Consider the following 132,659-nt stretch of genomic DNA (forward strand, 5'->3'; position numbering starts at 1 on the left):
ATTTAGTAATAAGTACTTCATCATCTTCGGTCCACGACCAAATTTAATCCTTCTTAAGTTTTTGCTTAAGTAACTTTCTTTCAGCTGCAAGATTTTTTATAAAACCTTCATTTGAAATGTATGTTAGTAATCCTAAAAACCTTTGTAATTCCTTTTTATCTTTTAGTTTAGTTGGAAAATTTTGAAGTTTTTCCAACACATGCTTTTGCATTAAAAATTTTCCTTTTTCTATTTCTAGTCCCAAATAATTAATTTTTTTCTGAGCTAAAATGGCATTTTTTTTGCTTAATACTACTCCATGCTCAACACATTTATTTAGTACTAATTCTACCTTTTTAAAATGATCATCTAAATCTTTATTTGAAAAAACTAATATATCATCAATATAAATTAGATAAAAATCCTTAAATTCTTCAAGTATTGTATCCATTCTTCGTTGAAAAATACCTTGTGATTGTTTCATTCCCATTGGAAGTACATCCATTCATACTGACCTTGGGGACAACTAAGGGACAACTAAAGGTTGTTAGAGCTTTAGATTCTTCAGTTAGTCTTATTTGATAAAATCCAGATTTACAATCAAAGGTGCTAAACCAATTCATATTCCTAACTCTTTCAATAATTAAATCCTTTCTTGGAAGAAAATATGCATCTCCTTCCATTGCATCATTTATTTGTTTATAATTAATTACCATCCTTCTCTTTCATCTTTTTATTTCATTATGGTTTTCAACATAAAATGCAGGCGCATAATGTTTACTTTGTGATGGTTTTATTAGTCCCTTTTCACATATTTGCTTAATATCTTCAGCAAATTCATCTCTATCCTGTTTTGTGTATATCATTGGTTTACACTTAATTTCTTTTGAGGGATCTTTTAATCTTAGTTCAACTAATTCCATATTTTTATTAATTTATGGATCTAGTGGGTCTTCACTACAAACTTTCTCTAGTAATTCCTCTATATGTGCGGGTATTCTTCTTCCTTGTTCTAAATTTACTAATACATGACACATTTTTCTACAAATTAATCCTATAATTTCACCACGTTTTATCTTGTGTAACTCTGATTGCTTTATTGAATAAGTTGTCTCTGTAGAATGAATTATAGGGATATCTATCATTTCTTTTAATTGTTTTCCTCTAATATATGGAGCCTTAATTGAAATATAGTCTAAGTATTAGGAAAAAGGTGCATATAATCTTAGAAAATTATTTCCTACTATCATATCTAACCCTGTTTTTTGTTGATATACCGTAGGTGCCATAAATAATTTATTTTGAATATTTAAGGTAATTCTAGTAGCTACCCAATTTAATGGATGTATAGATCCATCAGCTATCTGAATTTTTAATGGTTTTTCTAATTTTTCCCATTTACTAAATAATGTTGCTATACAAATACTTGCCCCTGTATCTATATAAACTTCAGTTTCTATATCTTCTTTTTCAATTTTTATTATAATATAAGTACTATTCAAATTCTGTTTCTTCTGAAGATAATTCATACTCTATTTCCTTTGAAGATAGGTTATCTTCTAAATATTCATATACACTACAATCACTATCACTTAGTTCATCTTCTAAGGGCTCTAAATTATATATTTGATATACTTTCTTTATTAGTTTTGATTTTTCTTTAGTTTCTTTAGTATCTTTTTCTTTCTTCTTTGGACATTCATTAGCATAATGTCCCTCTACATTACATATCCAGCAGCATACACATTTCTTTTTTCCTTTTGGGCAATATTTTCTAGGTGTTTGTCTCTTTTTCCTAAAATACTTTTTCTTAGTATTTTTATAGGCTCTTTTCTTTGGATAGGTTTTTCTTAACCTTGGTTTTCTCCTAGGATTTTTCCTACTTCTTTACTACAACCATAATTTCCTGGTAGGTCTAATTCTAATTTATTACAACAAAGTGAAGTACTTCCTAGATTTAAGTTTTTAATTTTTTCCCTTTCTAGACACTGATTTCTTATTTCTTCATATAAAATTTGTATTACTCCTGCTAAGGTATCACCTAATTCTTCTGGTTGAGATTTCCATTTTTCTCTTATACTTGTACTAAGTGGATAAGATAATTTAGATATAAATATATTTGTATATATTAATTGAGTTTTCCTATCTAATTCATAATAATATTTTTTAAATTCACAAATAAAGCTATCTATTTCGCACATATTGCATATTTGCATATTATTTAAATGAGCTTTTGCTCTTTCTCTTAATTGTTTATTTACTTTTGCTTTATGTTCAAGGATATTAAACCATATAAATTCCTTATATATTAATTCTATTATTAATTTAGCAAATTGTTGATTATTTTCAGTCATTCTAGCATATTGTTGCCAAGTTTCATCCTCAATACTCGTTAATTTTTTTAGCACATTCCATGTTGTTCTATAAGCTAATAAATTCTTAACATCCATTAGATTTACTTTACTAAATTTGTCATCGGTTTCTAGAAGCATAATCATATTATTAGACCATCTTTCTAATATTTCTTCTGGATTTCTTACGCAATCAAGGTTTAGTAATTTTTTAGATTTTCCTTCTTCATAATGGGGTTTAAATTCATCCGAAATCTTTGTCCATTTTCCGTTAGCTCTAGTATATCCTCTACGATTCACTGTTTCATTTTCATAGTTTTCCCAATTATCTTCTCTTTTTCTTTTTGATTTTGAATTACTTGTCTCTCCTCTCTCCATAAATATTTTTTAGATTTTCCCATGAGTTAGGATTTAATTACATAATGCTAGCGACGGTTTGGATTTTTGAATCCCCTCTATACATTTGTTGGAATTAATTAATGGTCAAGCATTATTTAGATATTTAAATTATGTCTTATATTTAAGTGATGAGTTCATTCAGGTGTTGATCCTCTCCAACTATTCAGTTGTAACCTTACAACGAAGTTTCTACATGTCTTAATGCTTAGTGTCGTCAATTCTATAGGGGGTGCACCTTCGCATGTAAATGTATGTGGGGTAATTACTCTCTCAGAGGTAATTGAAACAAAGACTTAAATTAGAGTTCCTAAATTCTCAATGGTCCTAAAGTCTTCATTCACTATCCTCCCATATCTTCTCAAGTCTTCAAGTTGTTTTGCTTTGCCGATTTGCATGATTTCTTCGTGAATTACATCAAAACATCATAAAATTGTTATGTACCAAAAAATTAGAATTACATGACTCGAAATGAAATCATTACAAAATGTCCTGAAAACCATATGCAGCTAGGTGAAACAGTTACAGAATTCGGACCTTCACCAGGATGCACATGGTATTCAGAAACTTTATGAAATTCAAGATTGGTGGCGGCATTGCTTTAAACGATGTTGGTAGAAGCATTTGTGTTAGACGTCATGGAAGCTTGAAGAAGATTCGTCTATATGGCCAATAAGGTTGCACGCTATAGGGGGTGAATATCGTTTTGAAAAAAAAAACGAAGTTTTAACAAAAAGCTATTTGAATTGATTTGACTATTGAAAACAAACTTGAACAATCACAAAAATATGCAAAAAGATAAAGCTATGTGCTAATAAGATTCAATATAGAATGGAGATATTCACAATAAAAATATTATTACAATCAAAACTTAATGGTTCTTGAACAATTTTTAAAACTAGACAATTTCAAAACCAAACCTATATGAAAATATAACAAGCTATCAATCAAAAGCACAATGCATATGTAATTGAAGAATCGAATAGTAATTGAAATCAATTGATCTAAGCTAAGTACAAAAATTCAATTCAAAGAATTAGATTAATTTTTATCGAAAACAACTTAGATCAATACAAGTTTCTATCCTAACAATTAATCAATTAACACATGCAACAATTTAAAGTAAAGAGGATAAGAAAGAGAGATAACACCGATCTTTTTATAGTAATTTGCTATTTCTCATCCTCGCTAGAGCTACGTCTACTCTTGGTGAAAAACGCCTCCACCAAGGTCATCCACTAATAGTAACAATGTTGAACACAAATGTGATTAAAAGAGTTCCATGAAGCTAAACTAGTTCTTCAACCCCTATGTAAACACTCCTCCAAACTTCAAATAACCTTTGAATTTGGTGCTTCTTGAATTTTCGAATCCTTGATTACCCATGCACCCCTTCGAGCTCTTCACTCAAGTCTTCGATGCTACGTCCGGTAAACGAATCCCCTTCGATTGCAAGAACGGTTAGAAAGACCCCCAAGATCATTAGAGGTGGAATGGGATTATTCACTTCACTTTGGAACCTTAATTAAGCCCAACCAAATTCCTTGAGAGAACCAACTTAAAATCCCCATAAGCACCCTAGCAATCAATTTCACTTAATGTACAAAGTGATTATATGAAAAAGTGTTTAATCTTGAAGAATTTATGAACAATGAGTTTTTTAGACCTAGAGAGAATAGATGCAAATGATACAATAATTTTGGTATGATGAGAAGGTGGGTATATATAGAAAGTGAGGGCAAGTACAAATTTTCGTCCAAAAACAACTACATGAATCGATTCACTAAATGTATGATTCGATTCAAGCAGCTAAAATACAAAACTGGAAACAAGAAGAATGCTATGAAGATGGAAGCGTATCATGTGAGATTTGAGTCGATTCAAAGTGCCCAGAATGAAGGTTGATACGACTCAAAAAAGTTTGAATCGATTCATGGCAAGTCAGAAACATTTTGTGATACGATTCACACATTTTTTAGTTGATTCAAAAATGAATCGATTCATAATTTTGTGAAACCATCCTAAGTCAGAGACATTGGGTGATACGTTCAGGTATGTCTGAATCGATTCAACCTGCAGAAAACACAATTTTGACAACATAAGTGACTAGCTTGAGTTATAAGAAACACATACCATACGACAACTAAAGGCAAGATGAATCACAGTGATTGCTAGATGCTTTAACAAAAAACTAATGAAAATCAACAACTCACTAAGGCATCATCAAAACAAAGATTATTACTATTACTGATAGCAAGCTTCAAAGATAACTCTGAAGTTGAAGAAAATACAAAGAAAGATATAAAAAAAAAATATATAAGAAAAAAGGAAAAAAATTCCTTGAATTCAAAGAAATCATAAGAATCTTCTTAGAAATCAAAAGAAACTCCAAGAAAATTAACGAATGATGGAGCAAGAGCTCGAAAAGGTCATGATGCCATATTATTAAGTACAAGTTAGTTACAAACACTCAATTTAGAGAGATAATAATCTTGATGGTTAACTTGTCTAACAAGTTACGGGGTTATAACTAAATAGATCTTGCTATAATGATGAGGTGTCAATTGATCTTGCTATAACCAGTGTAGTGTTGGAAACACTTGCATCTTCTATTAGTGTATTGGCTTCAAGGACTAAAGCTCTATACGAAGGATACCTTCTTTTTTTTTTTTAAGTGTCATGCATACCAAAGTTTCCCCTTGCTTTCATCGAAGTTTGGTAATACATCATGTGGTATATAAACGACACGAAACTTATTATTATTATTATTATTATTATTATAACAGTAATTATTATTTTCTTGCATGTGCGATATAGTAGTATTTGTATATCAATATTACGACGATAAACATGAATGATTTTCTATACACGCTATGCAAATCAACTCCAAACCTACCCTTTGAAAAGTCTATAAATAGAAGTTTAACCCATGAACCAATTACAAAACAAACACACACATCTATCATTGAAACTTCACAAACCATGAAATCAACATTATTTACCTTTTCTCTCCTCTTTTCCTTTACCTACTTTCCATTAGCTTTTACTGAAACAGTTGAAGACATAAATGGAAACCCCGTATTTCCTGGTGGCAAATACTATATTGCACCACTTATATCTAAAGGAGGAGGTGGTGGATTGAAGCTTGGTAAAACAGGAGACTCAGAATGTCCAGTTACTGTCCTACAAGATTTTTCTGAGGTTGTTAGAGGCTTTCCAGTTAGGTTTATCATTCGAGTAAGACGTGGTGTCATCTTTACAACTGACGAACTAGATATTGAGTTTGTTAAGAAACCAAAGTGTGCTGAATCTGCAAAATGGGTTCTAGCTCATGATGACTTCCCTACATCTTGGGTAGGTATTGGTGATAATATTGATGCATTTCAAGGTAAATTTAAAATTGAGACACTTGGTTCAGGATCAGGAGCATACAAGCTTGTGTATTGTCCATTGTTCAGTGCTCCACCTGGTGCTTGTAGTGATATTGGGAGGTATAGAGATGAGAATGGATGGCGTTTGGTCCCAACTGAAAATGATCCCTTTAGGGTTGTATTTGTTGATGCTACTGAATCTGAAAAAGCTGTAGTTTGAATCAAATTTCCAAGCTAGGGTTACTGAATAATATTTATGTAATAAAAATAGCTCTATTAAGGGTTGTGCATCTTACAAGCCCCCCTATAAAGAGCTTGTGTAAATAAGTCTTTAGTTCTTAAAGATATTTGAATTTTGGTTATGTTCATTGAATTTTGGGTTGACATTTTTGTTATTCCAATTATATCCTTAAGTAAATTCTTCTACAATAAAAAGGACAATTCGGTGCACTAAAGTTTCTGCATACGTAGGGTTCGGAAAAGGGTCCCGCTATTTAGTGTACTGTACGCAGTCTTACCCTGTTTTTTACACAAGAGATTGTTTCCATAACTTGAACCTGTGACCTTTCAGTCACATGACAACAACTATACCAATTGCGCCAAGGTTACCTCTCTATAAAAATCTTCTACAATACAAAAAAAATTCTATAAAAATGTTATATTGTTCGTGTTATTAAATACATAAAAGACAATTTTTTTTTTTTATTCTTTCACACCACAATGTCTCTTCTATGTACATATCCAGTTAAAAATGAACTATAGGTAACTAGATTGTCTCTTCCCTTCCATCCATCATCCTTTCCTTCAATCCATAATCGTTTCATCTTGAATTCATCATCCATCGTCGTTTCCATTTCCTCTTCATCCAAATTGCATGTTCGTTTTCTTTGTCTTGAAACTTAATATTCACTCCTTCACTTATGATAAAGTATTTTGTTCAGACATCTAGGATTTGTCTTTTAACTATTTTGTTTAGGTTGTTTAGTATTATTATGACTAATAAAAAATTATGGATTGAAATCTAAACTTTTTTTTTTACAGGGGGGTAAACCGAAACTCGCCCAAATTACAAGGGGGTAAAGACATATTAACCCTAAAAAATATATGGCATCTAAGATTTTAGTAATTTATGTGTTAAGTATTTTGTGGACTTTAAACATTGAGTTATTTATGACTATATGCAATTTATAACATATATTTATCATTATTTTTGTTTTGGTGGAATCCATCGATTTTGATTGTGAATTACGATTTTGAATTTTGATACCCTATATCAATTCTACAAAACAAGTTGAGTAAAATTCTTCAATTTTTATTGTGATTTTACAATTTTCGTTTTTTCTAATCCTTTCAATCTGAAGCAAAGTCCCAATTTTAACATCATTAACTCAAAACCTCTCTTAATTTATAGAGCTAATTTGCATGAGAAATATTTAATCATGTTTATCTAGATTTGGATGTAAAATTACTATATATTATTGTAAATAAAAGATTAATGCAGTTTGAATTTTTGTATATACAAACAAGTATATGATGTGGCTGAAAATTGTAAAAGATTTCAACTCAATGTTATTGTTCATGATGTCCTGCCGTGTACGTTTTGTTTCATGCGAAATGGTTGAAGATTTAGGTCTATTGATAGTGAATTAAAGCATACTATATTATCAATTGAGAATTATTTTTGGACAACTCATCAACCCCTAAGTACCCTTTTTTTGTGACAAAAACCCCTAAGCACCTTGAGAGATAAAGACATAGAAAGTATAGTTTTGTTTTATTTTTAATAGCAAAAATACATTCATAAATAGGAATGAGATAAGTACAAATAATACTTGTTTTTTCAAAAGGGGAAAAGTACAAGGAGTTATCAACTCAAACAAAGAATAAAAAAAAAATCACTTCATACAAAGAGGATTTAAGAACCACTCATAAAACGCACAAGGCGCCCTTTTTTCTAGCAAATAGCCACCTTCAAAACGTGACTTTGATATCATCTATTATTTCCTCTGCTCGAAATGACTCGGATGAAACGATAATCTCATTTTTAGCCTCCCAAATTCTTCAAATGGTTGTATGCCAAACAAAGGTAATGTGATAAATATGATATGTTGATGAGGTAACATAAATTGATACAAGGGAAATTAAATATTGAAAAATTATAAATGTCTAAATATCCACTCTTATCAGCATGGTCTGATCGGAGTAGTAGATATTTGTGTTTCTTAATCATATTCATTGATAATTTGATTTATTATCGTTATGAAAAAATAGATTTAAGTAGTTATTTTGAGGTGCAAAATTATACGCCTAAATACTTCTATTTATTAAAAAAAAATAGATTTTTGAATAAAAAAATAGTAATATCATAGTTAAAATGTATACATACACACTCCTTAAAAAAAAAATATGTATACGCACACACGTGTAGGTGCATGTGCAACAAGCTAGAGACGGTCACATTGTTTTAGCCGCCAAGATAAGATTTACAGTTTTTAATATTTTCCATGCTGTTTTTGGGCCTCCTGTCAGAAAAAGAAAAAAAAAAACTAATTTGCAGTCTCACCTTCAAATAGTTGTGATTATTTTTTATTAGAAATTAGAAAAGATTCATTTTTGGGACATTTTAAGTAGGAAGTTAGTTAGGTAGCTTAACTTATTTGAGTTAAAGTTAAGTATTAGAAGGTTCAGAGTTCATGTTCTGATAAAGAGAAAAACTAACATACTAACATTCGTCATTTAAAATTTATATTATACTACCTCCGTTTCATAATACTTGTCGCTTTTGAAAAAATTACGCATATTAAGAAATCAAATAAATTTTGTTATTTCCTTAACCATTTATTATTTTATTATATTATTTTTCTCTCTGTATAATAAATAGGTAAGGGTATTATTGACAATTTAATAATTAATGTTGCATTAAAACTTGAAAGTGGCAAGTAAAGTGAAACAAAATTATTTTCCAAAAGTGACATGTATTGTGAAACGAAGGGAGTATATAACAAATACATGGTTTTGGGATGGTGATTTCACTTCTAATTTTACCCTTAAACAAATTTTATGTTATATTGTTGTGTCATTCAATAAGATAAATATAGTTTAATAATATGAAACTATTATTCATAATTTATATGCAATAAAAAAGCATATAGACGAACCCAAAGTGCTCGTCTGAACCCAAAGTGCTCGTCTGAACGCTAGGTATATCATCTTATCATATATAAAGAAAATACATGAGTTTTTGATGACTTTTTCCTTTCCTATTTTACCCTTCATTTAAACTATTTTATTAACTATTTTATTCTATTATAATATTTTTTAAATTATTAATTAGAAAAACTAAATCCATTAAAATAGGTATTACCCCACTGCAATATATAGGAACAATATTGATACATCATAATAAGATCTTACTTAAAAAAAAAGAGGTGACTTTTTTGTAACTTATTTGCCATACATATTATATCATATTATATGTTAAAATTCGTATCTCTTTATAATCTTATTTGCCAAACATATTTTATCATATTCTATTCATGGTTGGCATTTACCTCAGTTAGATGTTCGCATTCTCACATGGTAATTTATCTGAGCAGTATATATGAGGGTTCCTCAAGGCAGACTGTGCTGATAAAATCGGAGGCCCATGTTCAAATATTAAAAAGGGCTTCCAATGGAATAACATAGATTTTTTAAGCAATAGTAATTATCTATTTAAGTTTTAAATAACATAAAAAATAGTCATTTTTATAAATTAAATTGTAAATTTGATAAACAAAAATCGTAACAGCCTAATAGTTATGTATGTGATTGAGACTTTTATATTTGGTTCAAATTCACACAAATGCTTGAGATTGAACCTCAAGATTAAATACCTAAGTGCATTCTATTTTACCACCAAACCATTACAAGCTAAGGTGTTTATTAATTTTTTTTTATTTATTATATATACACTTTGCACTTTAGAAAGAGAAAAAAGTTTGAGGCTCCTAAATATAAATATGTGAGGCCTGACATCGTAGCTCATCTTTAGCTTGCTAAGGGTCGGACCTGCTTAAGGTGTCACATCTCCTAAGCCAGATTAAGTATGTAAACTGCTTAAGTCATCGATAGTTTGAAAAGCTAAAACAAATTTTATTTGTTAATGGGTTTTAATAAGCTAACTCTGATCATACTCTCTCTATTAAACACACCTCCATATCTTTCACTATCATTCTTGTGTTAGTGAATGATATAGTCTTAGTTGGCTGATCACTCACAGTTTTTATGAACTTAAAAGCAGCTTTAAACACAACATTTCGTATAAAAAATTTAGGCCAACGAAAATTCTTTCTTAGGCTTTAAGTAGCGCGCAAGGGTGTATCATTGTGTCAAAGAAAATATTGTTTAGAACTATCTGAAGAAGAAGCAACAAAACTCTGCTATTTTTCTATGCCAAAATTCTGTCAAATCAAAGAGCGCAAAAACACTTAGGATTATTTTCAATTTTATATCTTAGAAATCCTAAGGAGTGAGTTTGTTCATTTGTTCAGTTTACACTCACTAGTTAGAAAGAGTGTAAGAACAAATTAACTTCTTTTCAGTTGGGGCAAAGATTTTAGAAAGTCTCTCGCCTGAGTGCTTGAGCAGATAAGTCTCTTGACGAAGTCTTGAGCAACTAGGAAGTCTCAATCAGTTTTGATTGAGCAGGGTAAAGACTTAAGCAGCTGTGCATAAGCAAGCAAAGTCTCTTGCACGGGTTCTTAGAAAAAGAAGTCTTTAGGTAGAGTCCTAGAGCATAGAAGTCTCTCGCAGTTGTACTTGAGCATTGAGAAGTCTCTTGCTATGTCCTTGAGCAAATTGTAATCAAGATTGGTTATACTAAAATCCCTTGGAAGTGCAAGGGTACTGGACTACTCCCGTTTTGTAGGAGGAACTAGTATAAACTGTTTTATTTCTTTCTTCTCTCTCTGACTCTTTATCTTTAATTTGCATGTTATTTATTTCCACTGCTTTCAGACTCTGAGTCAGAATCTGCAACATCAGATTCTAGAGCATAGAAGTATCTTGCACGGGTCCTTAAGCAAAAGAAGTGCTTAGGTAGAGTCCTACAACATAGAAATCTCTCGCAGTTATGCTTGAGCATTGAGAAGTCTCTTGGTATTTCCTTAAGCAAATTGTAATCAAGATTGGTTATACTAAAATCCCTTGGAAGTGCAAGGGGACTCGACTCCTCTCGTTTTCTAGGAGGAACTAGTATGATATGTTTTGTTTCTTTCTTCTCTCTCTGACCCTCTTATCTTTAATTTGCGTGTTATTTATTTCCGCTGCTTTCAGACTCTGAGTCAGAATCTGCAACATCAGATTCTGACCATATTTGCTTTTAACACTCAGAAGAAACTGAAGAAAAGACTCACACAATTCAACCCCCCTTAAGCAAAAGAAGTGTTTAGGTAGAGTGCTAGAGCATAGAAGTCTCTCGTAGTTATGCTTGAGCATTGAGAAGTCTCTTGGTATGTCCTTGAGCAAATTGTAATCAAGATTGGTTATACGAAAATCCCTTAGAAGTGCAAGGGGATTGGACTACTCCCGTTTTCTAGGAGGAACCAGTATAAACTGTTTTATTTTTTTCTTCTCTCTCTGACTCTTTATCTTTAATTTGCGTGTTATTTATTTCCACTGCTTTCAGACTCTGAGTCAGAATCTGCAACATCAGATTCTAGAGCATAGAAGTATCTTGCACGGGTCCTTAAGCAAAAGAAGTGCTTAGGTAGAGTCCTACAACATAGAAATCTCTCGCAGTTATGCTTGAGCATTGAGAAGTCTCTTGGTATGTCCTTGAGCAAATTGAAATCAAGATTGGTTATACTAAAATCCCTTGGAAGTGCAAGGGGACTCGACTACTCTCGTTTTCTAGGAGGAACTAGTATGATCTGTTTTGTTTCTTTCTTCGCTCTCTGACCCTCTTATCTTTAATTTACGTGTTATTTATTTCCGCTGCTTTCAAACTCTGAGTCAGAATCTGCAACATCAGATTCTGACCATATTTGCTTTTAACACTCAGAAGAAACTGAAGAAAAGACTCACACAATTCAACCCCCCTTGAGCAAAAGAAGTGTTTAGGTAGAGTCCTAGAGCATAGAAGTCTCTCGCAGTTATGCTTGAGCATTGAGAAGTCTCTCGGTATGTCCTTGAGCAAATTGTAATCAAGATTGGTTATACTAAAATCCCTTAGAAGTGCAAGGGGATTGGACTACTCCCGTTTTCTAGGAGGAACCAGTATAAACTGTTTTATTTTATTCTTCTCTCTCTGACTCTTTATCTTTAATTTACGTGTTATTTATTTACGCTGCTTTTAGACACTGAGTCAGAATCTGCAATATCATATTCTAGAGCATAGAAGTATCTTGCACGGGTGCTTAAGCAAAAGAAGTCTTTAGGTAGAGTCCTAGAGCGTAGAAGTCTGTCGCAGTTATGCTTGAGCATTGAGAAGTCTCTTGGTATGTCCTTAAGAAAATTGTAATCAAGATTGGTTATACTAAAATTCCTTGGAAGTGCAAGGGGACTGGACTACTCCCGTTTTCTAGGAGGAACCAGTATAAACTGTTCTGTTTTTTTTCTTCTCTCTCTGACCCTCTTATCTTTAATATGCGTGTTATTTATTTCCGCTGCTTTCAGACTCTGAGTCAGAACCTGCAACATCAGATTCTAACCAGATTTGCTTTTAACATTCAGAAGAAACTGAAGAAAAGACTCACACAATTCAACCCCCCCTTAAGCAAAAGAAGTCTTTAGGTAGAGTCCTAGAGCATAGAAGTCTCTCGCAATTATTCTTGAGCATTGATAAGTCTCTTGGTATGTCCTTTAGTAAATTGTAATCATGATTGGTTATACTAAAATCCCTTAGAAGTGCAAGAGGACTGGACTACTCCCGTTTTCTAGGAGAAACCAGTATAAACTGTTTTGTTTCTTTCTTCTCTCTCTGACCCTCTTATCTTTAATCTGCGTGTTATTTATTTCCGCTGCTTTCAGACTCTAAGTCCGAATCTACAACATCAGATTCTGACTAGACTTGCTTTTTACACTCAGAAGAAAAACTGAAGAAAAGACTCACAATTCAAGCCCTGCGTTGATGTTTATATTCATATGGCTAAACATCAAGTGGACTACGATTATCATAATGATATGAAATTTCATTAAAGATGTAATTGATTCCAAGAAAGTATTAATGGAGAAAATGGCAACTGAATAATCCATTTGATGTATTCACACTTCTCTAAAAAACTTAAATACTGACAGTAATTACAATGGAATATTATTACATTTCTGCTACTTGATTGTTGTTATTTACCCATTAATCAAGAATAAGATCAATGATGGTTATTTGCTGGCTATGTATTATGATTTGGTTTGCTGCCACTTTTCTATTCCCTCGTTGCCTAATTAAAATTAGGGTCATGTTAACCGGTGGTGTTCCCGGGCATTGGTTAAAAAAATTTAAAAAAGAAAGTTTTAAATTGAAAAAGACACTTTATTTACTTTTAAGGGATTGACAACACAATTTCCAATGTAATACATACTATATTTGGTTGTTAATCAGTGTCCAGGGGCACTAGTTAACATTTTCTTTAAAATTAAGTATTGATTTGGTTCGATGCCATTGTTTCTATTTTTCATATTCGTTAGCTATGTGTTTTATTCAATTCTTATATATTCATATGTTGATGTTGCATTTGGAGTTGGGATGTTGAACATGGTTAATCTTCTGCATTTTTTAAGGATCCTCATAGAGATTGACATTTCATTTCCTGCATTTTTGTATTGCATAATAGATCTTTATATTTCCCAGTCATGCTAGATTTGTAATGCATACCTATTATAATAACAACTCCTATTGGTCCAAGACTATAACATTAGCCATGCTGGTACTTTGTATTTTTTCATGTTATTAGTTGTTTTTTTGGTTCCATTGAAAAAACTCATCCTCAAAAGGACTTGAAGCATTCTTGTTATTATAGCCCTGCAATAATCAGATTTGTGTTATGTTATATGAAAGTTGTTCTAAATTTCATTCTATAAGCATTTACATTTTACCATTATCTTTTGAAATAATATTTGTAAAGTCATTATAATCCACAAGTGATATAAGATATGTCTCACTCACGTATATACAAATTTCAAGAAGAGAATTTTCTTTGATTTGGTTTGTTTCCACCGTGTCTATTTCCATATTTGCTAGATATGTATTTTGTTCAATTCTTATTGAAGTTTGGATGTTGAACATGATAAAGTCCATTTCCGTATTTATGTGTATGTTGTGAATGTGAATGCTTTGCTATTTGATTTTCTTGTATCCTCTTGCCATTATCAATATGAGAAACAAAAACACATAAATTTATTAACTATTGTAATTAACATGCTACCAATTTTCCAATATAGAATGGAGATTTCTGAACATCGCAAGTGGATGAATAATAGGATGTGTCCCGATAGTAGTAAAGTTACAGATAAGTTTGTGGTTGGCGTTTGTGAGTTTGTTGAGTTTGCGTGTGCACAAGATGATTTCAAAAAAGTAGGAAAGTTGAGATGCCCATGTAAAATATGCAAGTATAGAGAGCCTCAGCTAGTAGGCGAGGTCATGAGGCATCTTTGTATGAAGGGTTTAAGGAGGGTTACTATTATTAATGAAGTTCCATACCAAGATGAATCAATCACACGTGACAATTGCAAATGATAATCTTGAAGGAAGTCTTGTTGATTTAGTTTGAGAAGTTGAGGAAGCATACAGTCCTTTCTTGAATGAGGTTACCTTTGAATGGGATAAAGACATTGAAGTAAAAGACACTGTTGAAGAAGAAAAAGATGATGATGATGAAACCTATTCTGACTAGGTAATTTATTCAATTTTATACCCTCTTATTTTTGCATGACTTATGCTATTTATATTTGGCTAAAATATGCTTTTGATCCCTGCAAATATAGCGAATTTGGGTTTCAGTCCCTGGTAAAAAAAATATTTTGAAATCCGTCCCTGCAATTTTTTTTGTTTTTTAAAATAGTCCCTAGGTCCACTTTTTTGCTGATTTGTCACTCTTTTGCATACATGTCAGTTGCTGACTGTGTTAAGCTTCCCACATGTCCTCCACGTGGCAATTATGCCATTGTTCGTTCCCTTTTTAGATGCAACAACCACTTACCTAGGTTGTCCTCTTTGTGTTTGCTCTTCATTACCTATCTCTTCACTATCTATCGCATGTTCAGTTCTTCTTTTCTTGAGCCTTGTCTCTTCACGATTTTGTTGCATCTTAACGCGGACTTCTTCAGGAGCTTTGCTGCATGCTTCGACTTGTCCAGTTTCTCCAGCCAAGTGTAACTTTAATCTATTAATCCCACCTCCCTTCATAACTTTGTTACACTAGATACATTGTGGTTTTTCTTTTCCACCGTCTAGGACAAGTTTAGCGTGACCCCAAGCTATATCGGTTTTCGCCCTAACATTCCTTTGAGTTTGAGAATCTTGAGTCAAAGCTTCTGTTGATGGTTGTGTTGGTGCTTCAGAAGAGGCCATAGCTAATCACAAATACATTTACATTTACTTTTGTGTGTGAAACAACAACAACAGAAGCAGATGATCGATCACATACATAATAACTACATCAGATTCAACATTATAACATGGAATTATGAAAAAATCAGACTAAATGATGAAAATAAATAAATCAAAACAAGAAAACAACAATAAATCAATTAGTAATAGTAACAACAAAAAAGAAGCAAAGAAGAACAATCTGAAAAAAAAAAAAAAAAAAAAAAAAAAAAAAAAAGGGTTTTCACGTACGTGTTTGAGTAACACGGGAGTGGAGCGACAGCGATGGCAACGTGGAGACAAGCCACGGCGACGGCGTGGAGGATGATGGTAAGGTTTGAAATTTTTCAACTTCTCTTCTCTTTGGACGTGAAAACAGAGTAGTGAATGGAGGAAGTGAGGTTTTAGACTTTCTTTCTACCCTTTTCTGACCCTTCTAATTCCATTTTTTTTCCTATTTTTTAATTTCCAAATCCAAAACCACGTCGTTTTAGTTAAGCTTAAAAAAAAACCGGGTCTGACCCACGACTCGGCCGTGTCACCGGTTTTTATCGGTTTTGACCGAGTTAACTGCATGGCCGATCCAAATGTTAGCTCAAACTAGCTTACCCACCAGTTCACGGTCCAACCGGTCCGGTCCGAGTTTTAAAACTATGCTCATCGCTTGTGTAACTCCAAATATGCACACCATATCTACACAGCAAAGCTATTACTTGTTTTCTATACCAATCCAACCTTCAGCCTTTCTTCATCAACCTAAACTCAAATCAACACAACAAATTCATCCCAAACCCAAAATCTGAAAAGGGGGAAATTTTAGGGTTTTAGAGTTTTCCCCTTTCTTCCTCTTCTTTGACGACCTCGACTTCAATAGCAACGACGTCCTCGACTTCAACAGCAACGGCGCGGATGGAGAGGCCATTAGTTTGGGTTGAGATTCCGTTTCGATAGCTATGGAGATTGTTTTGGTGTTTATATTAGTGTTGTTGTTTGTAAATTGCAAGAAGTGTTGTTGTAGTTGTGGCTATTTTTTTGTTAATGGAAGGTGAACCATGGAGAAATGGTGTGAGTGTGAGTGGATGGATGAGGATGAAGGAAAAAATGGTGAAGATGGTGAAATATGTGTGGTTGTTGCAGAAAAAGAAGAAGAAAAGGGTTGGAGAAGAAGAGAGGAAACGAATTCTTATTTTTTATTTAATTGAACCATTTTTTTTATTTTGAAAATTTAATTTAATTTTAATTAAAATGATTTTTAAATATTTTAATTAAAACAATTGCCACTTGTGTGCCATGTGTACGTTTTTGCACGGTCAACAAGGGCCACATAAGAAAAAACGTGACAAATAAGTAAAAAAGTGGACACATGGACTATTTTAAAAAACAAAAAGTTTTGTAAGGACGGATTTCAAAAAAAAATTACGAGGGACCAAAACCCAAATTCACTATATTTGCAGGGACCAAAAGCATATTTTAACCTTTATATTTTAATTAAACTTGACTTGATTTTTTTACTTTGTATTGCTCACATATGTTAGGTAGATGTAGAGACAGAGGAAGAGGTAAAAGAATAAGCAACTTAAGACCATCCACCAACCATTTTTTCAGGAAATGTATACCATAATTTATAGTCAGCTGAGTAACCTAATCCCTTTTGGACAAGTTTGTCAAAATCAATTAGTGTAATCTCATCTATATCCCAACCACCTTCGAACTCATACACTTCACCTCTTTTATAGTCAATTACATGGTCAGATCTGAAGTAACCCTTTTGGTGGAATCTAATTTGAAGTATTTGGTACACTGATGCACTAAAACAAGTAGGACAACTTACTTGGTCCACTAACAATTCAACAACTATATTTATTTCAAAACCCTAAAAAACTTACTTTAAGACAACTTTGTCAAACATCTTCACTGTACCCATATACTCTCCTTGGTTCTGTCTTGTTCCATCACCCATAGTTATGCTCTTCCTTCCGTTATTTTCCTGCATCGGGTCACTCGGCAACTTCTTCGAATCGGACTTCTTCGCAACCACCACCTTCGAATTTGTCTTCTACATTTACAATTTTATGTCTTTCAAACTCATTTTTGCTTTCGAAACTGAGTCTTTCAAAATCATTTTCGCTTTCGATTTACCCTTTGGAGATCATTTCGTCATCTTCTTATCTATTGAGATGAGAGTGAGCTTTGGAGTTAACCCTTATTCCTAATTTGATTTGGTTTCTAATCTATAATGGGATGAGTCACGTGAGCAATGTCACCATTTATGATTTTTTCTATTAATTTTAATCCCAATAATCAGAGCTAGCAATAGTTTACTTTTAATAATATCCAACTCATAAAAGAAATGTGTCATGTCAGCTTTGATCGAGTCAAAATTAAAGGAGGTCAAGGTTTTGCAAAGGGTCTGAAACTTGGGAGCAATAGTGCTATTTTGAAAATAAATGGCCAAAATCGCAAATTTTGCAAACTTGAAGGACCAAAAGTGCATTTTAGTCAAATATATAGTAGCACCATATACTTCCAAAACAGAGAAAGTGGTTAGCAATAATATTTAGTCTATCAAAACTAAACTTCGGTCAATGTTGATTTCTGACTAGAATGACTCTACGTCAAACTTTATTTCCCTCTGAGTCAAATTCTAGAATATTAGGGACTCTTTTCTATTGGAATTGGATGCTTAAAAACAAGAAGAAAAAAAACTACAAGTCTACAACACTGTACCGAAAAACTCATCAAAACTTAATTGATTCAACAGCTCATACCTCACGAAAACATGCATCTAAATTGGATAAGGAAATGCACTTGTCCTACAATATTAACTTTTAACATCACTTTCAAGTCAAAAATAAAAAATAAAACTTTCTACATCACTTATAGCATAATTAAAACTTCCAATTTCCAAGCCTTTATTGTGTTGGAAGGATTTGTGATTCATTATGAACTTCATCTTCAAATACCACCCAAACCTTGCTAATTTTAGTCTCTAGTGTCCATGAAGAAAGAGTTGGTGTTGTTGAAAAAATTAAATCTACTTTCTCTTCATCTTTTTTTATTTCTTTTGTTGTTACTTCCAACTCTAACTCTGATGATCTATTCAAAAGGCTTGAAATTTGAGGCAACTTTGAGATACTTGATATAGAGACATGTGAAGCTTCAACTTTATTTTCTTGAAAACCAAATTGATCTAATGCCATTACATGATTCATACTAATAATTTGAACAAAAGGGTATTCCAAATTCTTGTTTTCAACCAATTTTTTGCAAGTTTGATACAAATCATGAAGCTTTTGACTTTGAATAGAACCTTTCTTGAGTATTTCACAGGCTAAGCTTTTAGCTGAAGATTCCAAGTCAAAGAACATGTTAACAAGAGCTTCAATGCCTTCACAAAATGTCATGTAAACTTGGAAACTTTCTCTCAAAGTATTGCTCATAGCAACATGAGCAAGACTATGATAACTTGACCTCAAAATATCATATGGTGAACATTCCAAAACCTTATCAATAAGAATTTGACATTTAGGTAAAATTCTAAATGCCATATCAAAGGATTTTTCATCATATCTCCTAAATCCTAACCCTTTAGACATAATAGGTTCAAGTTTTCCACCTTGGTTTACATGCCAACTCATCCTTTCTTCAAGATAAGATGCATACTTGTGTAAGAAACAAACTAAAGGATCAGAAAAATTCCTTGTAACACAAGCATACCTTATTATGCTGATTTGTAAATGGCCAGAAACATGTGCTTTGCATAATTCTTGTTCAAATGTTCTATTTCCACCTCTAAGAAGTCTATGAATCAAGACAAGAGTCTTGAGAGAAACAAGATTGTCTTTAGTTTTGCATAGGCGGCGCGAAATCTTTTCGGCAAGAAAAGGGATTGACCCTTTTGAGTTTGATACATGAAAAAGGATTTCATGCATGTATTTGTTATCAATAGTGCTATTACCATGACTAGTTGCACGAAGAATTGCAATCTCTATGTTGGAAAAGCCTTCATGTTGTTGATGGTTATACATCATGGCTTTGCCAATTGAAGCTTGATCTTTCATTGTGCCAAGAGCTAAACGAAGTTTGGTTTGTATATCCATACCCATTATTCTTGTTTTGAAGAATTTAAAAGGAGAAGAAATTCACCAATATTAGAAGAGATATTAATGGAACAATTTTGATGTGTAGAATTAAGGATTTGTAGGAGTATGCACATATAAAGGTGGGTGGGGATAAGAGTGAGAAAAAGATAGGTCTTGATTAAAATATTTGAAGCATAGTACAAACTAACAATAGAATCAAATCTTTCAAATTTTAAACATAGAATCTTTATTTTTCCTCCTCCACACACCTTATTGTTGGAATTTCAGTGTGAGTGGTTAATCCCACATCATTTAAGAATATATTAAATGAAGAACTATTAGATTATTGGTGTTCTTGTTCTTCCGAACTCTCCAACAAATGGTACCATGTAACCGAGCGAGACTGAATATAGACTAAATGGATCGATGTCTATTGTCTTCTTTTTGTGGAGTTAAACGGAAATTTTTGTTGATTTTTTTTTTATTAGCATTTTTTCGTTGATTAGTAACAATAGTGTTATGGCAAAGTAGCATGGTGGCTATAAGTTGGGTGTTCGGTATTCGAACTTCGATCCCTACATACAACAATATATTATCCCTACCAAATAAGCTATACTCGTAGGACAAAAATGTTACAAGTGGTTAGTCACACACGTTAACTAAGACATTTTTTATTATTATTGAAATTATGTTCGTTGATTGGTAACTTTGAAACACTTATTATTGTAATATGGACAAGAACATTGATCATGCAAAATAGTTTATAAATTGTTGTTTTATTCTGTGACTAATTATTGCTTTGCTGTGTACGATCCATATGCAAACTATTGCTATATGACTTAAATAGTTTATAAATGCTTATGGTATATATCAAAAGGCAATAATACACATGTAAAGTCAACGGGTATAATCAAAAAGCCTATGCTTTTCTTTTGTTCCTCTTGAAGTGACTAGAAATGAAAGATTAATGACAAATGTCAAATTTACTTTCCTAATGGCTCTTTTCCTAACCACAACCACATACATCATCAGAAAGGGAAAAAAAAGCAAAGCATTAGAGGATCAAGGATGCTTACTTGCATAAACTAACAAAACACAAAGTATCATTGTAATTGTAAAACGAGGATTAAACGTGCAATTGCATACCTTTAGCGTAAAGTTTAGCGGAGAGATATTTGACAGTATGATGAAGATTTTTGGAATCTATCTATCTATGTGTTTAAATGAACATTTTTAACGTAAAGTTCAACGGAGAGATATTTGACAGCATGATAGAATTTATTTATCTATCTTTTTAAATGAACATCTTTAATGTAAAGTTCAACAAAGAGATTTTTGACAGCATGATGAAGATCTGTAGAAAAAATTTATCTTCGTATTTCTTCAATGTGCTCCTTCGGTACATACAAAAATAAATTTGTTCGAAGAAGAGAGGAAAAAAAAAACAAAATCAAACAACATAATTCAACAACATAAAACTGACCATAGATCTATATTGAATTTAACAATACAATTCAACAACATAAACACGTAATAAAAACAACATAAAACAGGTAATAATATAAAACATAATAGATCACGGATCAGCTAAACTAATGTCTTCATCTGGTGCATCCAGCAGTGCCCTGATCTCTTCGTAGTTCCTGGGACGGATCAAATTTTTCTTAATTTGTTCAACAGATTTTCACAACGAAGCGTCCAACTCGATCGGTCCTTTGGTAATGTACTAACCAAAGATCGAGAACATGGTTCTCACGTCGTCGTCGTTTCCGAGATTCATCCGGCCGAACCGCACAGTTCCAACTGAGTCAGTCGATGGACATCGATACTCAAGATCGTCCACTCTCCTTGTGTCTCTATGGTTGAGTTGACGGTTGATTTGATCTAGCTGATCCTTCAACCCGGAGAGCGTGACATCAGTGAGAGTCCTGAATACATGGGGTGGTGTCCCTCGTTGTAGTGCACTGCAGCTAGCTTGGTGTTCAGATCAATGACAGAAATTTTCAATTTTTTTGTGTGGTTTACTGGTTGTGAAAACAGGAACACCTATTTATAGAATTTTCTGAACGTCGTGGACCGCAGAAACTCTCGGTGCAATGTGGACCACATAAAAAAATTAGTACATAATATTTTCATATTATATGATCCGAAACATCCCTTACCCTACAAATTACTATGTTTCTCTCATTTTTTCACCTAGTATTGAAGCATTTCGAATTATATAATCCCAAAATTTTTAATAATTTTCAGATTATATAATATGAAACAAATCAATGTTTTAATCAACATGAATGGCTCATGAAATACGTTTTTCAAAGAGTTTAACCAGCTTTAATGGCTCATAAACCCCTTTGAACACGTTTTTTGACTCACCATTATGAGTCGCTACACCTTATGCAACACTGACTTCACAAATTTTCCCTATAAATACCCTTTAAACCTTCCCCATTTCTCACACGACCTCCTCCTCTTCCTTCTACAACAATGTGTTTTCATCATTGACCTTTCATAAAAAGAGACTACTTTGAAAATTCAGGAATTGTATAAACGGTCAATGGGAATGGTGACGCGCTGCAAAGAAGCACGGTTTGTCTGGATGTCGGGTTGGTCTGTCTGGGTGTCTGGTTGACCATCAAGGTCCCTTTCTCCCTAGAAAGGAAACAAACCTTACCACCACCACCACCACCACCCATTTGAATATTTTATGTAATAAGCTTAAAAAACTTTAAGCTTAAGCTTTATTTAATTGTAAATGTATTGATATAATAATAAAATTATATTTTTTTATCATTTTGTCCTTTTAATTTTGGTTGTATTTGCATTTATTTTATGTTTTCGGCATCAAAATAATATAAATAAACCAAAGTCTCTTCAAAATTCAGGCAAACCAAATTTTGGATTATATAATCTAAAATTTCTTGACAATTTAGTTCGGATTGTATACTCCGAACCAGAGGTATTTTTGAAAGAAAAAAAATAGGGTGTGTGAGAAATATACATTGTGGGAAAAATAATGGCTAAAATGCACTTTTGGCCCCCCAAGTTTCACAAACTTATGATTTTGGCCCCTCAAATTTGAAAATAGCACTTTTGCCCCCTAAAGTTTCACCCCCTTTGTAAAACCATGGTCCCCTTGATTTTGACTCAGTCAAAACTAATGTGGATGGCATATCTCATGCTGATTGTGTAATTTTTTCATTTAAAAATAAAATAAAAGCTACATAAATAGGAATGAAATAAAATAATTAAAAAATGAAAAGAAAATCCAGAAACACATATTTCGACTAAAAATACCAATTACATAAAAAAATTTAAACAACTTCAAATCTAAACCCATAAAAATAAACTCAAACCTAGAAAATCCCTAATTAAATTCATAGATTACACAAATTATTCTTGTTCCTCTTCCCTTTAGCTTTTTTTTGTTGATAAATTAGCAAAATCTAAACCCTTAAAAGAATAAGAAAATTAACATCAGTACCAACACGCTAAACCTAGAATTGGTTCATCTTCCCTTCCCTTTCCCTTGTTCTGCATGCTCATCGAACATCAACACGATAAAGAAACTTTCAAATCTCTCTCACGTGAAAAGTAGCAACAATAATAATTGATATGAGTTTGGATATGAGTTATTGTGTTTGACGGAAAAACCAAAAGCAACAATAATAATTGGTATGAGTTTGGATATGAGTTATAAAGATTGAGTTTGGCTTTGTTTGTTTGAATGATTTTGATTTTGAGGACGAAGATTAGGGTTGAAGATGAAGAAGATTTTTCCAATGTTTATTATTAGTTTTAATTTCATTTTTCTAATTTTTTTAAATTTTAATTTTAATAATTTTCCATTTGTGCACGTAGTTGTCAATATATTATATAAAAAAATATCCACATTAGCTTTGACGGAGTTAAAATCAAAGGGGGGTCATGGTTTTGCAAATGGGGTGAAACTTAAGGGGTCAAAAGTGCTATTTTCAAATTTGGAGGACTAAAATCACAAGTTTGTGAAACTTGGGGGGCCAAAAGTGCATTTTAGCCGAAAAATAATGGTCTAGTAAGATAAGTGTCACAACCTTTTATTTGTGGCCCATTAAATTTTCTAACATTTGATACTATATCTCTTAATGAGAACAATTGGGATCTTGAACAATATTGAGAAGTTGATAGCAATGTCATCATTATGTAGTATGTACTATTATGAATTGAAGAGATTATGCTAAAATAGTTAATATCATGTAGCAATTATTTGAAACAATCCGTTGGAGTGGGCATATGCTTGCATATTTAAGAGTATATCCTTCCTATTCGATAAATTTGTGACAAGATATAAAGGAATTTGTTTTTGCTTTAATCTCATGTTAAGTAACATCACTGATTTAAAGAAGTTCATGACTTGTTGCATTCTTGGATTTGTTTTTTCTCCTTATTCTTTTTCTTGTATATAGTTTTTACCTTTTAAAGGATATTGTATTTCCTTGATCAGTACCATTTGTGGATAGTACTTGCATAACCCTTTATCCATTTTTTTACCCTACCATGTTTAAAAAATATCCATTTTCTATTTAAAAAATAATAATAGTCCCTCCATCCCATTATTAGTGAACTTTTTGTTCCTTTAACACATATTAAGAAAAGGTATGTAAGTGAAAGAGAGAAAAAAATGGTTTTGAGTGTCTTGTCAAGTATTGGTGCATTCCTCATTATCTTAAATGAAAAATAGAATATATGAATTGGAAGTACTTAAAGTGATATTAATTAGAGTTATAATTAGAAGAAAAAAATAAGTAATTAATATTGTATTAAAAAGTGAAATAAGTCAGTTATTTTATGATAATTTTTTTCGCAAATAAATCACTTCACTTGTTATGGAACAAAGAGGGTAGTAGTGTAAGGTGCATTAACTGATCTCGATCACCAATTTTAAATCAATCAACTTACATTTATCAAATTATCTTTTAATACAAGCTTTTTATTATAAGAAAACCCAAAAACAACATCAAAATCAATTAAGTTATTAATTGTTGTAACATTTTTAATATTTTTATAAATATATTTTCATATAAAATTGTGACATATTGAATATCTCAACTAATATTAAAAAGACACATTTTATAAAGAAAAACAAAAAAAAAATTAAACATTAAATTTATCCTTGATGTAGTGTCAAAAGTAAGTATGTTTTAGTATCTTTTTCAAAGGGACTGGTGTGATATTCGTAAGTCGTTCAACAATTGTTATCGTTCTAAGTTAAGGGTTTGTAAAATAGTTTTTTTTCTAAAACCTAATCAGACTAAAATGCGGTAATTAAAACTGAGTTAAACAGAGAGATAAACTTGTTGGGATTAGACTTCATTAACCAAACGTTGCATATATTATCTTGATCAAGCATATAGATTCTAGCTATCAATCAATATTACCATGTATCACTCGACATACATCGTTTATGTCTAAATAATGTCGTGAGTTCAATCATATTGTTTAATCGACAATTTTTCGACCTATTAAACAACACAATAGCATTAAGACTTGATACTTGAAGTGGTTATCAAAACCTAAATCCATTTCTAGTATTTAGGGTTTAATAGATATGTTTATCCTATTTCTATTCAAAAAGTATTTTTCAATAACAAATCAAATCATAAATCAAACATACATAGCAAGGATAACATCAATATTAAAGATTGACTAGAATCATATTTTACTAAGATCATAGAAAATACATACTGAGTTTGATTAGTTACACCTAATCCCAACAAATGAGATTTAGCTACTCATTATCATGGTAGCCTTGCAAAATTGGAAGAAATGAGTGGAATACATATCAAGATGATGATTTCTCAATGAATCTTGTTGAATCCACCTTCTAATACTCTTGTTTTGTGTTTCTCTCTGTAATTCATATATGTCTCTCTCTCTAAAAACACCAGATATTTTTGGCTGCAAATGAAGGTGCAGTTATGCTCTTTATGATAAGTGCTTGCTCGTCGAGCGAAGGGAGGCTCACCATGGCGAGCGAGGCTTCCTTCACCATTGGGTTTCTGCCATGTAAGCAAAGTGGCCAGAAACCGCCTTTGCTCGCCATGGCGAGGGTCAGGCTCGCTTGGCCACACCCTGTTTTGCTGGACAAATGTACATTCTGACTTGGTTCATCGCAACTTCGATGTGGCCACGCCCTGATCTTTTCCAACTGGTTGATCTCTGACTTGCCTTGCCTTTCCTTAGCTTCAAGCTCGTTGTGGCGAGCAGACTCGCCATGGGCTCGCTTGGCCATGCCTTGAAAAGATTGATTTGTGGACATTCTGACTTGGCTCGCTTCTCTCTCTCCCCATGCTCACCATGGCGAGCCTTTCTTTGATGTTTTCTTCTTTCTTTTCTCTTTAAATGTCCTGGCAAGAAAATTCCTACACAAAAAGTTGGAGTAAAACCTAAAAAGCATAAAATGGCATTGGTTCATTATTTTTAGCTTTTCATGAGATAACATGTAAAACAAGTAACCAAAGTGTCTAAAATATAAATGATATTTAACTACTTTATGACACTTATCAATCCTAAAATTTGTGTGATTTTCTTATTAGAATAAATAAAAACCTTCAAATAAAAAAGAAGGAACAAGTAGAAAAAATACAGGGTATTAGAAGAGGAAGGCTTTGAGAGGGTCATTTTTTTCATAATAAAAATCATTCTCATTTGGGGGAATTAAAAAATTGTATTCGTGAAGGTTTTGAAGGGTTTATATGAATTCTTCAATTTTAATATATGTTGTTATAATATTCTTAAAATTAAAAATATATCAATCATAATCATTAATTTATCCCCAAAAAACTACTCTTTCAAAAAATATGAAAGATTTATTCATTTTTTTCAAATATTTCCCACCAAACTCTCTCTTCCCTCTCCTTATTCCCAAACAAAACCTTATGGTAACTGTAGTAAAATGCATGGCTTATAGCTAATCAAATCATGAATTGTTATCATGGTATTCATTGTTAAAGAGTGAAGTGATTGCTATCCAAATCATAACAAGCATGGAATAATAGAATTTATCTTAGAAGGCTTTCAACAGTCTTTGGGTTCTTGGGTTAGGACTATGGTGCATATTTAGACTAAATTAATTTTTGTCATTTTACAAGAGTCAACGAGTAAACAAAAAAGTGAAAAAGTGAAGGATGGTGGAAGGTGAAAAAAGAATCTTATTCTCTAAGAATATGATTCTGTCGTATCTAACTCCCTTGCCATTCGCAACATACAAAATAATTTGACTTTGTGAAATATTTCATCTCATCCACAAGTTCATCAATATAATCATGCAACTTTTTCATATTTCTTTTTGTAGGAGAGAGTTATAAAGCCCTAGCCCCCACCCACTCGCATAGAGATCCTATGGAGAAAAGTTTTGTTGCAATATTCTATTCTTCAAATAAATATCTTATAGTATGTTCTCGTGAGCTTCGCTCAGTTGGTATGGATAATGTATAATATATGCAAGGTCTGGGATTCAGACCCCGGCAACCACCAAAAAAAATATATCTTATGGTATATGTTAATTTCTGCCTCAAGGAATTCTTGGTACATGCCATGCCATAATTTCAATTTGAAGTTAAATCATATGCAATGCAACCTAGAAAACAAAATATCCAAGTCAAAAGAAAGAAAAATTATGCTCTCAATTTGTCAAAAACAAAATTTGATGCTCGCTCTGAATCTAACCTTTGGAAGACCTTGAAAGCTAAAGTTACATTATATACACATTAGCATAAAAACCGGCACGAATGTACCCGTCTTTTTTGCCTTTTTTAATAAGGAATGACAAAATGGTAAAATTAATTAAAGATAAATGTTAAATAACACGACATGAATTTGTCATACAATCCACACGACTTTGTTTTCCACCGGAACACAATTTCAGATTTTTCCATTTATTTTAACTAAAATTTATTTAAACAATTGAAGTGATGCCACGTATATGTCGTATAGTTGGTGGGTGCATAGTGTCGTGCACTATATCATTGCTCTTAATTAAATGAAGGGTACAATTGAAGAAGAAAAAAATGTTACACGAAACACGGTAGTTTTTTATATAAGGTCAAAATAATGTTTTTCATAATGTCTAATATCATTCCTATTGTTGTGGATTGTTGTACATATTGTTGTAGATTGTTCCTCTTTTAAAGGGATTTAGCTAATTTTTTAATTGGGAATTTAAGTAGAAACTTAAAAATGCTAAAATAGTTTAAATGAATGGGTAAATTTGAAAGGAAAAATCCAACTCAAAAGGGTGTATTTCCTTTATATATTTGTATAGATATTGAAGGCCTATTGCATCAATTTTTTAATCTAATTTTTGTTGTACTAGCTATCTTTTTGTTTTTTTATTTTTTATTTTGACAATTTTTTTTTATTTTTGTTTTTTATTTTTTATTTTGACAATTTTTTTATTATTTATGGTAGCAATTTTTGAAATATACTCATTCTTGAGTCTTCAATTTTTTAAAGTTAAATTTTATCTTCATCTCTTTTTTTTACAAGTTATATTTAATCTATTCATTTCAACAAAATGAATCAATATTTAATTATTATTTTCTTTTAAAGGCTAATATTTTTCACCTTTAAAAGCAAAATTCAATTTTTTTTAAATAAACAAAATGATAAATAATTATTGAAACTCACAAATAAGTTAAATAACCATTTTACTTAACTAATTAATTACTTCTGCTTGTCCTTCTTTAATTACTATTCATTTGGGAGGGGACAAATCAAATGTTTATAGTGTTATATGACATTTGAATTTAGTTAAACTTTGCCATAATTTTAAGCATTCCTTTTTTTATTTTGTAGCATAAAACATCCAATCAGATACAGTATGTATGCTATTGGCGACTGGGAATATCCATGGTTGGTTGGTATTTAGAATTCAAAATGTCAATTTCCAACTTGATGCTATGGTGCTAAAACAGCATCTTTGCCATCAATTTCAGATGACAAAGTCATGACAGAAGGAAGCAATAGCTCAAATATATGAATTATACCGATGAAAATAATGTTATTCTACACCATACCACTTTGATAGAGGGTCCACAACAGACTCATTTGAAAACCGATTAAAACTCTGACATTGATGGACGTCGTCTTTCGAAAGCAGAAGAGTCATCCGTTCTCCCGGATGAGATGTTGATTTTATTGCTGTAAGTTTGATAAAAACAAGGAAAAACGAAAATGTAAGCATCAAAACTCAACTTTTTTGTATTTTTCTTAATGAAACAACACTTCTCAATCGTAAGGACGAAGACCGTGAACTTCTACTTTTTCAAAAGACGTTATCAATCATCGTTAAAGTTTTAGAATATTATTAAATATTGATCCATTGTGGACCACATATCAAGGTGGTTCACCATAGAGTTCGTTTGGTGTTAGTGTGAGAATGTGAAACTTTATTTTCACAAGATGGCTATTTGACCATGTGAAAGGTGAAAGTTGAACACTGTCAAGTTAGTATCTAAAGATCAGAAACCATATGGAAGTATGAACCAAGAGTAGGCTCATAGCAAAATCAAAGCAGCAAATAAAAAAAAAATATAATATATATATATATATATATATATATATATAGGGGATGTATCAAGTGAGAAGAATAGTTAAAATGAGAGATGAGAGGAGTACATAATGACCATTAGATTAAATTAATGGTTATGATTTAATTTAGTTTTAAAGTGTGCTGCCCTTTGAGATCGCTCCCTCAGCCCCTAAGATTCTTGTTTCCTCGTATTCTCTTCCCTTCAATATCACGAGAAACATCACAAATCCAACCCAATCTAGATCATATATTTTTCTGCATATTTTTGATCCATGCCAGCAACAAATGGAATTCACAACAAATGTGTGATTTTATTCCTCCAACGTTGTGACTTTTCTTACAACAATTGTGTGATTCAACATTAACAAGCCAACACAGTGAGGTACGATTAACAGGAACAAGGAAAAAAAGGAATACAATGAATCTCATTTTTAACAAAATTTAGGAAAAGTGTGAATACAATGAATCCCAATTTTAACATAATTTAGGGAAGATGTTCGAGACTCAGCATTTTGAACTAACAATCTCCAAAAATTCTCAGTCACAATCATATTTAATTCAAATGGAGAGTCAAGGTCTTTAGAGAGAGAGAGAGAGAGAGAGAGAGAGAGAGAATCAAGGTCTTTCCCCCCATGAAATCTCAATTCATCTTTGCATTACCTACACACTTGTTTGCTAGAACTCCAACCAAAGAAAATGGAAAATTAACTAAGGGAAAAAAAACTCAAAGCATCTTTAACCAAAACATTATGATTTGCCAAACATTAAAAAATAAGTGAAAATCACAAAGTGGAGTTGATGAATTCATGGTGAATAGTAGCACCATTAAAAAAATTGGAAGAGAAACAATGCAGGGGAATATGATTACATTACATGCTTGTTTCTAAGCCAATCAATTGGGGTTGTAATTCATCTTGTGAGTGGATGCCACTAAGTCTCTACATAAATAATAGAATCATGAATTGCAATAGCTTGATTGGTAATAAAGTTATAGAATTAGATAAAGCAATGTTCGGATGAACAATTTAATTAAGTGTTTATGTATGCTATAAGTTGTTTTCATAATCCATCCTATAGAGCTTTGGGAAATAAGCCGAAAACAACTTATAGACATGTCATAAGTTGTTTTCATAAGCTCTCCTAAATAGTTTGTCAAATTATTATGCTAGTAGTAGATAAACACAAACAAGTCAATCCAAACAAGACCAGAAAAATAAAAGGAAGAAAAGCAATTATCTTGTCAAGAATTAGATAAATATAATCTTTATTTGTATAGTCTACAAATATTTGCTTGTATTACAATTGGCCAACTTTATGTTCTATACAAACAATGAAATAAAAACAATGTGTATTGTCCAAAAAAATCATCAGAGAACTGTGGCTTCTTCTATTTTAGGTTACCATCTTGATATTCCTTTAGCACAAACCTTAAAGCACAAGTTTTATCCAACTCTAGTGATTGTGTTCTGGAGAATGAGTTGAGTTCTCTCTACAATCTGAAAATTCACCTCACATCCTCACCCTCCAATCTCATCAGCTTCTATATTGTTCACTTTAAACCTCTGCAATTGAGTCAGGTTTTTAGGGTTCTACTTGAGAGGCTTCATACCCTGTTTGAATTCCGAAAAGCAGATTCTCAGTTACTGTTTGTTTGATAAAAATAAATAGATCTTTCTCATGAAGCAGAGAAGTGAGAACAAAATGTATCAGTACTCCACAAAAGCAAGCATTATCGAAGGATTCTTGTGTTTTCTTTATTTTTGTAACGGGAAAACTTGTATCGTGTCTAATTCACATGTAGCTTAATTACAACAGTATAGATCATTATTGAAAAACATCTTTTTATATAAGAAACAAATAATGAATGTTTTTGGGGAAATAATGGATTGCCTAGGATTTCCAAATTCAAGAACATTTCTCAGCATTCCTTATGTACAAGCATTCCTTTTTTTGGAAGAGTTTATCATAGAAAGGCTTATGAATAAGCTATCTCTATACCAAAAGAGAATAAATTCAAACTGTTTTTTTGTCAAGTAGCCTAGTGGGCTAGTGGCTAGAAATTATTCACCTTTAAGAGGGTGTCTGGAGTTCAAACTTCGGCCCCTATATATATCCCTTACCAGCTGAACTAAGCTGGCAGGAAAAATTCAAATTGTTTTCATGTAAACCAGTAAGTTGTTTTTGTCAAGAATAAATTAGTCAACTAGTCTTGATTAATATTATAACTAACATTATTCATCAACTCATGAAAATAAATATACTATCAATGTGCTCACAATAGACACAATTATTCACACAGAAATACATTATAAGATGGTATCAAAGCATACTCCAACATCCGTTTCGCCACCTGCTATCAGACCACCCATCATTTATATTTACACATCAAGCCCATCAGTGTTGGGCGTGAAGGGATGCGTTAAAGAATTCCACATCGGTTGAGAGTTTTGTGGAATTGTGTTAAGTCTAAACACAATTTTTAAGACGGTATCAGCGCAGGTTCTAATTTTGTGACCGGTCTTCGTGCTTCACCACCGCTGTCAGAGGCGGCTTTTGCCACTGACAACACCACCTTTCATTTTTTTCAATTTTGACCACATACAATCGTCTGTCGTTGTCAACTCTAGCGACAATCAACCAGCAAAACCACCTCAAATCAGAGGCGGCTTTTCTCGCAGACAACACCACCTTTCAGTTTTTTCAATTTTGTCAACTCCAGCGACTTTTTAACTTTTTAATCAACCAGCCAGACCACTACAACCACCTCCTCGAAACCGACCTACCCCAAAGAGATCATTGTCGACAGTGATCTCATGTGTGCATCGTCCTCTAAGGCGCTGCCTCAGCACACTGGTTTTTGATATGGTCTTGGTGTACGAATACCGAGATTTTTATTAGTGGTAACCTTTCATCCCACTGGCGACGATCAATCTGGTGCTGACTCTTTTCCACATATGGATTATATTTTTTTAAACAAGCAAGGAAAATTAACATAATAAAGAGATAAATCATATATCTAATAATCAAACAGTCTTTTAGAAGACAAGAAATATTGTAACCCTTTGATATCAACCTTTTATGCAACATTTGAAGTAGCTTAGAAATCTCCTCCATCTCCATATCGCTGTAGTAGTGGTTTGATGAAGTTTGGTTTGGTTAGTTTCTCGATTCATTATACTATAACGCTTGAGTTCCTCCCTGTAACTAAAACTTGGCATTTGTTTTTCACTTATGGTTTCCTCGATTAATTCCATCGAATAATCTGAAAACTTTGGCATTGTTTGCCAAGAGTCATTTTCATTTTTCAGGTGAAGAGTTTCTTTGCTCTGTTCTTTTCTTTTATTCGACCAAATCCAAGCAACTTCAAACTCCTTTTCATTTTATATACTTGTCTTTCTGTTGTATTTTCTTGTTTTCAAAAATTTCGCATAATCCATGGAATCATATAATAATGGGCCCTTCTTCATATTTTGGTGATTTTGATTGAATTATGTGAAAGTTCTGAAAACAAGAAAACATAATAGAAAGGCAATTATAGAAAATGAAAAGGAGTTCAAAGCTGCTTGTATTCAGTCGAATAAAAGAACAGTGCAAAGAAAGAAAATCTTCAGCTGAAAATGTTTCCTGGCAAACAATGCCAAAGCTACCAAATTATTCAATGGATTTAACCAGGAAAACCAGAAGTGAAAAACAAATGTCAAGTTTTGGTTACGGGGAGGAACTCAAGCGTTATACTATAATGAATCGAAAAACTAACCAAACCAAACTTTATCAAACCACTACTAGAGCGACATATGGATTATATTTTTTAAACAAGTATGGAATTTTAACATAATGAAGAGATAAAAAAATAAGGAAAATAAGGAACTTATTCATTGGTTTATTTCTCTATAAAAAAAATAAGGAAAATATTGATACTTGGTCAGATTTTATAGTAAATATTGAAGGAGGTTACGTTTGGCATGGAAAAAGTCAGTTCAAAACGGGCAGATCAAAAGGTAAACATGCAATGAAGATACACAAAAGGCTAAAATTGAGCTTTTATAAATTTTATTATTTTTCTTGTTCTATTTTATACACAAAAGGCATTTGCATCTTCATTCTTCACCTAAACATATCTCTTGTGTTCGTTCTTTAGTTGTTTTATTCTCCGCATCTTTCTTCTTCGTCCGCCTTGCCAATTATTATGGCATATCTTATTAATAGGTGGCTTGATGTTGATTTGAGCCCATTCTAGAATTGTTGTTTTATTTCATGTCTCATTGTTTTTGTTTAAAGAAAAGTATGTAGAGATTTATGTCATTTGGTTGACATTCTTCTAAATGTGTTACATTTTTTAAAGTATTTGATTGGTTTGCTAGACCTCTATAAGGGATTACAACGTAATGAAAGCTCTATCAAACCATCAAACACATTTAGAAGAAAATCAACTAAATGAATCATAACTTTGTACATATTTTTCTTTAAACAAAAGCAATGACACAGAGAAAATTTTATAACAGTCAAATAAAACAATTCAAGAATGGGCTCAAATAGAAAATCAACATCAAGCCACCTATTAATAAGATATGCCATAATTGGCAAGGCAGAGATTGGAACAAAGAAGAAAAATGCAGAGAATAAAACAATTAAAGAATACGCACAAGAGATAGGTTTGGGTGAAGAATGAGGACGTGAATGCCTTTTGTGTGTAAAAAAAATAAAATTATAAAAGCTCAATTTTAGTCTTTTGTATATCTTCATCCCACATGTTTATCTTTTGATTTGTCCTTTTTGATATGACTTTCTCCATACCAAACGTAACCTCCTCCTTCAATATTTCCTATAGATCGAGCAACAATATTTTCCTTAATTTTTTTATAGAGAAATAAACCAATGAATAAGTTACACGATAGATAACCATTTATTTATTTTTCTAGAGATAATTGTATAAAGCAATGCTATGAGAAGTATTGCACTTCGGCTACTACAGATCTACACTTCCCCGCAAACAACTTCACTACTAGTACAAAATTAGAATGGCCACATTGGAGATTGAAAGAGTTAATTCTTTACAAGTAAGACATGTTCTCAATGAAGAAAATCGAACAGTAAAACACTTCTTTCTTGGTCATTTTATTATTCTTTATTTATAAATGGTCATATTTACATTGATTCATTCTGACAGGTAAGAAATCTGTCATTATAAGGGCTTTCCGTAAAAGAAAAAAAGAATGACAAACTACACTAAGTTGTGGCACGAAGATAGGACTAAGAAGTTTAAGGTTGTAGTGGTTGTGTTTGTTGAGGGGACAAAAACAGAAAGGTAGTGCTGCCAGCGGGCCAGCGCCGACAGCGGTGGTGAAGCACAAATACAGGTCGCAAATAACTACTCTGATACCATCTTATAAATCGTGGTTGGGCCTAACACAACCCCACAAAATGGCTTGTGAGGTGAGGATTGCCATCACTTATTCAGGTAATATCCCAACCGATGTGGGACTCTTTAGCACATCCACTGATGGGTTTGGTGCTTAGATATAAATGATGGGTGGCCTGATAGCATGTGGTCAAATGGATCTTGGAGGATGCAATGATACCAGCTTAGAATGTATTTTTGTGGGAATAGTTGTATGTATAGTGTGACCACACTGATAGTATATTTATTTCCATACCAATTAACTACATTTAATAACGTAATGAATATTGTTAATTTAATATTAATACTACTACCTCCGTCCCTAATTATAGGGCCCTTTTGAAAAAATAACGGAAATTAAGATAGTGGATATTTGTATTAAATATGTTTGTAATTAGTATTGTTTTTACAATTTTATCCTTTAAGAGAGAGATGATTTATGTTTTCAACATGTTATTTATTGCTGATTGAAGAAAAAGATGTATAATTAATAGGGGCATGCATATAAAGAAATAATACAATATTTTATAACCAAGTTAACTCAATTTTGATTTCTAGAGTTGTAAACACATGATCATGGTTCATCACCACACCAAGTATATAACAAAGAAATCAAACCACATCATTGGTTGTTATCAGTTATCACTTATTGCACATCCCACCAATACTATAAAAACCAAATTGGTCATAGAACCGACAAGACACCTAGTGTCATGGTTCAACAGTTCGAACTGAGACAAACCGCCAAATAACCAAACTGTGGCGAAGGTGGGTTCACGATTTAAACAGTTGAGCCGTCCGATTCGATTTGGTATTTAAAACACTGCATTCACCCATTATTTATGTTTGGAGAGTGAACGGTAATCCAAAAGTCATTACTTATTTATTGAATTTGTGCCCAGAGACTGTACCAATATATTCCTCTAATCCTCTGTTTTGCCAATTTTTTAATATTTAAACATTTCTTCAGATCACGTTATTAGAAAATCATTCTAGTATGTATACATTAGTTTAATATTATATTACATGGCACAAAAGAAGTTAAAACACAGGTATTGTCGGTAAAATTAATTAATTTTATGTTATTAATCAGTTATTTAAACATGCAGTGATGAGATGGGATTAGATTTATCGATTAGTTCAGTAAAACATCAGAAGGTTTACCTTTGATGCTCGCAGATCATTTACTTCCTTTCTAAGTGAATCATCAGATAAGATTAACCGAGACAGTGCTCCAGTAGATAACCTGCAACATAATTAGCAAACACCAAACCAATTATCGAATTGTTCGAATAAAACTGAACACAAAAGAATACTGTATGAATGAAAAAAAAAAAGAAATTAAAGTAAAATAATAGAAGCTCCGTAGCCAGGAAATGAACCTCCAGGCCCCACGGTACACGCTTGAGACCATTACGCCGAACATTTTCATGGCACTACTTATAAATTACAAATCTAAAATTCCATAGTTTCAAATGAGGCTTCACGTGATCAACCGCACCACACCCAAGTAAATAAACGATTAAATATTATTCATAATACTTAAATCATATATCAAATACCCGAGATATTTTGCAGCATCCGAGACCGATCCATCAACTGCAAAAATAAGATCCAAAAGAGCTTGCATTCCCTGTTGAAGGATCATAAGTATATTTAGTTAAGTTGCAATTAAGTTTAGAATTTTCAATAATAGATTATTTTACCATTAAGCCTACCATTGCAAATTTTGGGTTATTGGGTCCAATTTGTGAACCAATATCTGACCCTCTAATTGATGACTTCGGAGGAAGGATCTGAAGAAGCTCTCGAGGTGGCGAATAAGCATCAAGATCTACCGTTTTCCTGACTAAATCAAGGAAAAAAAACAACTCTTTATTAGACAAAGCTTTGCTTACTAGAACTTATAAGCAAGGGAACTATTTATCTCAATGTAGCACCGACGCTTCAGGTGTGTCGGGTGACCAACATGTGTCAGAGTCGTGTCCGGCGTCTGTTTTAGTACTCCATAGAGTATGACTGAACACACATAGTGGGGAAGCTCCTTCCCTCAACGTATTAAAATCAAATTTTGGAACCACACACCAGACCGACCCACTCAAGCGGTCAGACTGTGAAGTCACTTCAGTGAAGTTGTGAACAAACAATATCTCTAGTCTAATTATCTTTTGTCACATGATCCCGCCAAATTTAGTCGCTTAAACCAATTGAACCACAAATTGTACCTATAGCCGTATGAATCTCAGGTCGGTATTCTAGCATGATATCCATTACAAGATTCGGGACCAAAAAACAGGGTAGAGTGCTCCCTTAATCACTTATCAGTGATACTGGATTTAACGATAAAGGAATAATTTAAGAAAATCACATAATTCAATGTGATCCATTTCTTCTACCTCCATTTGATCTACTTTTCTTGATATGAAGCACGGATACGGACACAGAAACCGGACACGGACATTGACACGCCGACACCGCTAATAATTTGAGAAAATCACATAACTCAATGTGATTATATGTGTCGGTGTCGAACAAGCCTAATCCGAGGAGTGTCTGTTCTTCATAGCTTGCTGCAGATCTCCCCTCTACATGCCCAAAACAGTAAGGCAGTAACCACCTATACTGAGTTCCCACCATCTTTTCTACGGTAGATGCAACCCCAACATTGGGAAAACTTATCACATGTTAATAACTTATTGAGTTGTTTTCATCTTATTTTCATAAGCACTCCTAGATAGCATATGAAAACAGCTTAAAGCTAAGTTTATTTTATCTTTTGTTATAAAAATAGCTTATACATAGCACTTGCCAAGTGAAGGAAATACCTTTTAGAGCTATAAGAGAGCGAAGGCGTTTAATAGCAGAAGCACGGTTCATATGCTGAGATCGATCCTCACCAGCCTAAAAATTGATAAAATAAAATAAAAAATTAACAAACGCATGATATTACAATAATAAGAGTTTGATCCTTCACAGGGTCAATTTAGTCCCTTACAAAAACCAAACCCAAAATAGCCTCTACATTTTTATGTCAGGAACAAATTACACTCAGGTTATGAAGCACGAATACGGACACGGACACTATAGACACCGACATGCCGACTCTGCTAATAATTTGAGAAAATTACATATTTCAATGTAGGTATAAGTGTCAGTGTCAGACATAATTCACTGTAATTATAAGTGTGAGTGTCATGTCGGACACCGGGACACGCTTAATTCGAAGAGTGTCCTAAAGTCGGGATACTTGAAGCACAGACAATTTGGATTAGGTATGTCCTGATCGTGTTTGACACCAACATGCATATGATTACACTGAATTATGGTATTTTTTTAAAATTATTATCGGTGGCAACGTGTCAATATCACTTTTATGTCCAGTGTCGAAGTCTGTGTCCGTGCTTCCTAAGCCGGGAATAATTGGTGTTTAATTTTTATCGGGACTAAATTGACCCGGCCATAATAAAAAATTAGAAAATTAAAAAAATATTAATAATAATAAACAGAAAAACCTGAGCGATGATACCAGTGGGTAAGTGTTTAAGGCGAACAGCAGATTCACGTTTGTTACGATGCTGACCACCAGGACCAGAGGTTTTGAATGTACCCATTTCGCACTGTCGCATTAGGTCATCGTCGGTTAGGTCTAGATAACCGCCGTGATTTGCGGTGGCGGCGGCGGTGGTGGTTATTGGTGTTGTGGAGTGGAGTGAGATTGGGCGAATTTTGATGTTGAAAAATGGATGATGGAGAAAGTGGCAGTGGGAAATGTTGTGGGTTTGTGATGTTGTTGTTGTTGTGAATTGTTGTTTGAGATTGAGGATGAAGGTTGGTTTGAAAATGATTTTGTGTGCCATTGTTATGACTGTATTGTGAGTTCTCTCAGTCACAGGTTCACAATATATAGAGCATGTTTTGTGTCCACGATGATGGAGATTATTACTCATGCCACGTGACGTGTGTCGTGGTTATTATATCACGTGGCAGTGGTGAAGAATAAAATGTTTGCAAAAAAACAAAAGGTAAAAATTAAGATTTAAAAAAAAAAAAAAAAACTCAGATATTCCATTAATGAACGGACTAATCTGATGGACCAATCTCACTATCCATTTGTGGGGCTTGATTTAAAGGTGGAGCAAAGTTTAATATGAACTTGCTCAAAGAAACTAACACAAAAGGAAATCGAATCACTTTGAGACGAGTATACTGTAAAATTACAAAGCAAATACTTGTTTTTTTTTTGTGGTGGCCGAAATTTGAACGTCAAATCTTACATATTTTATGCATTATCCTTAGCTGCTGAGTTAAGCTTACAAGACTTCAGATAGATTTTAAAATATTAAGAAATTAAAAAACTTAATGATGGTGTTTTGACAAACGAGTAGAAATTAAGAAATTTAATGGTGGTACAATGACAATCAAAAACAATTTTTCATACAAGCAATCAAAATATTTAAAATTGTTTAAAGTTTTTTTTAAGGGATAAAGTTTTTAAAACAATTAAACTAACTTAAAATTAATTTTTATTTATAATTAAACCCATAGCGAATAAAAAAACTATTTTTTTTCCTTTCTTCTTTTCCAGCCACCGCCCTTTCAAACCCTCACAACCGTATTCCCCCTTCTCTCTCCTCTACAACTCTACCGTAAGTTCCAACTTCACCACTCTAATCAACCACTTCATCCCAAACAGCAAACTCTCATAACCCTTCTTATTCCTTCTCATCACATTCCATAACCTTGATTTTGCACTGTAATGGAAAAAATTGAACCAAAACACCAAAATTTATCTGATTTCAAAGTTGGTTCATTACCAACTTTATTTTATATTCCTGACTTCATCTCAGATACTGATCAAACCCTTCTTCTCAACAATGTAACAATTACTCTTTAACCTAACGTTTAAAGTATATAATTTTAGTTCCTGTAATGTAATTACGGCATTGTTTGGTTTTAGTCTCTTAAGTTTTTTGCTTAGTCCTTTCTCTGTTGCTTTTAGTCGCTGACGTTGGCTCAATAAGCCGACGTTAGAGATTAAAAACAATAGTTTTTTAATTTGCAGGACTGTCCATACAAAAAAATAATTATGGGCTAAAATCATATTTAAACTTTAATTGAAGTATGTTATTGTTTTTTTGTAAAAATCTGAATTTGTTTATGTTATACTGTTAGATTTATGGAGCTCCTTCATCAAAGTGGAAGTTGTTGAAGAATAGAAGGCTTCAGAATTGGGGTATGATTTATGATTGTTATTTTGTGCACACCACCAAACATACTGTTTGGATAAACAACTTAATTGGCAGCTTATACCCTAAGTGCTTATGTATAACAGTATAAGCTATTTATATAGAAAATGCTAAAATGAAGTTGAATTGTTTTTGTATGAGTTATAAGTTGTTTTCATAAGCTTTCTTGGAGAACTTATGAAAATAAGTTGAAACTAGCTTATGAACATGTCATAAGTTGTTTTCATAAGTTCTCCCAAATAGTCTTACAAAACTTATGTCAGTAGTAAATAAGTTCAAATAAGGGCATACAAATAAGCCCTGTGGAGATATAAATGGTTCTACAATAATCAAATACTTTAACTTTTTTCAAGGTTCGGGTTGGTAAAGGAGTGAAGAATGATACAAAATTAGAAATTAGGAAATGAACCTACCTTTATAAATATTATGATCTATTTAGTACCAACGCTCCTGATGGCGTGTGCAGTATCCAACACCGACACATGTAGGTGTCGGTGTCTGACAACATAAGGTTACACTCACTTGCTTGTATATTTCCTTTGCAAATTATTATCAATATCAACTTGTTAGTGTCGTATGTGGTATTCAGGTTAGTGTCGGTGCTTCATTGATTATGATTCACAATGACTTCTTCTTTTTTCTTTTTTGGAGGAGTGGTGGTTGTCAGGATTTGCCATAATCCTTATTTTGTTCTGTCATGGACATAAAATTTGTCTCATCATAGCCCATTTCATATTTGTCTCATCCTTATGTGGTGGCTTGTAGTGGAATTTATTTTTCCAACAACTTTAGGAAATTTGAAAATGCACATGTCAGGAATATTTATTTCTTTTGTATTTTGAATCAAATTATTAATGATTACCATGATAATTTGAAAGTTTGTCCTTCTTCTTAATGTTGATCAGCTATTTCTTCTCACTTTTTATTGTAGGCGGTGTTGTCCATGAGAAAGGCCTTCTACCTCAACCTTGTAAGTGAAAATATATTGTTTTATAGCCTCAATATTGCATTTGCATGGAAATTCATGATGCTGTCTATTACAAGTGAGATACCACTATGTTCTGAGTTATCGTGGTCCATCTTCCTTTTGATAGTCTTAAACAGTGACCGCTCTGCTGTAATATTATGCCTGTCTTTTGTTGAAGATGTAATTCTAGCAAGTAGCAACACACTTATTTAGCATACTTTTTTATGATTAGTATGTTAAACATGACTATATCCGTGCTATAGTGCTATATCCGTGCTAAATTGACAACACGAGAGCCCTCGTAAATTGATTACTTTTACAAAGAGTGTTGGCTTTTACAAAATGGGCCAATCATAATGAGTGTGATGAAGAGTGTATTGCCAGCATCACTCTTATTGAAATAACGAGATTGTTACTTATGCTTTACACAGTTTATCTACATGCTGCAACAAGATGATGAAATAAATAGTTTGCGCACCCGAAATAGTAGGGTAATTCCTGTAGATTTTGTTGATTTACCAACAATCGTTCAGACTATTTGCTGTTAGATACTTTTTTCATTGTAGTTTTGCAAGTGGATGAAATTTATTTTGCTGTTGTCTTTCTATGCATTTTTGGGTTTATTTATGTAACTATTCTCCTTTGGTTGGAAAAATGCTGTGACCTTTGAATATGATTGAAGATAATTAGAAATGGGGATTCTTCCCTATTCCATGCACCAAAAATAGATTGGTTTAGAATTTGCATAATGTCTTTAAATAATCGATGGTAATAAAATTGGTTTGTCTTTGGAAAGAAACTTTTAATGTGAGTTTAAAAGAATTGGTATTGTTTAAATAGTAAAGAAGAATCACTTCTAAGGAGATACTGACTTTTCTCAAAATCAATTTCAGTCAAAATGATTTTTCAACTTAAATATAACCAAACATCTTCTTACCTTACAACCACATTTATTTTGACCAAAACTTAATTTCTAGCCAAACAAACTAACTCTACGACATTGTTAATTTGTTATACCTTTTTGATCTGCACTTCATTGTTTTTCAAACTGACCTAACCGTGAAAATAAGGGTAACATAAAATAAGCATGTATAAAACTAATAATTAAGGTCAGCCTCGTGCCAGTAACTAGTTTAGAGTAAACCGAATTTACTCCCTAAAATTTGTGACACTGTATCAACTTAGCAGTAAACATCGGTAACACTTATCTTTTTCACCCGGCGTGATCGTCACCAGTAAACATAGATAACTCTACCTTCTCCTATTGGTGGCATTCGTCATTTGTGTCTCCATTGAACTATTGAAGCAGCTTCTTGAACTCCACATCTAAGGATTCATCCACTTTTTCTTTATTCACCACCGATTACTCTATCAATATTCCAAAATTATCGTTGAAATTGGAAATTATTGATCAAGTTTGTCCCTATGTCAGGATATCATCGAATGCATCTCTGGCATTATTCATTTAGTTTTAAATTGATCCCTGACATTACCAGCTTAATGGCAATATAGTCTGTGCAGATACCTATGGAGGGAAGGACCTGATTAACATTTTGAATCATTTTAGAATATTGATAATGTGAGAAATTAGGTTGATGCAGTCCTACAAACTCAAGTACCGAACCAGCTATTTGCTCTTTTAGTTTACTTTAGTTTTATTTATTTGTTGATTTTTTTTTCTGTTAATGGAATATCTCTCTATTGCAGTGCCTTCATGGTTGACAAATTTCACACAAAAAATATCTGAAGAATCAGGATTATTCCCATCACCAATCAATCATGTTCTCATAAATGAATACCAACCTAACCAAGGCATAATGGTTTGTCGTGGACCTCCACCCCTGCTTCTTTCCATTTATTTGCTCACTTTGTTTTTTTCCTTTTAGAAATGAAACGTAGATTGTTTTAACTTTTAACATTTCATGTTTTTTGTTAGTCCTTTATGTTTATTTGATATTAATCACGATTTATGAGCAAGGTCTAGAGTTTTGTTATGCAACACCGACACTTTACATTGAAAGTGTCTCCGACACTGACACATATAGTTACATTCAATTTCTCACATTATTATTATCTGTGTCGACATGCAGTGTCGGACCCAGTGTCTGTATCTGTGTCAGTGCTTCACAGATCTAGAGTGCATTTTGATGCATGTTGCTACTTGCTAGTTTTTAATGGAGGATGTTGTTTTATTTTGCAGCCACACCAGGATGGACCTTCCTATTTTCCAGTTGTAGCTATTCTATCGCTTGGATCTCCTGTTGTCATGGACTTCACTCCCCATGCCAAATTAAAATTGGATTCACAAGAAGTTACTGACAAAGAATCAGATGGAGAAACTTTTGAGATTGGGAAAGATAAGTGGCTTGATGATCACCGTCCATTCTCTGTTATATTGATGCCTCGCAGTTTACTGATATTCAAGGATAAGGCATACTCAGGTTATTTTTCTCTAGTACTACAATAAACCTTTGTATTTGGTAATAGGATATAGGGGCATTTGGGAGAGTTCGTTTGAACTTGACTTATTTATGAAAATAGCTTATGATGCATGTATATTTTATGATTATTTTCTTAAACTTCTCTAGATAGTTTATTGTCATTAATAAATCATTTTCAGCGTATACAAAGTTTATGTTCATTCTCAATTGTAGAAACAATTTAGTGCGTGTTTGGAATCACTGTCAGTTTGATGCTATCACAGTGCCAACAATGTGATTTTGTTGAAGCTCCAGAATACTATATAACTTTTGCCAAAATCATTGTAGCCTACCATGATTTTGACAAACTCTGTTATTCCAAACATACACATACAAACTCTTATATGATAACATCATTTGAATTGTCTTCAAAGGAGTAACCTAGTGGTTTGGGTTGGGACTCCAAATGAGTTATATGCAGGAGGTCTAGAATTCAATCCCTGCTACTAACATTTAAATATATATATATATATATAAAAATAAAAAAAATAAAAAAAGCATTTATGGAATAAGCACTTAATTAAGTGCTATATCCAAATGCCCCTAAAACTTGAAGCTTTAAACTCATGGTCTTACTAAAATTTTAGCAACATAACATTCTGCTTGTGATTTTACAGATTACTTGCATGGTATAAAAGATTGTGCATTACATGGCTATGACGGGGTAAGGCTACACATATATACTAAATTTTTATGCCATAAATAATCGATTGCATTTCTAATTATTTCTCATGCTTCAAACATTATCCTTTTCAGGCTGTAAATGAAATTGAAGCTTTGAAACACAATGAATCAGATAAACACCTTTTTGGCTCAGAGGATGCTCTGGAAGCAATAGGAAAAGAAGAATATAAGAATATATCAAGAACTTCGAATAGAATTTCATTGACATGCCGATTGGTTCCAAAAGTTCACAAAAATTTGTTTAGGTTTTAAAATCATTTCACATTCCATTCAATCAAAAGTTCAACTGTTACCTTGTTTTTAGTTTTTCTTTTTTTGTACATCATTCTCTTTAGGTAATTTTATGCTCTTTTTTTCCCTACAACTATGGTCTGCGACGGTGAAGAAGCGTTTCTTGTTACACCAATGCTAGCTTCCAAACCGCCTTGGATGGCTCCATATCATAGTTTAAATGGTGGCGTTGTGAGCTAGAAAAGTTCAAAGTACAAGACGATCGTCGATCATGTTACAGAGATTGAGTATATTGTTGCCTCCATTGCAACAAATGAGGTCATTTGGATCTCTATTGTTGTAGCTATGGAGGAATCGTGCAACCCAAGAAACCTAGATCTTACTAGTAATCCAAACATACACATAGGCTTTTCTGTCTCATTTGAGAGATTGCCGATAACGGCGATGCGAATATATTCATGGTATCATCACACTAGAAAATGTTCCAAACCATTGACAAAACCACTTGTATGGGTATCATGATGGTTTTTGTTTATATGATTATATTTATGTTATAATATGTTTATTTATTATTTTATTTTTTTTAGGGAATTTATTATGTTGTTTTATTTGACATACGGTAATAAATAAAACATAAAGTTTATGACTTGATCTGAAGGTCTATTAAACAATGGAGAACTATTTTTAAGAGAAATAATATTTCTATAACCATTTTTTAGACAACTTTTACGATAATATTTTTTTCTTCTTGTTTTGGGACAATATAGAGAGAAAGATGGAGAGAGCAAGAACAAAATGTGAGTATAGGGAATTTATTATGTTGTTTTATTTGACATACTGTAATAAATAAAACATAAAGTTTATGATTTGATCTGAAGGTCTATTAAACAATGGAGAACTATTTTTAAGAGAAATAATATTTCTATAAGCATTTTTTAGACAACTTTTACGATAATATTTTTTTCTTCTTGTTTTGGGACAATATAGAGAGAAAGATGGAGAGAGCAAGAACAAAATGTGAGTATAGGGAATTTATTATGTTGTTTTATTTGACATACTATAATAAATAAAACATAAAGTTTATGATTTGATCTGAAGGTCTATTAAACAATGGAGAACTATTTTTAAGAGAAATAATATTTCTATAACCATTTTTTAGACAACTTTTACGATAATATTTTTTTCTTCTTGTTTTGGGACAATATAGAGAGAAAGATGGAGAGAGCAAGAACAAAATATAAGTATAAGAGAGAAATGTCTGAAAATAGTTATATAGATCTCATTTCTTTATTTTTTTAAAATAGTTATAGTAAAATATTATTGATGATAATACACATTGGGATTATTATAGAAGTAGACTAATAATCACATCTGATTCATACATATTAGATATCAATTCTTTTATTCTTCGTTTAAACTATTTTATTATTTTTATCCTATTATTTCAATTATCAATTAAAAATTAGTTAAATCTCATTGTAATAGAAACAATTTAACAATAACAAGTCCCATGAGCTTAGCTCGGTTGGTAAGACCAACATATAATATATGCAAGTTTTGAGGTTCGAATCTCCGCCACTACCAAAAAGAATCTAACAATAATAAAAGTAACAATCCACACAACAATGAAAACAATATTTCCTTCAAAAAAAATCTTTCAAAAAAAAAATTCCCTTAAAAAAAAAACAATATTAGACACTAAAAAAAAACCTCTTTTTTTGTCCTTATAAAATATAGTATAATCTTTTCTTTCAATTTTACCTTTTACTCAATTGTTTTTACCATTTTACTGATTCTTACTAATAAAAGAAAAAAAAAATAGCATGTTGTTTAGTGATCATAAAATTTGTAATTGGTCATGCATTGAGCGGTGCAAAGCAATGTGACAGATCTAGATGGAGTTCAGTCATCATGAATAATAGAAAATTTATGTTCCCACCATCCTCGGTTGTGGGTTTTTTAACTGCTTTAGTAAAGCGTTAAGTAAGACTATTTTTGAGTTTTGAGATACTAGACTAAGAAATGCATAAACACAATAGAAAAGATAAATTGATAAAGAGATAAAAAGAACTAAATAACTAAACAAATCAATTGTAAGAATTTAACTTACGAAACAAACAAACAAATTGAACCAAACGAACCAAAACAAACTAAATCAACTAAAAACCGAACAAAATCAAGCCAAGGCAAATTGAAGACAATGGGAAACCAAAACGAAACCAAACTAATCCAACACAAATATGAGAAACATAACAACTAGAGACAAACAAAATTGACAAGAGGCACAAGACACTCAATCTATGTTGTTCAACAAATTTTCTCTTGTATACAAATGAAACAAAGAAGATCAAGTAAAACAAGCTTCAAATACCCAACCAATTAAACGTTGACCAACAAGGATTTGTTCAAGTAAAGTAGGAAGAAGAAACAAACATAAAGCAATCAAAAGTGATAATCAACCAAACTTGTATGAGAACCACCAATAACCAATCAATACAACCTGCCCACCTTTGAAACCCACGATAACTAAATGAGAGGCAACCTGCACAACTTTTCAAAGGAGAGTAACATTTTCAAACAGAAGGTGTGAGATTTCACAAAACAATAATATTAAGCATATAATTCAACAATTATATTTAACAACATAAAAACATCTTATTATTCAACATTGATAATAATATATCATAAATCACGTCGTTCATAATAATCACCACTTAACAACTTATCATATTCGACTCAACAAATGCAACTATGCAATTTAGACCTCTTATATGCATGTGGTACCAATACAAGGCATCAAGCCCCCATCGCTAATTTGAGCTAAAACTCCAACGTGTTGAGTATAAAGCTCCAGGGCATCAAGCCCCCAACAATGAAATGCTAATGCATGGACTCGACCTCTTAAACATCTTAATTCGACAACCTCTTATATTAATCCAATAATTTGGAACATCATCATTTTCATCAACTTAGATCGACTCATGCAGCTTAGTTAAATAACAACAGCAACATAGGCAGCATACAAAAACAGCATGACATAATAATATCAATTGCAATTCATCAACATCTTAAATATTCAAATATTCTTCAAGTAATGCATATAACATTATATCACATCATAATCAACAACAACACATCTTAAACAGCTTCACATATTATAATTAACCTCATCATTAAGTCTTAATACTACCCAAAGGTTCAATCCTCAACAACTCGTGCAACAAAGGTCGCAAAACCTAACAAGTCACTCTGTTTCTGGGTCACTCGCGAGGCGAGAGCCTCAGCTCGCCATGGCGAGTTCAGGTCAGAATCCCACAAGTTTCATTCCAGGTTCAATCTCATCCTACATTCTTTCCTAATCATTATTAGACATGTTCAGGCACTCAAAAACATCTAAGGATCAACTGAAAAGTCAAAAACACGAAATCTTACAATGTTTTTTTTTTTCTAAACTAAGTTTTCCCTATTTATATCTCCTCCAATTATCTTATTTTATTTCTCTTTCTCCCCCAAAACTCTCTAAAATCTTAAAACAGCCCCTAAACTCAATATTTATTTTATTTTCAAATCTTATTTTATTAGACAATAAAATAAGTCACAACTCCTCATAAAATCATATAAAACCACCTCAATCATATAAATTATATAAATCACACATATATTATATAAATATAATATAAACTCATCTAAATAACTTCTAGACTCAATTAAATAATTAAATAATTCAAAGAGAGCGTTACAAACATTGCATGATAAAATAGTTAAAAGAGATTATATAAAAAAACCTAATAGGCTATAAACCTAGTAGACTAACAGATGTTAACTTGAACTGCAATCTCTCCACTGGATATAGTTCTTAATACAATGAAGATGTTCAAATTTTGAATTCTTTAGATAAATCATGTTTTCAATTGGATTAAAGCCAATACAGATGGGTTTGCAACGTAATCCTATGGTTTCAATAATTATTTTTAATAAAACAAAATTGTAAAATAGACTATGTGGTAATATTGTTTAAAGAAAAAAAAAAAGAGACTACGTGGTAATATATTGATTTTTTTCGTAAGACTCACTAGTTCTCATTAAATATTGATATAAAATTAGTTTTATACGACAAAGTATTTCCTTATTTTAAATTAGTTTATACACTCGAACTTTCTGTTGTACCGTAGAATTTGTCATTATATATACCTGAAATTATTAAATTATATATATTAGTATATTAATATATTATTAAATTTTATTCTATTTTTTAAAATTAAATAGTATTTCCCCTAAAAAAAAAAAACCAAAGTACATGTACCAAAAAAACAAAGAACCAATTTTGCAGTTTGTTTTGAACTATATCTATTCTCAACCAACAACGGCAGTTTCATTCCCAAACAGTCACACAGTACTTAACCATCAATTTCCATTTTCAATTCATTTCTCTTTCTCTTTCAATTCAACGTTCTTTCAGTACCAGGTTCTCTCTCTTTCTCTTTCTCTCTCTAAATTTTTCATATTACCCATTTTACCCTTTTCTCTTTCCGTACTTTCTCTGTACTGAAATTTCACTGCTTAATGCAATCAAACCCATTTTAGATTCTTGCTGATTTCACTCTAACTCTTTTTCAATTCTCATTTTTCTTCACTCTACTCTATTGGGTTTTCGTCAAAATTTAATTTTTTTATTCAATTCTATTTGATTGTGTTTTTTTTATAATGTTTAATTAATTAATAATCAAAAAATAATTCTGGGTTTTTTTTTGACAAGATTTTGTGTATAGGTTCAATTCATAATTTGTAATTCTGGTTATTTCAATTGTTTTTATCAGTGTTTTGTGTTTCAGTTCAGTGAAAAAAATCAGCGGGAATTTAAAAGTTTGAATCTTGCAATTGTTCAATTATTCAATTAAATTTTTTTTTTTAATTGTTTGGGTGAAGGGAAATGGTGAATTTTCTTATGTTGATTTTCAGATTAGTTTCTGTCATTAAAATTTCAGAATTTTGTATCCTAATTTATTTTATGTATTTTTTAATGTGGACTGTGGAAGTTTAAGTCATAAAATTTCCTGAATTTTGTATCATATTTATTTTTATGTACGTTTGATTGTTGAATTAAATTTTATTTATTTTTCTTGTTTGTGTGAAGGAAAATGTAGAATTTTATGTATGTTGGATTTTACATTTGTTTCTGTCATTAAATTTTTGAAGAATTTTGTATCCAGATTTATTTTATGTATGTTTGAATGTTGAATTGAATTGAATTGAATTTCTCTTGCTTGGGTGAAGAAAAATGTTGAACTTTATGTATGTTCTGTTTAACATTAGTTTCTCATTAATTTGCATAGATTAATTTGAATAGCAAATTGCGTAAACTAATTTGTTTTAAGCATTGAAAATGATGAGAATTCAGGAAATTAAATTGATCCTTGCTAATACAAACTAAATTATGTAGGATCTGTATTGTTCTTCTATATAGGCACATGTGTTTCAAAATTGTTAACAGATAAAAAGTGGTTATTCGAAGTTAATAGATAGTAATGAAAATGCGGTTATTGGAAGTTATGAAAATGTCAGATAAGATGGCTTATGACTTTACAATTTGCTTAGATGTTTGTAGTTATGTATACATTGGTGTTATATGTTTTCAAAATATGTATGCATCTTTAGATTGAGTCGTTCATTTTAGATTAACTGTCCTTACAATTCTTTATCACCCTGACTATTGAACATCTTTCCGCTGCTAGGTTTTGTCTTGTTGCACAAGAATAGTATATTTATGCATATATCTTAATGATGATGCTAATTTTGATTTATATACCTCGAGATTGAGATGGCTTTTGATTTTGTGCCTTGAATTACTTTTACTTAAAACTGACAAACTGTTCTTCATGCTATAGGCAGAGAATACCTTTGAAGGAAGCAAGAGAGTCTTGTTGTGGATTCCATGCCCATCATGAAAAAGGTTGTTTCATGTTTTCTTTCATTATTCCTTTCTATTGAGTTCCACAAATATTCTATTTATGTTTCAATATTGAATTTTTCTTTGATCCCGCAGTTGTATACTGTTAAGTTGGTCTTTTAAGATGGTGTTGAAACACTGTACTTCGGTTCTGATAGGTTTCACTATATTATGTTTCACTATATGTATGTGCTTATGACAATTTCTATCAGGCATTAGGTCAATGAAAAATTTACCTTTTTAGATTACTTTTGGCTTGTTAAGGGAGTTCCTTTGTTTCCCTGTTTAACAGAATTCCGAGCAGAATCGTTTTGAAGCTGTATTTACCAAGCTGATGAACAATCTTGGTGAAACTGTTGACTTTGAACTTCCAGATTCGATTAAAAACAGGACAACGCAGTACACCCATATAAAGCGCAGTATCCTTTATTAGTGTTGATCAGATTGTTCATAGTAACTGTTTATCTCCGATGTTTACAGTATCACCCTTGCTTTATGATTGTCTTTATCTACTTTAACAGAGCTTACATGCAATCTTCAGTTGTTTTTTGTTCCCTCATTTTCTCTGTTTTGGCAGTTTTGTCTGTTTATACTTATATTTCAGATAATCTTTTTGTTGATCCTTATTAAAATTTAAGATGTATATGTCACTAAGAACCGCAAGAGAAAGAGTGATGATGGTATATTCTGTTCTTGCGAATCGTCATCTGATTCTACTGCTGTATGTGGTAGAGATTGCCACTGTGGGTAAGTAACTAAGTATTTGGTTTACGTTTTTCATGTGTTGGCAAGCATTTCTAGTTTATGAATCTACCTTTTTTATGAATCAATGGGATTGGGATATGCATCGTTCATTATTTGTTCCTTATGCTTACTGTCCCTGTAGGATGCTTCTGTCTAGCTGTTCTTCAGGCTGCAAATGTGGGATCTCATGTCTCAACAAAGCTTTTCAGCACCGTCCTGTTAAAAAGATGAAATTAGTCAAGGTATAAACTTCTGAATCAGGATTATTTTTGGGAATTTGTTTTATACTGTCATTTTCTTTCAACATGTTTTATTATGGTTTTCAAGTATTATTTTTTGTATGCTCAACACTATGAATAACTATAATATATGATTTTCTTATTGCAAGTTGGTCCTAATTTGTCATTGCAAATTTAGATTTTAGAGAAACTTTATTTAGGCAATGTTTGCTTGTATCTGCTTATTCATAATGTCCACATTTGACATAATGAGTTGTAATATATTGCTTGTAGACTGAGAAATGTGGATCTGGAATTGTGGCAGATGAAGATATAAAGCTTGGGGAGTTTGTAATTGAATATGTCGGAGAAGGTGATGTGGTTAATTGTTTTTATGTTCAACATTTATAGAACGATAATCCTATTTTATTTTAGACCTACTTTTGATTGTTGTTGTTACCTCTTTCTACAGTTATCGATGATAAAACATGCGAACAGAGGCTTTGGAATATGAAAGATCGCGGGGAAACAAACTTCTACTTATGCGAAATCAATCGAGATATGGTGATAGATGCGACAAATAAAGGAAACAAGTCAAGATACATCAACCATAGTTGCTGCCCGAATACTGAGATGCAGAAATGGTTTACTTTCTAATTGTTTTATTCACATGGTCTTTAAGTATTACTTTTTATTTCAACCGACATTATTTGATAGATGAATAGTAAGGCACATCATCTAATAAGTTTTTTTTTCTTTCTTTCTTGTTTTCCATCTTTAGGATAATAGATGGTGAAACTAGAATCGGCATATTTGCAAGTCGTGATATAAAGAAGGGAGAACATCTGACTTACGACTACCAGTATGAGTACTTTCTTTGATTTCACTCTTTAAGTGCTCATCATAAGTATGTATGAGCTATTTTTATAACAAAAGAAAATAAAGACGAATTGTTTTCATATAAGCTATATCCTAGAGAGCTTATAAAATTAAGCTGAAAATAGCTAATGAACATGTTATAAGCCATTTTTGTAAGTTCTCTCTAACAGTCTCATCAATGTTTATTTTATCAGTATATAGCTTAAATAAGTTAATCCAAACAGGCCATAAGTTGAACTCTCTTCTAATGAAAGTTTGGTGTCTGGACTCCGGAATGATATTTGTATCTGTTGTAGTGATGGTGGATTCTAAGTTTCTAACGGAATTGCAGGTTTGTTCAATTTGGTGCAGATCAAGATTGCCACTGTGGTGCTGTTCAGTGTAGGCGTAAGCTGGGTGCGCGACCTACCAAGCCTAAGTTAGTGGCATATCAGGTGGCTTCATCTTCTCATAAATAGTAGATTCTAATTCTCCATGTCTTTTCAATAAATATCAAATTTCGGTTATTTCAAAGCTCTGTTGTGAGCTAGTGCTTTTGAACAGGTTGAATAACTGTACATTGTCAAATTTTCATTAGACTATTGATTAGGGTATGTCCTCCCATATCTTGAATGATTTGTTCAGTATAGTCGACGATGGTTGGAAATATTATCAGATTTTAAAATTATATCATATCATGATAAAGCGAGATTGCTGAAGTTAGTGACGTCTGATGAGAAAATAAAAAACCTATACTCTAAAATATATATGTTCATGGCTGGTAGTTTTGGAATTCTTTTAAAGATGAGATTTCTAGTGTGTCTGTTTAATTAGATTATTATTGTGACTTGTACTAACATTCATAGATACACATATTGATTGTGCATTGATTTGTAAAAATCCTTATTTGGATTGTGAAGGGAGGGAAGTTTATTGGTTATTGCTTACCACTTATTTCAAAATCCATCTTCTGGGAATGTGTTTGTGTTTTGCTTGCGTATCAATTCCTTTATTTTTTTGGCAGAGTTATGAGTTATTAGTGACTATTTGTGTTGCCGTTATCAACAGAGTTTCACGAATTCTGAGGCGCCTCAGAATTCATAAAATTCTTAGAATGCTTTTTACTCTTTTTTCCCCTAGTTGAAATTGTGCTTAATGAGTGAACAATATAATATGTTTGAAACAGCAGCGTAAATTTTTTATAATTGGTGCTAAACCTAAAGTAGACGATATATGATTCAAAACTATCAAATATAAAAATCTGTTGGACTTGCGGTTCAGAGGCCGAGCCTTGTAACAAAGGCAAGGTTGTTGCATTGTGACCTTGAGAAGTGGTCACAAGATAAGGGTTCTGTAACCTAAGTTTTGATCAATGTTGAAGTTATAGTGTTTAGTCCTTTAGTACCTGGAGGAAAAGGAAGACTATAACACAGAACATTAATCTTTCTATTTATACTAAAACTAGACTCGATCTTAATTAAAAAGGCAAACAAATCATATGGTAACATAAAAACTTATTCTTAGATGATGAAACTACACCATAGAAATTTAAGTATTGATAAAAACATGTTGAGGTTGTAGGGACCTCTAGCTATAGTTGGAGGAAAAGGAATGCTCTGTATATTACAATAGTATGACACTAATTTATTTCTTATTAAAACTTGATTCCTAATCTGAATTAAAAATAAATAAGGAAACCAATCTTTCACGATTATTTAATAAAATCTAAATTAATCACGACCTGTCGAGCTCCCTTTTCTTGCACCCATATTAGTCCTCACTTCAAATGACGAATTAGGAGCATGAAGAAGTGTGTTGAGAGGCACACATCGAATGGAGATATGACCTAGATTGTCATTCTAAGGCTCACACTTAAGTTTTTGAGCCTTCGACGCCAAAGGTCGACATTTCCATTTATCGCCTGACCTTGTGCTTCTTGAGTCTTAGTGACACCTTGCTATTTTAACCCAAATGAAAAACGACCTACTTAGAATTTGGGCTTAGGGCTTAACTCAACCCCAAAAACTCAGCTTGCAAAGTGAGGAAGATACAACCTGTTCAGATCCCTTTTATGGCACCCACATTAGTCCGCATTTCAAATGACGAATCGGGAGCATGAAGAAGTGTGCTGAGAGGCCCACATCAAATAGAGATATGACCTAGATTGTCAAATGACCAATTACGAGCACGAGGGAGTGTGTTAAGAATCACACATTAAATAGAGATAGGACTTAGACATTGCTTATAAGGCTTGCACTTAAGTTTTTGAGCCTTCAAGGCCAAAGGTCGATATATACAACCTGTCGAGATCCCTTTTATGGTACCCACATTAGTCGACATTTTAAATGACGAATCAGGAGCATATCAAATAGAGATATGACCTAGATTGTCAAATTACCAATTGCAAGCATGAGGGAGTTTGTTGAGAGGCCCACATCAAATAGAGATAGGACTTAGATAGCGCTTATAAGGCTTGCACTTACATTTTTTAACCCAAATGACGCAACAGCCTGCTTAAAATTTGGGCTTTGGGCTTATCTAAACCACACAAATCCAGCTTGTAAAGTAAGAATGTCCAAACCTTATAAGCACTACTTTATGCTGTATCTCTAGTCGATGTGGGACTCAACACGATATGAAGAATATTATAAGATATTTTTCATATCATAATTTTCAGAAATTAATTACTCTACTGTAATTGTATCTTTTATTTCCCGAAAAAACGATACACTTTTGATTATTGCTCAAAGTGCATGCCGATGTTATCGCAAATGTCGGGATTATGGCAGCCCGCCATAAATCTACCATATAAATGCAGTATTGCGGGCTCGGGCTATGGCGAAACAGTGTTGATTAATAGGGCACTGAGGCTGGAACGGAATCCACCACGCCGTCGGAACATGGCTCCACCATGTTGGCACCATGTCGGACATTAAAAAAACTGGTGCACGTTGCACGATTACCGGGGCTAGCCCTGCTAATAACCTAATTGTGAAGAATGGGGGTGCTGATTGAAACACTTGATCTGGAGCACTGATTAGCTTTGATACCTTTGCAAAGACCGATTCCTAATTACCTGCGTTATTAGGTAATGGTCCATGAATGATTTTATATCCATCGAATTCAAAATCTAGGGCGCTGATTAGCTTTGATGCTTAGCAGAATGATCTTAAGATAGCTCAGGAGGACACCTGAGATAATTAGCTTTCCCCTGGTTGTGACAGCTTAGGTTGTACTTGCAGGCAAGAACTCTGCTCTTGGACATCATGTAGAAAGTGTAGTAAGGGAATAGCTTAGCTAGAGCTCATGATAGCTCAGAATTGCTTGGCTAGAGCTCATGACAGCTCCTGTTGTCCTTACCACAGTCAATAGTCTCCCTTGTAACTAACTCATGACATCTGTAGACAGCTGTCAAACTGCCTTCAACGAACTGACAGCTGTCAGTTAATTAGTCATCTAGAACAATCGATAAATAGATTTATGTTCTCTATGTAAAATGCAGAAAATCAATACAAATAGATTCAGAGAATAGAGTTCAAGACTCAATAAAGCATGATTGATGGATTTTAGGTTTTATTTTTTAATATCAGGATGATTACTGGTTTGAAAATAGATATCAGGATAATTACTGGTTTGAAAATATATAAAGGTAAAATAACAATTAGACTGATTCTCTAGAGAATAGATATGAAGATGCACTGTTCCTTTCTGAAAGGAATGACTGTTCCTTTATTTGATTGAATGAACTTTCCCTTTCTGATGATGCACAGTCACTGTTATTGAATTTAGTTATGTACTGAATATATATTACTAATGTATAATTGTCTACATTCCAGACTAATTGTGGGTTGCTTTCGTCTGGACAGGTTTATCAGAATGGAGGCCTGCAAACTGGTAAGCTTGTTTCTTTATTTTGTTCGTTATATATAAACTATTTGATTTATCTGCTGCTATCATTTCCTTCTTTTTGTTGTCTTCTACAATACGAAAGTTCCATTTTTCTGCTGTATTGATTTTACAGGTAGTTCTCGGGTTGTTGACCATTCAAAATGCTTACTCAATTGCATCGATGAAGTTATTATGATAAAACAACTTGGAAATCTGAGGTATATTAAAATTTTCTACTTTAAAATTGTCGCACTATCCTTGTGAAGTTTGTGATACTATCCTTAATTTCATGTTATAGTTGAAGTTAAGTTCAATCGTTTTCTAATTTATTTTATAATGCTACAGATTTGGGATTATTAAATGGTTCGATGAATATTCTCGAAAACACAAGGTCAGAGATTAGAGTTTTAATGGACCTACATTGTCATTGTAAATTAGTTAGTTAGTTTTACACTAACATCCCAATTGAAAGTCTCCATCTGTCCATGTCACACCAGTACCACTAATTTTAAAAAGCAGTTATGAAAGTGGAACTGTGGCAAAATAATAGATTTTTATTGGATGTCAGTGTAAAACTATTTTTCAGTGACAGTCTGTATCCTTTAAATTCTAGAGATTATTTAGCCGGGTTTTGACACTTTAGATGAAAATTGTGATTAAATATGAACATGCATTTACTTTTTCAGATCATGTTTGAGGATGGTTGTGTTGAAATCTATGACATGTCAAAAGAAGATTGGGAACTAGTGAGATTGTGATGCAACTCTTAAGCAGGAATCACTTCCATGTGAGTATTTCTTTTGCATCTATCTGTATGACATTGGGCCTGTTTCAATTCGCTTATTTGAGCTTTCATAAGTACTTGTGAGACTGTATGACCTCAGCGCCGATAAGAAAGGAAGGATTTTTTTTAATAAAGTTTTCGTGTTGTTGATTCCTAAGTGTAGTGCTTCTTCCCCCATGCCGCCTATCGGTACTAGTGGAGTAGGATTAACCTAACCCCATTGGTATAATATAACCTTTCGCTTAATACTATAAACCTAAAATTGAAACATACGAGGCTGCATTAATCGGGAATACACGACAGAAGGGATTAATTGTTTTATTTTCGTAAAGTACTTGTGAGACTGTTTGGGACAGCTTATGAAAATAGCTTACGGTATGTCCTTATGTTGTTTTCAGCTTATTTTTATAAGCTATCCGAGATAGCTTATGAAAACATCTTAAGAAATGTCTCTCAAAATTGTTCCATGCTCTCCTGCTGTTACATGTTACCAAACATTAGCTAACTAGTTGTTGTTATTAGCAAAAATGGACAAAATAAGATTGCTAATTATTGTGTTGTTCAGAGGTGCAGGTGAAGGAAGTGAAAATTGGAGACAATATTCTTTCATTGCATGTGCATAATTCTTGTACTATCAAACAAAATATGAAGAGGGATACATCAACACAAGTCATATTTGATTGAAATATGAAAGTGGTAATAATTTTTTTTTCTTTCTTTTCTTCCAAGTTAAGTGTCCTGGAAGAAACCCTTGTATTCTATGCAAATCCTGATTGTACTGTAAAGTGAGGACTCATGTTGCTCCATTTACAGGGATTTTGCAATTGTTGTATCAATTCAAGTGTATTTTTTTTATTTTTTAGACCATTTTTTAGCATAAGGAACTCATAATTTAGTGATGAATTAGGGAGAGAAAAACCTGAAATTTTTGTTTAATGCATTACTCTTGTTCAATACATGGAGGTTTGTATCCAATAAAGTTGGAGTTTCTCTGCTGGATTAGACTTTTGTATTCTCAAGAAACATTTTGGTTAACTTGTTTCATGTTCAATCTTGTTTCATTTTTATATATTAAACATTACACTAAAGCCAGCTCAATGATGCAGCTATCTAATGACTGGATGTTGTTAAGTTATTGTTCTGGCTGGGTTTGTAGTTGGTTCTTTCTTTTCCTGGGTTTGTTTTTCCACCCCCATCTGGAAGGGGGAAATCCGGATCTTTTGATTCCGAGAGGAAGGGGATCTTGGTAATCTGGAGTTCGACATGATGTAGGTATAACCTAATGAACGAATAATCGAACTCTGGTTCTTCGAACAATTTGTCCTTTGGTAAGGTGGGTTTTAAAAGTAGCTCTCATTTTATTTTGATATAATTGAAAATTTGTAGCTGGTTCTTGAACAAGGTAGGCGTTCGAGGATTCATACTTTCAATCTAAAACTTATTTTATTGACTGATTTTTTTTTGTGAAAGATGCTATCTAGAGATTTGACTTAAAATTCGAGGATCAAAAGCCGTAATTAAAAAGGGGATTAAAAGTTAAAAAAATATGTAGAGAGTTTAAGTTATATATATTGGTGTACAAAAGTTTTACATATGGATTCAATAATATAATTTATTAATTAAACTTTTGTAAATAATTAAACCTTACTAACAATCTACAAAAGCAAGTACAAACAAAACATGTTCCGCTTTTCTATCAAAAAGTCAAATGTTTAGATTTTGATAGCTCAAAAGTTAACTTTTACATTTATTTTAGCCACAAAGGACTGAATCAAGATCCTGGGAGATGGTGGAATGTTTATGCACAACTTCGTTCTTCTCCAAGGCTTTCATCCGTACAAAAGTTCACTTTCTAACCCTAATGGCCATTTTTGTTTTTTGTTTTTCACGGGTCTCTCCATGAAAAGTAATCTTGTTCCATGCACATCGGACACTAAATATTGACACATTGTCAGTAAACTCGAACAATTTTAAACGAGTTTGTGATTTTACTTTATAAAAACCTTTTATTTTTTTGTCCCAATTTTATTTTTTCTTTCTTGTCCATATTTTGATTGTGTGTTGAATGTTTTTTTTATTTTTTTTATTTTTTTTTATTTTTAAAATTTTATTTTATTATTATTGTGTATTTTGATTCAATGTTAAGCATGACTATTAATTTTGATGATTAGGTTTATTTTGGCTTTTACAATTAAGTAAGTCATCCATTGACTCCAAGAGTAAGTTTATTGCGTGTTACTCCAAATCTTATCCCTTCATGTTGTCTTAATCTAATGGTTCAAATTAATTATTAATCAACTCACATGAACCCTAAATATTGTATGGACCATCTGGATTGCTCGTAATGATTAGGCATGACAATAAAACTCATACCTGTGGCTACCTGCCCGAACCAAACCCAATTTGACTATAATTTTCCGCTTTTATTGAGTTTTGGTATGAGTTTGGATTTTCCCCGATTTCAAAACACGGGTATGGGACGAGTAACGGGGATATAGGTACCCACCCCGAACTCATACCCAAATCCGTTCCAAATGTAAAAAATTAATTTATTACACTTTTTATATAAAATATAAACTCAAACCCTAAATCACTTCACTCACACTCAGAGTCTTGGACTTTCAGATGACACTTACTTATCATAGTTCTCTCTTTTCTCCTTCCATATCTCACACTTTTTGCCTCTCTTTTCCATCACCATAACCATCGATCGCCATAATCTTTTCATTAGATAATGTATTACAACATTGCACTCGGGGTTGACAAATACTTTTATTTTTATTAAAAAAAATATCCATTACAGGGTTGAGGATGGGGTGGGGATACCCAAACTCGTTGGGGACATGGGTGTGATTCGATTTTTCATCTCTGCTAGATATGGGTTGGGTAACATTTAAGTATATATGAGTAGGGTATGGAGACGAGGAAGGTAAAATCCGTCAACATCCCGTCTCATTACCATGCCTAGTAATGATCTTGTGTTTTCAATAAGATACTAGATGTGGAGGAATGAGTTCCAAAGTTTTTTTTGTTTGTTTTGTTTTTGTGTTGTTGCTATTGTTTAGATTTTTGGTGTTGTTGTGGGTGTTTTCTTTTTTCGTAGGGCTTATAGGTCATTTGTGTTGTTCCTCAAACCATGTATATCCGATCAATTTCGATTATATATTTTATTTATTAATCTGATAAGCTAATTAAAATATTTAGTATTATATCTATTGAGTTCATATGCAAGTGTCTGATAGTGTAACTATTAAGCTGATACACTAATTAAAGTGTCTTACCAAACATACCAATGCTTGCAAAGAAGACTCCTCCATTTGGAATGATCTTTTTGATATTTTAATAAAAATAAAGTATTAATTCTTTATGGGAGGAAGGAGGTGAGGCGTGGAGTTGGAGGAGAATGTTGTGGGATTGAGAGGAGGAGATGACAGTGGAGTGTAGGCAGTTACTTAACAAAATTGTTTTGCAGCCCAATGTATCTGACAAGTGGCAGTGGCACCCCGACATTGAGTGGGGTTACACAGTGCATGAAGCTTATCAGATTCTAACTACTCAGGTTTCTCCTCTTGTTGATGTCACGAGAGACCTCATCTGGCACAAGCAGGTACCCTTGAAGGTCTCTATTCTTGCCTGGAGATTGCTGCGTGACATACTACCGAAAAAAGACAATCTTTTGAACCGTGGCATTATCTCAGTTGAGGCAATTTTTTGCGTGGCGGGTTGTGGGCATGGCGAATCAGCATCTCATTTGTTTCTTCATTGCGACATGTTTGATTCTTTGTGGCAGCATATCAGGTTTGGACTTACCGACAATGAATTGATTTAAGTGATAAGAGACTTGAGCTTCTTAAACATATAGTCAGGGGATCAATTTCTCACTCTTATACAACAAATCTAGTTAGGAAGGAGAGAACTCATCTTATGTGAATCACAGTTTCTCCGATGGAGATTACACATTGCTAAGCGACGATGAAAACTTCGTAACAATATCATGGTAAAAAAAAAAAAAAAAACTTCTGCAAATAAGAATTCTATAATGTAATATAAACATCATGGGAGTGGTGCACTAAATTAATGAGTAATAGCAATACAATAATAGTTTAAAGAGAATTTCTGGGTGGCAATCATGTGAGAGACAGGTCATATGAACGTTGAGTTCCAACTTAATTTATTATTATTTTCAAGCATGTGATCTATATAGTTCTTTATATTAAGATTCAACAATAAAATATTAGATAAACATGAATGATTTCATAGAAAAAGTCTATAAATAAATAAAAGCTTGAGTCATGGAACAATTGCAAAACAAATACACACAAAAGATATCTACCATGAACCCTACATTTGTTACCACCCTTTGTTTCTCCCTCTTTGCCTTCACCACCTACTTTCCATTACCCTTACACATGCTCTCAACCCTTGTATGATGTAAATGGAAAATACCTTCTTACTACCAGAAGATATGTTCTTTTGCCAGATAACTACACAAATGGTGGTGAATTGATGCTTGGTAAAACAGAAAATGCAGCATGTAATCTTACTATACTTCAAAGTTATGATCATGTTGGTGATGGCCTGCACACTAAAATTTATCCCACAAATAGAAGAAATTGAGGATATCATCTTTACAGATTATTAGAATATAAAATATTCATCGTATAAATTATTAATATATTGTATATTAGTTAGAGATAATTGAGGCACAAATTAGATATACTTGATGCCCAAGATATTAATAATTTATACAATGAATATTTTATATTCTAATACAGACGATACTGTAGCTATTAAATTTGAAAACAAGCCAGAGTGTGCAGAATCGTCGAAGTGGGTGATTGTTGAAGCTGATGATGATTACCCTACACCATGGGTTGCTGTTGATGGTATTCAAAAGTATGATAAGAAGCTAAAATATGGTTCGTTTCAAATTGGTATAAGTGTAGATGATTACGACCACCCTACAAAATGGCAATACTATATTAGGTTCTGTTACATGGTATCTCCTGTCCTGGTCTTGGTAATTGTGATTATCTTAGGAGGAAGAATGACGAAAATGGAATGCGTTTGGTCACCGAGGGCAGTGGTGATATATTTGGAATTCAATTTAAACCTGTTGATGCTGCTGCAACCGGAAGATCACTAGTTTGAATAAAATTTGCAAGCAAGTTAGTGGTTGACTTGGGATTTTAGAGTTTACTCCTCTCAAGATCTTAGGTTCGATTATCCTTGATGTCAATTTCGGTGGTCAAGTCCATACATAGCAAAAGACTTTAAATGGGGCTCTCTCGGATTGGTCACCTCAGATGCTGAGTTTTTTTTAAACAAAAATTAGTATTGAATAATAAGTTATAGTGTGAATGCAAGCTAAAAAGGCCTATATGGTCTATGGGTTGAATCTTGTTCTACATATGATTTAAAGTGTGAATGCTTGTGAGTTTAGGGCAAACAGTTTATTGTACAATTTTCTTCTTATTTTACTTTGTAAGGTTAAATTATGTTGGGTTAAACAACTATGTTGTAAAGTCAATAGTTGATGCAATGTGTTATTTGTAGCAATGTCTGTTTCATTTGTAGCAATAACTATGGGTCATTTTCATCTTGTACAATGACTAATCATTTAGCAAAATGGAAAACTTACAATTTGCAAAGGTCGTCAGTATATATTGAATTGAATACTGTGTAAAATATTTATGGGTCTTGTTATCTTTATGAAGTTTCTATGTCAAAAAACAAAAAAATTGGGCCCACATATCTCACAATATACTCCAAAACCATATTTGATATTATTATTTTATTTCAAAAAAGGCTTTAAAATGATGAAAGACACGGTTGCTAAAGTTGGAACTGTAGTCATCAAAAGCCACCAATTATTAATCAAATATACATCCCTCTCTAACATCGGTTGCCACATGTGGACTAAAATTTGCAATGCCAGCAATGATAATTATGCTCTAAGATTTGCAATGCCACCATTGATAATTATGCTCTAACATTATGTAGTCACGTGAAACTTTACATAATGAAAAGCATATTGGTGTCAAAGTACTCTTATTGCAACGTAACCTATGATAAATCCGGCCATGCGTGCAGCATGTTAAAACTGGTTAATAAACAAACACGACTTATATATCTTCATTTTTTTTTTAAGGATCTTCTTCAATTCTTTCATGCTCAAAACAATGCATTAATATATATATATATATATATATATATATATATATATATATATATATATATATATATTATAGGCGTCTTGTTAACGAGTGTCTCCGAAGCACTCTTTAAACATTTTAAATTAAATAATTGTTTTTTAAAAATGTCAAAGTTTTCAATTTCCATTGCACTTTATTACACAAAGTTTCATAAAAGTTTATTATTGGAACATTGGTGTGATGTTGGAAGAAAAATTACAAGATTAAACACAAGTAATTATACTTTGATTTAATGTTGTGTGATAATGATAAAAAATAATAGTAATTATTATTTTTATTCGTGAATATCACTTCCCATAAATTTAGCTTATGGTGGTTGTGATAAGAATAAGAAGAAGAAACAATTGAATTTCTTATCTTTCATTCATTCAAATCTAATGAGTCTGTGCATCATAGGGTCCAACACTTGTTAGATATCATCGTCGTCCAAATTTTGTAGTCATATATTGTTTAAATGATTAGAACTCCTTAAAAAAGGAGTTATGTGTTTAATTTTTGAAACTTGCGTATGAGAAAAATAAATTAATTTGCAAGGCGACGGCTCACTATGTGTGCGTCATAAGTTCTTCGAACAAAGATTAATCACTAATAAACGATGGTGGAAATTTCATACCAATAGCAAAACTTTTTTTTTTTTCGGTCCGCAACTGAAGCAACTTTCGACTTCATGCCTAAACTTACACGAAATTAGAAAAAGAAACTTAAGGTGCAGCACATCCTTGCAAAACAACCTTCTAAATCCCATGCACGGGGTGACAATCAATCCGTTGATCAATGAATTTCCTATATTGGAATGTTAGAGGTTATTTCTTCGCATATTTTTCGTGAAGGCAACTTCTGCGAGGATAATTTGGCTTATATGGATCACTCCATTGTTGGTGCGATTTGGCTACATACCCTTCCTAGTAATTTGAGCCTTGATTTCTTTCGGGATAGATGTGGTTTTCCAAACTACAGATTCCCCTTATCCGTTTTTTTGGATGGTTTTTGTTGTTTCTGCTGTTTATTTTTATGTTCCCTTTCTTTTCTATTTTTTGAGGGTTTTGGTCTAGTCCCCCCTCCTTTTGTATTTATTTTTCCCCTTTTTAATAAAATTTTCTTGAACGTGGCGGTATAGGATGGAGGTCTCTCGGGGTGCCAACGTAGTTGGGATGTCGATGATGCCTCTTGATGTCTGTCCACTCTCCTTACTTATATCAAAAAAATAACACATATCTATTGAAAATACGTCTTCCAATGAAATTGCATAAATGCAAAAAAATGTAAAATACATGTTAACTCAAAGGAGCATTTTTTATATATGATTAAATAAATATGATTTTAGTCCAATTGAGACTTTTTATGTTTGATCTTTAATTAATTTTAATAGTTTTTTAGTCCATATAAAAAATGTATGCCCTCAGTTTTAGTCTCTTCTAAATCTAAATTTGCTTAGTCATGTTTAAACTCTTAAAGTTATTGATTTTTTTAGACATGTTAAGAACATTACTTAAAGTTCCTCCGAAAAAAAAATTTGCTTCAAGTTTGATTTCTACGTCTAAATTTTTGGTACTTTTATCTTTTTTTGGTTAAAAAAATTTGTATTTACTTCATCTCATTTTAAAAAATTCTAAATTGTAGTAAATGAATCTTTTATAATGTTCTAAATATGTCACACTGAAAAATCGTTAAAAAATTGAAGAGTTAATGAAAATTAAACAAATTCAGTTTTAACATGGACTAAAATTACATGTATTTTTTTTGTAAGGACTAAAATTAGTTCTAAATAATATAACTCAACACAAGCTTTAAATCAAACAATTGCAGTGTCTCAAAGCCTAAGATAAAAAGATTATTGGCCACTACTACACATGACTTTTTGCAACATCTTATATGTGACATTTTTTAGAAAGTGTTACATGCACCTTCTTTTAATGTGTGCTTCCATGCCTTTTTTGCCCAGTTTATTATTTTTGATCTACCAGTCTACACTATTCAGTAACATTTATGCAACAGAATTTACTATAATTGTACCTAAACTGTTAGCTACAGGTTGGCTACAAATTAGCTACTTATTTTAAGTGTTACAAGTAATACGTTACTAAAATCATTTAGTAACATAGGCTTTAGTTAACATTTGTTAAATATTATAAGATATAAATAATAATATTTATTTTTGATTTAGTTACAATTTTAAAGTGTTATTAAATCTCATATATTTTATAGTGGGCATGCACTAAGCTCTTATAAATAATCTACATTATGTAGTCAACGTGTTAAAACTTTACTAAGCATATTGGGCGTCCACTAAGTTTTAACATGCGTGCAACGTGTTAAAACTTGTTTAATAAACAAACACATGTGATATATATATATATATATATATATATATATATATATATATATCCCAATCAGAACCTTGGTACTACATCGACCCTAACCTCATTTTTGAACTGTTTCCATGGATTCAATTGTTCATAATGAGAATGAAAATTGCAAGCCTCTTCATGTAGTAATGCTCCCCTGGCTAGCTATGGGACACATATACCCTTATTTCGAGTTGGCCAAAATTCTTGCTCAAAAGGGACACACCGTCACCTTCATAAGCTCCCCTAAAAACATTGATCAAATGCCCAAAATTCCCACAGCAATTCAACCATTCATCAATTTGGTAAAATCACCTTTACCACACATAGAACAACTACAAGGTGGAGAGAGCACTATGACTGTTCCATCAAACATGATTGGTTACCTTAAGTTGGCTTATGATGGTCTTCAAGATGATGTTGCTGTGATACTCAAAACTTCAAAGCCTGATTGGGTTTTCTATGATTTTGCAGCTGATCGGTTACCACTAATAGCCAAAAGCCTCAACATTCCTTGTGCTCATTACAACATAGTCCCAGCTTGGAACATATGTTTCTTTAATCGACCAAAGGATCATGAAGTAGACATGTATAGCCCACTAAACTGGGTTCCTTACCAAACAACCCTTCATCTCAAACCGTATGAGATTATGAGAACAATGTCATCAATTGAAAATCATTCTGGAAGAAGGTTGGCTTTAGATCTCAACAAAGTATACTCAAGCTGCGACCTTTTTCTTATCCGAACCTCTAGAGAACTTGAAGGTGAATGGTTAAATTGTATTTTTGACCAATACAAGGTTCCTGTGGTTCCAGTTGGATTGCTCCCACCATCCATGCAGATAAGAGACGATGAAGAGGAAGAAAACAACCCTGATTGGGTGAAAATCAAGGCATGGTTGGATTCGAAAGAATCATCTTCTGTTGTTTACATTGGATTTGGGAGCGAGTTGAAGTTAAGTCAACAAGATCTAACTGAGTTAGCTCATGGAACTGAGTTAAGTCATCTTCTGAAGTATTCAACAACATTCTGAAGTATTCTCAAGAACACAACAACATTCTGAAGTATTTCAGTTTGCCCAGAATTTCAAGTTAAAGTTGGTGGGTCCCAGGACACGTGGTATAAGACCAGTGGTCACTCTCCAACGGCTACAAAGGCTCAAGAACTCTATAAATAGAGATCAAGACCTCAGCATAACACACACCTTTGCAAAGCATACAAGAAAACAACATAAGAGTGTTTGAAGCTTTAGCAAAAATATTGATCATCACAAAGATTCCAAGAAGTCTTCAAAAGTGTAAATCAATATCTCTCTTATCTTTTCAAAGATAAATCTCAACCTCTATTCTTCTCTTGTCTGATCTATATCATTCAAACCTCCATACAAATTGTAAAGAAAAGTCTCATCTAGCTTTAGGGGTACTAAAGTGTTAGTTTGAGCAGAAAGGTGTAAAAGTCTAAGTGGGTAACTTAGCAAGAAAGGTGTAAGCCTGCTGAGGCTAAGAGAATACAGTTGTTGTAATTGTTCAGGTGAACAAGGTTGTAAGGTGCAGGATTTGAGAAGTTATCTCAAGCATCATAGTGGAAAATCTCACAAGATTGTGAGGAGTGGACTAACCCACATTGGGTGAACCACTATAAATTTCTCTGTGTTCTTCTTCTCTTCTCTTTACTATTTACCTACAGTAAACACAACACACACAAACACATTTAATTATTTAAATTGTTTTTATACTAACACTTCAGAACGTTCTGAAGTCTGTCTGTTAACTTAACCATTCCAAGTTATCAACTTGAGAATATCTTTTAAGTGGCAGGTTTAATTTTTAAAGGATCACAATTCAAACCCCCCCTTCCTTGTGACTATTTTATCTACTTCAATTGGCATCAGAGCACGGCTCTAAGGGTTTGATCACTTAAACAAGTGTTAGAGAAAAGATTCAGGAAGTATGTCTAAAGTCAAATACATAGCTGAAGGAGGACCATCATGTTGGAGTAAGCCCTAATAGCCAATCTATATTGATTGGGTTTGGTTTTGTATCATGATATTGATATAAATATATATTGTGAATATATAAATAATAAGGCATTTCTTTATTGAGTTTGTTTTGTTTCAAAATAATAAAGTTCCTAGAATAGTTAGTCCGTTTAATGGAACATTAAGTATAACTTAATTGTGAGACCCCGTTAAACATAAGGAAACTATTCTTAAAGTATCTGTACTCAAGCTTTATTGAGAAGTGGGATAACATTACAACATAGAGACTATTATGTAGGTAGACTGATGATCATATCTCACAGATCATGGATAAAGAGTTATCAAGTCTTCACATAGATATAAATATTAGGAGTAATATTTATATTGGATTGATCCGCCATGAGAATACTACATAGTAAATGAAGTAGATAAAATAGTCACAAGGAAGGGGGGGTTTGAATTGTGACCCTTTAAAAATTAAACCTGCCACTTAAAAGATATTCTCAAGTTGATAACTTGGAATGGTTAAGTTAACAGACAGACTTCAGAACGTTCTGAAGTGTTAGTATAAAAATAATTTAAATAATTAAATGTGTTTGTGTGTGTTGTGTTTACTGTAGGTAAATAGTAAAGAGAAGAGAAGAAGAACACAGAGAAATTTATAGTGGTTCACCCAATGTGGGTTAGTCCACTCCTCACAATCTTGTGAGATTTTCCACTATGATGCTTGAGATAACTTCTCAAATCCTGCACCTTACAACCTTGTTCACCTGAACAATTACAACAACTGTATTCTCTTAGCCTCAGCAGGCTTACACCTTTCTTGCTAAGTTACCCACTTAGACTTTTACACCTTTCTGCTCAAACTAACACTTTAGTACCCCTAAAACTAGATGAGACTTTTCTTTACAATTTGTATGGAGGTTTGAATGATATAGATCAGACAAGAGAAGAATAGAGGTTGAGATTTATCTTTGAAAAGATAAGAGAGATATTGATTTACACTTTTGAAGACTTCTTGGAATATTTGTGATGATCAATATTTTTACTAAAGCTTCAAACACTCTTATGTTGTTTTCTTGTATGCTTTGCAAAGGTGTGTATTATGCTGAGGTCTTGATCTCTATTTATAGAGTTCTTGAGCCTTTATAGCCGTTGGAGAGTGACCACTGGTCTTATGCCACGTGTCCTGTGACCCACCAACTTTCACTTGAAATTCTGGGAAAACTGAAATACTTCAGAATGTTGCTGTGTTCTTGAGAATACTTCAGAATGTTGTTGTGTTCTTGAGAATACTTCAGAATGTTGTTGTGTTCTTCATGATCTTCATCTGGGTTCATGTGGATGAACGGTCAGATGTGCATCTGGGCTTTTGCAGATGAATATCACATGAATTTCTGGGTTGCACTTGAAGATTGTTCTTGGACGTACTTCAGAATGTTCCTGGATCAGATCTTCTTTGAAATCTGTCTTGGAACTAGTGCAGAATGTCATAAAATGGAGCTGTCACTTCACTACCATGCTTTAGGGGATCACGGTTTGCAGCTTGACTAACTCAAAAGCTAATATCACGTTTAGATATCTCGCTAATAATTATTTATTTAATTAAATTCATAGATATGAATTTCGGCACTTGACATCCTTTACTAGGTAATTATATGAATGAATATTTGATTCATTACGTGCTGGTCTATAATTTAATTTATGGTATATGGTTATGACCTTAGTTTATATTGGCGTTTGTTCATTTATTTAAATATGACATGCGTGTCATGATTTATTTTATTTAAATACGGCCTGTGTGTCGTGATTTATTTTATTTAAATACAACCTGCGTGTCGTGGTTTGCTTTTATTTTTTTTAAATGTTAAATAATGTAAATGCTCAAGTTAAAGAGAAGACAACACCGAAAGATGTTTTGGATGGAGAAACTTTTGAAGCTTGTTTGTGGGTCAAAGAATTGTAATAAAGTAGTTTATTTAATTCTTACGCGTTAGGAGGTCATAATCATACTACCTAGTTTATTATTTTATGTATGTGATGCATGAAATGTGTGTTTAGATTAGTGCATGTATATTTTAAATATTTTATATATACTTGCTATCTATGAACATGAATGTCATGTATAATATTAGATGTGTGTATAAGATACACATGTCAGTGAGATCAACTTAATTAAAAATCCTTCAAATAGAATATGAACTAAATTATTTTCCAAAGTATAACACACTTCAAGACTAATATCGAAATGTGTAGGTTCGCCTCCGCGATGTGCACTTTCTATACTACTAGTAAGTTGTGGTGCGGTAATTCTATTTACCGACTGATATTTTGGATCTAAGTTAACTATATTGTTTTAATAAGATTAAAATATATATATATATATTTACTTCAAAAGAATATTAAGTTAATTGTTTGAAAGGATGACACCCTTCAAGACTAATATCGAAATGTGTAGGTTTCGCCTCCGCGAGGTGCACTTTCTATACTAGTAAGTTGCGGTGCGGTAATTCCATTTACCCGACTGTTATTCTTTGGGTCCAACTTAACTAAATTATTTTAATATGATTAAAATAAATTTAGAAGCAATGTTTGGGAACACCTATATGATAGATTAGAGTAAGGAGTTATTCGCTCAAATGATTTGAAAGTTGTATGAGATACAATTGGAAGGAGTTCCTACCTAAATAACTGAGTTTTGAGTACAGCCCCCGTTGACTTAAAGCAAGGTAAAATATGGATTTCAACCCACTAGAAAATCTTCCAATGAGATTTTCCGATTCAAATGTTGAAGGTCATTTGATTTGAGTAAAATAGTGGGAGCATAATTAATTAAAGACCTAATTAATTATGTTCTTAAATTATGATACATTTATTTTATTTATTTTCTGTATTTAGAATTTCTTTAGCATATGCATCTTATTACTGTTAAATGTTCTTATGAAGAACAAAATCTTCAAGAAATAGTTTTTGAATTGGTATTAAGAATTGTTCTTAAGAATGAGAAAAACTGTTAATGTTATGAAAGAGTCAAAATAGAAGTAAGACTTCTTATTTGCCCATATAATTATAGAAAGTTAAATTTCTACTTCTGCATCATAAGTATATGATACTTGATGGTTAATCTCATATTTGTTGAAAAAATAGAGTTTTAAAGAAGCGGGACATTAAGTATAAGCGAAGTCCACTTACGTCTAGAATGAGACAAACTGTTTCATTGACATAGGAGATAATGCTTGGACTTAAATTTAACTTAATATGGAACAAAATAATTGTTATTAAATTCCATATAAAATAGAAGCATTAAATCATAAATCTTGTATTGACAAGAGAATGATTGTGTAGTTGAATAAAAAAGATAAATGTTGTCCTATTAACCAAATAATGTTTTCTATACAAGTGTGCTAATCAAGTAATGGAATTGAGTTCCATGATCTTGATAAGCTAGTCTATAACTTATGAGAAAAGGATCAAATGAGATTAGAACCTTTTTTATATCATTGGCATCACTGTTTAGTACAAACAATTGTGAATCACATTTTCAAAATCCATGGATGTGGACTATTAGACTCATTTGATTTTATATCATTTGAAGGATGTGAGTCTCACCTTTCAAAATAGATTAGTATACCAGTCACCAACAAAGGTGAAAGGGCACACAATTTATTTGAGTTTATATATATATATGAGATGTATATGGAGAACTAAACATATTTGCTAGATATTGTTTCTATTACTTCATCTAACATTACTAAATCGTTTAGTAGATAAGAAAAGTGTATTTGACACGATTCAAGAAAACTTTGAAATTGTTCAAAGATTTTAGCAATGAAGTAAAAGGAATAAGTTTGAAAAGTATAAAGACTATACGAGTAAGTGGTGATGGTAAATGCTTGATTAATGAGTATAATGATTATTTATATCGTTTCATTTTTGACATGACTCGATCTAAAATAGTTTAATTATAACTTAAAGACTCTTGAAATTAATTAAATTACAGTTATTCTTCACCCACAACAAGTTCTAATTGAGTAATCATAAATACACCATATTAGATATGGAGGTAAGAGTACCTAATTTTGACTTTATGATAATTTGAGGTTATATGGTTTACTAGATAAACTAAACTTCAAATTAAATGAATGTATACTTGTGGAGGTTCCCTTAGGAAACTAAAGGATACTATTTCTACATCTTCTTCCTTGACAAAAGTTGTTTGTCGCTAGTACTGGAGTATTCCTTTTCAAGGAGTATAACTTTGCAAGAGCTAGTGGGAGTGATGTAGAACTTGAATTAAGTCAAGTACCACAAAATACATGTTTCTCTAAGAATGGAACATGAACTGATTCAACAAAGGGTTGTTGGTAAATCGGTAGTTCGAGTAGCACATGATCTAGATGAGTCTGATATGTCATAACACTAGGATGAGAAACATGATTTTGTCATGACTCAACAAGGTGATATGATGCTCATGGAAGATGAGCACCTGACTTACTAGAAGGTCGCAAATGACCTGATTTTTGAGAAGTGGCTAGTTGCCATGGGATCTTATAAAGAATCCATGTACACAAATCATATATGGATATTGGTTATATTATCCAAATGAGTATGACTCATAAGATGAATGTGAGTTTTCTTATAGAAAACTGACATGGATGGTATTATGAATACCTTTAAGATGTGATTGATTGTAGAAGGTTTCATGCAATTCATGATGCATATCATGACGAAACCATTCCATCATCTTAATGCTTAAATCTAAATATCCCAATTCCCATTGTTGTATAATACATGTTCTAGAAGATGGATAACGAGGTTGTATTCCTTAATTGGAATAACCTTATATATATATTTGATATATGTAGGATTTCGTTAATCCAAAGGATACTAGAAAGGTAGATGTATTATAAAATTCATTTATGAATTAGAGAAAACTTCTCGAAGTTGAATTTTTTAATGAAGTTTTATGAAAACTTTTATTAATAAAGAAATCTTGTGCACATAAGGAGATTAGTGGGAGCATTTAAATTAGTTTGGTTGAGTATGTGGATGACATACTAGTCACCAAAATAATTTATCTACACATGTAAGACATGGTTAGAAAATTATTTTCAATATCTACCAAAATAATTTATCTACACATGTAAGACATGGTTAGAAAATTACCAAAATTGATTATTGTGTTCGACACTAGAATACCTTCAAGAATATCCCTGGATGTCTTAAAGGACTATGGATTGTTTCTTGAACACGGATGAAAGAAACATTATTAATGAGTTATAATGATGTTGACTTTCATATCGGTGTACAGTATATCCAGATCGTAATTTGGAATAAATGTTATGCTAGGATATCAACTATGAAATTTGTAAAAGTACAAACTTCAGATAGTTGTTGTTTCTATTGCAGATGTCAAATATATATGATTTGGATTGTTTAGCTCATAACTGAGTGAAAACATGTGTTTCTTGCGTTGCGGATTCCATTGATCTCGTCTGAGGTAAAATTGGTTTGAATCTTGCAAGGAATGAAAACTTCATCTCACCAATGATCCAAATGTATACTTTGACACTTCAATTTCTTTTCGATAGAAAATCGAAAGTGGAAATTGAAAGAAGTATAACCTACCAACATAGAAAGAGTTCCTTATCTGCTAGTATAGTATCTTGCCCATAGTGTGCTTGATACTAACACTTGACCAATAGATATTGAGTTAATATTTGATTGGCTTTTAGTGCTAGTGGGAGATTGTTGGAGTAAGCCCTAATAGCAATCTATATTGATTGGGTTTGGTTTTGTATCATGATATTTATATAAATATATATTGTGAATATATAAATAATAAGGCATTTCTTTATTGAGTTTGTTTTGTTTCAAAATAATAAAGTTCCAAGAATAGTTAGTCCGTTTAATGGAACATTAAGTATAACTTAATTGTGAGACCCCGTTAAACATAAGGAAACTATTCTTAAAGTATCCGTAGTCAAGCTTTATTGAGAAGTGGAATGTCATTACAGCATAGAGACTATTATGTAGGTAGACTGATGATCACATCTCACAGATCATGGATAAAGAGTTATCAAGTCTTCACATAGATATAAATATTAGGAGTAATATTTATATTGGATTGACCTTCCATGAGAATACTACATAGTAAAAGTTATGAAAAGTGTCATAAGATATTCTCATAGTGATAGTGGTGTATTGTTGGAACAAAATGTGTTTCACAAAGAACCTTATTAAGTTTTGATGATAACAAGGTATTAAAAATTGTCAATTGGTTATTACTAATAATTGTTCAAGTGTACAGGACCAAAGGCTACTCAAGTTATTTCAATAGGTCTTGGAAGAACAATGGAAAGAAAAAGAAATTCTGAGCATCTGAAGAAAACTGCTCCTGAAGCTAAACTGCTCCTGAAGAGATGACGTCATCAGAAGCAGAAAGTCATCAGAAGCAAAAGTTTTCATCAGAAGCAATATCTTCACCAGAAGCTACATTTGATCCTTTAATCAAACTGAAGATTCAAAGTTGCTGATTCTCAATTCAGTCTTATCAAAGAAGAACGAAGAACTGAAAGGGAGGTATCAACGGATATATGGAAAGCACTGAGCACTTGTCTCTCATTAATAGAGTTGACAAAGTACAAGTGTACAACCACTACCTCCACCACTCTGTTTTCTGTCTACGCTACAAGACAAAACAACAGCCATGCCTGCAGAATTTGTACAACTCAAGATGGGAATGAATTTGAAGTTTATTCTTCAAAGGACTACACCCAAATCAGGCAAAGGATCACTGGTGGATAATCAAAGGATTTCAAACGACTCTTTAGACGTGCTGATTATCTCAACGTCTCTTTCACCCCTCTATATAAAGGAGTGAAGACTTGAAGATAAAACAGAGATACATAAGTTCAAAAGCGCCAAAACTCTGTCAATTTGATTCTACAAAGCACACTGAATTTCTGCACTGATTTGATACATCTTAGAAATTCAAAGTCTAGAGTCTTTTCTGTATTGTATTGTGAACACCACTGATTGTATATCAAGTGTTCAATTCAAACTCAATTCTCTGTATTTTTGTTTGATTAGAAGTCTCTTGCCTGCGTGCTTGAGCATTAGAAGTCTCTTGCTTAGTGCTTGAGCATTGGAAGACTCTTGCGTGTGTGCTTGAGCATAGTTTTGTGAAGTCTCATACTTAGAAAGTATTGAGCAGTTGTAATCTTGTGATTATAGTGAAATCTCCTTGGAAGTGCAAGGGGGACTGGACTACTTCCGTGTTGTGGAAGGAACCAGGATAACTGCTTGTGTCTTTGTCTTTCTTTTCTCTGCTCTGTTCTTTCCGCTGCATATCTGATTCTGATCATTTCATCAGAAGCACTCTCACTCTGCTTCTGAAGTTTTATCAGAAGAAGAATTTTTTAGACAGAAAAAGAAAACACAATTCAACCCCCCCCCTTCTTGTGTTTTTCTCACCTTCAATTGGTATCAGAGCTTGCTCTGTTATCACAGCACTTAACCGTGTTACAGTTCAAGATCTATTAGAAAAACATGTCTGGAGATGAGGAATCAACTACTACAAAATACACAAGTGTCAAGCATGACTATGATACTGCTGACAAGAAAACAGACTCTGGAAAAGCTCCAAAGTTTAATGGAGATCCAGAAGAGTTTTCATGGTGGAAAACTAATATGTACAGCTTTATCATGGGATTGGATGAAGAGCTATGGGATATACTGGAAGATGGAGTTGATGATCTGGATTTGGATGAAGAAGGAGCTGCCATAGACAGAAGAATACATACTCCTGCTCAGAAGAAGCTTTATAAGAAACACCACAAGATAAGAGGAATCATTGTGGCTTCTATACCTCGCACCGAATACATGAAAATGAGTGACAAATCTACTGCGAAGGCCATGTTTGCTTCTCTATGTGCAAACTTTGAAGGCAGCAAGAAAGTAAAAGAGGCTAAAGCTTTGATGTTAGTTCATCAGTATGAACTTTTCAGAATGAAGGATGATGAGAGTATAGAAGAAATGTACTCAAGATTTCAAACTTTAGTTTCTGGATTGCAGATACTGAAGAAAAGCTATGTTGCTTCTGATCATGTTAGTAAGATTTTGAGAAGCTTACCTTCAAGATGGAGACCCAAAGTAACTGCTATTGAGGAAGCTAAGGATCTAAATACTTTAAGTGTTGAAGATCTTGTTAGCTCACTCAAAGTGCATGAAATGAGTTTAAATGAGCATGAAACCTCTAAGAAGAGTAAATCCATTGCTTTACCATCTAAAGGAAAGACCTCAAAGTCTTCCAAAGCCTACAAAGCCAGTGAATCTGAAGAAGAATCACCTGATGGAGATTCTGATGAAGATCAATCTGTAAAGATGGCTATGCTGTCCAACAAGCTTGAGTATCTGGCAAGGAAGCAGAAGAAATTTTTGAGCAAGAGAGGTAGCTACAAGAACTTCAAGAAAGAAGATCAGAAGGGATGCTTCAATTGTAAGAAGCCTGGTCATTTCATTGCTGATTGCCCTGATCTTCAGAAGGAGAAGTTTAAAGGCAAATCCAAGAAATCAAGCTTCAACTCCAGTAAATTCAGAAAGCAAATCAAAAAGAGCTTGATGGCAACCTGGGAAGATTTGGATAGTGAATCTGGTTCTGATAAAGAAGAAGCTGATGATGATGCTAAGGCAGCCGTTGGGTTAGTGGCAACAGTATCATCAGAAGCAGTATCAGAAGCTGAATCAGATTCAGAAGATGAAAATGAGGTATATTCCAAAATCCCTAGACAAGAACTTGTTGATTCTCTAAAAGAACTTTTATCACTGTTTGAACACAGAACCAATGAGTTGACAGATTTAAAAGAAAAATATGTTGATTTGATGAAACAACAAAAGTCAACTCTATTGGAACTGAAAGCTTCTGAAGAAGAACTCAAAGGGTTTAACCTCATATCAGCAACATATGAAGATAGACTCAAGAGTCTTTGTCAGAAGCTACAAGAAAAATGTGATAAAGGTTCAGGCAATAAACATGAGATTGCCTTGGATGATTTTATTATGGCTGGAATAGACAGAAGCAAAGTTGCTTCTATGATCTACAGCACATACAAGAACAAAGGCAAAGGGATTGGATATTCTGAGGAGAAATCCAAAGAATACAGTCTCAAGAGCTACTGTGATTGTATCAAGGATGGATTGAAATCCACCTTTGTGCCTGAAGGTACAAATGCTAAAACTGCTGTTCAGTCAAAACCTGAAGCTTCAGGTTCACAGGCTAAGATCACATCAAAGCCAGAGAATCTTAAGATCAAGGTAATGACAAAATCTGATCCTAAGAGTCAAAAGATTAAAATTCTGAAAAGATCAGAACCTGTTCATCAGAATCTGATTAAACCAGAATCTAAAATTCCAAAACAAAAGGATCAGAAGAACAAAGCAGCTACTGCTTCTGAGAAAACAATACCAAAAGGTGTCAAACCTAAAGTATTGAATGATCAGAAGCCACTCAGCATTCACCCTAAGGTACAAGGGAGGAAAAGTAAAACCTCCAAAGCTAACCCAAAAGGACCCATGAAGATATGGGTACCTAAATCTGAATTGGCCAAAAATGCAGGTGTGCTTAAGGGCAAGAGAGAAACAAAGGTCATGGTACCTAGACAGCGGATGTTCAAGGCACATGACTGGAGAGAAAGCTTTGTTCCTTACCCTTACAATGAAAGATGGAGGAGAAGTGAAGTTTGGTGGCAACCAAACTGGAAAGATCATTGGTACAGGTACTATTGGTAATTCCTCCATCTCAATTAATAATGTGTGGCTAGTAGATGGTCTGAAGCATAACCTATTGAGCATAAGTCAATTTTGTGACAATGGGTATGATGTAACATTCAGTAAGACCAACTGCACACTAGTTAACAAGGATGACAAATCCATTACATTCAAGGGAAAGAGAGTTGAGAATGTCTATAAAATAAATTTCTCTGATCTGGCTGATCAGAAGGTAGTTTGCCTTCTGTCAATGAATGATAAAAAATGGGTATGGCATAAAAGGTTGGGACATGCTAATTGGAGATTAATTTCTAAAATTAGCAAGTTACAACTGGTCAAAGGATTGCCTAACATTGATTATCATTCAGATGCACTTTGTGGTGCATGTCAGAAAGGGAAAATTGTGAAAAGTTCGTTCAAATCTAAAGACATTATATCAACCTCCAGACCCTTAGAATTACTCCATATTGATCTTTTTGGTCCAGTTAACACTGCATCCTTATATGGAAGTAAATATGGATTAGTCATTGTTGATGATTACAGCAGATGGACTTGGGTAAAATTCATTAAAAGTAAAGACTATGCATGTGAAGTGTTTAGCAGCTTCTGCACTCAAATACAATCTGAAAAAGAATTGAAAATTTTGAAAGTCAGAAGTGATCATGGTGGAGAATTTGAAAATGAGCCATTTGAACTTTTTTGTGAAAAACATGGGATTCTCCATGAGTTTTCTTCTCCTAGAACTCCACAACAAAATGGGGTTGTAGAGAGAAAGAACAGAACCTTACAAGAAATGGCCAGAACCATGATCCATGAAAACAACTTAGCTAAACATTTTTGGGCAGAAGCAGTCAATACTTCATGTTATATTCAAAATAGGATCTATATCAGACCTATGTTGGAGAAAACAGCATATGAACTCTTTAAAGGAAGAAGACCCAATATCTCTTACTTTCATCAGTTTGGATGTACTTGTTACATCTTAAACACTAAAGACTATCTGAAGAAATTTGATGCCAAGGCTCAAAGAGGAATCTTTTTAGGTTACTCTGAAAGGTCAAAGGCATACAGAGTGTATAATTCAGAAACACAATGTGTTGAAGAATCTATGCATGTAAAATTTGATGATAGAGAGCCTGGAAGTAAAACTTCAGAGCAAAGTGAAAGTAATGCAGGTACAACTGATTCTGAAGATGCATCAGAATCTGATCAACCTTCTGATTCTGAAAAGTATACAGAAGTTGAATCTTGTCCAGAAGCTGAAATCACTCCAGAAGCTGAGTCTAATTCAGAAGCAGAACCTAGCCCAATAGCACAGAATGAAATTGCTTCTGAGGACTTTCAAGATAACACTCAGCAGGTTATTCAACCTAAATTCAAGCACAAATCTTCACATCCTGAGGAGTTAATCATTGGAAGCAAAGATAGTCCTAGAAGAACAAGATCACATTTTAGACAAGAAGAATCATTGATAGGACTGCTTTCAATAATTGAGCCTAAAACTGTTGAAGAAGCTCTCTCAGATGATGGATGGATATTAGCTATGCAAGAAGAGCTAAATCAATTCCAAAGGAATGACGTGTGGGATCTGGTACCCAAACCTTTTCAGAAGAACATTATTGGAACAAAATGGGTATTCAGAAACAAGCTGAATGAACAAGGAGAAGTAACCAGAAACAAAGCCAGACTTGTTGCTCAAGGCTACAGTCAACAAGAAGGCATTGATTACACTGAAACATTTGCTCCAGTTGCAAGATTGGAAGCAATCAGGTTACTTCTATCCTACGCAATTAATCATGGCATAATATTATATCAAATGGATGTCAAAAGTGCTTTTCTTAATGGAGTCATTGAAGAAGAAGTGTATGTTAAACAACCTCCTGGGTTTGAGGATCTTAAGCATCCTGACCATGTTTATAAACTTAAGAAATCACTATATGGCTTGAAACAAGCTCCCAGAGCTTGGTATGATAGACTAAGTAATTTCTTAATTAAAAATGATTTTGAAAGAGGACAAGTTGACACAACACTCTTCAGAAAGACTCTTAAGAAAGATATTTTGATTGTGCAAATATATGTTGATGATATAATATTTGGTTCTACTAATGCATCTCTTTGCAAAGAATTTTCTAAGTTAATGCAGGATGAATTTGAAATGAGTATGATGGGAGAATTGAAATTCTTTCTGGGAATTCAAATCAACCAAAGTAAAGAAGGAGTATATGTTCATCAAACAAAATATACAAAGGAGCTTCTGAAGAAGTTCAAGCTAGAAGACTGTAAAATGATGAACACTCCAATGCATCCAACCTGCACCTTAAGCAAAGAAGATACTGGAACAGTAGTAGACCAGAAGCTTTACAGAGGTATGATTGGTTCTCTGTTATACCTCACTGCATCTAGACCTGATATTTTATTCAGTGTATGCTTGTGTGCAAGATTTCAATCAGATCCTAGAGAATCTCATTTAACTGCAGTTAAGAGAATCTTCAGGTATCTGAAAGGAACAACTAATCTTGGACTCCTGTATAGGAAATCCCTAGATTATAAGTTGATTGGATTCTGTGATGCTGATTATGCTGGTGATAGGATTGAAAGAAAATCAACCAGTGGAAATTGTCAATTCCTGGGAGAGAATCTGATATCCTGGGCAAGCAAAAGACAAGCAACTATTGCTATGTCTACAGCAGAAGCAGAGTACATTTCAGCTGCAAGTTGTTGCACACAACTACTTTGGATGAAACATCAGTTGGAAGACTATCAGATCAATGCTAACAGTATTCCCATTTATTGTGATAATACTGCTGCTATTTGTTTGTCAAAGAATCCAATTCTACATTCAAGAGCCAAGCATATTGAAATCAAACACCATTTTATCAGAGACTATGTTCAAAAAGGAATTTTAGATATACAATTCATTGATACTGAACATCAATGGGCTGACATATTTACAAAACCTTTGTCTGTTGAAAGATTTGATTTTATTAAGAAAAATTTGAACATGCATTTTGTGTCTGATTGAAAAATTGCTTGCCTCTGAATAAGAAGTTTGGTTCTGAAGTTTATTCAGAAGCATTTTGGTTCATCAGAAGCTCTTAACTGAGGTTCTGAGGAAAATGTGCTTCTGAAGATGACGTCAGCACTAAAACTTCAGAAGTGTTATTCTTTGCTTCTGAATAGCTTGGTTAGTGGGAACGGTGGAAGTTACTTTATGTAACAGCTGTCTCATTACCCAAAAGGTAGTTTTCTGAAGAGTCTCTGACGTGGTTTATTTGTATTGGAGTATAACAAAAAGGGCAATGATGTTTTTATTCGCTTTTTGACGTACTTACACGCGCCCCCAATTTGTCATTAATGCTGTGTTTGTTTGTCCCCTCTGAATTACAAACGTTTTAATAAAAACACTAAGTCATTTCACACACTTCTCACTTCACAACAAACACTTTCTATTTTTCTTCTCAACCCTCTGCGAACGTAAGCGCATTCTCTCATCCTCTCAAAACACTTTAGAACCCTAAAACCACTTCATATCAATGGCATCTTCAAGTTCTGCCGGTGGTTCTTCATCAAATATGGATATAGATACTCCTGCTTATGAAATCAAAGGAAGAACTATGTCGATTGAGGAATGGGATCTAATCATTCAAGCGGAAAATCCAGTGGATTTCACTTCTCTAACTCATCATGGATGCGACTTGGTAAGATTCTACAAAAAGCAGAAGCTGATGAGTTACTTCAGTCTTCTCAACGGTCCTACTTATGAAGTGCTTGTCAGACAATTCTGGGTAAGAGCTTCAGTGTTTGACAAAGTTGCTGCTAAACAGGAAGAAGCTCAGATGATTCTGGTTGATCCTACTTTGGAGGGAAAAACCAGAGAAGAAATGGGTCTACTCGCCTTCACTGGGACTGAGATTAGATCAAACGTCATGGGGATTCCTGTAACAATCAATGAGCATGTGATTGCTCAAGCCATGAGAAGGGATGCTTCTGGGACATACGATAGAGAAGAAATTCCTAACCCCAGAACCAGCCCATGGAAGGAGATAGTAAACAACACTATCTATGGATCAAAGGATGCTAAGCCTTACAGCACCTTAAGCATGGAAAAGAAAATGCTGCTGAAGATCCAAAATGAAAACATTTTTCCCAAAGGTGGAGGAAATGATCAACCTTCACTTGGTCACAAAGTCTTTCTGCATCACACCATCTCTCAGGAAACAACAATGAACGTTCCCAAGTATATGTTTAAATACATGATCAAGGAACTCAAGAAGAGCCAGATGGAGAACAGGAAGTTTGTTCCCTATGGAAGGCTGCTCTCCATCATCTTTCAAGAAGGAGGACTCCTAAGTGCCCTGAAAGATGTGGGTATTTATGATAATCAGAAGCTGGGAGCAGTCACAGGAAAAATAATCAATGGGGCAACCTTAGTCAAGATGAGGCTGATTTCAACATGCAGCAAACTAGATACAGATATGCATGAATCTGATGTCATATCTGATCTAGTCACTCATCACATCCCTATCTGCAAGAAAGATCCCCTGGATGTGCAGAGGGCCTACATCTTAGACTACTACAAGAGCTACAACAAGAAAATCAGCCTGAAAGATATCCCAGAAGAAATGTATGGTGGTGATCTGCCTGTGGCCAAAAGCAGAAAATCTAAGAAGAAGCAGATCACCAAGGAAGAATACCTTGCTGAAGATGCTACTGAGGTGGGTGCTCAGAAGCATAAGAAAGCAAAGAAGGAAAAATCTGCTATGTCCACCATTCTTGAGGAAGTGGAGGATTTGGATGATGTCCCTCTTATCAGAAAAAGGACAAGGAGTACTCAAGAAACAGCAGAACAGCCTGCTTCTGAACAAGCTGGTTCTGAACAAGCTGCTTCTGATCAAGCTGCTTCTGAAAAGCCTCCAAGTCCCAAAAATAAAAGAGAAGCTGCTCTTCAGACCATCAAAAGGAAAAGGTCTAATTTAACAAGAAATCTGAAGACAGCTGAAGGAAGAAGGGAACAAATGTTGGAAGAACTGGAAGAGAACTGGGATGAAGACTCAAGCCCTAAGAAAGCAAAAAGGACTGCAACTTCTGAGCCCATAGTCATGCCCAGCTTCGAAATGACTGAAGAAATGAAGCAGTATACTAGGGAGGTTGCTGCATCCAAGATAGCAGAGAAGAAAAGGATGAAGATTTTGTATGAAGAAGAAAGGGATGAACGTCTCAAGGCTGCAGGGTATGTGCCTACTCCTGACATTGCTGCTTTAGCATCGGAGTTAGAAACTGTTAAGTATGGAGCAACTCTGCTTTCTCAAGCCTTGAAGAATAAGCAAGCTTCAGGAGCAACTTCATCAGAACAAGCTTCAGAAGCTCCAGAAGCAGTTCATCCAGAAGCTCAGTCTTCAGGTAATCCATCTAATGCTCCAACTAATACTCAGATTCCATCTCTACCCTCTTCACCCTCTTCATCATCAACAGAATCAGATGACCAACCCCTTAGCCAACATATAGACAAGCTTCTTAAAACCAAACCTACCAAACTAACAGATTTAGGAACACTTGACTGGGAGCAAACTCAAATAGAATTTTCTAAGAATAGAATTAAACTTTGTGAGAAATTCAATTTGCCTCCTACTCATCCACTCTTTCCAGATAATCCTGAACCTGTTAGTGTACAACAACCTCAACCCAACCCAGAACCTACAACAAACTCACCACATAACTCAACCACACAAAAAGCCTCTGAAGTAGTTTCAGATGCAACTACTTCAGAAACCCCCCAACACCAAGAATCCTCAACCCTTCACAACTTAGAAAAACATCTAGGTGGTGAAATGCAACCAACACCCACTAAGGCCTCTAAGACAGTTCCTGAAAAGACTGTTTTGGAAACCCAAACAGAAACCCAAACCATCCCTGAGCAAACTGTTCAGGAGCAAACTGCCTCTGAACAAGTTGCTTCTGACCAAACAGCTCCTGACCATCAAACAACAGAACAACAACAACCAGACTCACCCACTATAATAGACTTAACCTCTGACCAACCAACCACATCAAATACAACTCAAACTGAACCTTCACCCATCCCTGACCATATCCTAGAGTCTGAGTATATAGAGGAACAGCTGATCAGACTTAGTGATGAGATTCAGGCACTGATTCTTCGCAGAACAGTTCCTGCACCTCCTATTCACTATTATGATCAGTGGATAGATCTTCAGAAGAGCTTTGATGAGTTGCTGGATCAACTCAGAACCAAATGTGTGTCATCTCACTCTGCAATGCTGAAGAAGCTTTTGGATGATATGCATGAAGCAGCTAAGGACAAAGAGCTGAATTATGTACCTCTTCTGGACATCACTCCTTTCTATCCTGAAGAAGAGTATATCACAAGAGCTGCAAGGATTCATGCTGGGCATGTAAGAAGAATGAGGGAAAAGGATGAGCTACTTAAGAAGAAAGATGAACAGATCAAGTATCTCTTAGAACAGCTGTATAAGCAAGCCCAACCTTAGTTGCACACCCAACTCTAGCTTGTTTTTACTTTTGTTCTGTGTAGTCTTATCTTTGTACCTTAACCTTCATTTATAAATATTATGTTCTATTTTTTTTAACTCTAATGATATTTATTGATTTTAATGTCATATGCTCTGATACTTCTTGCTCTGATACTTATTATGTTTTTATTTTGTTTTGCTCTGATACTCTTTCTTTTGTTTCTATTCTTTTTGTTGATGACAAAAGGGGGAGTAAATGTATAGTATTTTTAAGGCACTGAGCCCTCCTATAACCACTTCTAAATTTCTTTTAAATACTTCTGATTTGATTTTATAAGTATTTTATTGAAATTTAATTAATAAGAATAGAACTTAGGGGGAGCTTACAAACCTCACCTTAAAGAACTATTAGACTCAGGGGGAGCTTACAAACCTCTGTCCCAGTAGTCAACTTATTAATTAGATCAACGACAATTGAACATTTTAAATACTATTGTTTGTCATCATCAAAAAGGGGGAGATTGTTGGAACAAAATGTGTTTCACAATGAACCTTATTAAGTTTTGATGATAACAAGGTATTAAAAATTGTCAATTGGTTATTACTAATAATTGTTCAAGTGTACAGGACCAAAGGCTACTCAAGTTATTTCAATAGGTCTTGGAAGAACAATGGAAAGAAAAAGAAATTCTGAGCATCTGAAGAAAACTGCTCCTGAAGCTAAACTGCTCCTGAAGAGATGACGTCATCAGAAGCAGAAAGTCATCAGAAGCAAAAGTTTTCATCAGAAGCAATATCTTCACCAGAAGCTACATTTGATCCTTTAATCAAACTGAAGATTCAAAGTTGCTGATTCTCAATTCAGTCTTATCAAAGAAGAACGAAGAACTGAAAGGGAGGTATCAACGGATATATGGAAAGCACTGAGCACTTGTCTCTCATTAATAGAGTTGACAAAGTACAAGTGTACAACCACTACCTCCACTACTCTGTTTTCTGTCTACGCTACAAGACAAAACAACAGCCATGCCTGCAGAATTTGTACAACTCAAGATGGGAATGAATTTGAAGTTTATTCTTCAAAGGACTACACCCAAATCAGGCAAAGGATCACTGGTGGATAATCAAAGGATTTCAAACGACTCTTTAGACGTGCTGATTATCTCAACGTCTCTTTCACGCCTCTATATAAAGGAGTGAAGACTTGAAGATAAAACAGAGATACATAAGTTCAAAAGCGCCAAAACTCTGTCAATTTGATTCTACAAAGCACACTGAATTTCTGCACTGATTTGATACATCTTAGAAATTCAAAGTCTAGAGTCTTTTCTGTATTGTATTGTGAACACCACTGATTGTATATCAAGTGTTCAATTCAAACTCAATTCTCTGTATTTTTGTTTGATTAGAAGTCTCTTGCCTGCGTGCTTGAGCATTAGAAGTCTCTTGCTTAGTGCTTGAGCATTGGAAGACTCTTGCGTGTGTGCTTGAGCATAGTTTTGTGAAGTCTCATACTTAGAAAGTATTGAGCAGTTGTAATCTTGTGATTATAGTGAAATCTCCTTGGAAGTGCAAGGGGGACTGGACTACTTCCGTGTTGTGGAAGGAACCAGGATAACTGCTTGTGTCTTTGTCTTTCTTTTCTCTGCTCTGTTCTTTCCGCTGCATATCTGATTCTGATCATTTCATCAGAAGCACTCTCACTCTGCTTCTGAAGTTTTATCAGAAGAAGAATTTTTTAGACAGAAAAAGAAAACACAATTCAACCCCCCCCCTTCTTGTGTTTTTCTCACCTTCATATTCCACCCTTCGACCTGAAACCACTATGTACCCTAGATGTTGGAGTCGAGTGCTTTGTCACCATTCAAACGTTGTCCGTAACAGGATGACTATAAAGTTGGTTGATGGGTACTCCATGAATTATGTTGAGGGACATGAGTGACCTAGATGGAATTTGCCCCTCCTACATAACAGGAGAAATGTCTACGGGCCCAATATTGAACTAGACAAGGATGACACGGTCTATGTCTTGTATTCAATATAGACATGAGGGCAAAAGGGTAATTATACACATGATCATTATCACAGAAATGTTTCGTCAGATCACATGACTTTCTCGTCACTTGGGTAGCAGTGATGTGTTGCTAGATACCGCTCACTGTTTATAATATTAAATATGTGATTTAATATTATTGCCAACGTTACGGGAACCTATAGGGTCACACACAAAGGACAGATAGATGAGAGAAATAACTAAGTAAGACTTATTTATAAAATAATAAGTGAGACTTATTTATAAAATAATAAGTGAGACTTATTATTAATTAAATAATTAAATATGATTTCATTATTTAATTTATGAAAAATAGAGAAACGCGGTCCACCGTAAGGTACGATGTATTTAAGTGTTGTCTTGCTGACCACACAAGTGATTCTATAAATAGAACCCTTGTGTTGAAGCATTACGAACTTTTTGTGAGTGCTAAACCTCATTCACAAAAGTTGTGAAACCTAGCCGCCGCTCTCTAAACATTTGTTCTCTCTGAATCTCCGTTGGAATTGGCTAGCACCGGTCATCGGAGAAGTTTTGTTCGTGTGGACTGAGTAGAGGCATCGCTGCTTTGCTTTGCTCGTGATCAGAAATATTTTTCTACAAAGGTTCTGCTCTTCAAGAGGTAAACACATGAATCTTTAAAGTGTTTAAATTTCTGTTTGATTTGTGATTAATGATTTAATCAAGATCCGTTTCAATGGGATTTCTTCCGCAAAGAGGATTAAAATTTTGAAAAACCCCTCTTAAAATCCCTTCACATCAAACAGACCACCACTTTTTGATGGCTCAAACTACTACTTCTGGAAAGGCAAGATGGAACTCTTTCTCAGATCTCAAGACAATGACATGTGGACAGTAATCACAGATGGAGACTTTGTTCCACTAACCAAAGAAGGAATCATCAAAGAAAAGAGTGCATGGTCAACAGATGAAAAAGCTCAGGTATTGTTAAACTCTAAAGCTAGACTCTTTCTATCATGTGCACTAACCATGGAAGAAAGTGAAAGAGTTGATGAATGCAAGAATGCTAAAGAGGTATGGGATACTTTGAAAGTACATCATGAAGGTACATCTCATGTCAAAGAAACTAGAATTGACATTGGAGTCAGAAAGTTTGAAGTCTTTGAAATGAGTGAAAATGAAACCATTGATGAGATGTATGCCAGATTTACTACAATAGTAAATGAAATGAGATCTCTTGGAAAAGCATATTCCACTCATGAGAGAATCAGAAAAATATTGAGATGTCTTCCAAGTATGTGGAGACCTATGGTCACTGCAATCACTCAGGCCAAAGATTTGAAATCTATGAATCTGGAAGATCTCATTGGTTCACTGAGAGCTCATGAAGTTGTACTTCAAGGAGACAAACCAGTAAAGAAGGTAAAGTCACTTGCCTTGAAAGCCTCTCAGCAAACCTCATCAGCAACTGAAGATGATGTGCAAGAAACACAAGAAATAAAAGAAGTTCATGAAGAAGAAGCTGAAGATGAACTAGCACTAATCTCCAAAAGAATACAAAGAATGATGATGAGAAGAAATCAAATCAGGAAGAAATTTCCCAACACAATCAACAACACCAGAACTGAAGCTGACAAGAGTCAGGTCACTTGTTTTGGATGCAACAAAACTGGACACTAGAAAAGTGAATGTCCTGACATTAAAAAGGTGCAAAGAAAGCCACTTTTCAAGAAGAAAGCTATGATCACCTGGGATGACATGGAAGAAACAGAATCACAAGAAGATGAGGAAGCCAACTTAAGTTTGATGGCTCAAACAGATGATGAGGAAGAGGTAATTGTCTACAAAACTCATCCTTTATATAAAGACCTTGAAAGTAAACTTGATAGTCTTTTATATGATTCAAACTTCTTAACTAATAGATGTCAGTCATTAATCAAGGAACTTTCTGAACTAAAAATAGAAAAGGAAAAACTTCAAAACAAATATGATGAATCAAGAAAAACCATACAGACTTTGCAGGACTCTCATTTTAAAATGTCTGAACAACAAAGAGAGTTAAACAAAAAGCAAAAGAACATTTATTCCAAACCTTCTGAGGTACAAAAGGAAAACACTCTTTTGAAAAAGGAAGTTGAGAAACTGAAAAATGATCTCACATGCTTCATAAAGTCTACAGAAACATTTCAAAATATTTTGGGATCTCAAAGCAAAAGTGCTGAGAAATCTGGTTTAGGATTCAAAGATCCAAACAAGAATCTCATTAAAAACTTTGTACCTCAAAAGGCTGAAATGAAGTTACAATGTTCTTACTGTGATAGATTAGGACATGATGTATCTGTATGTTATCATAAGAAGAATTTTATTAGAAAAAATAAGATTAATCTTAGTTCAGAACGTTCTCATCTTAATAGATCAGAAAGTTCACAAAAGGCTGAGAAGGCTAAGATGATGTGTTCCTGCTGTAACAAATCTGATCATACAAGACAGAAAGTTACATTCAGAAAAGATCTCTTAGAAGAACTAACCCTCAAGGACCCAACATTACATGGGTACCTAAAGTTTTTGTCTTGTCAAATGTAGGTCCTGCCTCAAGGTGCAAGAACAAAGCCATGGTACTTGGATAGTGGCTGTTCTAGACACATGACAGGTGACAGAAATTGTTTTCTAACCTTTGAAAAGAAGGATGGAGGACTTGTGACATTTGGAAACAATGACAAAGGTAAAATCAGAGGTAAAGGTACTATAGGTAAATTTAACTCTGCTAAGATAGAAAATGTTCAGTATGTAGAAGGTTTAAAACACAATCTACTTAGCATAAGTCAATTATGTGATAGTGGATTTGAAGTTATATTTAAACCTAACATATGTGAAATAAGACAAACCTCCTCTAACAAACTTTTCTTTTCTGGATCAAGGAAAAAGAACTTATATGTTCTAGATCTAAATGATATGCCAGCTGAATCATGTTTCATTTCTCTTGAAAAAGATAAATGGATTTGGCACAAAAGAGCTGGTCATATAAGTATGAAAACCATTGCTAAACTTTCTCAACTTGATCTAGTTAGAGGTTTGCCAAAGATTAGCTTTGAAAAGGACAAGATCTGTGAAGCTTGTGTTAAAGGAAAACAAGTCAAAAGTAGTTTCAAAACAATTGAATTTATTTCAACTCAGAAACCTTTAGAGCTTCTTCACATTGATCTTTTTGGTCCAGTTCAAACTGCAAGTCTAACTGGCAAAAGATATGGTTTTGTTATTGTTGATGACTTTTCCAGATTTACATGGGTTCTATTTTTAAAACATAAAGATGAATCTTTTGAAGCATTTCAAAACTTTTGTATAAGAGTTCAAAATGAAAAAAGTTCAAATATCATAACAGTAAGGAGTGATCATGGAGGTGAATTTGAAAATGCATCTTTCAAAACATTCTTTATTGAAAATGGTATTGAACATAATTTCTCTTGTGCAAGAACTCCACAACAAAATGGAGTTGTTGAAAGAAAAAATAGAACTTTACAAGAAATGGCTAGAACCATGTTAAATGAATCAAATGTTGAAGATTATTTTTGGGCAGAAGCCATTAACACATCTTGCTACATTTTGAATAGAGTTTCAATAAGAAAGGTTCTCAATAAACCCCATATGAACTCTGGAAAAATATCAAACCTAGCATATCTTATTTTCACATATTTGGCTGCTATTGCTACATTCTGAACAATAAAGAAAAATTGGGTAAGTTTGATCCTAAATGAGATAAAGCTATCTTTTTAGGATACTCTACAACTTCCAAAGGTTATAGAGTATACAATCTAAAAACCCAGACAGTTGAAATTAGTATGCATGTCATATTTGATGAATATGATGAACATTCTCAACTCAAAGAGAGTGAGGAAACTGAAGAACCAGTACTTCAGAATGTTTCAAATCAAGACACTGTAAGTACAGTAGATAAGGAAGATGATCAGAATAATCAAGATCTATCACTTCAGAGTCCTCCTAGAAGTTGGAGAATGGTAGGAGATCACCCTGCAGAACAAATCATTGGAAGTACAACTGATGGTGTAAGAACCAGATTATCCTTTCAAGATAACAAAATGACAATGATTTCTCAATTGGAACCCAAGTCAATCAATGAAGCCATTATTGATGACTCATGGATTGAAGCCATTAAGGAAGAACTTTCTCAATTTGAAAGAAACAAAGATTGGAATTTAGTTCCAAATAATCAAAGCAAAACCATCATTGGAACAAGATGGGTTTTCAGAAACAAGCTTGATGAAGAAGGTAAGGTTGTCAGAAACAAAGCAAGGCTAGTAGCTCAAGGCTACAACCAACAAGAAGTTGAGAGGAAGAGTACAAGTGGCACCTGTCAATTCTTGGGACAAGCATTGATTGGATGGTCTTGCAGAAAGCAAAACATCATTACACTCTCCACAACTGAAGCTGAGTATGTATCTGCAGCAAATTGTTGCTCTCAAGTCTTATGGATCAGAAATCAAATGGAAGATTATTCACTAAGGTACACAAATGTTCATATTATGTGTGATAACACAAGTGCTATAAATCTTTCTAAAAATCCAATTCAGCATTCTAGGTCTAAACACATTGAAATTAAACATCATTTCATTAGAGACCATGTTCAGAAAAAGGATATTGCATTAAGTTTTGTTGATACAGAAAATCAATTAGCTGACATTTTTACAAAACCATTGGTTGAGGATAGATTCAATTTTATTAAAGAAAAATTGTTAATCATGAAAAATCCCAACAAAAGTTGATTACTGAAGCACTAAGGGCCATAGATCAACCCCATTGATGCTATCCGATTCTTATCAGAAAGTTCAAACAAAGTTCAGAACGTTTGCAAAAGTTCAGAATGTTCACACAAGTTCAGAATGTTCGCATCTGATAAAAATGTTCAGAACTATCCTTTTGAACAAATTAAATAATTCATTTTTAAAATGATTATTTAAAGAGATCCTTCCATATCTCTAAGCATTTAATGCTGTCACAAAAGCAGTTTTACATTGGTTAATAACTGCAAGACGGTAAAAATTGTTCAAACCATCTCTTCACCTTCCCTCTTTAACGGCTACTTTTTCTCTCTCTTCACTTTTACCGTTTTTCATTCTTTCCTTCCCCATAAAACTGTCCTCAACAACTCATTTCTCTTCTCCACTCTTTCATGTCTTCTTCTATAAAACAATCATCATCTTCTACTAACTCCTCACACTCCAAATCTCAAATTTCATTTCTCTCTCCAAAATTTTCAAAAAGCTCTGTTTTTGTTATTCTTCAATGGCGAGAACCAAAACGACTTCCCCATTGTCTGAAAATGAATCAACTCATGTTGCTCGCTCTGAACCACCACCTCAAACCGCTGCTGATGAATCAATCTCATCACCTCTAAACGAAACCCCTGTTCATACAATCCTTCCAGATGAAATCATCCCAATCACCAAAACATCCAAACTTAAGATTAAGAAGAAGGCTATCAAACCTAAAGCAACAAGAAGATCCTCAAGGATTATATCTGGATCCTCATCCTCCAAAACCAAAACGGTTTCTCATGTTGACCTCACAGAATCTGTGGAAAAGGATGATGGTGATGAAACTCTCTTTGAGTTCATAAAATCTTCAAAGGCTGAGTCTAAAAGGGTGAAAGGAAAGACTGAAGTAAGTGAAACTCCTTCTCCATCTGAATCCTCTAAGAAGAACTCGTTCTCATCAGAAGAAGAAGAAAAAGAAGCTTCTCCTCCCAAGAAGCATGGAAAAGGGAAAGATGTCAAATTGATTGCATCTTTGAGGAAAGCTGAAATGGAAGCTAAGCAATCTCAAAGACCAGTGAGCAAAGCAAAATACTTTGACTTTGCAGATCTTAAGAAGAAGAACTAGAACCTACGAGAATACACTGATTCTCAGGATTGGTCCAACTTTGTGTCCCTTCAAGATCTCACCTTTGAGAATCTGGTAAGAGAGTTCTACAGCTCAATGAAAATCAAGGAAAAGTAGAAGGAAAAGATCCTCATCTCCACTGTCAAAGGCGTTGAAATCAAAATCACCAAGGATTTTCTTTCAAAAGCTTTAAGAATTCCTAATGAAGGTAATGAAATTTTCTTTCCTTCCTGGTTTCATGAGATGAAGGTCAATCGCAACAAACTCATAGTTGAGTACACCAAACCTGATCTCCCTTTCAACTCCACAAATCTGAAAGATGTTCCTAAAATCTTGCACAACATGATTAGGCACACTCTGCTTCCTAGAAGTGGTACTTTTGAAGCAGTCACTGATACAGACCTATGTATCATGTATCACATGATCAAGAAGAAAAGGTTGAATCTCTGCTACATCATTCTACAACACATGATTGATTCATGTATGAACCCCAAACAATCAAATGCTGCCCTTGCTTATGGTATACATATCACCTCCATACTTAGAGCTGCTAAGGTTGATCTTGAAGGAGAAGATGGTGATTACTCCTTCATGAGATTCACATCAAAGACCCTAGCTCAACTTCACATAACCACCTCCAACATGCCTACTCCTGTGTCTTCACAGACAACTAGCTCTGTCAAAAGCCACTCAGCTCAGAATGTTAAGAAGCCAAGTAAGAAGAGGAAGCTTGAAAAAGTCAGAAATCTTTCAAGCATTCAGAGACAAGAAGAAGAAAACTCTCTTGACAAAGAGGCATCTGATGAAGAGATAGATGATTCCCCACCAAAGGAGGATGAACCCACTGCTGTTAATTTCTTCCAAGATATTGCTGAACGTGCAACAGAAATCCTTCAACAAGATGCAGAAGTTCAGATTGTTGAAGTTTCTGAGAAGGAAGTTGAAGTTGCTGATCAAGAGAAGATGCAAGAAGAAGTTGTCTCTCATGAAGAGGAAGAAGAGCCAACTCTAGATGCATCCAAAGTTGATGAAATTTCTGAAAAGGAACTTCAGAAAGTTGACTCAACTGGTGTTGCTGATGTTCAAAATGTTGATGTTCCACCTACTGACCAACTTCAGAAAGTTACTGAAGTTGAAGAAAATACTGAGCAAACTGCTCAAGAAGTTGCTTATGCAGAAGGATCTCAGGAAGATGATCAAGACATGCATGATGTAGCTGAAATTCTTGTCTCTCAAAGAATGAGTGAGGGACATGATGAAATGGAGCCTCAAGAGTTTGAGTAAGCTGAAAATCAAACTGGCTTTGATCTAAATGTGGAAGATCCAAGATCAGATTTGAATGTGTACCAAGATGCACAGCCTGAAAACAATGAGGAAGTGCTTCAGGAAGCTCATGAAATGATTCAGGAACTTCAAGAATTTCCTGAAATCATAGTTCAGAATGTTCAGACAAATGCATCTGCTGAACCTAGCTTACCTCAAGAGAATGAGATGTCAGCTGATCCTATTCCTCAAGCATCATGATCACTTCCCTCTGATGAAGTTCAGCTCATGGCTCAACAAACTCCTCAACAAAATCAAACTCTAAATTTCTCCACTTCTACCATGGAATCAGAAGTTGGAAAATTCTTTGCCTCTCCTCTGCTCACTCCAAGTGTATTGCCTTCTCCACCACCAATCACAAACAAAAACACTAGCAAGCTGCCTAACATTCCTGACCTCTTTGAATCTCTGGATACTTTTGTTACCAAAGATGGTCCTTCTAAGAAAAAGGTTGAAGCTTCTGCTCCTGCTCCCTCTGTCAAACCATCCAAAGCTGAGAAAATGGCTTCCAGGGCTCTTAGGGTTTCCACCAAGACTCATAAGATTGCCTGCGTGCTAGCTAAGTGGACCATTGATGTTCATGCTCCTGGTCTGGCTCTTGACCCTGCTGTTTTTGAAGATCCTAGTGTATTTGACTCTGAGCCCTCCTCTGACTCTGGGGATTCCACCCCTTAGTTCTCTGTGTCTTGTACCTCCTTAACTTTTTGCAGATGACAAAAAGGGGAGAAGCTTTAGGATAATTATGTCTTTAAGTTTCTAGGTTTAGGCCCTAAGTAGGTCAGTGATCAAATCTTGTTGGAGAAGTTCTTAAAACTTCATTCCATTTTTTGCTTGATCACATATGCATTTATAATTTCTTTTTTTGTTTTTGAACCATATAAGTCATGTACTTGTACTGAATTTTTAAACAATCAATGAATGAAAATGAATTTGGTTCAATTGTGCATGTTTTATTTATGCCTTGAATTATAAAAGTGAGGGGGAGCTTTATAAAGCTTTTAAAACTCACTGCATGAATTATAAAAATGAGGGGGAGCATAAAAATATATTTTTAGCTCTGAAACTTCTCATATATATAATCAAAATCCATAATCCTAAATCATATGTTTGTCATCATCAAAAAGGGGGAGATTGTTGAGGCAAAATCCCTAAATTATTTTAAAGATAACAAACCTTGATGATTAAGGAATTAATGGACTTTGATTAATTTGTTGGTATTTAACTTGTGCTCTTGAGTGGTTAACTAAGACAGGAACAAGTGTAAATTCATACCAAGATACAAAGAATCAAAGGACATAAAAACTTAAGAACTCAGTCAGAGTTCAGAAAGTTAAAAAGAGTTCTGAAGGTTGGACAGAGTTCAGAAGGTTGTTCATGATGAACATCAAGAACCAAGCCCAGAAATTCATGAACTAAATGAAGAACATGCAAGGTTCACGTGACTTAAATGAAAGCCCAGAAAAGTACATGACTAAGATCAATCAAGGAATAAAGGCATTTATTTGATTAAAGTCAAAAAGGACATCTTCAATGTTCATTTAAGACTATGAACAATTGAAGTACAAAATATTAGGAATATTCCATTAAGAATATCATCCTAGATGTTTTCCATGCTGCACTTCATAAATGTTTCACTATTAGGATTTGATTACATCAATTACAAGTCTTACAAATCATCCTAAGTGAAACAAAAGAAACATTCTAAAGTCCCCTGAGTTCAGAAAGTTCAATCCTGCTCCATGCTTTTTCTGACGTGAACAGTACAGTGGTTGGAAAGCAAAAGGCAAAATCAAAAGCAAGATTAGATCTGATTCAACAAGATCTCGACACATAAGGGAGTTGGTACTGCACAAAGCAAACCAAATCCCCTAAAGCATGGAAGTGAAGTGACAGCTCCACTTTATGAGATCCTGCACGCGCTCCAAGACAGATTTCAAAGAAGATCTGTTCTATCAACATTCTGAAGTCGTACAAAGCAAATCTTCAAAGTACAACCCAGAAATTCATGAGACATTCATCTGCAAAAGCCCAGATGCATATCTGACCGTTCATCCACATGAACCCAGATGAAGATCATGAAGAACACAACAACATTCTGAAGTATTCAACAACATTCTGAAGTATTCTCAAGAACACAACAACATTCTGAAGTATTTCAGTTTGCCCAGAATTTCAAGTTAAAGTTGGTGGGTCCCAGGACACGTGGCATAAGACCAGTGGTCACTCTCCAACGGCTACAAAGGCTCAAGAACTCTATAAATAGAGATCAAGACCTCAGCATAACACACACCTTTGCAAAGCATACAAGAAAACAACATAAGAGTGTTTGAAGCTTTAGCAAAAATATTGATCATCACAAAGATTCCAAGAAGTCTTCAAAAGTGTAAATCAATATCTCTCTTATCTTTTCAAAGATAAATCTCAACCTCCATTCTTCTCTTGTCTGATCTATATCATTCAAACCTCCATACAAACTGTAAAGAAAAGTCTCATCTAGCTTTAGGGGTACTAAAGTGTTAGTTTGAGCAGAAAGGTGTAAAAATCTAAGTGGGTAACTTAGCAAGAAAGTTGTAAGCCTGCTGAGGCTAAGAGAATACAGTTGTTGTAATTGTTCAGGTGAACAAGGTTGTAAGGTGCAGGATTTGAGAAGTTATCTCAAGCATCATAGTGGAAAATCTCACAAGATTGTGAGGAGTGGACTAACCCACATTGGGTGAACCACTATAAATTTCTGTGTGTTCTTCTTCTCTTCTCTTTACTATTTACCTATAGTAAACACAACACACACAAACACATTTAATTATTTAAATTGTTTTTATACTAACACTTCAGAACGTTCTGAAGTCTGTCTGTTAACTTAACCATTCCAAGTTATCAACTTGAGAATAACTTTTAAGTGGCAGGTTTAATTTTTTAAAGGGTCACAATTCAAACCCCCCTTCTTTGTGACTATTTTATCTACTTCACCTAATTTGGTGGTGCCTGAAGGTCATTATACTCTGTCATCTCCCATAGATTTTGACCATTGGCTGGATAAATTACAGGAGCATAGCAGGCTGCATATTGGTCCTTCTTGAAAATGTCTGGGACAAACTCATTGATTTGCATATCTTGGTTCTTCATGCAGGAAATGGCATGACAACATGGTAAGCCTGTCAACAACCATTTCCTGCAATCACATGACCTTCTCAACAGATTCACATAGAACTTTTCAGTTGTGGAGTTGATGTTAATCACTTGAAAATCATGCACACTTGAACGCCTAACCAGATGGAAACAAATTATATATAAATTTCAGAAAACCAATCCAGAGAAATCAATTTCAAACAAAAATAGATGGCAGAAAGTGACATACCTAACCAACCAATTATTGGTGTTAGCAGATTCCCTTGCAAGTTTTTTTTTAATAATGTTTGGAAGAACTACATCCTCATACCTAGCAATCCTCTGCCTATTTGCTTCCCACCTTTCCATCATGTAAATTCTGATGTCCTCACACATAGTTACAATTAACTTTCCTCTAGGTATGACAATTGTTGAGTTAAAAGCCTCTGACATGTTATTTACAAGGGTATCATAGAGTGGCCCAGAAGTGAACTTGGACTTACTCCAACACTTAGCAGGGATCAACTTCAGATATTTATAAGCACCCTCACTTATCTTTCTGATCTCATTCATTGCATCATCAAAGCCATTTGAGTAAGTTGCCTTAGCAACTCTCCACATCAACTCCTTCAATTTTTTTCCATGATATTTCTTCCTAAAGTTGTTGTACAAATGTCTCACACAGAATCTCTGATCTACATCACCTAGCAATTCAGTAATAGCTGGGAAAAGTCCCTACAAAGTAATGATATATCAGTAACTAAATAATGCTAAAAATTGATAAATAATGATATATCATTAAGTAAAATTATAAACTTAATTTGATAAAGTAATGTTAAAAGGTTTACCTTTTGCTGATGACTTATAAAAGTGTATGTTTTGCACAAACTGACACCACCTAGATCTCCAACAAGCAGGCCCAAAAACCAAGCCGAGGACTCCTTTTTTTTCTCCTTCAACTCAGCAAATGCTATTGACATCATTTGATCATTTGGGTCTCTTCCAATGGCAGCTAATAGTTGGCCTCCATAGTAACCCTTTTAAGAAACATCCATCCAACCTAATAATTGGCCTATTACATTTGAAGAAGCTCTCATTTCAAGCTTTGAAACATATATACATTCTCTGAAAATGTGGACATAAAACAGCACCAGGCACTTCTATTTGTTCTTCACTTCCTTGAAAAGGTTGAGTACTCACTCTCATAGTTGAATGAGGATTAGACCTTATCAACTCATAGGCATAGTGATAGATTTTGACATATTGCTCCCTGAATGACCCATCAAACAAGTCCTTTGCAATCCATCTTGCTCTGTATGCCTTACTTGGACCAACTTCAATACCCCATTTCAACTGTGATCTCTCCATTATAGTAGACAACTTCAGATCTGGACTCTCTTTCACCCTGTTATGCAGCTTAGGTCCCAACCACCTTGCATTCATAATTCTAAGTTTGTGCCCCCTGCTACAATTATGCTCTCCTACCTTCCTCAGTTGCCAAGTTTCCTCATCAGGTATTTTTGCTAAAAAAGCCATCCACCTACAAGTTTTCTTACATGCAACCCTAACCCTAATATTATAATTTTATTTTAACTTCCCATCCTCTTCTTCCTCATCAGTTTCACAACCACTATCTAGGTCATCAGTGTTACATTCCTCATCTTCACTAAATCCTCTCTTCCTTCCTCTACTAGACTCACCAATCTCACTATTTACCTGCTCAAGTAAAACATCATCATCATATACATATTCATTCTGAACTTGTTTCTTCTTTGTTGGTTTTCCTTTCTTTCTCTTAGGCTTAGAAGTTGAACCACTTGCTTTCTTTCCTTTCCCTTTAACTCCTGCTTCACTCTGCAGTTGTTCACTTACAACCTCTGCAGCAGGTTCAATTTCTGCAACAACTTCTCTAACAAACACATCTTCATCTACATTAACTTCTTCAAACTGGTTCAAATTAGGTTCACCCACATCAATATTAAAATTTTCAAAGTTATCTTCCAACCCTATCTCCTCATCTGAATACCCCTCAAAATGTACATCAAGTGCAATGTCCTCTTTCTCCACACTTTCACATCCTGACCCATTACCATCCAGGAAATCATCTAGCCCATTCCTGAATTATGCATCTAATCCATGTGGTTCACCATCCCCATTTTCATTAAGATCTGCTCTACATCCCCTCTCATTAACTACATTACTCCCCCCATTCAAAGCCCCATCCAGATTTGTCACAAAAGCACCACTAGTGGGCCCCTCATTTATTCCTTCACTAACCCCACTCCTCCTTTTAAGTGAAGAGAAGTTGAAAAAAACTGGACCAAACACGGCCTAAGAAGAGAAAAGTGTATTTTGTGTTGCTCAAAAGTACACTTCTGGACAAAACGTGTAGTTTGGAAGTACAGTTTTGAAAATGGTTAGTTTACGGACAAATATTTATTGCTCATCTTTAAGCGAGGAATGCTAGCAACATTCTCTTTTGAGCACTCTCTCTAACACTCACTCTCTTATTGGTTTCAATCACTGTGGGTCTACACTTGAAAATTGAACCCACACAAAGTGGTGGGACATACATTGGTTTTATCCAATGAAAGAGTGAGTGTTAGAGAGAGTGCTCAAAAGTGAGTGTTGCTAGCATTCCTCTCTTTAAGCATAAATGAATCATTGCAAGCCAAAGTTTAATAATTCTAACATGCACATTTAGAGGTATAGTAGCACATCATGTCATGTAGAAACAAATGAGGTGCCAAAAGAGAAAGATACGATCATACAAATGGTTAAATGTGAAATCAATATACAAAAGTATGGACAAACATGTTTGGTTTGATGCCTCAAAAGATAACTTTTACATTTATTTGAACCACAAATCACTGGATCAAAGTTCTGCGAGATAATCGAATATTTATGCACAACTCAGTCCTTCAAAAGTTCACTTTCTAATACATGAGAGGTATAATCCTGATGTCCATTTTTCTGTTTCTCATAAGTTTCCTCCAAGGGTGGTAATTCTCTTCAAGGCACGATCGGATACTAAATGTGATCAACTAGATTCAACTTCTTTTTGTAAGTGTAACTTCTGATCATCAGTTCAACTGGATGCATAATTACACTTTTAATCATGATATCAAAAAGGTGTAGCATCCCATGTCAAGATTGGCATTATATTAGCCATCAGAAACATTCTGGCACCTTATCATCCGTGCAGAAAATACTTTACCACTTCAATCTACTTGTACAAAATTGAATTTAGGCTTATAAACACGAAAGAAATCCACATCAGCCTGAAAACAAAAATTGCAGAGGTTTGAAAGGTAGAAACGAAAGGTTAAAAAGAGAAAAAGGGTACTTATATCATGGAGCCTTTTGTTAATATATGACGATAACAGGAAAATGAGTAACAAAGAGGATATTAAGTAACATGGACTAGGTAGTATACAGCTAAACAGAAGCTCGGAAATCATTAAAAATGTGTGTGTTAATGTATAGTGTATTACAATTTACAATTTACACATACCTCTAAATGTATCTCAAAATTTCATGGAAATGAAAAATGATGCAGATTAAGGTGGTGCTCCAAGCTAGATTTGGTTTAAATTAGATATGCCAATTTTTCAAATTTGAGATGCATTCATCGATTTGAAACAGTTAAATACGAGACTGAATATTATTCTGAATGCTTGAGAGATTAATCTCTCAATGTGTACATTTAAATCCCATGATTATACTATAGGGATATAACTATTTGAATCTATCCTATTTCCAACAGAACAGAATATCACAACAGATTAACAAATATCTCAACAATTTCATCTGAGGGCTCTTTGTTCCTCTCTAGATTTATTATTTATCTAATGGTCTTTCATTTCGATGTTTCTGTTGAGTTATTTGAAATTCTATTATGATATTCACGCATACTTGACTAATAAAAAAATTACAAAAATGATGTGTAAATTCATCTATAAATATAAGGCTTAAATATTGCACTCGTCCCTGCAAATATGGCCCGTTTAAGTTTTGGTCCTTGTAAAATAAAAATTCAGAAATCAGTCCCCGCAAAATTTTTTGTTTTTGAAAATAGTCCCTCCAGGGACTATTTTCAAAAACAAAAAATTTTGCAGGGATCTTTTTAAAAAACAAAATATTTTGCAGCGACCAAAAACTACAAAATGGGTTCAATCAGCGTGCGCCACGTAGGCATTTTGGTGACTTGTCATGACTTAAATGGGCCCAGGGGTATTTTTAAAAGACAGATTTTTTTGCGGGGACTGACTTCTGAATTTTTATTTTACAAGGACCAAAACTTAAACGGGACATATTTGCAGGGACAAGTGCAATATTTAAGCCTAAATATAAATTTGTAAACATGTTGATGCTATTACCTCTAAGCTTGTTGGCCACAGCTGCAATCCAAGCTCTGTCTTTAATGCTAAATGCATACCTCGTGGTCGAGACCAGCAGAATAAATCCCACCAGTTTTTTCGAATCAGTAGCACTCTCGAGAGAAACTTGTAATATTGGCTGCACCAGAAGAGAACGAGTCCCTTTAGGTGCAAGATCCTGAAATTCAGAATCTGAAACATTCATCAAAATTCCAGATTATTTGAACCAAGGTTGAAGACAATGTTCGCAGTGAAGTGTAAGTCATGCTAATAATGAGTTGATTCATTTAATACAGTAAGAACTTTATTGCTGTTGAAAATATGATTAGGATTTTTGTAATTATTGTAAGTTTATTTGTGTTTATTGAATTCTAAGCCTATATCATACAAACTTTGTTGTGTAGTTCGACACATGGTTAAAGACACTTTTACAGAAAATTGTAGTTGTTGGTTAAATCACATTTATAGTTTCTTATGTTTGTTAGTTAAACCAGTTAGAAATTTATCGTAGAAATTAGCACACTCAACAATTTTCTTAAGAATATTAAGTGCAAATAGACAGAAATGCCGCTTCATATTAGTCGGAGGCAGTAGCATATATAAAACTGGTAAGATACTGCAGGCTAAACATTCAGATAATGCATTGTTGAGTATGAAAATGAGATTACTTGTCCATATAATAGTGAGCAAGTGTTAGAACTTAGATGGGCTGCATTAACATAATTTTCACAAACTGGTCAAATTATGCTACGGTAGAATGCTATAGCGTTCACTACGGCCACTATTTGACAACAGTTCGTACCACAAATGTATCACAAAACAATAGCGATTTGTTCAAATATTTTCTAAGATATAGAATTATAGTGCCCCCTATTTGACAACACTGTACAAAACCATATGCAACTTCCATATTATATATTAATATTATATTATGACTTTCATCATTACCTGCATCTTGTGGAAAATATAGGGTGTCCTTCAAATCATTGAGGCCGGCATTTTCAATTTTTTTCCTAAACTGTCCAAGAAGAATTTCTTTCGATGAATCATTGGTTACGTTCCAGTAGCCTCTTGCGCATATTTCTCCTTGAATAAAAATGAGCTGAACACATTGAAATTGTTCAAAAATAAGGTAATCAAAATAAAAGCTTAAGAGCAGAAAAATGGATTGCAAAACTGCGAGAATAAATGGTAGTACCAAATTGAACGGAGGAATGAACAGAGTTCAATGTTTATATTTACATCATAATAACTTCTAAGTGACCATCTGACTATATAGCTAAATGTTAACTATTTTCATCAACAGAAAACTGAGTAATGCATGTCGTCCAACAAAAATCACATAATTTTACACATTCACAATTTTACCTTTTGAAACATCAACTTCAAATTTTGATGGTAAACAGATATATTTCATGTCAATCCAGAAAATACTACTTTATAATCACAACTGTCCATACCTTTTTTCTTTTTTTGTTTTCTATAGCAATCAACCAACCATGGGTTTGTTTAAATTAATAACAATAATAATAAACTAATAATGATAATCTATATGACATACCGCAGCTATGGCGTTAGTATTACGCAGCAAAATATACGATGTCCAAGCCAGATCTTCCTTCAGACCGTCCGCTATATCTGTTGACATGACAAATACTTGTTGCGCTTCATCTGGTAGAGTTGTTTGTTCCACCGGTTGAGCACCCTAACAATTTTCAGACATGTCTGAGGATCGATATCATATGCGAAATACTTCATATTAAAGCGCCCTATACTAGAAAAAAATTAAGGTGCTTCGAGTGACTTATAAAGAATTTATTTGAGTTTATCTACTGGTGTAGCCACTTGTGTTAGCGTTTGAGAGAGTTTGTAAAAATAGTTAATGACACGTCCATAAGTTGGTTAGATATGTAACACTGACACTTCAAAACGATGGTGTGTCCAACATGTATCAATATCTGACACTGCCACAACACCAACACATGCGGTTACATTCAACTATTTCATTTTTTCAACTCATTATCGGTGTCGACGTCAATATCGAGTCCGGTATCGATGTCTGTGTCAGTGTCTATGAACTCAACTCACCAGGATAAGTTATGGAAAAAAATATCACAACTGATATGGACACAATTTAACCACATTTTCTCTTTAATTATAGAAATATATTATATTCAACTAGTGCTTAGTTAAGCTGTTTTCCAAATGTATTACATTATGAGCAAGTCATACAGAAACTAGAAGCCTCATTGATTTATGAAAGCTCCAAACATATCTATCAAGTCTTAGTGAATTTATTCAAATTATTCAAGCCGAATAAATGTGTACTATAAATGGATAAAGTTACCTTGAGAAATTTACCAAGGTAAGGCAGTACAACTGAGAAGGAAGCCAAAGACAGACCTAAAACCTCTGTTCTCTACATATAACAACGAAAAACACAGCAATTTAAGATCGCCATAGAAAAACTTATAAAGGTTAAATACGGTTTTACTTTAATCACAAATAAAATTTGAGAGTAAATACCCAAATTAGTCCCTAACAAAAATTACTGAGACCTTAGAAATGAAAATATCAATTTAGTCCTTAAGAAATCCAACACAGGTTTTTCTCATCTCCACAACCGCAACACAGCCACAATCGAGGTCACAAAAGCCACATTTAACCCCAAATCTCATCAGTGTTAAGGAGCGATTGCAATTTAAAACCTTGTATTAGTGTGGTCAATCGCATTGTTTAAATCATGTGTGCTATAGTACTATAGCGTCACTATAGCCGCTATTTAACAATATTTTCTACTAAATAAGATATCACAGAACAATAGTGATATATTCAAACTATGCTATAGTGTCGCTATTTGACAACAATGTCTTGTATTTAACCGACAAACAGTACTTGTGTAGTTACATTTCCTAATCATCATAGCACACATGTCCTTGAAGGTGTAACCCGGTGGAATGAGTTAGGAAGCTTAAGGAGGAGGTCCAGGCTCGATCCCTGCTGCTAACAAATTCTCTTTCCCCTTAACAAGTTAACCACTAACAATTTGTCTCTAAAAAATCACTATAGCACTAATACTTTTGTATTTAACTGATAATAAATGTATATACACAGTCAGTGTAAATGTTTTTCTAATAACCATCAGATTATTGCAAACGTTTGACTTTAACGTATATAGAACCGCCTTACAAAAAACCGAACCAAACTGCTGAATTGAACCGAACCAAACCAAAAAAAAAACGGAACCATTATTAACAATTCTGAAATTGAACTGAAACAGTTCGGTTCAAAACTGTTTGGTTCGATTCGAAACAGTTCGGTTCAGTTTGGTAACTGAAATTCGATTTCGTTTTGTTTTTTTTATATTCTTTTCAACAGTACCAATAATAACAATTCGGTTCGGTTCGGATTGGAACAGTTCTGTTCAGTTCGAAATGCAAAGAATCCGGTTCAGTTGAGTTATTTCAAATTTAGCAAACAGTTCATTTCGGTTCGGTTCAGTTTTCATCTCGAACCGAACCATGCTCATATACATATAAAGTTTCACATATGAATGGTTGTGATTTATCAACATTGTATGAAAATTAATCTCAAATTTAAATACAACAAAAAGAATGTTACATATGCATATTTAACCCATTTAATTGAATAAGAAAGGGAAATGAAAATCTTACAAGCTGTGCTGTTGTAACAGTGGCAGAATCAGAACCAAGAAAATGATTTAAGAGAAGAAGTGAACCAAAAGCATAACCAATCCATCTAGGTAAGTAAGATTCATCAAAACCAGGTATACCTGAAATCAACCAAAAAACACACACCAAATGAATACAATAAAAAAACATTCTCCAACCAGAAGAACACACGTGAGAGAGAGAGAGAGAGAGAGACCCAATGTGAAGCGAAGAACAGAGAGATTGAGCTGTTGTTGTTGTTGGGTTGTGTTGGTGGAATTGTTGGGTGGTTGAAGATTTGCACGAACTATTGTTGTTGTGGATTTTGTGGAACATATTTTGGGAAAAACAACGTTGTTGTTACGAGGAATCAAAGGTTTCAAAGATATTGTCGTGGTTGTGCTGTTCATCTTTTCGTTTCTGGCTAATGTTTCATAACTGTTATCACTAGTCCAAAAGGCTAAGGACATAACAATTAGAGAATTGTTGTTCCCACGTATAGTATGGCTGTGCCACACGAGTAAAATACCAAAATGTCCTTCGGCAGTTAACTGCCGAAGTTTTGAGTGAACCGGCGGCAGCAAACTACCGAGGAAAACTGAACATAACCAGAACGCAGAAACTCAGTTTTCCAGTATTGCTTGCTTCTTCAAAACTTCTTCCAAACCATCCAACTTCTCCAAATTCGATTTTTCAGCAAAATCAAGTGCATCATCTCCATTTAATCACAAGTAAGTATCTTGACTCATTTTTAATCATAATGTTAGTTTGGGTAGGTTTTTTTTTAAAAAAAATGGTAGTTTTCATGTGGTTAGGGTTAATGTATGAATTGAATTTTTTATGAGTGCATGTAGTTTATAATTGAATGTAGTTGGTTTAATTGATGATTGAATGATGTTAGGGTATAATGTGGTTTTGATTGGTGGCAAAATAACACATTTTGAGTATGTTTGATACTTTGCACACAAAGTGTTTGATAAAATGTGTCAATGACAATTTTATTGATTATTTAGTTAGTTTAGGTATTGGATACGATCTTGATTGTAATTCGAAAACGTGTATGTTGAATTAAGTTAAATGCATATTGAAAAAGTGTATATTGAATTAGGTTGAATGTGTATATTGAATTATGTTTAGTGTAGGTTGAATGTGTATGATAATGCATTTGATTTTTTGCGTTTGAATGTTAATGATAATGTATATGATAATGTTTAGGTTCAATCAATGTCTTTATTTTGGTAAAGTGGTTTAATGTGAAAGCGGTTATGTTTAGGTTATGTTTAGGTTGAATGTGAAAGTGTAGGTTTTGTTTAGGTTTACTGTTTGTTGATAAAGTGGTTGAATGATATTAATTTTTATTTTTTATTTTTTGTAGATATGGCCGATCAGGACCCCATTGATCCATCGAGGATGATTGGTGGTAGGTGTAACGCCCCAATTTTATTTAATTATTTTTAGTTATTTAAAGTCCTTTATATGATTTTTAAATAATTTATGTTGATTTGTGGTGTGGTGTATTTTATTAAATGGCTATTTTTAGTATTTAATAGAATAAGGGAGAATTAGGATTTATTTTGGAGTTTGGGGGTTAAATTGGAATTTAATAGAATTAAGAGGAGTTAAGGAATAATGGGAGGTTATATTTATTAAAGAATTGGAAAAATAGAAGGCAGAGGCAGTTTTCATGTACAACAGAGAAAAGGGAGAAAAGTCAAGAAAAGGGAAGAGGACCTAGAAGGGCTGCGATTTCGATTACCTAAGGTAAGGGTGAGGCTAACTTACATTAATTTTAGTGTATATGATTCTGATTATGTTTTAACAAAAGTTATGAATAAATTTGGAGAATTGGGAATTAGGGTTATGATGAGAATTGATGATTAAATGATGGAATTAGGGTAAATTGATGTAGAAATGATGAACAGACCTTAAATGTTTCATATATTGATGTTTAGAATCAGTTTTAAGGTTAGAACAATGGGTTTGGGTGAATTTTTGAGAAAAACTGTAACCTGGCCGTACTGTTATTCATCGCTCGCCTCTCGAGTGATGATCCTCGCCATAGCGAGTGATGAAGATCATCGCTCGCCTCGCGAGCAGGAGTTGTTCGCCTCGCGAGTTGCATTTCGCAGCTCGCCATAGCGAGCAAGTTTACTCGCCGTGGCGAGTGTGGGCAGAGAACTTGCAAGATTCTGTGTTTTTGAGCTGTGAGTTTAACCTTGGGTGTTTATGAGGGCCTGAACATGTACCTTAATGATTAGGCAAAGTTTTAGAATGAGATTGAACTTGGAATGGTGTCAGAATGGAATGGTGAGTATTTTACCCTAACTCGCCATGGCGAGTAGAGCCTCTCGCCTCGCGAGTTGTCCCATTTCAGAAGCCTTGTTAGGATTTTGCGATCTTTTGTCGCACGTGATGATATGAGTAGACCCTTGAGGTAGGAGAGAAGTTATTCTTGATTATACGGAGATTCAGAGAGGATATTTGTAATGTTTAATGACGTCGACTTAGGTTGATGAACAAATGAGGAGATAGTTATATATTATGAAAGATGTTGATATGAGTCCTACTCGTTGTATATGATGGTTATTATTGTTGTTGTCTCGCTGTTTATTATTATATGTTGTTGTTGAATTGAATATGATTTGCTGCTGATTGTTGGTTTATGCATAAATGCATTCAATTGGATTATACAAGATGTTGGTTCAGGTTGTAAGGTTGCAAGTTGTCGTTCTAAGTAACGGAGTCATAGGTTGTTGATGTTGATCAAGTTGGGGAGTGAGTCATAGTTATTATGCACAGTCTTGTCGTTGTTGTTGCCTGTTGAGGGCTTATGCCCTGGAATGCTTTGTCATTCAACTGTTGAGGGCTTATGCCCTGGAGTGCCTTGTCATTCAATTGTTGAGGGCTCATGCCCTGGAATGTTAATCATTCAACTGTTGAGGGCTCATGCCCTGGAATGCTATGTCATTCAACTGTTGAGGGCTCATGCCCTGGAATGCCTGGTCATTCAAATTGTTGGGGGCTTATGCCCCGGAATGCTTAGTCATTCAACCCGTTGAAATTAGTACCACGTTGTTGTTGTCGTAGATGTTGTTGAGCGAGTTGGTGTTGTAGATGTTGTTGAGAGAGTTGTTGTGGTTGATGTTGTTGAGTGTTGTTGAATGAGCAGTTGTAGTCGTAGATAAATACTGATGTGTCGTTGTTGTTGATTGGATTAGTAAGTGTTATTAAAATTGAAGAAGTATGAATATTATCATTGGGTATATGTTGTTAATTATGTTATTTAATTAAGTTGATGATTTATATACATCTATTATTATTGTTTGTGAATCTCACCCCTTCTGCTTGGAATTGTTGCCCTTCGTATGGGTAACTTGCAGGTATTGAAGAATATTAGAAGTGGTGGCTCAAGTGTCTTAGGGCTCTGATACGTAACGGGATGGGATATCGTTGTCATGTTTTCATTCCTTATGTATCATTATGAACCTGTTGATATTGATTTTAATCATTAAAGATATTTTGTTGAGGCCAAGTGCCAAAGATTTATTTGAAGGATGTTTAATGTTGAAAAATACTTTCCGCTGCAATGAACTGATATTTTATCAAAGTTGATTTTAATAAATAGTACTTTATTCTATTTATGGATTTTTGAAAAGCAGTGTAACACTCCGTTGTTGATTTAACTCTGATTTTACTTATTAATATAACTGTTGGGAAGTCGGGGTGTTACAGTAGGCGTGCCATGACTCAGAGCCACCGCAGGGAGAGACAGAGTGCCCACATCCCAAAGAGGGGTAGAGGTCGGAGGGGAGATGGCTCAGGAAGCTCTCAGGCTACACAGCCTGAGGAGTCACAGGATGTTGACCCGTCACAGCCTGTTGACCAGACTGGGGTGGAGTACCTGAACTATCAGGATCAGGTACATCATGATGTGACGGACGGTGGATATGACCAGGATCATATACCACATGAGCAGGATGCAGGAGACGAGGATGACATTGCAGCAGCTGCTGCACCGGAGGTGTTACCTACGAACCCTCCCTTTCCTGGTGGACCGGCTGACTTGTCCTTGCTCCACTCTTATGCCGGTCATGTGGTGTTGCCACTCTGGTATAATTCAAATAATGTAAGTGTATTTTTTTTAATTGTTTTTTCTTTATGTTAAAATATTTTCTTTAATTTAAATGTGTGTTTGTTTAATTATTATATCCACTTTTATATGTGTTTTTTTTTAATTGGTTTTTCTTTATGTTAAAATATTTTCTTTAAATGTGTGTTTGTTTTTATTATTATATCCACCTCTATATTTGTTTTTTTTTTAATTCTTTTTCTTTATGTTTAATTATTTTCTTTAAATGTGTGTTTGTTTTAATTATTATATACACTGTTATATGTTTATTTTTTTTAATTCTATTTTTTATGTTTAATTGTTTTGTTTATATGTGTTTTTGTTTAAACCAAATTTATTTTTCTATTATTTCAGGTTCGTAAGACCCGCGTGCTTAAACCGATTAATCATGGGGCGAAGATTCTCACTCTCGGACGCCCTAACGGGAATGAGAATTGGTTTTGGGATGCGCTTCAGCAGAGCGGGCTACATGAGTTGGTCTACTTGGGGTACTCCACCGTGCCTCATGCCCTGCTGCTTACTTTATGCGAGAGGTGGCATCCGGAGACCAGCACCTTCCACATGCCGATGGGGGAGATGACTGTGACATTGGATGATGTCGCATGTCTCATGCATCTTCCTATTGAGGGGCGGATGTTGGCCCATGGGAAGAAGATGCCCAAGCATGAGGGAGCGGCACTGCTGATGACGTATCTTGGTGTGGCCCAGCATGAGGCTGAGAAGATCTGCAACCAGGAGTACGGTGGGTACATTAGCTACCCCAGGCTGAGGGACTTCTATACCTCGTACCTTGGTAGGGCCAACGTATTGGCGGGTACGGAGGATCCTGAGGAGGTTGAGGAGCTGGAGAGGGTCAGGACATACTGCGTCCGGTGTTACCTTCTGTACTTGGTCGGATGCTTGTTGTTTGGCGATAGAAGCAACAAGCGCATCGAGCTGATATATTTGACGACCATGGCGGACGGCTACGCAGGGATGCGTAATTATTCCTGGGGAGCTATGAACCTCGCCTACCTATACGGCGAGTTGGCGGATGCATGTAGGCCTGGACACAGAGCGCTTGGGGGGAGCGTGACACTGCTCACTGTAAGAAAACTGAAATTTTATATTTATGTTAACTTTATTTTTTTGTGAACTTTTAATTTTTTGTTATATTTTTCCGTGCGTAATAATTTATAAATGTTATTTGTTTGGTTTGTGCAGGCATGGTTTTTGGCGCATTTTCCAGGGTTTTTCAGTGTTGATCTCAACACTGACTACCTGGAAAACTATCCGGTTGCAGCGAGGTGGAAGCTCCAGAAGGGTCATGGGGAGGGGATCACGTATCGGTCACTGCTCGATCGTATACAGTTAGATGATGTATGCTGGAGGCCGTACGAGGAGCACAGAGAGATCCAGGACTTCGAGGAGGTTTTCTCGTATTCTGGATGGATTATGTGCGGCGTCCGTAGGGTGTACCGTCACTTGCCCGAGAGGGTTTTGAGGCAGTACAGATACGTGCAGACCATCCCCAGACATCCGACTGATGTTAGGGACCTCCCCCCGCCTTCCATTGTGCAGATGTTCATCGACTTCCGCACTCACACGCTTAAGGCGGACGCTCGGGGTGAGCAGGCAGGAGAGGATACATGGCGGGTGGCGGATGGCTATGTCCTGTGGTACACTAGGGTGTCTCACCCTCAGATCTTGCCACCTATTCCAGGAGATCTTCCGAGGCCTGCAAATGAAGAGCAGATCATTGCAGAGCAGTGGCAGCGGTATGAGGCGAGAAGCTCGCCTGACACCTATGACATGGTTAGTGGCGCTGTTGCCTACGCTGATGCGCAGTTAGGCCAGGAGGAGGTCATGAGCATGACCCCTCAGCAGTGGTATGAGGCCATGACCCATATGAGGGAGCAGATCGCGCCGATTTTGACCAGGAGGAGAGCCCAGAGGTCGAGGAGGAGGCACCATCATCAGGATCAGGACCAGTAGTACTATTTTCCTTTTTTAGGACTTATTTTTTAGTTTTAGTCTTTTGATGACATTGAGTTATGTATATATGTATATTTGTATATTTGTATATTTCTACTTTGATGACATTATTTTTAATTTCATGGGTTTTTTTTACTTTGTTTAATGTGCAAAAATAGGTTGCTTTAATGTGCAAATATAGGTTGCTTTATGAACATAAAACATAAAAATAAGTTGAGAGTAGGAAAAATAGGGACGAGAGAGAACTTGAGAGAACTTAACAGAATATAATATAAGTGTCCCGTTGATTTGCTCGCAATTCGTGAAAGAAGAATTGGCGAAGATGTGAGAGAACTTGAGAACTTTGTGAAGGTTTTCCTCGGCAGTTAACTACCGAGGTTTTCTACGACAGTTTTCTTCGGCAGTTAACTGCCGAAATTTTCTCAAATCCGGCTGCAGTTAACTGCCGAGGAAAACCTCGGTAGTTATCTTCCAAAATTTCTTCAAATGTCTCTCAAATTCTCTCTAACAAACACAACCAAATCCAACAAACTTTATTCAACAAAATCACAAGTAAGTAATTATAATGCTATTAACTTACATTTTAGTTGTTATAAATGTTATTATTTTTTAGTTTTTGAGTACATTTATTATTTTTTAGTAGATTTACATGTTATAATTAAATTTTAGGGTATATGTTAGTTGATTAATGTTGTTAAAATATTTGCATGATGTTTATGTTATATGATATAAATTTTTTTATTTTAGTAAGAGTATATGATTTATAATTTTAGGGTTATTTTTATGAATTTTAGAGTGTATGTATAATGTGTTTTTGATTGATTGTTTTTAGTTTCTTATTGTGTAGATTTAAAACAATGGCGGGGTGGATCGACGTTCATGTGCAATTCAACGGCGGAGAACCTCAGAGGTTGAAGGTTCGGTGCCTTGGTGTAATGTTAAGAGGTCTCAAGGATACACTGACTAAATTCAACCAAGGAGTCAACCCCAGAGACACAAGGATGGTGGAACACATTTGGTATAAACGTCCAACACTCGACGAGGGGAGAGTATCATTCAGTTGGGTGGAATTAACGAACGACGAAAATGTGACGACCATGTTTTGGGAGCACAGCATGTTCCAGTGGATCGATATGCGGGTGAAGTTGCTTAGATCAACTGAAGATATCATCAAAAGTTTGATTCCGCCACAAGATCGTCATTAGTTAGGGTAAGGTGCATTCCAACTACAACAATTGTATTCCTTTGAATGAGGTAATTCAAACTTGTCAAACAACAGGACTCAAGCATTTCGCAAGCACCTCATGTTTCTCCTTTGAAAATATTAAATTTTTGTTATGCTGGTTTAGATGAAGGTATTAAGTGTCAAGGATTGAACCTCAATTCGGTGGCACTTGAATACCATCATCTAAAGCAAGCCTCACAAAAATTTATTATTTTCAAAGGGAAAACATGAGGTGTTTGGCGAAATGCTTGAGTCCTGTTGTTTTGCAGGTTTGAATTTATCCCATTCAAAGGTAACACAATTGTTGTGGTTGGAATGCACATTCCAACTGCAACAATTGTCTTACCCTGGATGGGGCAATTCAAACTTGTTAATCGGCAGGACTCCAGTATTCGATGAGCATCTTGGACAATGGTATTCAAGTGTCAAGGAATGCACCTCATTCTTTTGACACTTGAATACCATCGTTCAAGATGCTTATCGAATACTGGAGTCCTGCTGCTTAGCAAGTTTGAATTTGCCCCATTCAGTGGTAAGATGATTGTTGCAGCTGGAAGGTAAATTTCGGAATGTAATGTAAAATGCAATGTAATGTGATAACATATATTTTGTTTTGAATGGAACAATAATTATCTTATTTTGTTTTCAAATTTATTTATTCCAAATGCAATTTTATTCTAAATACCATAATGTCAAACAAAATGTGCGCGACACAAAAATAAAACATAAAAAAATCCAAAACAATTAGGCATTAAAAGCCATTACATTCATTCTTCCTCGTCACACAAATCAATCGGCTTGTCCGCTACAGTCCCTGCGGTACCTTGTTTTGGTTGAGGACCGAAATAGCATGTCCTCCCGCTCCTCCTCAACCTCGAGTGATTGTACACCGGCACCTTCGAACCCTTCTTTTTTTCGGAACCATCGCAAACAATTCCATGCCATGTCATAGGTGACTTTTCTTTTTTCGTCTCATCATCGTGAACGTTACCCTGATTCTGATTCTGAGACATATCTACATTTAAAAAAATATGGCGATCAATTCAACCTACACTAACCTAAACTATCCTAACAATTCTAACCATTCTAACCTAAACTATCCTAACATATCATAAAATCAACAAATCAATATAATCGAACCTATATAATCGAAATTTAACAAAAAATAACATACAATTCGACCACAAAGCAACTATTGCATATGATTCAAAAAACTTACTTGTTTTTGTGATTAAAATTGGCTTCTAATGGCTTCAAATGACTCAAAATCGCACCTTCAAAAATTAAAAACGCAACAATGGAGTTTTGGAAACTCCTATGAAGTTCTGATCTTATAACATTCTCCTCGGCAGTTAACTACCGAGGTTTTCCTCGGCACTTAACTGCCGCCGGTGTCCTAAAAACTTCGGCAGTTAATTGCCGCCGGTTCCTAAAAACCTCGGTAGCAAACTGTCGAGGGGCATTTTGGTATTTTACTCGTGTGGCACAGCCAAACTATATGTGGGAACAGCAATACTCTAACAATTATTCCAAAATTATACTCCGTCTGCTTCAAAATGAGCGTCGTTTTAGTCAAAAAAAATTGTTTTAAAATGAATTAATGCAATAATAACTTTTTCTTTTCAATAGTATCCTTCAATTAATATTATGTTACACTACTTCCAAAGTATTATTATGTTACACTACTTCCAAAATATTTTTTTCTTTAATGAAAAATAAACCAACAGTTGATTAGGATAATTTGGTAAAATTGTTATGACATTTGATTACTTTATTCTATTCCTTAATAATATGTGCAATTGACTAAAGCGACACTCATTTTAAAACGGAGGAGTAACATTCATGAAAAAAATCTTGAAGTGAATAGTCAATTACCCCAAATTGTAACATTCATAAAAAAAAAATCTTGAAGCCCTTCAAATTTTTAAACTTTTAAGTGGGATTTTGAAGTTTCGCAAAATTTGAAAGGATTTTTGGCGAAATTTACAATTTTAAAAGATAATTGATCATCCGCTCTTTAACATGAGAATTGCTCTTGACACATTGCATAAAGCTGAGGTACACAAGTAAAATACGTTTTTGCCCCCCCGGCAACTGTCGAGTTGCCGAGGAATTTGAAACTGGATGCAGTTAACTGCCGAGGAAAACAATTATGCAGAAAGTGGATTCTGCATAATTCTAATGCATTTCCAAGCCATTTTTCGGCCAGTTTTTACCTGTCATTAAACCAGAGCATTTCCAAAGGCAATATAAATCATACAACATTGAAACTCGATCATAACCAAGAAAAATACAATATCTTTTACAGTTGTCCATAATTAAATCAAACCGACATTTTGTTCAAATTACACAAACGTTTGAAATTCATCAAAACGATAAAAAGTGTTAATAATTAAGTGTTCATAATTAAACAACTCATTACACATCATTAAATTAAATCCCTACTTACATTCAACGCAATTGCATATGGAACGAACATACATATATAATATATTATCTTCCACCATATTCGCTATCGTCGTGAATAAGCCAAGACATATAGCTTGCCGTTTTCCATGCGTATTCGTCTCTATCTTCTCCTAGGTCTATGCATGGCATTTGACCAAACAAGTGACGTGTATATTGATTTTCACCAAGATGCTCAAAATAAGTGTTAAGTTGTGTCTTCAAATCATCAAGAGAGTCCGTCGGCGTTATCATAACCTTAATTGTCTTTTTAAAAGCGGAGTACCTAACACGGCATTCAATGTTTGCAACCTCAGACATGTTTCACTTGACAAAAGCTTTAAGAAAAGAATCATAGATTAGAACAAAATTAAATGAAATGTAATAACGAATAAATCAAATGCGTAAACATTAATAACGAATAAATAAGTATTGCACTAGTTTCACCACATAAAAGTCATATGATCATATATATCAATATAAATTACATAATGTTAATTATATATTGGCCACAAAAAATTGGTGTTACAATTTCGACCCCAAAATATACATCGGTGTAATTTCTACCAAAAAAAAGGACTAACACCAACAAAAAAATCACTCATTAAAGACCAAATGATTGGGAAAGATCAAGTGAATTAGAATCTTCCTCATCTTCCACAATAACTTCAAATTGCCGCTTTGTTTGACTCCTTTTGTGGTTTCGGTGGTTTGTTTCCACTTTCAATAGCCATGAGCTTTCGGAACAACTCATGTTGATCCAAATACTCATCTTCCCAAGTCACCGCATCTTATCTCTTGTGATTGTGCCACTCCGTAGATGATGGAGGTAGTGGACAACCATTCTTCAAATAAATAAGTACGAAATGATTCAGAATTTCCCCAAGGCACAAGATGGGAGTTTTTTGATTACCCAACGGTGGTGACCCTCTTAGTGGAAAAAAAGATTTCGAGTTTCCAACTTCAAGATTTGTCAACACGACCACACACCTTTTGTAATAATTAGCAACAATGTGTCCCATGTCCGGAAAAGTCAACTACTTATCAACAAGATGTGCACAACTTTTTGTATTTGCGGGAGGATGTAAGCCATTTAAAATGTAGTTATAACGATCCTCACCCGCAAATACTTCAACATAATCATCTCCATGATCTTTCAACTCTTGAATAAGATGTGTACGGATCATGAGATGATTTTTTTCGGTCAAGCCCATGAACTCGGCTATAACATCCACCACTTTTTCAATAAATGGAAGCATAAAGTGTGGCATATAATCAATAGGGCTCATAACCGGGATAGCCTTAGGCTTTGGATACCGAGTAGGTGGTGGAAGTGGGTTAAGCGATGTTTTACCAAGACGAGCACCTTTTTTCCTTTTATATGACGATGTTGTTGGTGATGGTGACAGTTGACTATCCGAATTTTAGGAATCAACAACCTCCCACGAAGAAGGGATCCAACTAGTCGATGTAATTTTTCCTTTAAACCTCGTGTAACGCTCCTATTTCTATTAAAGCAATTAAACATGCGAATAATACATTTATTCAAGAAATAGAGATTACGTCATATTCAAAATTCAAAAACGATAGACATGTATATAAACCTCAACAGTCGCAGCGGAATATAAATCAGAGTGATCAAATATATACATGCCATGAGCAAATAAATCATATCCCAAAGATAAATCTCAAAACCCAAACATACGGGTAGTCATCAACAAAATAATAATCCAAAGGAAAATATAAACAACCTAATCTAGACCGACACGACAAGCCTAGATCAGAGCCGAGACGACACCGATATCGGGGGAAGCTCCCGATATCCCAAGCAAAGACTCACCGAGACTACTCCTGCACAACGTCTACTCACTCATACAGGCAAGTAGGCGGTTAAAACCACTGGGGGGTAAGCATTACATTATCATAATCCAGATAACAATTAAATCAAATAATATCATGCACTTGAATAATAATAGTCATGCATAAATACTTATATCACAACTTGATAGCTCCTATCAACATATATCAATCACATGAGTAATTATCCAATCATAAACATTCATTCACAAACATCAATCATTAAGCAATCATTATTGTAACACCCCGTTTTCCCAATATGAAATTTTCTTAAAACATTTATCAGAGTAAGCATCGTAAACAACGGGATATCACATAAACGTAATCCAAAACAGTTAAATAATAATTTAACCAAATATCTTAAACATCGCAGCGGAATTATGTCATAGTCATAAAACGTTTTGGCACGCAGGCCTCATCTTAAATCTTAAAAGAAATTAGTTCATAATCATAAACAGCATAAAAGTCACGTAATAGAATGAAGCATGCATAATCATAAAGCCCCATCCCGTTACGTATCAGAGCGACCTAGACGACACATTGAAGGCAAGGCCACTCACGACGGAAACAACACACTAAGCTCGATCACCTGCACGTTACCCACGGTCGAGGTAACATTCAAACAGAAGGGGTGAGATTTCATAACAGAATAGCGTTAATCAATGCAATTAAGAATCATAAATTAACATCCTAATCAATCTTGATCATAATCATTTTAAACATAATCGTCATTGTATCCTTAATAAGCATTTATCACGTAATCACATAATCAATCATCATCAACAACATAACATTATCACGTAATCACATAATCAATCATCATCAACAAAGCATAATAGACATGACAATGTGACAATGCTCCTAGACTCCGTATATGCATGTGGTACCAATCGTCATCATAAGTATAAATATACTTTAATCGTGCGGAGGACAAAGCTCCTAATAATCGTGCGGAGGACAAAGCTCCTAATAAAACGTGGTGAGGACTAAGCTCAATGATATGCTATGCATGGACTCTTAACAACAAAACATCGTAATCATGTGCATTCAATAACTTGAAGCGAAACGTCATCATTTTCATTATATTCATAAATAAACATTGCATACTCAGTTAAATAACAGCAGCAACATAGTCAAGTCTCATATCAGCAGGGAGATATCAATATATCAACAGCAATTCAATAGAATCATAATCGTTTCATTATATCTCACATATTGCATAATACATTAATCATGCTCAATTAATATCAACATATCTTAATAGCTTTACAGACTGCATTAAACGTTATCATAAGGTTTCATTACCAATTAGGGGTTCACTCCTGATCAAAAGGTGCGACACAGATCGCACAACCACTCAAACAGCTACATTCTGGACTTGCTCGCGAGGCGAGAGTTCTCACTCGCCATGGCGAGTACCACTCAAATTCCCAACTAATGTTGTTTTGGGTTCAATCCTGTCCTAAAATCATTCCTAATCATCTCTAGGTATGTTTAGGCACTTAAAGGCACTCAAGGTCCAACTAAAAAGTCGAAACTACAAAATATGACATGCACTCTGCCTAAGCTCGCGAGGCGAGGAAGGGTTGCTCGCCATGGCGAGTTGCACCAAACAACTCGCGAGGCGAAGGGAAAAGGCTCGCGTGGCGAGCGATGAACTTCATCACTCGCGAGGCGAGGATCATAGCTCGCCGTGGCGAGCGATGAATGTCGCTACGGCCAGGCTTCCTAAAATCACAAAAATCCGTCGATTCACATGGTTCTAAGCTTGGTTTTGATTCCAGAATTCATCCTAAACATATTCTAAGGTTACAGGACGGTTCTTTCATCAATCTAAACAAGTTTTACCGTTTATTCTCAAATTTTAGGGTTTTGACCTAATTCCAAAACTTCTCTAAATCAATCCTAACTTTGTCAACTAATCATCAGAATTACAGAGATTAATGTTACTGAGTTATTAGTCCCACCCTTACCTGGTTATGAAGAAATCGCAGCCCTCTTTGGTCTCTTGCTCCTCTCTAAGCTTTTTCTCCCTTTTCCAAAAGTTTTCACGTACAAAGTGTTTTTTCTAAACCTAGGTCTATTCTTTTATATCTCCTCTTAAAATACTTATCTTATCTCACTTTCTCCCCCAAAACTATCTAAAATATCAAAACAGCCCTCAACTAAATATTTTATATTATTTTCAAATCTTTATTCTATTTATCAATAAAATAATTCTCATATCATAATCAAATCCTCCAAAACTCATAACTTATCACGTCATCAATCAAATCACTAAATTCACCACAAATCATCAAAACATATCAAAATCATGCATATACTATATAATTATAATATAATGGCCTAAACTCGATTAAATAACGATTAAACGAAAGTGGGCGTTACAACTCTCCCCCACTTAAAAGATTTTCGTCCTCGAAAATTTACCTCAAGCAAACAACTCTGGATAAGACTCCAGCATCTTACTCTCAAGCTCCCACGTCAAGCTTTCACCAGTCGCTCCCGTCCAAACGACTCTCACGAGAGGTATCTCCTTGCCTCTCAACGTCTTCACTTTACGATCATCAATCCTCACCGGTAAAGTCTCTACCGTAAGGTTGTCTCTAACTTGCACATCGTCACTTTGGATTACATGAGATGGATCCGGAACATAAATTCGCAAGATGCGGCGGTAAACCCACTCGGTAAGCCACCGTTCCAACTCTTTCCAATATCTGATACGGACCAATGAACTTCGGGGTCAACTTCTTTGACTTCAAAGCACGTCCTACACCAGTCATAGGAGTGACTCTCAAAAACACGTGGTCTCCTTCCTGAAATTCCAGATCTTTTCTACGCTTATCGTGATAACTCTTTTGTCGACTCTGCGACGCTTTCATTTTCTCTTGGATCATCTGAACTTTCTCAGTAGTTTGCTGACAATCTCTGGTCCTAAGACCACTCTTTCTCCTGATTCAAACCAAAACAACGGAGTTCTGCATCTCCGACCATACAAAGCCTCGAACGGTGCCATTCCAATACTAGAATGGTAACTATTATTATAAGTGAACTCGATCAACGGAAGATGACTATCCCAAGTTCCTCCTTGCTCAAGAACACAAATTCTCAACAAATCCTCTAGCGACTGAATTGTCCTCTCCGACTGACCATCTGTCTGTGGATGATATGTAACACCCCGTTTTCCCAATATTTAAAATTTCTTTAAAAACATAACATTTATCAGAGTAAACATCAAACAACGGGATATCACATATAACGAAATCCAACAGTTAAATAATGATTTAACCAATATCTTAAACATTTGCAGCGGAAAATCTTAACCATAAGTCATGAAACGTTTTGGCACGCAGGCCCAACAAGTATCTCAAAAGAGTTAATCAAAACAGTAAATATTCATGGCAGTTCACGTAAGAGAATGAAGCATGTTATAGCATAAAACCCCATCCCGTTACGTATTAGAGCGACCTAGACGACACAGTGAAGGCAAGGCCACTCACGACGGCAACTGCACACTAAGCACGATCACCTGCAAGTTACCCATACGAAGGGCAACATTTTCAAGCAGAAGGGGTGAGATTTCATAATAAAATAACATTAATCAATGTAATTGCGAATCATAAATTAACATCATAATCATTCCATTATTAACTTTGCATAAATGCTAAACAGTTATCACGTAATCATATATCCAATTCATTATGAACAACGTAACATAATCAATAAACACTTATCACATAATCACATATTCATTCATTATCAACAAGGCATCTTAATCATGACAATGTGACAATGCTCCTAGACTCCTTATATGCATGTGGTACCAATCGTCATCATAAGTATTAATATACTTTAATCGTGCGGAGGACAAAGCTCCTATAAAACGTGCGGAGGACAAAGCTCCTAATATTCGTGGTGAGGACTAAGCTCAATGATATGCTATGCATGGACACATATGAACAAAACATCGTAATGAACTTATCAACATGCATCCAATAATTTGGAGCTAAACTTCATCATATAATTATGCACTTAGTTAAATAACGGAAGCAGCATAAACAGGTCACATAACAAGATGATATCATTATATCAAGGCACATAATTTGTATCATTATCACATCTTCTTATCTTGCATGAATATACAATACAATAGTTCATATTCAATTAATATTAATATAACTTAAACAACTCTACAGTCTGCATTAAACGACATCACTAGGTCTCATTACCAGTTAGGGGTTCACTCTTGATCAACAAGTGCGACACAGATCGCATAAACACATAAACAAGTTCATCCTGGTTGTACTCGCGAGGCGAGAGTACTTACTCGCCATGGCGAGTACCACTCAACTCCCAAACTAAGGTTGTTCTGGGTTCCCTCTGATCCTACATTCATTCCTAATCAATACTAGGTATGTTCAGGTACTCAAAGGCATACAAGATTCAACTAAAAAGGTCGAAACACGAAATATGACATGCACTCTGCCTAAGCTCGCGAGGCGAGGAAAGGTTGCTCGCCATGGCGAGTTGCACCAAACAACTCGCGAGGCGAAGGGAAGGGGCTCGCGTGGCGAGCGATGAAGTTCATCACTCGCGAGGCGAGGATCATCCCTCGCCGTGGCGAGCGATGAACAGAAGCACGGGCAGACTAGGGTTTTTCTCAAAAATCCATCACACAACATGGTTCAAAGCCTAATTTTGATTCCATAATCCATCCTAAACATGTTCTAAGGTTAAAGGACGGTTTCTACATCATTCTAAACAAGTTTTACCGTTGATCATCAATTTTTAGGGTTTTGACCTAATTCCAAAACTTCTCTAAATCAATCCTAACTTTGTCAACTAATCATCAGAATTACAGTAAATAACATTATTGAATTATTAGTCTCACCCTTACCTGGTTATGAAGAAATCGCAGCTCTCTCTATGCTCTTCTCCCTTCTAAGCTTTTTCTCCCTTTTCCAAAAGTTTTCACGTACAATGAGTTTCTAAAATATTAGGTCTTCTCCTATTTATACCTCTTTCTAATAACTTATCTTATCTCACTTTCTCCCCCAAAACTATCTAAAATATCAAAACAGCCCTCAACTAAATATTTTATATTATTTTCAAATCTTTATTCTATTTATCAATAAAATAAATCTCATATCATAATCAAATCCTCCAAAACTCATAACTTATCACGTCATCAATCAAATCATCAAAACATACCAAAATCATGCATATATTATATAATTATAATATAATCACCTAAACTCGATTAAATAAACGATTAAACGAAAGTGGGCGTTACAACTCTCCCCCACTTAAAAGATTTTCGTCCTCGAGAATTTACCTCAAGTAAACAACTCTGGATAAGACTCCAGCATCTTACTCTCAAGCTCCCACGTCAAGCTTTCACCAGTCGCTCCCGACCAAACGACTCTCACGAGAGGTATCTCCTTGCCTCTCAACGTCTTCACTTCACGATCATCAATCCTCAACGGTAAAGTTTCTACCGTAAGGTTGTCTCTAACTTGCACATCGTCACTTTGGATTACATGAGATGGATCCGGAACATACTTTCGAAGTTGCGACACATGGAAAACGTTGTGCAAATTCGCAAGATGCGGCGGTAAACCCACTCGGTAAGCCACCGTTCCAACTCTTTCCAATATCTGATACGGACCAATGAACTTCGGGGTCAACTTCTTTGACTTCAAAGCACGTCCTACACCAGTCATAGGAGTGACTCTCAAAAACACGTGGTCTCCTTCCTGAAATTCAAGATCTTTTCTACGCTTATCATGATAACTCTTTTGTCGACTCTGCGACGCCTTCATTTTCTCTTGGATCATCTGAACTTTCTCAGTAGTTTGCTGAACAATCTCTGGTCCTAAGACCGCTCTTTCTCCTGATTCAAACCAACACAACGGAGTTCTGCATCTCCGACCATACAAAGCCTCGAACGGTGCCATTCCAATACTAGAATGATAACTATTATTGTATGTGAACTCGATCAATGGAAGATGACTATCCCAAGTTCCTCCTTGCTCAAGAACACAAATTCTCAACAAATCCTCTAGCGACTGAATTGTCCTCTCCGACTGACCATCTGTCTGTGGATGATACGCCGAACTCAATCTCAACTTCGAACCCAAGGCCTCTTGCAAACTTTTCCAAAATCTAGAAGTAAATCTTGGATCTCTATCTGACACGATGCTCGAAGGAACACCATGCAACTTCACAATCTCCTTGATATAAATCTCTGCCAACTGGGCAACAGGGAAACTAATATTAATAGGTAGAAAATGAGCTGACTTCGTCAACCTATCAACAATAACCCAAATTGCGTCGTTCCCTCTAGGAGTATTTGGCAAACTCGTCACAAAATCCATGGATATACTATCCCATTTCCATTCTGGCATGTCTAAAGGTACCATCATCCCAGCAGGTTTCTGATGCTCAACTTTCGACTTCTGACAAACTAAACAGGAATACACAAACTGTGCCACATCTCGTTTCAAACCAGACCACCAGAAAAATCTTCTTTAAATCATGATACATCTTCGTAGCTCCCGGATGAATACTCAAGCTACTTCTATGACTCTCTTCAAGAATCATCTTCTTAATCTCTTCATTGTCTGGGATACAAATTCTTCCTCGGAATCTCAACACACCTTGATCATCGATTTTAAAATCACTGTCTTCAGTCTGATCTCTAGCAACCAACAAGTCCACAAACTTTACATCAACTTTCTGTGCTTCCTTGATATTTTTCAAAAATTCACTATCAATCTTGAGCATACCTAGTTTCACGCTCTGAGGTGACCATTCACAAACCAAACTCATATCTCGGAACTGTTCAAGCAACTCGAACTCTCTGACCATCATGGCGGACATATGCAATGTCTTCCTACTCAAGGCATCTGTAACAACATTAGCTTTACCCGGATGATAATTCAAACCAAAGTCATAATCCTTTAGCAACTCTAGCCATCTTCGCTGCCTCATATTCAATTCTTTCTGATCGAACAAATACTTCAAACTCTTGTGATCGCTAAACACCTCAAACCTCGAACCATACAAATAATGTCTCCATATCTTCAACACAAAGACTACGGCCGCCAAATCGAGATCATGCGTAGGATAATTCTTCTCATGAACTCTCAACTGTCTTGAAGCATAAGCTACCACTTTACCTTCTTGCATAAGCACACCTCCTAAACCCAACTTGGACGCATCACAATACACCACAAAAGGTTCATCTGACTTCGGCAAAATCAACACTGGAGCAGTCGTCAAACGCTTCTTCAATTCACCGAAACTCCTCTCACAATGGACGTCCCACACAAAAGTTTTACCTTTACAAGTCAACTGTGTAAGCGGAAGAGCTAACTTGGAAAATCCCTCGATAAATCTCCTGTAGTAACCAGCTAAACCCAAAAAGCTTCTAATCTCAGTAACGGACTTAGGAGTATCCCATTGCGATACCGCTTCAACTTTAGACGGATCCACTGCAATTCCATCACCAGAAATAACATGGCCTAGAAAACTCACTTCTTTCAACCAGAATTCACACTTAGACAATTTAGCATAAAGCTTCTTCTCTTTCAACACTTGCAAAACAATCTTCAGATGCTCGGCATGTTCTTCTTCAGTCTTGGAGTAAATCAAGATATCGTCGATAAACACAACCACAAACCGATCCAAAAATGCATGGAAGATGCGATTCATATACTCCATAAACACTCCAGGTGCATTGGTAACACCAAAAGGCATAACTTTATATTCATAGTGACCATAACGCGTTCTGAAAGCTGTCTTCTGCATATCTTCATCTTTTACTTTAATCTGGTGATAACCTGATCTCAAATCAATCTTGCTGAAAACTCGTGCACCCACTAGCTGATCCATCAAATCATCAATTCTCGGAAGTGGATACCTATTCTTGATAGTTACCTTGTTCAACTGCCGATAATCAATACACAACCGCATACTACCATCTTTCTTCTTTACTAACAAAACCGGCGCTCCCCAAGGTGAAACACTCGGTCTAACAAACTTCTTCTCAAGCAAGTCTTCCAACTGTTTCTTCAACTCAGATAACTCAGAAGCAGACATACGATAAGGTGCCATCGAGACCGGCTTCGTTCCAGGAACAAGATCAATAGAAAACTCAACTTCTCTCTCTGGAGGCACATCAGGAATCTCATCTGGAAAAACTTCAGGAAATTCACACACCACCGGTAACCTATCAATCACTGCTTGATTCTCAATAGATAAAGTAGCCATTAACGAAAACATCAAGATACCGTCGCGTTCCAGTTGCTTCAGCTGCTTAGTAGATAAAAACTCTGCACCACTTTCCTCTTCGACGGAAGAGAAATGCACTGACTTGCTAAAACAATTAATAAGAACGTGGTTGTACTCTAACCAGTTCATACCCAGAATCACATCCATACCGCTCAAAGGTAGACAAACTAAATCCATTTCGAAATCACGACCAAACATAGACAAAGGACATTTCAAACATACGAGAGAAGTAGTCACCGAACCCTTAGCTGGAGTTTCGACAACCATCTCTCCATTCATATCAGACAAATCAAGACCCAAAGCAGAAACACAATCGAAAGCAATAAAACAATGCGTAGCACCAGTATCAATAATAGCAACTAAAGGAGTATTATTAATACAGCAAGTACCTCTGATCAAACGATCCTCATTCTCTGTCTGAGTCCCAGTCAAAGCAAAGACCCTACCAGTAGTCGGCGCCCTCTTAGGCTGAGTACACTGTGAACTAATGTGACCCTCTCCATTGCAATTAAAGCACACAATGTCTGTACGATTGCAATCAGCTACAACATGACCTTTCTTGCCACACCGGACACACTTCTTGATTTCCTCAGGGCAGACGTTGCTTTTGTGGCCTTTCTCACCACAATTGAAACACACAATCTCCGCAGCATCCTTCTTCTTAGGCCGCCTAACATCGACCATCTTCTGTTTCCCTTTGTCAGCGGGGGCACTGTACGGCTTAGGACGACTCTGTTGTCCCTTGCCCTTCCTTTCATTCACTACCTTGTAGTGAGCCTTCGTATCCTCTTCATAGATCCTGCAGCTATTAACCAAGTCCTGAAAAACTCTCAGCTGTTGATACCCAATCGCCCTCTTGATGTCGGGCCTCAGACCATTCTCGAACTTGATACATCTCGAGAACTCAGCATTCTCAGCAGTATAGTGCGGATAGAACTTAGACAGCTCCACGAACTTGGCAGCATACTCTGTCACGGACATATTTCCTTGCTTCAGCTCAAGGAATTCGATCTCTTTCTTCCCGCGAACATCTTCCGGAAAGTATCTTCTCAGGAACTCTCTCCTGAAAACAGCCCAAGTCACAACAGCTCCCTCTTGCCCAAGGGTAGGCAGAAGAGCAACCCACCAGTCATCAGCTTCCTCGGCCAGCTCATGAGTACCAAATCGCACTTTCTGATCCTCCGTGCACTGCATAACCCGGAAAATCCTCTCAATCTCCTTAAGCCACGTCTGGGCTCCATCAGGGTCATAACGTCCTTTGAAAGTCGGAGGGTTCTTCTTCATGAACGTCTCCAACATCCTAGCTTCCGCGTTCGCACCAGCATTTGCGTTAGGTTGTTGTCCCACAGCTTGGGCAACAGCTTGTAGAGCAGCAGGTAACGCAGCATCGTTTCTTCCAGCCATTTCCGAGATTCTACAAAAGTAGCAACAACAACATAAGATAGTAATATAAATATTACTAAGACTCAACACGACTCTGTAATTGACCGGACGGACCGACCTGCTCTGATACCAATTGTAACACCCCGTTTTCCCAATATTTAAAATTTCTTTAAAAACATAACATTTATCAGAGTAAACATCAAACAACGGGATATCACATATAACGAAATCCAACAGTTAAATAATGATTTAACCAATATCTTAAACATTTGCAGCGAAAAATCTTAACCATAAGTCATGAAACGTTTTGGCACGCAGGCCCAACAAGTATCTCAAAAGAGTTAATCAAAACAGTAAATATTCATGGCAGTTCACGTAAGAGAATGAAGCATGTTATAGCATAAAACCCCATCCCGTTACGTATCAGAGCGACCTAGACGACACAGTGAAGGCAAGGCCACTCACGACGGCAACTGCACACTAAGCACGATCACCTGCAAGTTACCCATACGAAGGGCAACATTTTCAAGCAGAAGGGGTGAGATTTCATAATAAAATAACATTAATCAATGTAATTGCGAATCATAAATTAACATCATAATCATTCCATTATTAACTTTGCATAAATACTAAACAGTTATCACGTAATCATATATCCAATTCATTATGAACAACGTAACATAATCAATAAACACTTATCACATAATCACATATTCATTCATTATCAACAAGGCATCTTAATCATGACAATGTGACAATGCTCCTAGACTCCTTATATGCATGTGGTACCAATCGTCATCATAAGTATTAATATACTTTAATCGTGCGGAGGACAAAGCTCCTATAAAACGTGCGGAGGACAAAGCTCCTAATATTCGTGGTTCTTGCTCCTAATTAACGTCCTTTGAAAGCCGGAGGGTTCTTCTTCATGAACGTCTCCAACATCCTAGCTTCAGCATTTGCACCAGCATTCACGTTAGGTTGTTGTCCCACAGCTTGGGCAACAGCTTGTAGAGCAGCAGCTAACGCAACATCGTTTCTTCCAGCCATTTCTGATATTCTACAAAAGTAGCAACAACAGTATAAGATAGTAATATAATATTACTATGACTCGACACGACTCTCTAATTGACCGGACGGATCGACCTGCTCTGATACCAATTGTAACACCCCGTTTTCCCAATATGAAATTTTCTTAAAACATTTATCAGAGTAAGCATCGTAAACAACGGGATATCACATAAACGTAATCCAAAATAGTTAAATAATGATTTAACCAAATATCTTAAACATCGCAGCGGAATTATGTCATAGTCATAAAACGTTTTGGCACGCAGGCCTCATCTTAAATCTTAAAAGAAATTAGTTCATAATCATAAACAGCATAAAAGTCACGTAATAGAATGAAGCATGCATAATCATAAAGCCCCATCCCGTTACGTATCAGAGCGACCTAGACGACACATTGAAGGCAAGGCCACTCACGACGGAAACAACACACTAAGCTCGATCACCTGCACGTTACCCACGGTCGAGGTAACATTCAAACAGAAGGGGTGAGATTTCATAACAGAATAGCGTTAATCAATGCAATTAAGAATCATAAATTAACATCCTAATCAATCTTGATCATAATCATTTTAAACATAATCGTCATTGTATCCTTAATAAGCATTTATCACGTAATCACATAATCAATCATCATCAACAACATAACATTATCACGTAATCACATAATCAATCATCATCAACAAAGCATAATAGACATGACAATGTGACAATGCTCCTAGACTCCGTATATGCATGTGGTACCAATCGTCATCATAAGTATAAATATACTTTAATCGTGCGGAGGACAAAGCTCCTAATAATCGTGCGGAGGACAAAGCTCCTAATAAAACGTGGTGAGGACTAAGCTCAATGATATGCTATGCATGGACTCTTAACAACAAAACATCGTAATCATGTGCATTCAATAACTTGAAGCGAAACGTCATCATTTTCATTATATTCATAAATAAACATTGCATACTCAGTTAAATAACAGCAGCAACATAGTCAAGTCTCATATCAGCAGGGAGATATCAATATATCAACAGCAATTCAATAGAATCATAATCGTTTCATTATATCTCACATATTGCATAATACATTAATCATGCTCAATTAATATCAACATATCTTAATAGCTTTACAGACTGCATTAAACGTTATCATAAGGTTTCATTACCAATTAGGGGTTCACTCCTGATCAAAAGGTGCGACACAGATCGCACAACCACTCAAACAGCTACATTCTGGACTTGCTCGCGAGGCGAGAGTTCTCACTCGCCATGGCGAGTACCACTCAAATTCCCAACTAATGTTGTTTTGGGTTCAATCCTGTCCTAAAATCATTCCTAATCATCTCTAGGTATGTTTAGGCACTTAAAGGCACTCAAGGTCCAACTAAAAAGTCGAAACTACAAAATATGACATGCACTCTGCCTAAGCTCGCGAGGCGAGGAAGGGTTGCTCGCCATGGCGAGTTGCACCAAACAACTCGCGAGGCGAAGGGAAAAGGCTCGCGTGGCGAGCGATGAACTTCATCACTCGCGAGGCGAGGATCATAGCTCGCCGTGGCGAGCGATGAATGTCGCTACGGCCAGGCTTCCTAAAATCACAAAAATCCGTCGATTCACATGGTTCTAAGCTTGGTTTTGATTCCAGAATTCATCCTAAACATATTCTAAGGTTACAGGACGGTTCTTTCATCAATCTAAACAAGTTTTACCGTTTATTCTCAAATTTTAGGGTTTTGACCTAATTCCAAAACTTCTCTAAATCAATCCTAACTTTGTCAACTAATCATCAGAATTACAGAGATTAATGTTACTGAGTTATTAGTCCCACCCTTACCTGGTTATGAAGAAATCGCAGCCCTCTTTGGTCTCTTGCTCCTCTCTAAGCTTTTTCTCCCTTTTCCAAAAGTTTTCACGTACAAAGTGTTTTTTCTAAACCTAGGTCTATTCTTTTATATCTCCTCTTAAAATACTTATCTTATCTCACTTTCTCCCCCAAAACTATCTAAAATATCAAAACAGCCCTCAACTAAATATTTTATATTATTTTCAAATCTTTATTCTATTTATCAATAAAATAATTCTCATATCATAATCAAATCCTCCAAAACTCATAACTTATCACGTCATCAATCAAATCACTAAATTCACCACAAATCATCAAAACATATCAAAATCATGCATATACTATATAATTATAATATAATGGCCTAAACTCGATTAAATAACGATTAAACGAAAGTGGGCGTTACAATTATCAACATTCATTCATCTCAATTCATCACCAATCACCCATTTCACATAGGACTCATGCTATGATATGCACTTATTGACACATAATGCATGTGGTACCGAATCTCCAAAAAGGTTGTCACCCAAATCCAGATCTCAAAAGATCTCTGCCAGGCCGAAGCCCTATAACGAATAAAACATCGTATCCAGATCTCAAAAGATCTCTGCCAGGCCGAAGCCCTAAAACTAGATCCCAAAAGATCTCTGCTAGGCCGGAGTCCAATAATGAATAAAACATCATTTCATCTCGACTATGATGCATGGACATGTATAAGGACTCGATAATGCGACAACAATTCACAATCTCAACCTCAATATATAGGACAACACCCAATTATATTGATTATCTCCACAACATTGCATTATCAAGAAACATGCCCACACAAATAAATCATAGCATTCATCATCATCACATCAACATGATTATCAATAATCAACAATGTCATTCAACATCAACTATATCATATAGTTTCACCACTCCAAACAATTCTCATATTCCAAGTAAGAGAACATACAATATCTCATGACAAATAACATATCCAACATATAACCATTCATAATCAACTATCACATAGCCATATAAGAATATTCACCACAATTTGTAAGACAATTAGTTCAAGAAACATTTCCGACCAAAGACCATGTCAAGTGGCAAACGGCCAACATTGACAATTCCCAAGACAAAACAACATAGACAAGTTGAGAGTTCTCAAACAACCTTAACCAATCATGTATTCATGAATTTAAGTTGCCTCCGGACCATTAAACATTAATCCAAGAACAACTTAAGTTCGTATGAAAAACCCCATTTCACAACTTTTCACCCGAAATATCACTTTTTACATGATTAGAACAAATGAACTAAAACCAAATAAATAAACTCTAGGACCTCAACCATGTATATACACAAATCACATATGAGTGCAGTAGTGTATACATCAACGTTTCATAGGCCAACTCACTTAAACTCAAGTTTTGCAAAGATTCATATCATAATGTTTCATTAAAGTTAATAAAATACAAGGACTCACTAAGCCCTTAATACAGAGCTATTTCTTTCATAAAAACATCCCTAGATGATTAGGATAAAGTCCCTACACTTAGGAAGAAGATTGCATTTTTAAGGTTTCTAGGCTGCCAAAATCGCTTCATGACCTCGTAAGATCGCTTCATGATTTTGACAGCATCAGACTGAGTAGAAAAATTTGATGTTGCTGTCAAAATCGCCTCATGATTTGCGAAATCGCTTCATGATTCGACAAAATCAGGCTATGCAGAAAATTTGTTGTTTCTGTCAAAATCACCTCGCGATTTGTAAGATCGCTTCATGATTTTGACAGTAGCAGACTATGCAAAATTCAACTTCTACGTTTTAGCGCATAAAAATCAAACCGTTAATCCGTTTTCGATGCTGTTTTCGCCTACATGCTCCTAACACTTGGCACTATCATAATCTACAAAAATTTCATGTTTCAACCATCCCAAAAGTCATTTTCCAAAACCTCACATAATCATTTATTGGCGAAAACGCTTAAACATCGACATTTCACACGAAAAACCCGTTTTCTCCCAAACAACTCAACTAACATAATCACAACATGAAAACAGAAATTCTCCTAGGTTCAATTCATCCAACAATAACAAAATTTCAGTCAACCACCATAAATATCAAAGTTCAATTTGGTCCTTCACATGAACACTTAACTCAACTTCATCAATTTCACAAAACCACCACCAACATCTTATTTCTCATCAACAATTATGGTATGTGAACACCCAAGCCATAGATCATAATCAACAACATATCTCAGCAACAACAACATCAATTACATATGATTTATATCTGATTTCAATCAAAACATATCAAATTTCATCAATTAAGTATAATTTCATAACTTAACATTTATACATACTTTGAAACATGTAATTTCACCCACAAGCATACCATAATCATCAATTCATGCACAAGAAAATAGCATCACAACAAGAGCACGAATTTAGCAACAATTGTTCATCAATCCATTTTCATACAACATGAGAAAATGCAAAAATTGTACATGATTATGATAATAACTAACCCCCTTACCTTAGAAGAAGATTAACCCAAACTCTTGCTTCAATTCAGCTCCTAAGTCACCCACTTGATTCCTAAAACTCTTCTCTCCAAAACCCTTTTGCTCTTCTCTTCACCTCTTTCTCTCTCTACCTCTCTCTCTAGAAATATTTTTGTGAAATGAATGAATTGATTCTTCTAACACAACCCTAGTGTTATCTCCACTAATGGGCTTAACTTAGTTTCTAGTGGGCTTAACCCATTTCTATTCAAACCAAAAATATTACTACACTCCAAACGATATTTTAATAAATAACGGTAAGATGTAACCAACGGTCACTAACGGTAAAAACTAATCACTACACTAGTAACTTAGTAAAATAAGGGTTCTCACTAATTATTAAAATAATTCTCACAAAAATTACCATGTTACCCTTACCCGCCAAATGACTAAAATACTCTTCTAATACGGTAATCCACGTAAATGCACCCGATGACAATTAAATACACACAAGCACAAATAATCACACACAAACACATAATAAAAGTAATTAAAATAAATCTAGCTAAAAATCGGGCTGTTACACCTCGCAATGTCGAATTTTTTCTTGCCTCCTTTGGTTGGTACTTTTCGTGGTGGTGGAGACATCATGGTGGTTTCAGGAAATGTCAACTGCCGCAAACCCTCTTTGACTTCAAGCTTCATTTGGAAAGGGAGTTTCTTGAGACGTTCTACAATAGCCTTCAACTCAACCTCGACAGAAAAACCAACTTCGTTACTTTCTTCGCCCATACGTAACCTATGCCAATGGTGGTATATCTCATCCAATAAAATTGGCTTCTCTTCAAGGAGCTTAATAGCAATTTCGCATGCACATGGTAGCCCGTAAGATGTCCTTTGAACACAACCACAAATGTCATTGTCCATGCACAATGTTTCCCTACAATGTGTCTCTTCCAAAGCAATGTTGTCCAAAGCATATCTAGACACATGACCACCTAACCTGGAGTACAAAGTGACATCTTTGAATCTATGTTCCAACACGCTAACGCTCTAACCAAAGGTTGTTTGTATCGCAGTGAACTGAAACAACAACATGTCATGTATTTTCTCCCAACAAGTACCTAAACCACCCATAATATTGTCCAAATATTTCTTCAATAAAGCATGAGCCGATTCGACACTGTTGATGGTCCTGCAACCAAGATGCAACACATGGTCTGTCCATGCCTTCACAATTTTGTCCTTCACTTCATTCAAAGTGGTCATGACATAATTTTTGAAAAGTGGAAAATCACTACATGAATCTTGGAACTCCACTAATGTATTTGCATATAACTCTTGAGTGGGCGATTCAACCATAGCTTTCCATGCCCTCATTATCTTCTTGACAACATCGCGATTACTCACCTCTTTCCAATCCTTTTTTCCCAAAGGATATTTACAATCTAAGACGCACCTTTGTTTAACATTTGCTTGCACATCAAAGTAACAATTCATTGCATAACTTTCGGGAAAACATTTGCAACCGCTTTCATCAAAGACATATCCCTGTCCATCAAATTGGTCCTTCTATTGTATGTCTATCCATCATATCGATCCCCAAATTAGTGAAAATACCATCAAATAAGTCCTTGAAACTTCACAACATATATCATTGTGATCCTTGGTGCATACATTTGCTGAACAAAGTAAAAAATAAAAGACAGACACTTTGATTGTAAAAAGACAAATATTTGCATACCATCATAAGTCATACATTGATGTTAATAAGTCATTATGATATATATTAATTTATTAATACAAACTTTTTAAACATAAAATAATTGACATATCTCTCACTTAACACACTTCATACAATCCAAAACGCTCACAATAATTAGACATAAAATATTGACATGTCTTTCATTTAACCTATCAAACACGCTCACAGTAAAATAGATATATAAATAAGACATAAGGATATTATAGTTTCATACCTTTATCTAAAACATTTCATTGT

General features: G+C 34.5%; 7 protein-coding genes and 1 long non-coding RNA gene across 14 annotated transcripts; 4 read left to right on the forward strand and 4 right to left on the reverse strand.

Moving 5' to 3' along the window:
• The first annotated feature begins 5,671 nt into the window (after nucleotides 1-5,671).
• Nucleotides 5,672-6,470, forward strand: LOC11444966 (kunitz-type trypsin inhibitor-like 2 protein). The gene has a single exon (XM_003619505.4). It carries the CDS (start codon nucleotides 5,709-5,711, stop codon nucleotides 6,315-6,317), a length of 609 nt encoding a protein of 202 aa, XP_003619553.2. The 5' UTR covers nucleotides 5,672-5,708; the 3' UTR covers nucleotides 6,318-6,470.
• Nucleotides 6,471-18,386: 11,916 nt separating this feature from the next.
• Nucleotides 18,387-19,906, reverse strand: LOC11444964 (putative clathrin assembly protein At1g33340). The gene has a single exon (XM_024785734.2). It carries the CDS (start codon nucleotides 19,766-19,768, stop codon nucleotides 18,575-18,577), a length of 1,194 nt encoding a protein of 397 aa, XP_024641502.2. The 5' UTR covers nucleotides 19,769-19,906; the 3' UTR covers nucleotides 18,387-18,574.
• Nucleotides 19,907-30,544: 10,638 nt separating this feature from the next.
• Nucleotides 30,545-38,605, reverse strand: LOC11440279 (peptide chain release factor 1). Of its 3 annotated transcripts, none has more exons than XM_024785478.2 (6): nucleotides 38,223-38,598; nucleotides 37,536-37,611; nucleotides 36,429-36,559; nucleotides 36,273-36,343; nucleotides 35,875-35,956; nucleotides 30,545-30,922 (listed from the first exon to the last, which is right to left on the reverse strand). In XM_024785478.2, the coding sequence occupies exons 1-6, from the start codon at nucleotides 38,565-38,567 to the stop codon at nucleotides 30,902-30,904; spliced, it is 726 nt and encodes a 241-aa protein (XP_024641246.1). In that variant the 5' UTR covers nucleotides 38,568-38,598; the 3' UTR covers nucleotides 30,545-30,901. The 3 variants fall into 3 exon arrangements, with proteins under 3 accessions (XP_024641246.1, XP_024641244.1, XP_039682707.1); XM_024785476.2 differs by lacking the exon at nucleotides 30,545-30,922 and adding an exon at nucleotides 31,522-32,255 and having other exon boundaries at nucleotides 38,223-38,605; XM_039826773.1 differs by lacking the exon at nucleotides 30,545-30,922 and adding an exon at nucleotides 32,276-32,813 and having other exon boundaries at nucleotides 38,223-38,603.
• A 670-nt stretch (nucleotides 38,606-39,275) lies between these two features.
• Nucleotides 39,276-44,890, forward strand: LOC11439740 (alpha-ketoglutarate-dependent dioxygenase alkB homolog 6). The gene is made up of 7 exons (XM_003619498.4): nucleotides 39,276-39,586; nucleotides 39,883-39,943; nucleotides 40,888-40,926; nucleotides 42,631-42,743; nucleotides 43,124-43,364; nucleotides 44,021-44,067; nucleotides 44,160-44,890. The coding sequence occupies exons 1-7, from the start codon at nucleotides 39,467-39,469 to the stop codon at nucleotides 44,337-44,339; spliced, it is 801 nt and encodes a 266-aa protein (XP_003619546.1). The 5' UTR covers nucleotides 39,276-39,466; the 3' UTR covers nucleotides 44,340-44,890.
• A 3,738-nt stretch (nucleotides 44,891-48,628) lies between these two features.
• On the forward strand, nucleotides 48,629-57,759 carry LOC11443283 (histone-lysine N-methyltransferase ASHH3). Of its 3 annotated transcripts, none has more exons than XM_024785358.2 (14): nucleotides 48,629-48,783; nucleotides 50,204-50,268; nucleotides 50,558-50,684; nucleotides 50,904-51,012; nucleotides 51,152-51,251; nucleotides 51,522-51,600; nucleotides 51,700-51,871; nucleotides 52,009-52,089; nucleotides 52,438-52,540; nucleotides 55,922-55,979; nucleotides 56,107-56,191; nucleotides 56,319-56,364; nucleotides 56,660-56,760; nucleotides 57,323-57,759. In XM_024785358.2, the coding sequence occupies exons 2-13, from the start codon at nucleotides 50,251-50,253 to the stop codon at nucleotides 56,729-56,731; spliced, it is 1,050 nt and encodes a 349-aa protein (XP_024641126.1). In that variant the 5' UTR covers nucleotides 48,629-48,783; nucleotides 50,204-50,250; the 3' UTR covers nucleotides 56,732-56,760; nucleotides 57,323-57,759. The 3 variants fall into 3 exon arrangements, with proteins under 3 accessions (XP_024641126.1, XP_013452402.1, XP_024641127.1); XM_013596948.3 differs by having other exon boundaries at nucleotides 57,331-57,759; XM_024785359.2 differs by having other exon boundaries at nucleotides 55,952-55,979.
• A 7,623-nt stretch (nucleotides 57,760-65,382) lies between these two features.
• On the forward strand, nucleotides 65,383-66,600 carry LOC120580901 (soyasaponin III rhamnosyltransferase). Its single transcript, XM_039835128.1, has one exon. The coding sequence runs from the start codon at nucleotides 65,413-65,415 to the stop codon at nucleotides 66,349-66,351; it is 939 nt and encodes a 312-aa protein (XP_039691062.1). The 5' UTR covers nucleotides 65,383-65,412; the 3' UTR covers nucleotides 66,352-66,600.
• Nucleotides 66,601-98,619: 32,019 nt separating this feature from the next.
• LOC120575931 (protein COFACTOR ASSEMBLY OF COMPLEX C SUBUNIT B CCB2, chloroplastic) lies at nucleotides 98,620-104,427 on the reverse strand. 3 transcript variants are annotated; one of them, XM_039826824.1, is made up of 7 exons: nucleotides 104,160-104,427; nucleotides 103,946-104,064; nucleotides 102,619-102,690; nucleotides 101,833-101,976; nucleotides 101,220-101,373; nucleotides 100,272-100,463; nucleotides 98,620-99,118 (listed from the first exon to the last, which is right to left on the reverse strand). In XM_039826824.1, exons 1-7 carry the CDS (start codon nucleotides 104,410-104,412, stop codon nucleotides 99,114-99,116), a joined length of 939 nt encoding a protein of 312 aa, XP_039682758.1. In that variant the 5' UTR covers nucleotides 104,413-104,427; the 3' UTR covers nucleotides 98,620-99,113. The 3 variants fall into 3 exon arrangements, with proteins under 3 accessions (XP_039682758.1, XP_039682757.1, XP_039682759.1); XM_039826823.1 differs by having other exon boundaries at nucleotides 98,620-99,173; XM_039826825.1 differs by lacking the exon at nucleotides 98,620-99,118 and having other exon boundaries at nucleotides 100,285-100,449.
• Nucleotides 104,428-112,186: 7,759 nt separating this feature from the next.
• Nucleotides 112,187-112,547, reverse strand: LOC120575933 (uncharacterized). Its single transcript, XR_005642182.1, has 2 exons — nucleotides 112,490-112,547; nucleotides 112,187-112,285 (listed from the first exon to the last, which is right to left on the reverse strand). It is a non-coding gene; the product is annotated as an uncharacterized lncRNA (long non-coding RNA).
• Nucleotides 112,548-132,659: the final 20,112 nt, after the last annotated feature.

Source organism: Medicago truncatula, chromosome 6 (assembly GCF_003473485.1).
Source record: "Medicago truncatula cultivar Jemalong A17 chromosome 6, MtrunA17r5.0-ANR, whole genome shotgun sequence".
NCBI lineage: Eukaryota > Viridiplantae > Streptophyta > Magnoliopsida > Fabales > Fabaceae > Medicago > Medicago truncatula.

Bases quoted from the DNA above. Each gene is read 5' to 3' on its own strand.
- LOC11439740 (XM_003619498.4), top strand. From the start codon at position 39,467: ATGGAAAAAATTGAACCAAAACACCAAAATTTATCTGATTTCAAAGTT. The intron at 39,587-39,882 runs GTAACAATTACT...TTATACTGTTAG, and splicing joins AAACCCTTCTTCTCAACAAT to ATTTATGGAGCTCCTTCATC. The intron at 44,068-44,159 runs GTAAGGCTACAC...TATCCTTTTCAG, and splicing joins CATTACATGGCTATGACGGG to GCTGTAAATGAAATTGAAGC.
- LOC120575931 (XM_039826824.1), bottom strand. From the start codon at position 104,412: ATGTCCTTAGCCTTTTGGACTAGTGATAACAGTTATGAAACATTAGCC. The intron at 101,977-102,618 runs GTAACTTTATCC...GAAAATTGTTAG, and splicing joins ACCTTGGTAAATTTCTCAAG to GGTGCTCAACCGGTGGAACA. The intron at 101,374-101,832 runs GTATGTCATATA...CAATGTGTTCAG, and splicing joins ATACTAACGCCATAGCTGCG to CTCATTTTTATTCAAGGAGA.
- LOC11444964 (XM_024785734.2), bottom strand. From the start codon at position 19,768: ATGGGTATGGATATACAAACCAAACTTCGTTTAGCTCTTGGCACAATG.
- LOC11440279 (XM_024785476.2), bottom strand. From the start codon at position 38,567: ATGGCACACAAAATCATTTTCAAACCAACCTTCATCCTCAATCTCAAA. The intron at 36,560-37,535 runs GTATTTCCTTCA...TCCTTGATTTAG, and splicing joins CTCTCTTATAGCTCTAAAAG to TCAGGAAAACGGTAGATCTT. The intron at 32,256-35,874 runs GTAAACCTTCTG...TATGTGGAAAAG, and splicing joins ATGATCTGCGAGCATCAAAG to AGTCAGCACCAGATTGATCG.
- LOC11444966 (XM_003619505.4), top strand. From the start codon at position 5,709: ATGAAATCAACATTATTTACCTTTTCTCTCCTCTTTTCCTTTACCTAC.
- LOC120580901 (XM_039835128.1), top strand. From the start codon at position 65,413: ATGGATTCAATTGTTCATAATGAGAATGAAAATTGCAAGCCTCTTCAT.
- LOC11443283 (XM_024785358.2), top strand. The intron at 51,252-51,521 runs GTATAAACTTCT...TATTGCTTGTAG, and splicing joins AAAAGATGAAATTAGTCAAG to ACTGAGAAATGTGGATCTGG. The intron at 56,365-56,659 runs GTCAGAGATTAG...TTACTTTTTCAG, and splicing joins AATATTCTCGAAAACACAAG to ATCATGTTTGAGGATGGTTG.